This window comes from Dipodomys spectabilis, unplaced genomic scaffold (assembly GCF_019054845.1).
Source record: "Dipodomys spectabilis isolate Male_0828 unplaced genomic scaffold, ASM1905484v1 ptg000023l, whole genome shotgun sequence".
NCBI classification, from domain to species: domain Eukaryota; kingdom Metazoa; phylum Chordata; class Mammalia; order Rodentia; family Heteromyidae; genus Dipodomys; species Dipodomys spectabilis.
In genome coordinates, this window is record NW_024870700.1 from 1,385,782 (window position 1) to 1,523,542 (window position 137,761).

The 137,761-nt window shown below is 41.9% G+C and overlaps 1 protein-coding gene across 1 annotated transcript; it reads right to left on the reverse strand.

Moving 5' to 3' along the window:
• Nucleotides 1-32,310: 32,310 nt before the first annotated feature.
• On the reverse strand, nucleotides 32,311-108,895 carry Barx2 (BARX homeobox 2). Its single transcript, XM_042674958.1, has 4 exons — nucleotides 108,709-108,895; nucleotides 46,225-46,522; nucleotides 42,405-42,489; nucleotides 32,311-32,577 (listed from the first exon to the last, which is right to left on the reverse strand). Exons 1-4 carry the CDS (start codon nucleotides 108,893-108,895, stop codon nucleotides 32,311-32,313), a joined length of 837 nt encoding a protein of 278 aa, XP_042530892.1.
• Nucleotides 108,896-137,761: the final 28,866 nt, after the last annotated feature.

Here is a 137,761-nt window from a genome sequence, read left to right on the forward strand (position 1 = left end):
CTTTGCTTTCAGGATGAAAAAGGCATTGCATGTTTTTGGAAAAGTCTCTTATAAGACCTAGCTTCTAAAGGAATCCCTTCCGATTGGTCCCATTCCTGAGCTAGTGTGTCTTCCCTGGACATTCTCTCAGGTTGGCATCCATGAGACCAGAAGCTCTTCACAGACATTGAATGATCAGGCACAGGCTTGAGTCAGAGACTAACTCAAAGCCAGATTCTTAAAAAAAAAAAAAATCTGTGCTCTTTTACTATCCTAAGCTCTCGGGTTGACACAGTACTCTAGTTGCAGGGGCCCAGGGAAGAGATCATGTCTATTTGCAAGCCCGGTACTATTCCCTTACAATGCTCAGTACTCACTCATTGCCTGAGTGCCCAGGCTCAAACATGGCACACCCTGTCTTTTCAGGAGCCTGGGGTATTTTAGGGCCACCAAGAGGAGACCCCCACTTTGAGGTCACATACCGCACTTTTCCAAGCAGACCATCAAGGACCAACCTTCATGAGATGAGTAACATCTGTTGATATGTTGGTGATATCTTGCAATCATATGGAAGCACATCAACCCAGCCGGACTTTCATTCTGACTCTGTTATTACTTCTTCATTAATTACTCTCACAACTCTGTAAGGAAATTTTCCTCTATTGAGTCTTTAGGAATTTCAGACATAGATCTTGTAAGAAAGCAAGACGAGTGCTTTATCCTTTATTTTCCAGTTTTCCAAGTGCCGCTTTGGAAATGCACCATTAAAGTTGTTTCATTTCTTTTCATTAACTTGTAGATTTAGACATATGTAATGTCAAATTGCGCCATCTGTGATTTGTGGCACCTTCTTGGGGCTCCAATTTTTGAAGTATTCTGGATTTCTGGGTGATAGAGAGTACCCCAGGCTCATCTTGCACAATGTGCTACAGACTTGGATAAACCTTTTTTTTCAAGTGTCTCTGGCCCCTTTCATTTGAAAATAGTACTTAGAACTATTGACTGGGCACTGTGTGATATGAATAGAGGGCCCAGAAACAAGGGCCAACTCATATTAATGGCACCTTGTTATTCATATTGCATTAATAGTGAATTGGACATTGTTTCTGAGTCCTCTTAATTACTGTATGAGGAAATAACTTTCCAAGTACAATATATCACAATTTATATCCATATTTCCAATCCAAACTCAGACTATACTTCTTTATGCATCAGTGATGAAACACCTTATATTAGAGCAACTATTTCACTGAAAGTGACAATGAAGGTTGAATTTCAAAATGAAGAAAGTTTAATCCCAGTTACTTAAGAGCTGGAGATCAGGAGGAACAAAGTTTGAGGCCAACCCAAGTAAAAAGAAAGCAAAACCATATCATAGTTAATAAACCAGATGTGGTGAAACACGTATGTAAGCTAAACTCTGCAGTAAGCTGTGGGTAGAGGGATTGAGGTGATTTCTGGGGGGAAATAATCCCATGTTGCCCTACCTGAAAAGTAACTAAAGCATACAGAGCTCAGATGCAACTCAAGTGGTAGAGTGTCTGCCTAGCAAGAGCAAGGCCCTGAGTTCAAACTATAGTATTGAAAGAGACACAAAGAAAGGGGGAGGAGGGACAAAAGGAGGGAGGGAGGGGAGGAGGAAAAGAAGGAGCAAAAGGGAGGGGAGAGAGAAGAAAAGAAAGGAAGAAGGAAAGAGTAGGAAGGAAGGAGAAGGGAAGAAGGAAGGAAAGGAAACAAAAGAGTAATATTCTTCATGAACAGAGACCCAAAATCTTAAAAAAAAAATCTTAGCAAGTGGAGCTCAGCAATACATAAAAACAATTGTATACTATGACAATATGGAATTTAAAGCTGATTCAGTATTGGGAAATCAATATCATCCATCATATTAACAGACTAAAGAGAAAAAAACATGGTCTTGTGCCTTAAAGTATTTATAAAACGTCTTGGAAAACTACAAATAAGGATTTCCCAAGCCTGATAATGAGCATCTAACACAAATACTAGGACTAATATTTTACCTCATGGGAAAAGACTGAATGCTTTCCTGGAGTAGAACTAGGCTAGGGTATCTACTCTTATCACTGCTATGCAATATCATGTTGGATTAGGCATTAAAAGTATGCATAGCTAGGCATACATATACAGGAGAAAAGTTTTAGGGACCAAGAGCTAAATATAGAACTGGATTTGAAAATAAAAACATGATTCTTAAAAGGAAATATAGATCAGGCGTTATCAAATTGAGGGACTTTTGGGCCTACAAAGCATCATGTTTTTAAAAAATGGAAAAGCAAACTACACACTGTGGAATATATTTTCAAACCACATATTCAACAAAAGACTAGGATCTAAACACTTGCTAGTAAGCAAAAAAAAAAAGCAAACAGTACAATTAGACTCTAAATAACAGACAAACTCAAGAAGATATGCAGGTAGCAAATACACACATGAAAATATGTTCAACATAATTAGCCACAGGGGAAATGGAAACTAAAAATCACAATAAGATACTACTACATAACTATTGGAACAGTTACAAAAGAGGAATGGCAACATGAAATACTGGCTAGGATACAGATAAATTAAATCATTTACACATTGCTGGCAAGAATGAAAAATGGTAGTCACTGAAAATAATCTAACTAGTTTCTTAGAAAACTAACTGTCACTATCATTTAACCAGTAATTATACTACTGGATATTTACATCCTCCCCCACCCCATCCCAAAAAAGAATGAAGATTATGTTCACACAAAGACTGCAAATGAAGCTAGGTGTAGTGGCTAAAGCCTGTAATCCTTGCTACTTTGAAGGAAGAGATCTAAGGATTGAAGTTTGAGGCCAGTCCACGCAAAAAGAAGTTTGCAAGACTCCATCTCATCCAATGGCTAAGTGAGGTGGTATAGGTCTGTTATTCCAGCTATGAAGGAAGCACAAATGGCTGGGTATAGCAACACACACTTGCCATTTCCATAGACATGGGAAATACAGGCAAGAGAATTATAGCCTAGGCCAGTCCAGGCATAAAGTGAAATTCTACCTTGAAAATAATCAATGCGAGCCAGGCACTGATGGCTCATGCCTGGAATCCTAGCTACTCAGAAGGCTGAGATCTGAGAATTGCGGTTCAAAGCCAGCCCGGGCAGGAAAGTCTGAGAAACTCTTATCTCCAATAAACCACCAGAAAAACACAAGTGGCACTGTGGCTCAGGTGGTACAGCGCTCGCCTTGAGCTGAAGAGCTGAGGGACAGTGCTCAAGCCCAGAGTTCAAGCCCCATGACCAACAAAAAAAAGAAAGAAAGAAAGGAAGGAAGGAGAAGGAAGGAAAGAAAGAAAGAAAGAAAGAAAGAAAGAAAGAAAGAAAGAAAGAAAGAAAGAAAGAAAGAAAGAAAGAAAGAAAGAAAGAAAGAAAGAAAGAAAGAAAGAAAGAAAGAAAGAAAGAAAAAAAAATCAACGCAAAAAGGGGCTGGAGACATAGTTGGCTCAAACTCAAGAGGCTGACATATGAGGATCAAAGTTCAAACTAGCTTGGACAGAAAAGTCCATAAGATGCTTTTCTCTAATTACTACCTCAAAATCCAAAAGTAGAGCTCATCTTGTAGAGTGCTAGAGCACAAAAGTTCATAGACAAGACCCAGGCCCTGAGTTCAAGCTCCAGGACTGGCAAAAAATAAAAATAAATAAATAAAAGTGACAAGCCAACTATAAGGAATATTTACTACATTTATATTATATAACTCACATACTAAAAAAGAACAAATTGCTAATCCATGCAAGAGCCAGGATGAGTCCCCAAAGAAATATGTTCAATGAAAACATCTTTGCACTTTATACTCTGAATGATCTCATCTACGGAGCATCTCCGAGATGACAAATCCTGAAAATGTAGGAAAGAAGTGAATGATTGTGGGGACTGAACAGGGGGCCAGAAGGAGGTGAATGTGATCTGAAAGTGTGTTATGAAGGATCCTGGTGGGGACATAAATGTTCTGCATCTACACTGTAGCCGTGATAATATCCTGATTAGGATATTGCCTTTGCCCAAAATGTCACTATAAGGGGTAAAATGTACACAGGATTTGTGTTGCTGTTTACAACTGAATGTAAATGTGTAATTTTCTCAAGAATATGAAGATAATTAAAATATATTTTAGCCTAATCTTTGTATTGGTGTATATTAAGTTGTGCATTGTAAGCTGCTTCATCTTAACATTTCCAATAGTTTGTTTTTGGTTTTGTGCTTTTACTATGGCTTGCCCTCAGGGCTTCGCAGATCTTGCTTGGGATTTTTCTCTCAAGGATGGCGCTTTGCCATTTGAGCCCTACCTCCACTTCTAGCATGTTTTTGTTGTTGTTAGTTGGAAATAAAGGTTTCTAGGATTTCTCTTCCTAGGCTGGCTTTAAACTATGATTTTCCAATCTCAGCTTCCTAAGTAGCTAGAATTATAGATGTGAGCCACCAGCAACTTGACACTTGCAGTTTTTGGTTTTGTTTTGTTTTAATTTTGTCAGTCATGGGGCTTGAACTCTGGGCATGGGTGTTGTTCCTCAGCTCTTCAGCCCAAGGCTAGCATTCTAACACTTGAGCCATACATAGTGCCTTCTCTGGTTTTCTGGTAGTTAATTAGAGATAAGAGTCTCACGGATTTTCCTGCCCAGGCTGGCTTTGAACCACGATCCTCAGATCTCAGCCTCCGTACCTAGGATCACAGGTGTGAGTCACTGACACCTGGCTACTTTCAGTATTCTTAAAGATTTGAGTAGAGGAGCGCACATCTGTACTCTCAAGTACTCAGGGCTGAGACAGAAGGATAACCAGAACCTAGGAGTTTCTTGTCAACTTGGGCAATATAATGAGATCCTATTTTTTAAAAAAAATATGATTAAAAAAAAACAGGTGCATGACAAACATTTAGGGAGGGCAGAAGGATTTAACCTGTGCTTAGGCAAGAAGCACTTATAGAACAGCTCCTATAATAACTATGTCTCTTTACTGAACACTTACTCTGTGCCTGGCAAGTTCAAGTGCTTTTATGCATTCTGTAATTTAATCCCTTTAACAGCCCTGAGAGATTTAGAGAGCTTAAGGAATCTTGTGCAATTCCCTCAGTAAGTGGTAGAACCAGGAATTTTAATTTGGATGTGCTTGACATGAAAGTATGTATACTGCACCATAACTTCCCTATTGCCGAAGGAAGGGAACCCATAGAAAAGGTATAGGTTCAATAATGGAAACTTTTGAGATATATATATATATATATATATATATATATATATATATATATATATATAACTATATTTTTCCTCTGCATTTGACCTTTCAGGAATACACTTCCAAAACCAAATCACCATGTGTTCATTGTCTTCCATTTGGTGCCAGGTATTGAGTTGGGCATTGAACATCTCAAGGTGCAGAAAAGTGTACAACCTGCCCATGAGTTGTTCACACACCAGGGGAATGACAGCGATACCTATACAGCCATTCTTCAGTATCTTTGAGACATTTGTTTCAGGACCCCTTGTGCCCATGGCTAGGAGCTGTGGCTCATATCTATAATCCTAGCTACTCAAGAGGCTGACATCTCAGGATCACAGTTCAAAGCCAGCCTAGGCAGACAAGTCTGCAGGATTCCAACGAACCAGCAAAAAGTAAGAAGTAGAAATGTGACTCAAATGCTCAAGCAGCAATAGTTCATCTTTGATGCCATTTTTTCCTCTCAATTTCATTTAAATGATTTTTTGTTGTTGCTTCATTACAAGTCTCATTTTGCTGCTTCTTGGATATGTCTGATAAGTTCTGACAATGCCCTAGGTATTATATATTTTATTTTGATACTGAATATCTTTGTAACCCTATAAATATTCTGTAACTTTGTTCTGGAATTCAGTTAAATCACCAGTAAGTAGTCTGATGCTCTCAAGTCTTACCTCTCTATTCATTTGGTGGTATCAGAGCATCACTTCACCTAGGAATAAATTTTCCCCACTACTTAAGCAAAACCCTTCTGAATTCTCTATCTTATACGACATGAAGTACTAAGTTTTCCACCTTGGCTGAAAAGACAAAACTACTCTGCACCCTGTGCATGCTCCAAACATTATCCCCTCTTATCCTTCTGTGCAAAGTTCCCTCATTCTGGAGTTGTTTCCTTGCTGAGACATGGTCTTAGACAACTGAAAAGAACCCAGAATTACTCATTTCAGCTGGCACACAAAAATCCCAAATCTCCACCAAATCAACTTGCATTAATGAACTTGACGCAATCTAATTCTATTTCTACCCTTCTTTATCCACCACTATCATCTATTACCATTAATATCCCTTTTATGACCATGTAAATGAGAAAAATCTTACATTAGCTTGCTTCATCTCCTCAGATTGACTTTGCCTTAGCATATCCTGAGAGGAGACTTTCAGGTAAAGATCAGAGGCAGAGAAGTGGTTAGTCATATGCACGAGGACAAAATTGGCTTCCACCACTAAGCTAACGTCTCTTAACAAAGTGATTACAGATATTCATCCAGAAAGGAGTGGCTTTCATGAAGAAGGAAGGAAATGTTCCTCTTGCTGGCTCTTCAGCAATTAGATATACTCTCCATGTTCCCACACTCATTCTGCATGTCTCACGCTTCCCATTCAGTGTTACAACACCACACAAGAACCCTCTTAATCCAGCCTATTTATCTTTCTACATCCCGCTATGAGTTTGATTTTCAGATACTTCAGTTCTGTGGCTTCAAGAGGTTGTATAGAAACTACCTGGTTAACTTGTAACTTACCATTTTCTCTTTAAAACTACCAACAAAAAGGCGAGGTGTGATATTCAGTAGTAGAACATTTGTGTCCCATGTGTGGAGGCCCTGGTTTGATCAATCCCAAAACATAATTCACTAAAACCAAAACTCAAACAGGCCTTGAGCAGGTAGGTTAGGTGATAATTTAAGGTAATTATTTCATAATTGTCTGTCACAGGCTACCAGAACCACATTGCCTCTAATGTCCATTAAATAATCATTACCTTACCTTCAAATCAACCATTTTACACAACAAATCAGTAAGTCTCCCTTCCCTTGAAGATCTGTTGCTGGCAACCATCCCAAGTACCAATGATACTGGTCTGTCAGGGTCAGCAGAATCTATTCCAGTAATTTAAGCAAGAAGAAATAAGCTCAAGAATATTAGGTAAGTTCCCGATTCTCCCGGAGATCAAGTGAGCCAGAATCTATAAATATACAGACAGAATCAATGTCCAACAACTAGGTCTTCTACCAGTTTACCAGATGCCAGAAATTCAACCCCCAAAACTCCCAATGATCTGGGGACCTCTGTCACCACCCTAGCTTGAAGATTTTTGGTGCCTGTGTGGCTGCCTCCTCCAACTATTGACTTTTAAATCAAAGTCTTATTAGGATGTAAGTGATTGCTAGAATCTTACTGCGTAATTGTGCTCTGTGTACAATTGGCACTTGGTCAATTTTCTAGATTCTACCTTGGGAAGAGGGACTTCATAACCTGCCAAAGTATCAAATCAAATTTCAAGGAGCAGTTTAAAGCTATAAATTTATAGCCATTGTTACCCATCATATACCTGTATGTACACACACCACCATATGTCTTCATATGTATGTACACACAGCGTATGTCTTCATATGTATGCACACACATGCTCAAAGAATTCTGAATTTAGAGGTCCAGAAAAGGTTTGATTTGTATTTTCTACCCATCTACTACTTTTGTTCACCTAAAGTGCAGGTGATATGGAACTGAGCCAAATTAGCCCACAGTACAGTCTCATGTGAGATAGGATGCCACGTATACCCCTCCCCCTTGGAAATTTCCTGATTTGATCCCATGCCATATGCTTCAGGGACCATTGCTACGGACGTGCCTAGTGGTTCCTCTATTTATAAAGCAGAATTTCTTGGTAGGAGAGTCCTGGCAAATATCAGGCTGTCTCTGTGCCAAGATAGGATTAGCATTTTCTACATCTTGGTCACACCAATTGCTCTTAGAAGAGACCAAGGCAGGCTGTGACTAAAATTACAGTGTCCAGCCCCTTCCACTCCTCCTGCCTAGCAAGCAGCCCATCATACCCCTTTTGGAAGAGCTAATGCTCCCTGCTTCTTCTGGGGGTCAGGTGGCTGAGGACGGAAGCCAGGGCTGTTCTGATGGTAGTGTGGACTCCAGGGTTTGCAGCGGAAGCAGCATCACGTGGGATTAAAGGATTGCCGCCTCTTTAAAGCTGATCTCTCTCAGAGTTATTCGTAGGCTGTTCTTTGGCCTATTCTTCTACCATCATTCAGAACTATAATTTGATCAAGAGGAATAGATCTCTGGGTTCAGGAGTGTCTTTCTTAACCAGTAAGACTACATGGGACTATCATAATTAGCATAACACATGCATCAAATTACATATTGCTATCTGCTCCAACAGGATTCTATAAGAGAGAAGCAGAAGATGCAGCCGTAGCAGCAGCAGCAACACCCAACTCAGCACAGACATGGGGGCTGGACAAGTCTGCAAAGGACAGAAATGTGAAACAGAAAAGCATGAGGTAGCTGATACATAGCATGATGTATGACATCATTTCAGTTCAGGTCCTCACTTCCACATCCCGAAGTTCTGTGCACCATCTCCTTGCTGGGTTCCTGCCAATAGCCAACCTTTCCTGGGTCTACACAGCCCAGAATCCAGAGGGGCTGAAGCTGCTTCCCAGAGCCTTTCTTAGTTGAAAGGGTTTGGAGCCTCAGCTGGGTGCTGGTGGCTCACACCATAATCCTAGTTACCCAGTAGGCTGTGAAGAAAAATCCATGAGCCTCTTACAGCCAATTAACCAGCAAAAAAGCTGGAAGTGGAGCTGTAGCTCAAGGAGTAGAATGTCAGCCTTGAATGAAAAAGCAAAGGGAAAATGCAAGGCTCTGAATTCACACCCCAGGACCCAGAACCCAGTACCAGAACACACACACACACACACACACACACACACACACACACACACACACAGCCTCCTACCTAATAGAAATTGTACATCTTTGATTTGTTAAAAATAACCAAAAGCTAGCCACAATTCAGGCATTTTTCTATTATATTTTATTAATCCAAGTACTACTTTTATCCATCCAAAATGATAAATACATAGACCAAATCTTGTTCTTCCCAAATATAATGGTGGTTGCAAGGTAAAATTTCAGGAATTTAATATTCCTAGATTCTGCCTTTCTCAGTAGAAGGTTGGAATGTGTCATTACCTTTTTAATCAGCCCGCATGATTAGATTCCATATATCTACTCATGTGTAGACATGGTGTACCTGTACTGGGGCTTGAACTCAGGGCTTCATGCTCTCACTTAGCTTTTTAATTCAAGGCTAGCATTTTACCACTTGAGCCTAGCTCTGGTTCCAGCTTTTCCTGGTTAATTGGATGTGAGAGTCACATGGATTTTTCTTTCCCAGGCTTGCTTCAAACTACAATCCTCATATCTCAGCCTCTTGAGTAGCCAGGATTACAGGAATGAGGCATCTGGTTTACCAGTCCATTCTTTGAGTTTTTTACTCTATATCCACAACCTTGCTCATGCTGTCTGTGCTCTGAAAACCTCTCCTGGCCACTGTAACCCTTTTGCCATTATTTCCCCATGTCCTCTTAATAGTCTGGATAGTAACTTAATTGCTGCCAAGAGTATCCTGCTAAACAAGGCTTCCCTGGACTCTAGTCTTCCAGTTCCCTAATTCTGAGATTTAAAAACAAAAACAAAACCCTAGGAATTTGTATTTTTTTATTCATCTTAATAATGGTCCTTGTCTCCCTCCGACTTGGAAAATACCTTCTAGAGAGCTAGAGACCTTGGATTCTTGGATTTCATGACTCACAAGATATAAACATCCATGTGTATGTGCATGTGCACAATTGAGGGACTCAGAGCTACCAAGTTTATATTTCACTCAACAAGGATATTAGAAGATATCAGAAGGAAAGGAGGCAGCCCTTTATGTCTCCAGAATAAAACATCTTCCCATTAATGAAGTGGGAGACATTGCGCTGTTGTCCCTACCCAAGAGGCTTACAAACTAGGTGTGGAAGCACAAGTAAGATTCACTTGGAAAATGATTCAGGTCCACTTCCGGCAGTGCTAGTTCGTCCACGGCGAGAGTCAGCACTCAGAATCTGGATATAGGAGTAGGGGCCCTCAAGGAGAGGAAGGTAGAATTCCAACTGATTCCTTGAATGGGAATCTAGGAATGGAAGAGAAGAAGCCAAGGTGATGGGAAGGGAGCCACCTGGATTAGAATTATAAACCTGAAAAATCTGCCTCCTCACAAGGCAAATTTCTTAGCCTGTGAAGAGAAGGATCTTAAATAAAGCACTAAACAGAGACCTCGGGCAAGATATCAGCATTGTCAACAGAGCTCTAGGTTTGAAACACTGCTGGGTACCTTACCCACCTGTGCAGGTTCAGGTAAGAATGGCAGAACAGAAAGAGTAAAGTCCAGAGCCAGCCCTAACTCAACTGGTACCAAACATGTGGCTTTGCTTAGCCCCATTTTCCTAGTCTGAATGATGACAAGTAACATCTCCATGCAGGGATGTTGTCAGAATTAGGTAAGATGAGCAGCCATATACTCAGCCATGACCCTGTGCATGAACCTCATGTCCTGATCAGAAGCCACCACTTCACACTTTGTGCCCTGGAGTAATACGTAGCAGCTTCTATCATGATTTTATTTTTGGTCCCTACTGGAATGTGAACCCAGGGCCTCAGTCTTGTTAGGCAAGTACTCTACCTGCCCTTTGTGCTTTAGTTATTTTTGAGAGATAATGTCTCACTTTTTGTCTGGTTCTGTCTGAATTGAAATTTTCCTATTTTATGTTTCCTACAATAGCTAGGATGGTAGTAAGTCCCACCATGACCAACGTTTTTTGCCCACTGAGATAGAGGTCTTATCTCAGGGCTGGCCTGATACATGGACCATCTCTAGGCCACTGATACCTGCCCTTTTCCAATCCTCTTCACAAAAACCCTTCCATCTTCCCATGGCCCTCCTGCTGGCCTGGTATGTTGGTTTGAATCCATTATTTTAATATGGAGAGGTCCATTCCAGTTTGCTGTTCAACTTGATCTCCATTCCAAATCTGCCATCAGCCTGAAAGTTACACAGAAAAGAACTAAACTCTGTGTGTGTGTGTGTGTGTGTGTGTGTGTGTGTGTGTGTGTGTGTGTGCATGTGCGAGCTCCCTGAAAATTCATATGACATGTAGAATTTTGAATTCAAAATTCCTCCTCCTGTAATTCCCTTTGGTGACCATATTTTTGTTCTTTTTCAGTTCTGTATAAGCCAGGTGAAAAGTTAGACTCACCACATAGTTCTCTGAAGTGGCCTCTAAGTGGAATAAAGCAGTCTGCTTTCCAATTATTTGCTCACAAATTTCCAAACCTTCCATTCCATTCAATTTAATAAGGCCTAGTTCTCCAGAAACAAGCTTTGACAGTGACCAGCCACTACTCTAACATGTGTGTTAATCATAGTAACATAACAAATACAGATAGGTGGAAAGTAAGGCCAGAGGGAGTAAAAGGGACCTTACTCTGCTGGGCATATTTCCTGAAGAGCTGCATGCAAGGCAGCTTTTCCTCAGTAAAGTATTCTCTGTCCCTGGACTTTGGTGTACAGGGGTGATCTTAACCTTTTATCTCATAGAAACAACTCAATAGACCAACATGGGATCTAAGTCATTCTCTTTGTAATCTGACCTTTTATTCATTCATCCATAATGTTCTTCTGGCACTTAGTCAGAAAAGCCAGCCCTAAGGAAGGTAGACAATGACAAATGCCTGACTGTATTAGTTGCTTGTTACTGACATAAGATGCAGTAGGGTGTTTCGAAGTGTAAGGAAGAGTCTGCTTTTGGTTTCCCTCTAAGCTTTTATTCCCTTTTTTATTAGTGTATATTAATTATACAAAAGGACAACACTATGATATTTCCATATACACACATAATGTATTTTAACTACACTCACACCAATTTCATCTTCATCCCCCTTTTAAAACAATTTAAATGTTTTTCATTGTTCTATTGTCATATGTGTCCATGAAGTACTTCTATCACACTCATTTAAGCTTTATTGTTTTGATGTCTCTATTTTTTTTTTTGTATCAGCACCATGGCTTGAACTCAAGACTTTGACTTTAGTTTGCTTGCTCACTGCTAGCACTCTACCACTTGAGCTACACTTTCAGTCTGGCGTTTGTTGGTTGATTGGAGATAGAGTCCTGGACTTTTCTGTGTGCCTGGGCTTACTTTTGAACCTCTACCTTCAGGTCTCAGCCTCCTAAGTAACTGGGATGATAGGCATAATCCATCAGTGCTTGGCAAGCTTTGTTAATTCTACAGCAAACAGCACCAGAGCAAATGGAACCAATTTAAAAGCCAACATTGAGCATTCTATCAGTTGGTGATACTATTTCTTTCTTTTAATGTTTTTTATTGTGAAAATACTGTACAGAAGGGTTACAGTTCCATGAGCAAGATAATGAGTACATTTATTATCAAGCATTGTTACCTCCTCCTTTGTTTTTCCCCTACCATCCCTTCCCTCCCAGGTCTACAACTACACTCCCCCCCTCCCCCACCTAAATTGTAAAGTTTGTTGTTCAACAGCGTCTTGTAAATCTCATTGTTACAATGAGTCAAACTGTATCCCTATTTAAACATTTTGTTTTTTCTCTGTCCCTCCCCAAATTATACTGACTGGTGATAATATTTCTTGTTCTCTCTCACCAAGCAGATTTTTAAGAACTTCTAGTCTTCATTATTTAATCTCATTAGTTCTACAAAACCTCAACTTTCCAGCCCAAGGTATGGCTCAGTGGTACACTCCTTGGTTAGCCTGTGTGAGGGCCCAGATTCAGTCCTCAGAACTGAAAGAAAAAGCAATTAAATTCTTCTATTCTTAAGGTTATCTTTTCTCCATTCAAGCCACGCCTTCTCTTGCCTCAGCACTCTCTTGTCTTTACAGGGAAAGAGAAAAAGTAGACTATTATCAGGGCATGCACGCCTTACTCTCCTAATCTCCTCACCCTTCTAAATGCTTCACATCTGAGTTTTATTTATTTGGCCCATACTATTCTTTCCCTATTTATAGTTATATACGTCTATTAGAAAAGTAAATGTTAGAATCGGAATGGAACCAAAAGGTCACCTGATCCAGCTCCCTTAGTTTATAAATGTGAAAGCTAAGACCCCCAAACTATTCACAAAAGCACCTATTTCAGGCAGGTAATTGGTGGAAGCTGGCTCAAAATTCCCCTGACTATCCAGGTGCCCCAGGCCACTTTGTGTCCTATTAGTCACTGGCTTTAGAAGAGTAGTATATGCTGGGTATATGTGGGAGGCTCTTCCCACACCTCTGCCTCAAATAATTCACTATCTTCCGTCTTCCATCACCCCTGTGTCTTTTGTAAAGGGTGTCACTGTTACCTTCTCCCGTTCACTCACTTATTGTTCATTCAGCACACATTTCCATGCATCAGGATAAACACTAAGGCAAGCAAAGTGAACATGATATTCTTGCTCTTATAGAGTCTATATTCTTGGTGGGAACCAGGGGAGGACTTAGATAATGTCAAAAGTTTTTATGACACACTGGCGCCCAGTAGGCACTTGAAGTAAGCCAAGTATCTTAAGAAAAGCAAATTGAGAAACAACTTACTCCTTAAACTGACTGTATAGGGCATTCAGGTTCAACAGTTTGGCTGGAGCATATAGAGCAGCTTTATAGTAAAAAGGGTAGGAGATGTAGGAAGAGGAAAAATCATAAAGCCTTCGTGCACCATGTGTAGGAATGTGGACATTATCTTGTAGTGTACCAGGAGCCCTAAAAATGTTTAAGCTCTGGGAAGTGGCACTGTGGCTCAAATAGTAAAGCACTAGACTTGAGCACAAAGACCCAGGCCCTGAGTTCAAAGCCCTATAACCACCAAAAAACATGTTTAAGCTCTGAAGTGGGAACCAGTGGCTCATGCCTGTAATTCTAGCTGCTCACAAGACTGAGGATCATGGTTTGAAGTCGGCCTGGGCAGTAAAGTCTGGGAGACTTTAATCTCCAATTAACCAACACAAAGCCAGAACTGGAGGTGTGGCTCAAGTGGAAGAGTGCCAACTTTGAGCCAAAAAGCTAAGGGATAGAACCCAGACCCCAAGTTCAATCCCCAGTACTGGTGTATACACACACACACACACACACATACACACACACACACATACACACACTCAAGCTCTGCTGTTAGGTAGCTAGGTAAGTAGCTAAGACAGATTACTTTAGGGAATGAATGAGAAGTGTAAACAGAGACTAGGAAACAGATTGGCAGGAGTGAAGGGTTAGAAGGGCCTGGGTAGTTGTAGCAACCAGCAACTGAAAGCATATTTAAGAACAATTAGCATCACTCGGGAGTGACTTGGATAAGACAATATGATGGGGAGAGGTTTGAGGTTAGATCCAGGATTTTGATAACAGTGTGTTAGTGGACTGTGGTTTTATTCACTACAAAGCATAGAAAATAGAACAGGGTTGATAGAGATGGCATGTAGGGAAGTAAACATGACCTCAAGTGTGAGAGTCCTGTGGTATATCCAGGTAAAGATTTATCATCAGCAAATGGAGGGATAGTTGCTCAGAAGAATGATCCAGACTGAAGCTGCCAATTTGAGAATAACTCTAAGATAGTTCATAACAAAAGCCTTAAGGGCGAGTAACTTATCCAGTACACAGAGTACTGAGGATGGAGAATGCCAGTATTTTGGGTGCTAATAGGATTAAGGAACAAACTCAAACAGTATGGTAGTTTGTAACCGTAATCTCAGCAGGAAGACTAAAGCAGGAAGATCATGAGTTTGAGGCTAGCCTGAACTATGAGACCTTGTCTCAGAGAAAAGGAACAAAACACCAACAAACTCAAAAATTGTTGCCAAAAAGTAAAAAATAAAATAAAATAAAAAGGCAGAGAAAGAGAGTATGAATTTTATAGACCAGAAAGGAATCATTTTTAGGAAAGAATTTGTGTCCAATAATGTTCTATATTAAAAAGAAGCCAAGTAAGACTAATAGGCTTAAACATTAGAAACTCACTCATAACCTCAATAAAACTCTAACTCCCAAGGCACTGGGAACAGAAACAAAATATGGTGGATTTACTGTGGAAGAAATATGAAAAAGTTGAGATGGTGAGTCTAGACAACTCAGCCTTAAAGAGGAAATCAAAAGAGCAAAAGCTGCAGGAGCTTACAGACTGGGTCAACAAGTTTCTTGAAACAAGCCAGGCACACTTGGTATCCTGGAGCAATTGCCCTAAGGCTGACATTCCTCAAAATCACAGACACTTAACTAACTTGAAGGACAATGAGGGCCTCTTATGATGAAATTTAATGGACAAATCTCTAAAAGGTTACTTGTACACCTTAAAAATATCCCAACAGAACAATGCTTACAATTGTGTATATGTATGTGTATGTATATGTACTGTGTGTACTCAGGGCCTGAGGACTGTCTCTTAGCTTTTTCACACAAGGCTGGCACTCTATCACTTGAGCCACAACTTCAACTCCTGGATTTTTAGTGGTTAATTGGAAATGCGAGTCTCCAGGACTTTCCTACCCAGGCTAGTTTTGAACCACTATCCTCAAATCTCAGCCTCCTGAGTAGCTAGATTTACAAGTCACCAGTATATGGATATTATTATGCTTAATAAGTGATCTTTGTATTTTTCTTTTACATAAGAGATCAGGACAACTTTATCTATGGATTCAAATACAGCCTGACTGAAACTCACAATTAATTATTTTGTCGATATGGGCAAACTGATTCTTTAAAAAAAAAAAAGGATTAAAGACCTAGAATAGCTGACACAAATTGAAGAAAAACAAACATGGAGGGCTGTGCCACTTTTTAATTTCAGATCTTCGTATTGATTTCTACAGTAATTAGGAGAGTATGGTATTGGTGAAAGAAACAACAAATATATCAGTGGAATAAACAAAGAAACAACAAGTAGATCCGTACAAATATAACCAGCTAACTTTGGTCAAAGGAACAATGGAAATATAATGAACAGATACCCTTTGCATAAAATGGTGTTGACACTTGGACATCCAAATACAAAACAATAATAAAACAAAAAGGAGTCTAGACACAGATCTTACACCTTTCATGAATAGTAGCTCAGAATGTGTCAAAAACATGAATATAAAGTATAGAACATAACATTCATAGAAGATAACATTGGATTTGGTAATACCACAAGCATGATCCATAAAAGAAAGGACTGGTAGGTTGTGTTTTGTTAACAATAAAAACTGCTCTGTGAAAAATGCTCCTCAAAGAATGAGAAGTCAAGATAGTGGGAGTGGGGTGTCTGTGGCTCACACTTACAATCCTAGCAAGTCAGGAGGCTGAGATCTCAGGATCCTAGTTGAAACCCAGCTCAGACAGGGAAGTCCATGAAACCCTTAGCTCCAATTAATCACCAAAAAGTCAGAAATGGAGCTGTGGCTCAAGTGGTAGAGCTCTAGGGTTGAGCACAAAAGCTCAGAGACAGTGCCCAGACGCTGAGTTCAAGCTTCAGGAACACACACACACACGCACACACACACACACACACACACACACACACAGTATAAACTAGAAGAAGATAAAAAAAGATACAAACAGAAAACAATAGTTGCAAAAGATAAAATACTGATATCAAAAATATATAACTCTTAAAACTCAACAATAAGAAAGCAAATAACTAGCTTAAAAGTGAGCCAGAATGTCAAACAAACATCTTACCAAAGAAGTTGACAGAGTTAACAAATATGCATTTGAGAATTAAAACAATTAAGATTCTACTATGTGCCTATTAGAATAGCTAAAATCCAAAACACCGATAGCACCAAGTGCTGACAAGGATGTAGAGCAATGAGAACTCTCATTCATTACTTCTGGGAATGTAAAATGGTGTACAATCCCTTTAAAGACGGTGTAAAATCTCCTAAAACACTAAAAACAGTCTTACCATATACTCCAAGAGTCACACTCCTTAACATTTACCTAAGGAAGTTGAAAGTCTAGGTCCACACAATTATTCACACATAGATGTTTATGGTAGTTTTCTTTGCATCATGTATGATTCCAACTATATGACAATTTGGAAAATACAGATTAATTAAGATTGCCAGTTATCAAAGGCTGGGAGAAGGGAAGCACGAAATGCTGGTTGATGGAACTACTCTGTATAAGACTATGATGGACGATACATGGCCTTATAAATATTACAATACCGTAGAGTGTATATACATATATATGTGTGTGTGTATATATAGAGAGAATATATATATGTATATATAGTGTACTATATATATAGTATATACATATATATGTATATGTAGAGAGAGTATATGTATATATATATAGTGTACTGTATATATAGTGTACTATATATATATATATATATATATGTATGTATGTATGTATAGTGAACCCTAGTGTAAAATATGGGCTTCGGGAAATAATGATGTGTCAAAACATCAGTTGTAAGACATGGACTGCTCTATGAGATGTTCAAAGTTGCCAGAGCCATTTGGAAGGGGTAAAATATTGAATGAGAACTTATATTTAGCTATTTTTAAAATGTTAGCCAAGAAATTTAAAACAAATAAAGCAATTGCTAAGGAGACAAAATGGTAGTGGTATTTGTCCTAAGGAGCTAAGACAATACTGATTTTCTGATTTTCCTAAAAATTACAATATGTTTAAGCCGTACAAAAGCAAACATTCTCTGGAACAGAGGGCTAAATGGGCCTTCACATCTCTGACCTGATCACTCATGGGGATCAGAAGTCACTGAGGAGAAATCAGTAATAGAGTGTCCTGCCACAGATTAGATTCTCACTTCTTTCCCCTTCTTTGTCTAGAAAAATCTCACATAAACCACATGAAATTCACTGAATTGGCTTTCATTGGAAAGGGGTTGAGTACACTGAACGGACATTTACCACACATGGAACCCTGGATCCAGAATGAATTCCCTGTACCATTAAAAAGGTAACGCAATCACAGAATCTCACAAGGAGGATGGGTGGGTGAAAGAAGACTAATGTTATTAAGAAAAAGAGGAAACCTTTTTATTTCAAGGGGAAAAAAACCTATCTGTCCAAAGGGAAGTCTAAAGATGGGAAGAACAAAGGTTTGAGAATTGACATAAGTGAACTAAACTTGGCTGATGTTCAAGGTAACCAGTGGCCAGAAGCCCATGGTTCACAATTAGATATTTATGTATATTTGTTTAATCTCTGCCTCTCACCATGTTGTAAGTGCCAAGATGATAGAAATCCTGCCGGTTTTTGGCTTATCATTATAGCCTTAACACTGCAAACAGTTCCTGACAGAGTGTCGGAATATACAATGTTCTGTATAATAGGTGAGTGGATGAATGAATGAATGAATGAATGAATGAGTGAATGGGTAAATGAGAATTTAGAGCTCATCCTCTGGAGAGGTAGCTGATTGGAAGAGCCCTAATCGATAACGAGAAAAGAATCAAGTTCATGCCCTGATTCTGGAACTGACATTCACATGTCACGACTGGCCACCTGTGTATAACCCTCCAGGCTATCCAGCAGTACAACATCTTGTTACCTCTCTACCTCTCCTCTCTATGCAGACCTGATTCAGGACTCACCTTGGTGGAAGGAATCTGACAAGGAGATAGCCTGCTGTAAATTGTGAACACTGGTAAGCACTGATGCAGGGTCCTCACGGACGTACTTTCTAGAGAAACTGACCCTCTCATTTTATTTTTAAAACATTTTGATGATTGTGGGCTTAACTTGTAGATGGATAATGCTATGTGATCTCAACCATCATGCTTGCTTTGGGGTTTTCTTTTGAGAAGCCCCATGGTGCCTGATTATTTGTCTGATTACCCTACCAGTTATTACTTATTTTTCAAATTTAGCCACAAGGAGTTGACTGGCATTCAAAAATAGTATATGCATTAAACCGAAGAGGTAGAGATAGAGACAATGGATAGAGTCCCTACCCTGGGACTCATGGTGGGAAAGTGGTGGCTTTGTACTTCCTGGTATTAATGATACATAAGTGGGAGTCCTGAATACCCACACTCTAGGGACATTTGGTTCTACTCCAATATTTAGTTACATCTGGGGAGATTTCAATATCATTATAACTTGGGTATTTTGTACAATCCAGGTTGCATTGTGGTGATAATAAAATCAAGCTTAAAGTAGAATTATAATTTTAAAACTATAATTACTATTTGCCCCTAATTTTTAAAGATAGGCCTTAAAATGTAGCTAACAATTTTTTTTTCAGTGCTGGGAATCAAATCCAAGGCCTTGCACCTGGTAGGTTAACGCTCTACCATTAAGAAACATCCCAGATGATAGGCCCTACATTCTTATTCATTTAATTATTTATTCAATAGAACATTGTGTATTCTGACAATGTGTGTCAGGGACTGTTTGTAGTGTTAATGCTACAATGATAAGCCTAACCAAGCAGGATTTCTACCATCCGGATACTTGCAGTCTGGTTGGAGGTAGACATTAAGCAAGTACAGATAAATATCGAATTGCAAACCATGTTATTACTTCAAAAGCAAGCTAGGCAACAGATAAAAGGGAGAGCTAAGTTGGTTTGGGGGTCTGCACTGTTTCCCTGAATTAGCATAAAGTTTGAGTTGGGAAATAAATCACTAGTGGAGCTTAACATGGAAGGGAAAGGAGGGAAACATATTTTAAAAGGAAAGAAGGGCATGCATAAGAGCCCAATGAGAGGAGAGAGCATAATGTTCTCAAAGACCTAACAGATGACTTGTGTAGTATGATGACAGAAAAGAAATGGGAAGAGTAAGTAGGAGAACTAGATGTTGAAAAGGTAAGTCAAGTCAAGCAACATCAGACTTTGTAGGCCAAATTAAGGATTGGGGTATCCTAAGAACAACAGAAAGATGCTAACATGCTTGAAGAAGAGAGTAACATAATCACTCAACTATGATTGTGCAGACGGAGAGTAAATCACACATACAAACACACACACAGATACACACACAAGAAAAGAAAGATATCCATGTGGAAAGCTTGGTTATATAACACATAGAAATGTGGGTGAAGTGAAATGCTTGCTTAAAACCAAGTAGTAAGATAGATGCCAGTAATAAGATAGGTAGCTCACACCTGTAATTCTAGCTACTCAGGAGGCTGAGATCTGAGGATTTGTGTTTGGAGCCACCCTGAGAGGATAAACTCAAGAGACATTTGCTGGGCTGAGAAGGTGGCTCAGTGGTAGAGCACTTGCCTTGCATGCATGAGGCCCTGGGTTCCATTCCTCAGCACCACATAAGCAGAAAAAAAGCCGGAAGTGGCGCTGTAGCTCAAGTGGTGGAGTGCTAGCCTTGAGCTGAAGAGCTGAGGGAAAGCGCCCAGGCCCAGAGTTCAGGCCCCACGACCGGACCCGAAAAAAAAAAAAAAAGAGAGAGACATTTGCCCCCAGCTAACCAGTAAAAAGGCAGAACTGTAGCTATGGTTCAGGTGGTAGAGCACCAGATGTAAATGAAAAGGTTGAGTGAGAGCTGGAAGCCCTGAGTTCTAGCCTCAGTATCCCCCCAAAAATACTTGGTAGCTGAATTTAACAAATTACAAAAGATCCTGCACCATAATCAAGGAGATTTTATTCCAAGAATGCAAAGATGGTGCCACAAATGCAAATCAATACATGGAATACAGTACATGAAGAGAATAAATGACAAAGGTCACATGATCATCACAGTATAGGCAGAAATGCAGAAACATCCTTTGCTAAAATTCTACATCCTTTCATGATAAAAACTGAAGAAACTGGGAATGGAAAGAACATAGCATAATGAAAGCTATATACAACAAATCTATAGCCAATACATACCAAGTGGGGAAACACTGAGACATTTCCAGTTGTGATTTTTAAAAAAACAAGAGCACAAGGCCTGGAGGTAAGCCCAATACTGGCATGAAAGGAAGAAAGAAGGAAAGAAGGAAGAAAGGAAGAAGGAAGGAAGGAAGAAAGAAAGGAAGGAAGGAAGGAAGGAAGAGACAATATCTGGTCAGAAGGGCTGTTGCTAAATTTCAGCAGCGAGTGGAAGAGATGGAAAGGAATCCCATACATTGTTGTAAATTGGTTCAACTACTAGAGAAATCAGAATGGAAATTCCTCAAAACAAAAACAAAACAGATATAAAACTCTCATATGATCCAGCTATATCATTTCTGGGCATATATAGGAATAAGTCATCATACAACAAAGACATCTATGCATCCATATCTATTGTAGCACTATGCACAATAGTGCATAGAACAAGTTATGAAAATAAGCTGGGTACCTATCAATGGAGGAATAGATATAGAAAATATCACAGATATAAACAATGGAGTATTTTTCAACTGTATAGATGAATTAAATCATGTAACTTGCAGGAAAATAGATGGAACTGGAAATCATCATGTTAAGCAAAATAGGCCAGATTTAGGATGACAAAAAAAAAATTCTTTCATTTGCAGAATCTAGAGCTTTTTTCTTTTTTAAAGACTATGGAAATAGGAGGGAAACTATTTGGGAGGAAGAAAGGGACCAATGGGAGGTGAGAAGAGACAGCAATAGAGGAGTGACCATGACCAATGGGAATATGACACACATGCATCAAAATGTCATCATTGAAATGCAGCATTTCACACAATTCATATGCACTAATAATAAGAACAAAGTATTATTTTTAAATTGAACTCACAATTCTATTATGCTACTTTCATGACTCCTTCATACTCACCATCACAACTAACGCTAGCTGCCTTTGGAGTTGTCTGTATCAACTGACATATTAAATAGCTATTGCCTGACACTAAGCCTAAAAGTGGTCTGATTCTAGAAAGTGCATCTTCCACAGCTGCCTCAGTGTACAGAAGCCTTTCTGAGAAATATATACTCATGAAGTCTCTGATTTCTGTGACCACAAGCCAGTGTTCCAGGGTTTAGACAGCCACAGCAACCTTGATAACAAAAAACCAATGTTTGCCATCCTTAGAAAGCTGAACAGAACAACGAGCTACAACCTATCTCAAGCTTCTGTATGTCAGTGAGCAGCCCTGTCTCTTCCTGTTTGCACACAAACACTCGATTTGACTGGACAATGTGTGTATGTGTGTGACGTTGCTTTATTCATAGTAACCTTTTCACAGTATGGGCTTTATGAACACAAATAGAAAACAAGGTGAAAATTAAAAGAAAGACATGATTGGAAGAGGAACCACAAGGAAGGGAAAGAGGAAGAGAGGGTACAGAAAAGGGAGACTAGCTCTGGGGCTGATGAGGTACAGAAGCAAGGCAATACGAAGAGCCACCATGGGGCATGAAGACTTCTGAGACCTTAACTGTCACTCTGCAGAAGGGCCAAGGAACAGAAGGATTCTGCACAGGGGATTCTGCATCCCAGAAATCATTTATGAATTGGCTACCAAGGCCCCCCAGCTTCTACTCATGTCCCCTCACTCAGGAGAATACAATTCTGTCCCTGTGCTACAGACTTCACCTCTCTATCCAACTTCCTCCAAATGCTAGCATCCTCTTCCAAGTTCACTGCCAATGACAGTACACTCCAACACCCCTGTGCCTTTCGATCCACAGCAGATAGATGGGAGGGGTCCTGGCCTTATGTTTCTTGCACTCAATGATGCCCCTGTTTCAGCTTTGTGGGAGCACAGGCAAGGAGCATCTGCAGGGGAAGCTGAGGAGCCCAGGGCCTGTCTGCCTCAACACTTTGCTCTGGGGTCAGCCTCCACCAACTCAGCCTGCTTCTCAGCAACCCCAGGCCCAATTAAGAGAGCCTGCTAGTGTGGCACCGTTGGCTCTCATGTGTAATCTTTGCTACTCAGGAGGCTGAGATCTGAGGATCAAGGTTCAAAGACAGCCCAGAGACTCTTATCTCCAATTAATCATCATAAATAGCCAGAAGTGGAGGTGTGGCTCAAGTGGTAGAGCAGTGGCCTTCAGCAAAAAGCTAAAAAGACAGCACCCAGGTCCAGGTTCAAGTGCCAGTACTGGTGTGTGTGCGCGCACACGTACATGTGCACCTGCACATGTGCACATATGCACGTGCATACACATACACTAGATAGCTATGGAAATGGTCTAACCACATTAGCCCTCAGTTTTCCCATCTTTGAAAGGGAGGTGGTAATAATGCTTATTTTTTTTTTTGGGTCCAGTTGTGGGGCCTGAACTCTGGGCCTGGGCGCTGTCCCTCAGCTCTTCAGCTCAAGGCTAGCGCTCTACCGCTTGAGCCACAGCACCACTTCCGGCTTTTTTCTTTTTGTTTATATGGTGCTGAGGAATCGAACCCAGGGCCTCATGCATGCAAGGCAAATGCTCTACCACTGAGCCACCTTCCCAGCCCATAATGCTTATTTCTTTGGTCTGCTAAGTGAGTTAGTGTGATAAAGGAAAAAGAAGAGTCCCTAAGTTTCTGGCATAGAATCAGGGTGCATTAAAAAGACATTGAACCCAGAAATTGCTACTTTCAGCCAAGTAATTTGTTTGCCACAGGAGCCAGGTACTTCGAAAGAAAGGCCACCCAGAGGAGAGAAACCCTGGAAGAACTGGGGAGGGTTTGGATCAAGGAAGTTGACTTCAGATCCCAAAGGGGCAAGGACTCGGCTTGACTTGCCTTGAGGTTGTTGGCAACAGTTTTTGAGCAGGTGCACAGCCGCCACTCAGCCTGCCCCAAACTGTGTACTCTCCAGGAGCCCAGACAAAAGAATGAACTCTAGACCCCAGCATCCCGCAGGAGAGATGACACATGTCTTGACGAACAGGGCAAATTGGAGGCAACTGTGAGGGCCCTTGTTACATTCTTGAGCTGCAGGAGAGGCCACCGCTGAGGTTTCGGTTGGCTTCCTCACTGACCTGGGGCATTCTTTCCTCCTTCTTGCCTCTCGTCTCTCCTCTGCCTCCCCCTCCTTCTTTAAAAAAAATGTTTAAAGGGTTTTGTCCGTGAATGATCTTATTCATGAAGCAGGCATGATGACAGTTTGCAGAGCTAAATGGGCACTTAACTGTGTGTCTAATAAATCCACAACAAAAATAAACAGAAGGGAAGAGGGTTTGGGAAAGAAGAGGCAGGCTGGCAGGCACAAAAAGAGCCTGTCATGGTGATTTACACAGCCCCCCCCCCCCCAGAGGCAGAAGCACCTGGCCCCTCCTCCCGGCCACCACTGACCTGCAGATGCAAAAGAAAGCTGACAGAACAGGATAACACAGAGCAGTGAAGGTCAGGCCAGCTCCATAGCATATCTGCATGGGGCACGAATGATAGAAGGGAAAGGGAGTAGTTCGGCCACTCCATCCACTGCCCATCAAAGAGGCCCATGCTGAGTGCCAGGGGGATAAAACCAGACTGGTCCTGAGCTACCTTCCCTTCAGGATCCACACCCAGATTACAAAGGGCATTACCAGGATCTTGCTGCCGGCCCCAAACCACCCTCCACCCAGGATTTGGGAGACAATCTGGGATTAGAGGCATATTCAGGTGAATTCAACAAACACCTGTTGTTCCAGTGTTAATCACCCTTCCAGGTGCACAAGAGTCCTACCTAAGACATTAACCCTCTCCTAGCTGGCCCAGCCAGGTAAGGAGAGGCTTCGGGATGTATTTTCCATGAATCACCATCCTGGCCCAGAAAGAATGTCACCTCACCAGGTAAGGGAAGGTGGATATAGAACCCAACCTGGCTGGAATTCCTCACCCCATCCCCAGACTCATAGATCATAAATTTCCCCAAGATCTTAGCTCAGCAGAGGACAGAGATATGTTAGGTAGTCCCCACTCCACAATGTTAATGTAGGACTAGGACTAAGCACTAAGTAGATGCTGAGGAAATGCTTGGGGCTTTGAATTGTGGCTCAGGCTGCTCATGGCTACAGGAAGTCCTGAGCATTGTTTTCTAGAGACAGGGATGCCCTGGCTTCTGATCCCATCAGGCCTTGAGAACTTCTTTCAAGTCACTGTCATCTGTCCCAGTTTCCCCAGTGAAAAATGGGAAGGATGGCATTGACCCAAACACAGCTCAGACCTTCCAGCCCTCACTCTTTCAGCCACTTCACTCCATACCACTCCAGGATCTCTTCATCTTCCCTCCACTACCTGGAAAAATCACCGACCAGATCAGCCTCCTAACCAGTGTCCAATATAATTTTGGTCGAACAAGATTTTAATTTTTTTGTGCCATATTGGGGCTTAAACTCAAGACTTGGGTGCTGTCCACTTTTTTTGCCAGTCCTGGTGCTTGAACTCAGGGCCTGGGCACTGTCCCTGAGCTTCTTTTGCACAAGGCTAGCACTCTACCACTTGAGCCACAACACTCCATCCGGCTTTTTCTCTTTATGTGGTACTGAGGAATGGAACCCAGGGCTTCATGCATGCTTTCCAGACACTCTACCACTTGAGCCACAACTCCACTTCTGGCTTTTTGGTGGTTAATTAGAGATAACAGTCTTACAGACTTTCTTACCCAGGCTGGCTTTGAACTGCAATCCTTAGAGCTCAGCTTCCTGAGTAGCTTAGAATTACAAGCATGAGACATGGACACCCAGCTTAGATTTTAATTTTTATTCTAGACAAAGGCTTCAGTAGACATTGCTTTCTTCCCAGGATGCCAGATACAACTCTATCCAGGATCCCCATGAGGGAAAAAAAAGAACTGTGACGTTGTCATCTTCCTCAGAACTCTTTCCAAAAGGAATTTGTACTACAGGTAGCCTCTCATCCCATGGTGTGGCTTTCAGGAGTGGATTCCCATCAACCTTGGTTCTCTGCAGCTTCCCTAGGGAAAGTGGCCCAGTGTGTCATTTTCTTTGGGCTTTGTGGGAAGTTTTCAGCAGACAGTAAAGCGAAGTGCTCTTCCTTCCATCTTGTCTCTGCAATGTACAGGATGATAAACGCTGCTCTGATGATAACCAAGGAACAAAAGAGGCCGCACGCCAGTGACCTGTACCCAGAGTCCCGCTGAGGGCACAGAAGCTCCGAACCTCCAAGAAAGAAGTCAGCTGGAAGCTAGAAGAATTCAGACCTTTTGTTGCTGGCCTTTGGGGCTTGGAAGACCTCAGCAGAGAACTGGGAAGTACAAACACTTAAACTGGAAAATCAGTCTCCAGGAATTTATGCTATAAGAGGAATCTGAAAAATAGTGGGACTGCTATGTGGCAGAAAGTGCTTTAAGGAGGAGAAATGCACAAATTATACTGAAGAAGAGGTGGGGTTAATTAAGGAACAGTTACAGGAAAAGGAAAAGGTGACAGAAGCTGAGGTGTGAGGAAGAGAGGTGAGACAGGTAGGAGACAGGACACCATCTCCTGGGCACAGAGCATGATGGGCACAGCCCCTCAGAGCTGGATTGACAGGATCTGAAGAGGAGGAGAAATCCTGCTTGTCTTCAAAGGTGGTGAAGGCTACCAGGGAGAGAGGGGTGAGGAGCTTAGAAGGGGAATTTCACACCAAGAGCCCCAGACACTCAGGACTTCAAGCAAAGCAAATGGTTAAGTGTATAGCTATCCTGAGAAGGGAGTTTGGGTGCAAAAGCCCATTTCAGCTTTCTTATCCCAACACTTCCTGATTCTCTAGGGTTCCTTTCAAAGTGATTAATCACCTACAAAAAAATTGTCAGAGGATCAGGCGTTGACTAGTTACTGACTTAGGCAGGGAGGAAAGCAGAGAAAGATATTTCTAATGCAGAGCTGGGACCCTACTGCATTCTCTGCCCATTTCCTGTTGAATAGATAACTCTGGCAGAGCTGACTATGAATTGATCCTATCTATAGAAGAACTCCAAGCCCTCCAGGATGTTTTTGTTTGTTTGTTTGTTTTGTTAGTTGTGGGGCTCAAACTAAGGGTCTTGGCACTATCCTTAAGACAGCTCCCGCTTCTGATTTTTCTGATGGTTAATTGCACTTTCCTTCCTAGGCTGGCTTTGAACCATGATCTTCACATCTCAGCCTCCTAAGTGGCTAGGATTTCAGGCATGAGCCACCAGTGCCTGGCTTCCATAACAGTTCTAACCCAGGCCCAGCCAAAGGTCTCAGGGCAAGACCAGATAAGAGAGGCTGATTGGTTCTAAGAGGGACAGCTAACTCTTAGCACTCCGTGAAGGGGAAGAAAGGCTTACATCATCCTTAGATCTCCTCTTTAAGACAGTTGGAGAAAAGTTCAAAGATAGCTGTTTTCTGATTATCTCTCTCTTTAAACCAATTTGAGGGCTAGGGACTCATATCATGAGATCCATTTGACTACTATCTGAATGGAGCAAGGGCTGGGTATTGCGGCCTAGCAAACCTTTGTGACAATGTGTAAATAAATAGGGTTCGGCGAATCAGAACTAATTCATGAATTTGGATGCTTACTGACAGCTTGGCCCTATACCAGGAAGCCTTTTCCCTGTAACAGAAACAATGCACACAGTTGGAAATAGAGCCAAGAAGACCCCTCTAACCCGCTGCATGGGGACCAAACCCCACAAGCCATGTCCAGGAGGAAGGATGAAAACAAGGAGACAGCAGCAGGTTAAAGTGGGTACAAAAGCCCCACCTCCCTTCCAAGTCGTCCCAGAGCAGACATCCAGAGAGAGTAAAGACTGGGCAGCTTCTCCAAGTTGTTTCTGGGAGAAACCACCTCAGCTCTTCTTATTCTTCTGGAAAACTTCAAAAATCAGCCAGCGACAGATCCTCAATAAACCTCTGAATCCCTCCAGATGCCAAAAAAGGAAGAGAATGCCTTTATTTAGAAAGACTTGCAAATGTGGATGTGTATGGAAGAACAAAAGTCTAGGGCTCCCCAAGAGAGACTCTGCAGAGAGATGGAAGTGAGTGCCCTGGGTGCTGGGGTCATTGAAGACCTTGTGCCAGAGCCTGCAAGGAGCCACCCCTGCTCACAGCTCCTAGGAAGTGAGGAAGGTGGCTGCCGAATGCCCTTCAGCACAAGTCTTACCAGTCACCACTGAGAAAAGGGAAGGATAGAGTTGTAGGAGGAGCAGGACTTGGCTTGCAAGCCAGGCACAGGTTGACCTATGACCAAAAGGTATATTGCTTTCCTCAAAGAATTACAAATTGGTTTGCCATATGATCCTGCAATCCCACTACTGGGTATAACTCTGAAGGAAATAAAATCAATATGTTAAAGAGATATTCACACTTCTTTTGTTCATTGAGATTCTATTCACCACAGAACCAACTCTGTCTATCAGCTGGTGAATAGAAAAAGAAAAGATGGGTCATGCACATGATGGAATACTATTCTGCCATAAAGGAAAAGGAAATCCTAGCCAGGAAATTGTGGCTCCTGCCTGTAATCCTAGCTACTCAGGAGACTGAGATGTAAGATCTCAGACTGAAGCTAGCCCAGGTAGAAAAGGCTTATGTGACTTTTATCTCAAGCTAACCAGCAAAAAGCCAGAAGCAGAGGTGTGACTGAGTAGGAGAGTACCAGACTTGAGCAAAATGAGCCCCAGTATCATCTATCACATACATAAGAAAGAAACAAGCAAGGAAGGAAGGAAGGAAGAAAGGAAGGAAGGAAGGAAGGGAGGGAGGGAGGGAAGGAGGCAGGGAGGGAGGGAGGGAGGGAGGGAAGAAGGAAGGGAGGAAAGAAGGAAGGAAGGAAGGAAGGAAGAAAGGGAGGGAGAGAGGGAGGGAGGGAAGGAGGAAGAAGGAAGGAAGAAAAGAAGGAAGGAAGGAAGGAAGGAAGGAAGGAAGGAAGGAAGGAAGGAAGGAAGGAAGGATGGAAGGAAGGAAGGAAGGAAGGAAAGAAGGAAGGAAGGAATCCTGTCTTGGACCAAAATTCAAAATGGATAGGCCTAAAGAATATGATGTCAAGTAAAATAAACTAAATACATATCACACCTTTTTGCTGATATATAGAAGCTAAAATAGTTAATTTCACACAAGTATAAAGCATTGAGGTAATTACCAGAGTTTGGGGTAGCAACGGAGACTTGGAAGATGCTAGTTGAAGAATACAAAATTTCATTTAGACAGGAGATTTGAGTTCAAGAGTTCTATTGTACAACCTGTGAACTACAGATTATAATACCACATGAATGAAAATAGTTGAAAGTAAGCCAGTGGTTCGTGTCTGTAATCTTTGCTACTCAGAAGGCTGAGATCTGAGGATTCTGGTTCAAAGCCAGCCCCAATAGACAAATTCAAGAAGCTCTTAACTCCAATTAACCAGTAAAAAACAAGAATGGAGCTGTGGCCCAAGCAGAAGAGTGCCAGCCTTGAGATAAACAAAAAACAAAGCTAATCAAAAGCAAGCCCAGTACAAGAACATACACATACATCACACACACACACACACACACACACACACAAATAATTGTGGAGAGTAAATTTTACCTCTTCTGACTACAAATAAATTACATATGAGATAATGCACGTTCATTGGCAGAATGCAACCATTCCACAATGTAAACATACTTTAAAACATCATGTGTGCCACGCATACATGTAACTTTTTTCAATTAAAAAAAACTTAGAGGCTCTGACTACCCCCCCCCCCCCCCCCCCCCCCCCCCCCCCCCGCTTTGAGTCACCAGGCAAAGCCATATAGAACTGAGACAGAAGGATAAGCCAAGAGCTTATAAGTGGAGGTAACCTTGGGCTGGGCCTTACAAGACATAAGAAAAGATAATCCTAGGTCTTAAATTCACCATTGAAATGTCTTCAGCCCTAGGGGTAAGAAACAAAACAGGCCAAAGAGTCAGAATTGGAAGTCAAAAGCACCTGGAAGCTAAGGTGCAGAGAAAGCAGCATTGTGTATGCATACATAAGCTCAAGAGGTGAAAGTCACTATCAGACAACACAGAAAAGGTCATCCTAAGAGTTCATTAAAGAAAACCAGCTTCCAAAGGAAAGGCTTCTCTGGGGGTGAGAACAGGACAGAACAACCCCTTAGTAGACTTACCTGGCCCAGATCTACCTGTTTGCCTTAACCATTGTGTACATTCTTTGGCTGGTGATGACACCATCTGGTAGGCTGATCATAAAATTGTACCATAGGGTGGACTGAAGGTGAGGGAGACAGCTTTCTGCATGCTCAGTACAAGCAGCCTCGTACAGGCAGCTAGGTGTGGTCTGTGCAAACTGGTTCTCAGAGGCTGAGGCCTTACTTAACTCCTTTGTCTATTCACAGAGCTAACAGAACTGCTTTCTCCTAGCTGATTTCAGTAGCAAAGGGAATGAAGGTACTAACTCTGTGTTGTGAAAGCTTCAGTCATTTCCTGACTGTCTGTGCTGGTTGAGAGAAGCAGGCAGCCAGGTGACTAAAAACAGGCAGATCTTTTCCTGTCAGGCTCTGAAATGAATTCTATGATTGTTTAGGTCCCTATGACAGCTGCTAAGAACTCTCCAAACCTGCCACTTGAAAGAAGAACTGTGAAGGGAATGGCTGAAGGTGGGAAATCAGCATCAGAGCTGGAAGTCATGCAAGTCAATGTGTCCAGGCAGGAAATCCAGTCCTATGCCTTAGCTAGTCTTACTTGAAGTGAGACATTGCTTTTCCTTTGTTTTCCTTGTTTATTTTGGTGGGCTGGGAATGGAATCCAGGACCTTGTGCCTACTATGCATATGATCTACCAGTGGACTACGGGATGTCTCTTTTAAATCTAAAATCATTGAGCTCATCTAGCCAAGTTGTTCTCAAATCTTTTGTGAATAGTTGCAGATCCAATCATCCAAATGGGTATTTAAGAAAGAAAAATAGGAAGGGTAAGCAAGAAAACAATAAAACCCATTACCTAATAAGGGATGAAAGACTTCTTTTAACATACTTTTTACTTTGAAAGCACAAAATTTGAGAGGATGGGTGGGGCCGGGAGAGATAGGAGAGAATGGATCAAGATGCATTGTACTCAAAAGCCAAGATGTTGAATTGAAACCACTTGGTACAAATGCTTGCAGAAATAATAAAGCATAAAATTCAACCTTTAAAAAAAAAAAAAAATTTAACATTTAGAGTTGGAAGCCAAGAATATAGAGCAGCGGACAGTGGGTCTGCTGGGAGGGGAAAACCCAGGTCTCTTTCCTCAACTCGAGTTTCCACACAGCTTCCCTGGCTCCCTGCACTTAATACTGGTGGGCCTCGACCAAGCTTTTTGTTTGTCAGTTGTGGAGCTTGAACTCAGTGCCTGCGCACTGTCCCTGAGCTCTTCCGCTCAAGGCTAGTGCTCTTCCACTTTGAGCCACAGCTCCACTTCTGGTTTTTGCGTGGTTAACTGGAAATAAGAGTCTCACAGGGACTTTCTGCCCAGGCTGGCTTTGAATTTCCATCCTCAGATCTCAGCCTCCTGAGTAGCTAGGATTATAGGCATCAGCCATGAGCTCCTGTCCCTGTCCCAAACTTTTACGTTGTGGAAGGGAAAGCTGGTGAGCCTGGCTAGCTCTTTCTAGAGGACACCTTCAAGTAGGGTTAAGTATAGTCTCCCAAAGAAACAAACCACTCCATCTTTTTGTTTTGTTTTGTTGAAAGATTTATTTAATTAAAAAATAAAAGTTATCTTAACAACATCTGCATTTGCAGCTTCAGGGTTGGCAATTGAATGAAGCGAGAAGAACAAAGCTTATCAGTTCTTGGGTCACCTGACCACCTTATAATGGGTACAAAGGCACACGTCTCCAAACACATGAGATTCAGAAACATTCCTAATCACACACAACTCCCTTCTTCCAACTCCTTTTTTTTTTTTTTGCCCATCCTTACAATCCTTCCCCCCCACCCCCACCACAACAAAAACAACAACAAAAACCAAAACTATTAAATTCTCTTTTAAACACTACAGAAATAAGTGCTGAGTCAGCAAGGAGCCTGGGCAGGCTGCCCAAGCATCGCCACCTCTCTCTACCTTGGTGACCGGCTTGCCCAGAGGGTGGCAGGCAGGGAGGGAGGAGAGTGAACCTCCATTGCCGACCAGCACAACACTGGAAATATAGGCAGGCTGCTTGTATCCTACCCAACAGCTGTCTTCTGAACTGAGGCAGTTATCTCCAAGGTGCCATCTTCCTGAACCAAGGGCATCTGTGGCTAATACAGCCTTCCAGGAAGAGAAAGGCCCAAGGCAAGCAAGTGCTCATCTAACCTTTGGAGACTGGTAGATCTTCTCCCCGAGCTTGCCAGACTATTACAGGTTTCCTCCCTTGAGTCTCCCTACCTTCTTTCTTCTCCCTCTTTCCCAGTCTCCCCCTTCCCTCAGATAACTTTATTTTAGCTTAGAGGTGGGGGTTCAGAAGAGGGTACTGGTGACTCCTGGGGCTGGCCTGATGGCTCTGCAACCTCCAAGGGCAGGTCACATGCTTTAGATTCCTGGGCCTCACAGAGCCTCTCCTGTCCCTGCAAGGGCTCTAGGCATTCCTGGCCTTGGGCTTGGTTGTTCATCTTCTCCTCAGCTTCAATCTCTTCTGATGTGGGGATAGAGTTCTTCTTGGGGCGACCTTTAGGTTTTGTGGGTGCTTCCTGTCCACCTTTAAGAACCTATGTGAGAAAAAGACAAGTTGTTGAGTCTAAAAACAAACTCCTCCCTTTTACTTTCCCAGTCCTCAGGTTCAACTTCCCACAGCATTTAAATCTTCTGAGCAGTGAAGTTACAGGGTGTGGCCTAAAGTATTCTCAATCCTTCCTTTCCCTGTGGTGTGCAAAGACAGCTTCACCCATGCTCTGGATACTTTTAGTCAGTTTCATGGTTTGGTATTTAAAAATATAAGCATTCAAAGCTCAACTTCAGGAAGAAAAGAAGTGAAAATTAAGATGTTCGTGTGATAACTATGATGCTAACAAATGAAAGTAAAGTAATATTTATAGCAAGCAAGAGAACATTCAAACACCATAGTCTAAAAGTGTAATGGGTGCCACCTTTTTGAGACAATCTGAGAATTCAAATCAAAAGCTTTAAAATGTGCATACCACTTCCATAGACATAGAGATTCCCTAGGATAAATCCTCAAAACTGATCTAAGAATGAAACAAAGGTTAATCTGCAAGAAAGTATTCACCTCAATATTGTCCAATGTTCAAATCCCAGTACTGCCAAAAAATTCTCTGTATATGTTTTATAATAGCAAAAGTTTTTTGAGGGGTACCCAAAAGGTTTAGCCATGTAATTGGTCAGATAATTATAGTACATCCCAAAGACAAAATACTAGATAATCATTACAATCCTTAGAAAAGAATGTTTGCCAGGTGCCAGTGGCTCATGCCTGTAATCCTAGTTACTTAGGGGGCTGAGATCTGAGAATCACAGGTCAAAGCAAACCCTGGGCAGGAAAATCCATGAGATTCATTTTTTTTTTTTTTTGGTCATGAGGCTTGAACTCTGGGCCTGGGCACATTCCCTGTGCTCTTCAGCTCAAGGTGAGTGCTCTACCACTTGAGCCACAGCACCACTTCCAGTTTTCTAGTGGTTTCTTGGAAGTAAGAGTCTCACAGAGTTTCCTGCCTAGGCTGGCTCTGAACTGTGATCCACAGATCTCAGCCTCCTGAATAGCTAGGATTACAGGGGTGAGCCACCGGGCACCTGGCCGTGAGATTCTTATTTCCAATAAACCACTCAGAAAACCAGAAGTGGCACTGTGTTTCAAGTGATAGAACTCTAGCCTTAAGCTGAAGAGCTGAGGGACAGCGCCCAGGCCCAGAGTTCAAGCCCCGTGACCAACAACAAAAAGAAAAGAGAGTGTTCAATGACATGGGAAATATTATGATAAATATTTTTATAAAAAGAAGAATATTATACAACATAGTCCAACTCGGAAGCTAGATACCTATTAACCTAGTTTGCACTGTTAGGTTCATGGATTTTTTCTCTTTTTCTGTTTTATTTCTGTATTTTCTAAATTTTCCATAAGCATCATGGTTAAATATTTCTATTATCAGGTTAAAAAAGTCTCATAAAAATATATTGTCTTCAAAGCATTCTGGTTGTATAGGTAGGAAAACTAGGTTAAATTCCATGCCCTAGCACTTTTTCAGCTTGGTCTTTGAGAAAGCCTTTTATAGAGATTATTTTCCTAATCTGTAAAATGGGAAGAGAGTGAGGGAAAACCAGCACATATCAGACTGAGTAGGCCAAGAACTGGTCCTGAGTAGAGTGGCTTTCCTCTACTCAGAACATACTTCTGCCTGGTTGACTGCTTTTGAAAACCTTCCCCAAGTCAGTCAAATTCTTTCCTCCATGTACCTCAGGAGCGCTTTTCAAAATGTTGTCACTACATGTTTACTGGCCCTGCCCCTCCCACCAAGTCCCTGCACGTAGCAGGCGTTTGACAACTGTTATGGCATGAACTAACTTTTCTCAATAAACATTTCCAGAGAGCTGAAGAAAGATATAAAGCAGGCAAAAGAACTGCACCCCAAATGGCCTTTGCTGATGTCAATGGACTTAACACATTTATCGTCACAATTTGTGATCTACACAAGAATCCCATGAAGAGGCAGGGTTATTATTTGAGTATTTATATGTTATTTAGACTGTAACAGGGAGTTCTTTCTCCATTGGCTCCAAACCCTGGCTCAGTATAGATGGTTTTCCTGGACAACTAGGGCTTTGGGAGGACTTGCATTAAATGGAGAAGTAGGGGGTGGGAAATATCTTTGCTACTTACTTACTGTGCTAGTATGATTTTATATCTCTGTGGCAAAATATTTGTGATAATCCAATTGATATGAAGGAAAGGTTTATTTTGGCTCATGATCAGTTGGCCCATTGCTTTGGGCCATGGTGAGGCAGCACATCACATGGTAGGAGCTTGTGATGGAGGAAGCTGTTCACCTCATGGTGGCCAGGAAGCAAAGAGAAACAGGAAGAGGCACAATCCCCAATGGCCTAACTGCCTCCCCCTAGGTCCTACCTTTTAAAAGCCCCTTTGCCTCCCTAAAGTGCCAAGGATAGAGACAAATTTTTCAACACATGGGCCTTTAAGGAGCATTCCATATCCAAACTGTAGCATATACCTACACTTATCCTCTCTGTTTGCACAAGAGCTCCTTGCAGGAAAATTCTACACTGTTCCTATAAACATCTAATTGCTTGTAGCTTTCTCTATAGTCACTGCATATTCATTAGCATTTCCTCTAATAGCAGCAAAGGATCTCCAATGCTAAACTTTAAGAATGACTATATTTACTCATCAAATTATAGTTCTTTTTTATAAACAACGGAGACATAATTTACATATACATCTTCTATTGAAAGCACACAATTCAATGACTTTTCCAGTCACAGTGTTGGGTAACTTAACACTACAGAGAGGTTTCAGAACACTTCATCATGCTCAGTGGAAATTCTATAGTCATTACCAGCCCTTCATTGTTTCTCTCCAAATCCTTATTCTCCACCACCAGTGTGCTTTTATTCTTTATAGATATGCCTTTTCTGGACATTTCATGTAAATGGAATCATAATTATGTGGACTTTTATGACTGGTTTCTTTCATTTGGGATAGGGTTCTCCAGGCTTGTGTATGTTGTAGCATATACCAGAAAACAGCCTTCATCCGATGCATATACCACATTCTTATTGGGCATTCACTGGTTGTCGGGCTATCTTCCACCATTTAGCCATTATAAATAATGGTGTTATAAATAGTGATGTGTGAGTATCTCTTCACGTCCTTGCTTTTTACTTCTTTTGGACCCAGAAATGGAATTTCTGGACCAAATGACAATTCTATGATCAACATTTTTGAGGAGTGTTTTTTCCAAAGCATCTGCCCCATTTACATTCCAGTCAATAACATGGGAGGATTCCATGTCTCCACATAGTCACCAAACACTTGCAATTATCCCTTCCTGATTACAGCCATCATAGCAAGAACAAAGTGGTTTCTCACTGTGGTTATGATTGGCATTTTCCTGATGAGTAAGCAAGTTCAGCATCTTTTCAAGCACTTCTGGCCAGTTTATTGGAAGAAAGTCTTGTGCTGTAAGAGCTCTGTAGGTTTTCTGGATACATGTTCCTTATTATATAGAAGACTTGGCAAATATTTGCTCACATTTCGTGGGGTTGTCTTTTCACATTTTAAATGATATCCTTTACAGCACATAAGGTTTGAAATCTAACTTGATTTTTCTCTTCTTGCACATGCTTTTGGTGTCATTTCTAAGAAGGATTTTGTCTAATCCCAAGTCACAAATACTCAGATTTTCATCTATGAGTTGTTATAGTTTGGGTCTGTGATTCATTTTGAGTTTTGTGTGCAGATGTGCAGAAGACCATATATTCTTCATAAAACACTTCCTTTCAGCTAAGAATCTGCTCTGTCTGTTAGAATCCACGCTGAGAGCTAACACAGACATATAAAGAGACCTTTAACAAGGGCTAGACAATGACAGTAACCACCTGTGGGGGGGGGAGAGAGATGCCCTGTACTTTTCAGGTAAGTCAGTATCTGATTTTGATTCCAGTGTGAGCACAGGTTTTGAAAGCACATGAAGGTGCCAAGATGGAATTTCCATGTTGAAAGCCGCTCCACTGGGTATGAAAGAGGTTATACAAAAGTGTGTTGTCCCATGTAGTAATCAAGCTAGAAAAGGGCAGGTCTGAGGAAGCCACCTAATTGGCAAAAGAAAGTCCAGCCCAGCAATTAGAGAACACCACCCACACAGCTTGGATCAGCCCCACCTGGCTATTTTCCTACAGCATGAAAAAAAAATCAAAACAATCAGACCATTTTCTAAATGGAATAATACATTCCAATGCAAGCAATAATTAGGAGATAACTACTCTCTTGGCTGCTTTCCCCATCGACCTCTGGCCCCCTGCCTCCCAGCACACCTGAGACATGCAATTATCCCATAGCCTCTCTGCACCAGCAGCTACGGTCTCACATGCACTCTGTGGCCTTGCTCCTCTCAGGGGTTCTTCTCTCTATCATTCCTGCAGCCAATGTGTCCCCTTGGTCCAGAGAGGCCAGACAACCCATTGCAACAGAAGTCTATACTTCTCTTTGTCTCTTGGCACCTCACACGCTGTCTCCTGAAAAGCCCTCCTCTGAACTCTAAAACTAGATGTTCTCGTTGTTCTGTTGTTGAAAGTAACCAGATAGAGCCCTTTGCTTCCTTCTCAAGGTGCAGACTGTAGACAGGCATAGAGCGTGAATTATGGGGTATCAGGGCAGGGAGACCATCTCAAGTAGTGTCTGTGTCCCTCACTTTTCAGACCAGAAACAGCAGACAGAAAGAGTTGTCAAGATCCAAAACCAAGCCAAGTACAGCTGGGATTTAGACTCCAAACCTCTGGCCATTTGAATCCAGAATTATGTTCTGTATAAATTGTGAAGGACGTGGTTTTCTTTTTTATTGCTCTTACTTACCTGCAATAACTCAACCTTCCCACAGATTCAAAGCAGACTCAGAAACTGAGGTGATTTTGCCTCTCTCTTTCTTCCTGTGCCCCTATATTCCCTTCCCTTGTCCTTCTTCCCTCTCTCCCTCTCCCTCCCTTTTTCCCTCCCTCCCTCCCTCCTTTTCTCTCTCTCTAACAATGAAAGCCACCTAACTGAAGACAGTTTCTGCAAAGCTGATTCTCCAGCATGAATTTCCTCCCAGGACGTTAGACAATTATCCCAATTGGAAGACAGAATACACCCCAAACAGGGCCCAAATGCCAAAGCTCTGACCAGGATCAAACATCAGGTTAAGACAGTCTTAGCCAAAGAGATGCTCAGGGTCCCAGAAACCTATAGAACTCACTTTCAGCTTATCTATGTTGACCTTCAAAAGTTGGAATTCTCTGGAGACATAGATTTTGGTGAATAACAATAGCAGTAGTAATAATAATAATTACTATTATAAAAAGGTAACTAGCATTCCTCATTTGCATCCTGTGGCAAACACTATTCTCAATATTTCATAGATTATTTCAGTCAGCTGGGCACTGGCATCTAATGCCTATAATCCCAACTGCTCAGGAGATTGGCGTCCAGTGGATTGTGATTTTAAGCCAGACTAAGCAGAAAAGTCCAAGAAATTGCCTCTCTAATTAACTAGTAAAAATGCCAGGCTAGAAGCATGGTTCAAGTGGTAGAGTAGACAGCCAAACAAGGAGGCCCTGAGTTCAAAGCCCCAGTACCAGAAAAAAAGAGGAGGAGGAGAAGGAGGAAGAGGAGGAGGAGGAGGAGGAGGCGGTGGCGGCGGCGGCGGCAGCAACTCAGATAACAAATCTATAAAGTATACGCATAGCATTTTATTAATGAGGCACATAGAGGTTTAGTATAACCTGTCCAGAATTATACAGACAACAACTTGTAACTTGCTATCTGGAGACTTTTAAATCGAAAGCTAATGTTGCTTGGTGTGTGGCCCACCTAACTCCTGTGAGTGGGAGAGGAAGTTGGTATCCATTTGCATCCCCCCACGGAAGAGAGCTGTGTTTGAAAGCTGAAGACCACTAAACAGTAATAAGCGGTTTTCAGGCTATTTTTACAAAACACCGTGTTTCCTACTGGAATGGAAGGCAACAGAACTGGAATAAAGGGTGAGCATCCCATCTCCCCATGCAAGAAGAAATTTACTCAGCCCGCTATAAGTTATAAAGCTGACCAGTCAAAACTCGTCAGAGATGCTATCTGGGCTTTGGCAACATTGTCTTTTGCAGCCGTGTGAATCAGTCTGAGAATCAAGTGCTAATCTTTTTTCCAGTTCCAATTAGGTTACTAGCCCTGAGACATCCTTATGTTACCCAATTATCTTTTTCTTTTCCTCTAGTACCTGAAGAGATAACCTTGAAAGAGTTTTACCAGGAAAAAAAATCTATGAAGCAATAAGGCCCTCAACAATGCCTTGTTGTTCTGAGGGAATTAGAATTCAACAGTCCCTCACTCCATCTTGAAGTTCTCAAGTCCTCACCCCTACACACACGCTTGTGTTCCCCTCTTTCTACCTGCAGTTCCATTGCCACCCTCAGCTGCACACATCCACTAAGGGCAGGTTACATGGTTCTTCCTCTAGGAAGCTTTCCCTTCTCTGTTCTGATGTGGAACACTGTACATTCTCTACTCCTGTCCTGGCTCTTCCATCTAATTATATTTTAGGTCCATCTCCCCTACTTAACTTGAGTAGCTTTTTAATGATCTGTTGTTGTTTTGTTGGGGGTTTTTAGTTCCACTGGGGTTGGAACTCACAAACTCCTGTTGCCTGGGTCTATTTACTCAGCTGGTGCTCTATTACTTAAACCATGCCTCCAACTCAGCTTTTTGTTGGTTAACTGGAGATGGAATCTTAAGGATTTTTCTTCCTGGGATGGCCTCAAACTGATCTCCACACCTCAGTCTGGTAAGTAGCTAGGATTAGGCTTGAGACACACGCCAACAGCTAATTTTATTTTTTAATGGCCAGATTCCTACCTTTTCATTATAGCACTATTGCCTGATGAAACTAAGTTCTCCATAAATGCTTGCTGATGTGAATTACAAGTTTGGCCCTTATCTTTCCTGCATGGACCTGAATAATGATTGACCTAGAACATTCTCGGAGGTTAAATCTGCTGAGTTACTTCCATTTTGATTTATATGGCATTGATAACTATCAAGAGCCAGCCCACAACTGTGCCAGCAGCACCATGGCTGGGGGAAAAACAAGTGACATCAGAAACTAAGGCGCATGCGTTGTCCCACGGTCCTGGGCGGGGCAGGCCGAGAGGGTTGGCTGTCAGTTTGTGAATCATCTGACTCATGAAAAGATTGCTGATAACCAACTGAAACAATGCCTCTGCTGCTCTAGAGACATTGATTTCGAGGGCGATGATTGACGAGGAAGGAGGTGGGTGGTGGAACTTGCACAGAAAGCATTGAAGGGACTTGCCCAAAATCAACCAGGGAGGGGCAGGCATGGGAATGCAGCCCAGCATTTCTCACTCCCAAATCTGCTTCCTTCAGAGAACAGTTTCCCCCAAAGGTTTCCACCTGAAGCTTCATATATGCAGTACGGCAGATTTGAGATTATCTATCTGAATGGATCTCAGTCATCTTTCAGTTTTAACTTGCTGCTACCTTCCTCACTCATTGTCTTTTTTTTTTTTTTTTGAAGTGTTGAGGTTTGAACTCAGGACCTTGCCCTGGCTAGGCAGATGCTCTATCATTCGAGCCACACCACCTCTGAACTCTTACGGGATGGTCAGTCATAATAAATGAACAAGCTTTTAGTCAGAATGGGCTCCTCAGCTACCTCTTGGCCTTCTTTCTCTATCTGGATCCTAGATTCCATCCAATAGGCCATATTTTATTTCATTATTCATGGTTCATAGGAAACTCTAAGTAAAAATTTGTTGGTTCATGCAATATGTGATTGTCATACATATAACCTCATCTCTGCCTTACTTGGAGAGGTATTTGTGGGCCAGTCAACTCCCCAGGAAAACCCTTCCCTCAAGGGTCAGGGCCTCCCAGAAGGAATTCTAACTTCTGTTTAGGAACTCCTTTCTGAAAGCCAAATCACTGCTACTTCTTGACTTTTTCTATTTTTTTCCTACCAATATTCATTTATGATTTACTTATTTATCCTTTCTAGCATGTGATAACATAGAGCGTCCATGTTATGGTACAGATTTGAAAGGCATACAAATTGAAGGTCTGATCCCCAGTGCAGCAATCCTCAGGAGGGTGGGAGGAAATTTGGGGAAGTAATTGGATCATGAGGGCTCTAATCCAACCAAGCGATCCAGTCCATTGGTGGTCTTTGGGGAGATGATGAAAACTTAAGGGGTGTGGCCTAGCTCTTGATGCTGTTATCTGGTACCGATGCCTCTCTCTGTCACTCTTGGTGTCTCTCTCTCTCTTAACTCTCCATCTCTCTCCTTCTCTGTCTTCTCTGATATAAGCATCTTTGCTCCCCACATGATGCTTTGCCTCCCTGTAGGACCTACAGGCCCAGTAGCAAAAGAACCAAGTAATCCATGTCCAGAAGCTTCTGAAACTACAAGTCAAAATAACACTCCCCCCCCTTTAAGTTGATCTGTCTCGTATATTCCCCCCACCCCACTTAAGTTGATCTGTCTCATATATTTTACCACCATGGTAGAAATCTGGCCAATATAAGCAAGAGTTTAAGGTTTAAGAAAAAGAGCAATAGATAAAACCACAATCTGAGAAAAGTCTCTTTCCACTGACTTTTTTTCCTAAAAACTGAGGAAGACGAGCATCTCAGAAACTCAACTGAGGTAGTAAACATCCTATTCCAGCACTCAGCACTCAATAACCAGGAAATATGAGCCTGTGATAGGAAAGCTTAGCAAATCAGAATGTTGTTGTGAGGAAGGTATGGTATTCTTGGTCTATACAGAAGGAGAAAGAGCCAATAAGATCCAATGAAGTTGTGAGAGACTCATGTGGGATGATGTTGGGTACTACTTTCATCCTGGAAAGAGGAGGGGAGAGGAGGTAAAATGGTATAAAGTGGCCACAATATGGCCACTTGAGAAGCAGAGATTGGGAGGATTGTTGCACAAGGCCAGCCCAGGCAAAAAATCCCATCTCAGTAAGCAATCTGGGTGTGATGGTAACCCATATGTAATCCCAGCTACAAGGGGAAGGAGTAGGTAAGAGAATCACAGTTGGATTCTGACCCTGGGCAAAGTCAGTGGAGACCTTTTCTAAAAAATACCTGAAGAAAGAGCTGGAGTGTAGCTCCAATGGTTAAGCACTTGCCTAGCAAGTGGGATGCCCTGAGACAAATCCCAGCACTGCCCCCAAAAAGAAAAGAAAGGATAAATGATAATGACATTGAGACCCACAAAACAGGTGTTTTAGTCCCAGTATATTTAAGAAAGACAAGAATTCTCATTTGCTAGGAACTAGAGCCACAGTATGGAAATACTAGAGCCATTGTATGGAAATGAGGTCATAGACTATGTACTTTGGAGTACTTGCTAACATGCCAGTTCCCAGACCCATCACAGATTATAGAACATAAGTTTTGGGAAGGAGCTTAGATCCTGCATTTCCACCTGCTTTTCAAGTGGCTATAATGCCCTCTGAGTTTAAGGATGCTTGAATTACAAGAGTAACAGAACAGATGTGCCCTTACTGTCACCTTACCAGAGGGTTCTGCCCTCTATTCTTAGTTATTGGTGGGAGGCAAAGGAAATGATTTACAAAGGCTAGAAGGCAAAGATCAAACTAGCAGCTAAGAAGCCAGTGGGCTTTGTTCCTCTCTAATTTCTAAGGGAACCTTGTAAAAGAGTATCTCTTATTAAGAAGGCATTCCCATCCTACAACCCAAATGACTGAATGGTCCTTCCTATCTCCCAACAACCCTGTGGTAGGAATTCTCCACTGTAAGATGAATGAAGTTAAGACTCTCTCCTTTCTTACCATTTTCTTCCATTTCATCCTGCGGTTCTGATACCAAGTCTTCACCTGCAGCTGAGTGAGTCCCAGAGACTGGGCCAAGTCCAACCTAGAAGGCAGGAAATACAAAGGAATAGTGAGGAAGACAGGAGAGAATAAGAAAGATGGGTTCCTAGGGACCCACTCTGGGCACTTACAGGGCTTTTCTTTTAAGAATCTTATAAAGAAATGTGAGACTTAAAATTAAACAAGACAGCCACCCTGACGGTCATCTGGGATAGTCCTCAAGTCTTTAATTGACTTGGAAAGGATGACTGAGCCTTCCTCAAAAAGTCCTTTTGCTGATCTGATGGTCTTCACCCTGATCTTCCATGAAATGTGTCCTCTGACCCAAATCCCAAACCAGAAATGAAGTCTAAAGTAAAAGGTATGTCATCCCACTTTCAGGAGATCCCTTCCTCCACTGCTTCCCACAAACCAGCAGCCAGCACAGGGTCCCATGATCTCAAATGGCCTCTCATCTCTTCATATGTGTTAGTCCTACCTTCTAACCAAACAGCAAACCTACCAGGTCATTTTAGCCACAAAAAGTGGATGGTCCACCTATGTGCTGATTGGAAAAACTGTCTTCCTGAGCCAATGCTAGCTTCCACCCTACAGCCCCTGCATAGTGAAGCAGCGTACACTTGTAAAGCAGCAGCAGCAGCAGCAGCAGCAGTAGCAGCAGTGGCTACCACTGTGTAAAAGTCTCCAGGTTTCTGACCATTGCCATTTGTGCTATAAGGCCTACTCATTCACAGAGGCTTACACATTCACAAACCTGTGCCATCAGGAGTCCTGGGTTCATGTTCTCAGCTGCAACTTTCTCTACCCAAAGAGATGGATACATTGGTAAGATCAGTGAGCACCAGCCCCAAAGATTTTAGGTGCTAACTCTTGGTGGTCTCACGTATAGCTACCCAACTACTGCCATCTCACTCTGACCAGAGTGCACAGAGCAATCAGTTTCTGATAATCAAAGTAGAGTGTACCCTCAAGGATTTCTAAGCTAGTCTTAAATCTGCATTCACCTATAGCTGCTCATTCAGACCAAAGGACAGCTCAGAGTTTTACTGAAAATGATTCAGAGAACCAAGCCAATAAATGTCCAGTGCCAACAATAGCTAGCTCTTCCCATTATAAAAGCACCCATGTTCCAAGTAGTCTATACTGAGAACCAAGAACCCAGGGGTCTAATCTCACCGATTCTGGCTTCCCAGTGCTCCATGGGCTCTGGTGATTGGCCAAGTTCTCCTGTCTGGGCTGCTGCAGAGGCTTCCCCACCCCCACCTACCACGGACCTTGCGATCCTGGTTCACCTGAGGCCATCAGGTGCATTAGTCAATGGAAGGTTCACAGCTCTGCCAGTGCATTAGCAAATGGTGTTAGCTCACTTGGGAAAAATGCATCCTTGACTCACTCTGGCTACAGAAACCATTGACTGTCATCAGCTTTCTCTCATTACCTGCCACCGTTACAAATTCTCACTTCCCTGCATATTCACTTAGATGGGTCACCTAGGAAACCAGGGAAACAAACAAGGAGGAAGGGGGAGCAGGAGCTGCAGGAGGAGGGAGCACCCATGGCCTTGGTCACGTAGGGAGGTGAGGAACATGTGGAGGGCGGGTCTGGCGGCAGCTTCCATGCCAACCAGATGGTCCCTTCCTCTCCAGGCAAGTGAATCAGTCCTGTGTTGGTCACCTGAGAGACGCCTGGGCAAGTATCAAGAAGCCTCAGGAGATTTATAAGAGAACTAATATGTTTGTAAAAAAAAAAATAGCTAGAAGCTAGCTCAGAAGACCTTGAAGGCACTCTCTATTTTAATAATCAGAGACTGATTGATCTGTACATTCTGGTCAGAGTGAGAATGGCAGTAGTTGGGTAGCTATATGTGAGACCACCAAGAATTAGCACCTAAAATCTTTGGGGCTGGTGCCCATCAATCTTACTAATGTATCCATTTCTTTGGGTAGAGAAAGTTGCAGCTGAGAACTTGACCCTAGGACTTCTGATGGCACAGGCTGGTGATTGTGCAGGCTTCTATGAAAGAGTAGGCCTTATTGTGCAAATTTTCTGAAAAACCCCTGTATACTAAAACCCTTCAGGTATACCACCATGCATATCATATCACCATACCACCGTAAATAATGGTACCATAAGACTCTCAGTTACCTGCCGGGGACATCACCATACCATCGAACGTCTATCTATGAAATCCCTTTTCACAGATCTGTCTCCATTGTCTACCAAAAGCAACCCCACATGCACAGGTCCAACACAGAACTCACCTCTTTCCCCACCAGGGCCCCCTTGTCTGTCCCGCCCTTCTCACTGCAGTAAAAGGCCCCCACAAGAGGTTCAACTCTTCCTCTCTTCCTTCCCTAAGATTCCCTATCCATTCCATCTTCAAAATAGTTCTCCCATGTATTTTCTCGCCTCTCTCCCCATGGTCTAGAGCCTCTGTACCTCTGCAACCATCCTGGATTCTCTTCTAACTGGTTTCCCTGCTAATCAATCAGTTATGGAACCACCAAAGCCATGATTCTGCGATGTCTGTCAGGTCATGTCATTTCCGGTTCTGGCCTGCCTAAACAGCAAAGCCCACATTCCTCAGCCAAACATACCAGACCCTTCCTACCTATCCAGATTCATCTCCCATACTCACAACTGGAGCCAAGATGTCCCAACCACCTGTCATTCCCTCAACATATCTGAAAGATACATTACTGTATAAGCAATCACCCTTTGCTGGAACCAAATCCTTTAATTATCACCTCCTCTGAGAAGCCTTCCTGACCTGTACCTGCCACACACATAGCAACATCTTTGGGTTTCAAGGCCACTGGCACTATATGACATTGGTATTGGCTCTTTGAACTGCAGCTTCTTTAGCTATTCTTTCCCTATGGTCTCCTTCAAAGTAGAGCCCTGTATATTGTTTTCTGGCATCAGAAGCCCTGGTACCCATGAAACCCTCAGCAAACAGCCGATAAGGTCTGGCTATGACATCAGTCTTTTAGAGGGTAGTTACAGACTCCTGTTTTACTTCCATTTGTGGCACAGTTGCTAATAATAGCTTCAGAGAATTATTTGTGTTTCTTTCTCATTTGCTTTGACAGGACCGAAGCTAGGCCTCATGTGGATATGGTGGTGAGCAAGAAAAAAAAAAAGACCTAGAAAAATCCACTTAACTCATAGACTCGCACATTATCTCAGCATCTCAGACTTGAAGGAATGAGGCAAGATACACACTCTTGTATATTTTGCAATGAAGATGTAATTTTAAGAGATGGAAGGGGAGTATTGGGCACTGGTGGTTCACAAGAAAAGTAGCTAATCCAGATCTTAGTCGACATCTGTAATCCTGATCCCAGGAAGCTGAGATCTGAAGTATCACAGTTCAAAGCCAACCTGGGCAGAAAAGTCCTTGAGACTCTATCTCCAAAATAACCAGCAATGGGGAAGAATGATGGAAGGTGCGACATGGGTCAAGATGTATATGTACTCATAAATTCACATGTTGAATTAAGATTTCTTTGTACAACTACTGTACTTAAAGGTAACAGAACAAACAAATAGCCAGCAAAAACTTGGGCTAAAGGCATGTCTCAAGGGTAGAGTGCCAACTGAGTAAGCAGATTGAGCAAGTACAAGGCCTTGAGTCCAAGAATTACTGAGTCCAAGTCCTAGTATTACTCCTCCCAGCCCTCTCCCCCCCCCCAAAATGGGGAGGTATGAGGCTCTGCATTCCTCTCAGAGAGCAAAACTCCCCTTCACATTACCTGCAGAACACTCACCCACTCACCTGTCTGGGGTGGACAAGTACTTCTGCTTCTGGAATTTCTTCTCCAGGCCCATGAGCTGCAGCTCAGTGAAGATGGTACGACTCCGGCGAGGCTTCTTTTGCCGAGGTGTGGGCTGCTCTGCTTCTGACTCACTGCTGGCTAATGCCTCACCCGGGGCCTCCACAGAGGCAGCCTCAGTGGCTGGGTGGCGGGACAGCACAGGGGTAATTCCCGCAGTGGTGGGGACCAGGTGGGAGATGACCGTGGGCTGTCGGGTGATCACAGAAAGGAGAGGATAGGCCCGAAGAGAAGGGGCACCTGGAAAACACAGCAGAGAAACAGGTCATCATAAGGGGCAGTGGGTGGACAGAGGTTGGGGGCCCAAAGAGGACATTTGCTGTGACCTGTTCCCAATGGCAGAGCTTCCCCCTTGGGAGTGAGGGAGGAAGGGGGGGGGGGGATGAAGAAAAGGCATCTGGAGATGACAAGGGAAGAAAGGCTATATGAGCTTTGTTCAGTTTAGGGTATGAGACTATCCATGCACCCCCTCAGATACAAAAAAAAGTGCCCCACAAGTTCTCTAGTTTTAAGTAAATCTATTCCCAATCATCCAAGAAGGCCAAGCAAATGAAAAGAAGTCATCAGAAGATACTAGAAACACATATGTCTCAATTGCAAAGTCAATTTGTAATATTCAAACGTCCTGAGAACAACCTGTGGTCTTTGTATGTGTATATGCTAGTACTGGATGGAGCTTGAACTCAGGGCTTACTAGCTGTCTTTTTGTTCTTTCATTCAAGGACAGTGCTCTACCACTTGAGTCACACCTCTACTTCCAGCTTTTTGCTCAGTAATTGGAGATTTTAAAAAAGCCTCTCTATTTGCCTGCCTGGGCTGGCTTTGAACTGGGATCCTCAGATCTCAGCCTCCTGAGGATCGAGGATTACAGGCATGAGCCACTGGAACCCAGCTACAGCACTGGATTTAAGATGTCTTGATCATGACCTATAGACATCATTTTGTCTTTCTGGGCCTCCATTTGGGCATACTGATAGTAAAAGTAACTAATTTCAAAGAGCTCTTCGAAGTCTTTAATAAACTGATGCCACAAAAGTATCTCTCAGTCCACTATTTGGAAATAAAGAAGTCTCAGGGCTGCCTTGTGGGTCTAAGTGTAGTTCTAACAACAGACTATGGGGAGGAGATAAGGCAAGCAAGTGCCAACCAACATCCACTGTTCTATGCTAAACCTCATTTATGTCATAGGAGCCCCCCAGGAGCTACTTGTGAACCAGCTCTCCTCTCTGGTTTGGCATTATTCATCTTACTCATGTTTTAGATGCCAGGCCAAGTCATTAAAACAGCTACATTCTCTTGTTCTTTGAGTATACTCCTAGCAGGGCCGGGCAGAAACCACAGAGTTGTTAACTATCATTAATCACCAAGTGCTATATCTACCATGAACTCTCCAGCCAACTCTAATACCCAAGCTTTTATGTTATAGATTCAAGAAAATTTAAGAAAGAAAATCATCTGGGAACAGTGTTTTACAGCAACAAAATGAGGCTACTAGTTTCATACACATACTACAAGGTATGTGATAGAAAGAAACCCTCTGGAGGTTTTTGCCTTTTCTTTTAATAAGGACTACCTTTCTCTATCAGGTTACTTTTTGATCTAGAAATGTAGGAGCTAACCTAGGAAATGGATAATGCCTGCATGTAAGTCCAGCTTTTAATTACTTTGTGTGTGTGTTCCAATAAAGCTTTATTAACAAAAACAACTGGAGGGCCAGATTTGATTCATGTTATCACTTTAAAAAGTTACCTTTGTTTTGCCTACCATGGAATATTATCTAGAAAATATGTTACTATCTATAATGGCAAAAGCATGAGGCAATCACAATACTGTTGATATTAAAGTTTTACCAATAATTCATACCAAGAAGTATCTACCACCAAGTCCCCAGTTTGAGTTCTACTTGCCCATGTGTACAAAGATTTGTAGACAAGCAGATTTACTGTCATGAGGAGGGAAATAGCCATACAAAATAGAAGAGAGGACAGAGAAATAGCAAAAATACCCAAACAAACAAACAGGATCCCCAGGTGTCCCAATACCCAGTACTTCTGTATGATTTTGTCATACACATGAGTTATATGCATCATTTTAAAAAAGGAAGGCTAAGTTTGGGTGGAATTCAGGGCCCTTCACTTGCTTGGGATGCTCCACCACATGAGCCATGCCACCAGCTTTGTTTTTGCTGCCTTTCTTGTGTGTGTGTGTGTGTGTGTGTGTGTGTGTGTGTGTGTGTGTGTGTGTGTGTGTGCTGGCCCTGGGGCTTGGCCTTAGGGCCTGGGCACTGTCCTTGAGCTCTACCACAGCTCCACTTAAGGATTTGTGATGGCTAATTGGAGCTAAGAGTCTCATGGACTTTCATATCTGAGCTAGCCTTGAATCATAATCCTCCCACTCTCCACCTCCCAAATAGGATCACTGGCCCACCAGGAGCCAGTTTTGATAGGTTCTTTTAAAAAGCAAACTCCGCTAAAAACTTGGTAAAAATTACACTGACCTTATCAATTCATTTAGGGAAAGATAGCTCTTTTAATGGTTCTACCATTTGATAAATAGAAAACCCAATTGGGGATTATTTTTCTAAATGGCTTCTGATGATGTATGCAATTTGGGTCTATATGTACTAAACCTGGCCAGGCAGTGGTTTGTACATATAACACCAGATACTCAGGAGACAGAGATATGGAAGACAAGTTTGAGGCCAGCTTGGGAGGTGGGGGGCACGGAGGGAGTTAACAAGATGTCATCTAATAAAGCATGCTGGTCGTGTGGTGATGTGGATCTGTAATTTCAACTACACAAAAGGCATAGTTAGGATAATCTCTATCCCAGAGCAGCCCAGGCTAAAGGGCAAGACCCTATCTGAAAAAAAAACTAGAGTAAAAAAGGGCTAGAGGTATGGCTAAAAGTGGTAGAGCGCCTGCCTAGAAAGCACAGTACCCACAGTTCAAACTGCAATACAGGGAAGGAAGGAAAGGAGGGACAGAGGGGAGAAAAAAGGAAAAGAGAGAGAAAAGAAAGAAAGGGAGAAAGAAAGAGAGAGAGAGAGAGAGAGAGAGAGGGAGGGAGGGAGGGAGGGAGGGAGGGAGGGAGGGAGGAAGGAAGGAAGGAAGGAAGGAAGGAAGGAAGGAAGGAAGGAAGGAAGGAAGGAAGGAAGGAAGGAGAGAGAAAGAGAAAGAAAGAAAGGAAGGAAGGAAGGAAGGAAGGAAGGAAGGAAGGAAGGAAGGAAAGAGAGAGAGAAAGAAAGAAAAGAAAGAAAGAAAGTGGGAGGAAGGGAAGGAAGGAAGGAAGGAGAGAGAGAGAAAGAAAAGAAAGAAAGAAGAAAGAAAGAAAGTGAGGAAGGGAAGGAAGGAAGGAAGGAAAGAAGGGAGGAAGGAAGGAAGCAAGCAAGCAAGGAAGGAGGGAAAGAGGGGGAGAGGGAAAAAAGAGAGATTAAACCTTATGAAAACATCCTTTAAATGAAAAACATAACTTCTAATGAATGTTAGTGACAGAAGAAAACATCTGAATCACTAAGTCCATAGGTTCAAGAATTCCTTAATCCAATGTTCTCAAGCAAATTCCCTGACAAAAATCACACTCCCCCACCCCGGCTCCACCTCTTGCTCAGAACAACACCCTCTGAGATGCTGAGAAATGCTCCTCAGGATTAGTTTTAGGAGGAGAACTCCTGTAAATAAATCCAACTATACAGCAAGACACTGTTTTTGGCTCCTCTGCATTCAATTTGGCTCTAGGTTTGGAAGGAAGAGGCTGGCTGGGACAGCTCTGTGGCTGATGGGCAGGTGGCAGAGCACTGAATCTCCTGGAGGAGACAGAAACCCAGGAGACAGAAAAGTGAGATCACCAAGAGCTATATCTACCTTCAGCTAGCTGTTTGCTATCTTTCTGTGTTTTCATATATGTCCCGATTTTCCACCAAATAGCTTTGACCCAGAGCATGTAATTTCACAGAGCAGTTACCAGTCAAGAGGAGTTCTGAGATCCAGCCATATCTAGAGTTTTGCCTTACAATTCTGAAGATCAAGGCAAAATTCTGTGTTAATGTCTAATTTCTGGGAATCCTCACCATGTGCAAACATGGCATGCAGACAGCTGAGCTGCCCTGTTACTCTGGACCATTTACATATGCTTATGAAACTCAAACACGTTTTTTTGCTACTGAGAGAGAGTGATGACTGTCATAAGCCAGAGACACTGCTTAAACAAACACATTTCTAATTGACAAAAGGCATGTCAACATGACCACACTGAAGGCATTTTCTAAGAATTGTTTTTCTTCAACCTTACCCAATGTTTGGTTATAGGATGAATATCATAACTTCATGTATCACATACCTAGAAATAGTTCCTTGCCCAATGTTTATCCTTTAGAGAATTCTTTGAGATTTAAAACCCGAGTACGTTAGAGGTTGTCTGTGCTCACAAAGGGAATTTGAGAGATGTGTATCAATCAGTAAGCTGAACAGCTCCTAGGCTCTGCATCCAAGTGTGTGTGTGTGTGTGTGTGTGTGTGTGTGTGTGTGTGTGTGTATCCCAATACTGGGACCTGAACTTAGACCTCACACTCTGACTGGACTTTTTCACTCAAGGCCAGTGCTCTACCACTTGAGCCACAGCTCCACTTCCAGGTTTTTGTTGGTTAATTGCTGATAAGAGTCTCCAGGTTTGTTTTGAATCTCAGACTTCAACTTCTTAAGTAGTTAGGATTACAGGCATGAGATACTGACTCCCAGCTGCAGCCATGAATTTAAACCAACCTCTGATTGAAGTAAGATATTGGCAGTACTGAGGTTTTGAACTCAGAGCCTCACGCTTGCTAGGCAGGTGACCTCACTACTAAGCCATGCCTCCAGCCTTTCTTATGACTTTTTAAGTATGGTCTTGCTTTCTGCTGGGGTGTGCACCTGAGCTTCCATGCAAACACATTAGGTGTCTCGCGTAGCTAAGGTAACTGGTGTGCACCACCACATCCAGCTCTCCCTTAAAAAGAGGTCCCATGAGCTTCCCTACCAAGATTGGCCTCAAACCAAGATCCTTCCAGTCTCAGCCTCTCAAGCAACAAGGACGACAGGTGTGAACCACTGGCACTCAGCTTGAATTGAAAACTTTTATTTTTAATGTATGATGGGGGCTGGGAATGTGGCTCAGTGGTAGAGTGCTTGCCCAGCATGCACAAAGCCCTGGGTTTGAATCCTCAGCATCACATGCACAAATAAAGTCAGAAAAGGGTCAGGGACAGTGCTCAAGCCCTGAGTTCAAGCCCCAGGACTGGTAAAAAAAAATGATGGAGGGGGCGAATTTTTCCCAAATATGCTGTGTAGGAATGGCAATACCACAGCTCATATATAAGCTCATTCCAAATTAAATTTTAAAAATTAGGTTTTCCCTACCCATGTGTACTGTTTGCCATTGTTATCTAAATAGTGAAAGATAATAACTCTTTACATGGACTTTTCCTTGTACTTGGTATCGTAAGTAATCTAGAGGTGATTAAACGTATTTCGCCGGGTCTCTATGGGTTCTGGTAAATACTGAATCGCTTTATGTAAGCAACTTGAGCCTCCTTGCATATCAGTATGTACATGGACAGGGGATTCTGGAACTAATCCCTACGGATACTGAAGGTGACATATTTCCAAGTCCTGAATGTGTGGAAGCTGAAGCATGTGGCCGTGCGTGATCCAGGCACAGTCTCCCCCAGGCTGCGGGCCCCAGCACACCTCAAGCCTGGCTTCATGGCAGAAACCTGTCTTCCTCCAGCCCTGAGCAAAACAACATATCAACTGCCCACTTTCCCCGGGGCTTCTGTTCCACATCTCCCAACCCCAAACAGACTTTCCATTCTCACATTTCCAACTGACACAAACACAGGCCAAAGGTCTGAGTGGATAAGAATCTCTAAGCTGCCTGCCTGACAGATTTACGCTCCAGAAATGTGTGACCTATATGAAAGCTTCAGAGGGCCATGCCACACGCACACACTCCGATACAGGTGCATTCATGGAAGCCTGAAAGAGACTCAGGAGAAAGACTGCACAGCAATAGCTGAAATCCCTGGGGGGGGGGGGGGAAACCATTCATACCAAATAATTCATAAGACTCCCATTTCTACCAACTGCCTAGTAGATTTGGGTACTAGAGAGAAAAAGGCCTCTACCACTACCTCTATAGGTCAAATCGATACCAGCTAGGTTACTGTGCAGATTTAAGGCATTAAAGTATATGAAGTACCCAATGGGCTTTTAATTGCTTTCAGTTCTTTTCTTTTCCTCCTTTTACCGTAGTTGTTTGATGCTCTGATGGGACCACATGAATGAAGATTAGTTTTCTAATCAAGAAAGCAGAGCTGCTTGTAAATCCTCTGTGAGTTCAGACACAAGCAACAGCCCCATCAACCTCTTCCTTTCTGCCCAGTAGAGGTCTTTAGATGCCCTTGTAGCCTTGTGCAGAGATAGCCAGCAACCTGAGTGGCAAAGAGGAACCGAAGCAAAGGCCAAGCTATCCACACATCTTCCGAAGACTGCTGAGGCACCAGAATCAGTAGTTTTGGTTTGGCAGAACGAAAGCTAGAGATGTAGCTCAGTGGTACAGTGCCTACTTAGCATGCCCAGGACCTTTGATTGCATCCCTAGCACCAAATACAGAAGGTTCACCGAACAGCTTGCAAGTCCCAAGGCATAGCCCTTGTTAAAGTTAATAAAAGGCAAGGAAGGATAAACTTGGTGAGGAAGGCACCAGACAAAACCAAAATCAGCTTCTACAAAGTGCCAGGAAAACAGCTATGGGGTGGTTAAAATTACTTTGTCCTACTTTATGCTGAGAGTGAGCCGAGGGAAGGCTGGACCGAACCTATGCAGTGACTGACTGTAAGTATTGGGAAATAAGGGACAGGAGGGAGGGTAGGCATGGGACAATGGAAGGGAATAGGAAGGAAAAGGGGAAGGGAAAAGGAAAGGGGGAGGAGAAGGGAAAGGAGGGAGAATAAAGATAAAGAAGCTCTGAATGGCATTTAATTTTGTTATACATGAAAGTTTCTGGCCAGCAGTCTTGCTGAATGAAAAAGGCACACACTTATGGCTTTTTATGAATAAAAAAGTGGAGCATTTTGAGAAGCCATTGCAAAGATTAACTAAATGTGTTAGGCATGAACTGCCTCAGTAAGAGGGAGCATCAGCATTTGATGAATTACATGTAAGTGAATTTTTAAATGAAGAATAGAGCCAGGCACCTATGGCTCACACGAGTTATCCTAGCTACCAAGGAGGCTAAGATCTGAGGATCTAGGTTTGAAGCCAGCTTGAGTAGGACAGCCCATGAAACTCTTTACTCCAATTAACCACTAAAAAGCCAGAAGTGGAACTGTGGCTCAAGTGGCTTTAAGTGAAAAGCTGTAATGAATTTTATTCCAAAATCCATATGATAGCTCCAGGATGTAGGCTCTGAAATAGCTACCTACTTAGAGGAAACAAAAACCAAGTTAAGAAGACTCACAAAGGTTCGAAAACAAAGGACACAGAGATGGATCCAGGAGCGACCCCTGAGGAAGTGTAGAAAAATGAAGAAAGCTTGGGAAGCAAGCACAGGGTTTCCAGAATCTTGGCAGGCTGATTGCATCACCTTTTGGGGTTTGTTATTTTGTAGAGACAAGCTCAGTCTCATCACATTCGATCTGCCACGTCATCAGATTTGGAGATGCCCACAAAGACACAGAGTGACACTAGGAGCTGGGAATTATGAAACTGGCCAGGCAGATAGATTTCTAGGCCTTCCTTTGCTGACTGCTAGTCATCATCTTCTATGAGCTTCTGCCAGCCCTCAGCTCCTCAGCTGGCCAAGGACACACTAGAAGTGCTCTGGTCTTTTTTATCCCCTCCCTGCCCAGCCATTCTGCTGTCTATGCACACCTGTTTTCCCGCACACCTCCCAGGCCCTTGCTCATGGAAAGCTGCCCACAGCAGCTGTTGTTTATTACAAAGACAGAATTAATCACTCCTACCTTGATGTACCCACACTTTTTGTTTGTGTCCTTATTCACCCTTACTTAATGCAAACCTTGAATTGCCAGTTAATTTGTTTACCCATCTGCTTCTCATCAAATCACAAACTTCTTCAGCACAAGACACAAATCAAAGAAGACTCTAGTGTTTGGACCCATTCCCCCCGCCCCCAATGAATGTGTAAAATCTGGAATCCAGAGAGTGAGACTGGAGATGAATTTCTGACCCTGTTTGCTCTGTAGCCTGGATCAGATCATTTTAACACCTCTGTTTTCTCTTCTAAAGAGACCATAGCTGAGCACTGGTGCCTCATGCCTGTAATCCTAGCTACTTAAGAGGCTGAGATCTGAGAATCAAGGTTCAAAGCCAGCCCAGGTAGAGACTCTTATCTCCAATTTACCAGCACTCTTTTTTTATTCAGATGCTCATTTAGCAGAGCCAAGTAAAGGTCCCTATTTTACAGGTACCTCAATTTATCACCAAGTCTCAACCTAGCTCTCTCACACTAACCTAACTCCTCTCTCTGCCTCTAACAATGATTTCTGTTTAGGGTTCTGTGTTCAGGAGGACAGCATCTAACAAAATGATCCTTGGATCACTGTCACCACCATCAGAAAATTCAACAGCTACAAAGTTCTGTGCTAATGGCAAAGACATGAAGAGGCAAAAATTCTGATCTCTACCTTCAAAGGGTGAATTATTTAACCTGGGAACTAAGAGGTTAAACTAACAGGTAGATAGGAAATGCATGAGCATGTGGCAAATGCTGAGAGGCAGAAGAATCACATGAATTCAGGATAGGCAACTGTTTTCCAGAGAGTTAATGCCCAGCAGTGGGGTAGGAGGAACAGCTGGGTCATAAATGGAAAGGAAAGAATATTCTAGAGGCACTGTCAAGGAACCCACCTGACTGGTATAAGAACAGGGGCAAATATACAGGAGCTGGAAGGCTCAAAACCTTGTTATTGATCACTAGATTTCAAGAACTGACAAATCAGAAATCTGTCATGGTGGAATGTTTGGGAAGAAAGGATGAGGTTTAAAGTTGAGGTGATGATTGGATATCTAAATTTCAGGGACTGACACAAACTGGTGCTCCCGAAGGGTCTTAAGTTGGTTTTGTTATTCACCCACATTGAGGGACTGCAAATAGGAGGAGAGTCCTCAGAGGAAAGACTTAAGAACCTCAGGGTAGATGGCCTTCACCTTCACCAACATGGCTGGACAAGAAAATAAACCAATGGAAGAGACAGATGTTCTAGGCTAGTCCAAGCAGGATCACAAGGAAAGACTGCAGATTCAAAACGAACTTCAAGGATGGGAAACTTTCAAAAAGGTTAATTATCAAAGCAGTTTATGAAAACAGCATCTCTTGATCAATTTTGCCTCTTTCAACAATCTCACCCACCCCTTCCCACCTACCCCTTCCCTCACTTTTCTTGATTTTTAGGTTATATATTGGATTTTTTTTGCTGTTTAACAAAACTTTATGTATACCATACGTCTCAATCTGTGCCATCCCTTCAACATCTTCACCCTCTTTTACCCATCCCTTCTCTTATTTTTCTCAATTCTATAGTATATACAATGAATTCTTGCCTACATTCTTCCTCATTCTCCCCTTCATTTTTCTACTCCTCCCTTGGTCCTACCATCCCATCTTTTCTTTTCTCTTTCTTTCTTTCTTTCTTTCTTTCTTTCTTTCTTTCTTTCTTTCTTTCTTTCTTTCTTTCTTTCTTTCTTTCCTTCTTTCTTTCTTTCTTTCCTTCTTTCTTTCTTTCTTTCTCTTTCTTTTTTTTGTCAGTTGTGAGGCCTGAACTCTGGGCCTAGTCGCTGTTCCTGAGCTCTTCAGCTCAAGGCAAGCACTCTACCACTTGAGCCACAGCGCCACTTCTGGTTTTCTGGTGGTTAACTGCAGATGAGAGTCTCACGGACTTTCCTGCCCCAGCTGGCTTTGAACTGTGATCCTCAGATCTCAGCTTCCTGAGTAGCTAGGATGACAGGAGTGAGCCACTGGCACCTGGCTCCATCCCATCTTTTAAGTATTCATTTCCTGGTACTTATTTTGTTGGGCTTTGACTTAGTCTCTCCCCATAGAATCTATTAACTTCAGTTAATTCATTTGTAACCACACAAGCAATTTTTTTTGATATGTTTAATACTTTCCTTTGACATTTGCACACCTATATTCATGGTTTAGGAATCACCAACTGGGAGGAGGCACATGATAACTATTGGATCACAGAGCAAGGGTTCTAGACAACCATCCTTTCTGCAAACCAGCCCAGAGGTCCACAGGCAAATTCCTGTTTATCCAGGAAGAGACCACTTCAAAGTTAGACGATCCTATGCTAAAATGTGATTTTACAAACCCAAATGGAATCCATTCTATTACCTACACATCTTGATACTGGCTTAGATTTCTCAATGGCTTGCCCAGGCTGCCAATCATCAGAAATAAAGGAGAACAAAATTGAATTCAATGAATTGTGAGATCTCTAGATATTGGGCCAAGAACGGGTGAAAGCAAGGCAGAAGTTGGACCAAGTCCTTGCCTAGCTCATGAAAGACTTCCTTTCCCTTCTCTCTTCCTCAAGCCATTAAGATCAAGTGGCAGCTAGTGTATTTCCAGCCATGAAAAAACAAAATCTGATTGATATCAATATTTCCTCATTTCTAAATCACTCTTCAAAGTACTTACCATAGTAAAGAAACAGCTGTAAGATTTTAGAACATAGTGAACATCAATTGTGCAGAAGCTGGTACCCAGTAGACAACCTGGACCAAAGAAAGTTGGCTTCACATTTAGACTGCCCTGAACCAGATCCTGTCTATTAAAATCCAACTCTACCTGCAGCAACTCTACTAGGCTTGTTCAGCTTACAGTCCATAGTGAAGTCTTTCTCTCAATTTTCCTCATCTGTAAATGAGGGAAATAAGATGCTTATCTAGCTCCTTTTTGGTGCCCAAAGACAGCCATTTTGAATGCTATCACATTGAGATACTTGACTTATGAGTTCAATTTGAAGTGTTTGTCTACTTCCTTCTCCTCTTCCTCCTCTTCTTCCTCTTTCAGTACTGGCATTATACTCAGGACCTCACATTTGCTAGTCAAACAGTCGACTAGTTGAGCCATATCTCCAGGCTTTTTGTTTTTGTTTGTTGGTTAATAAGAATCTGTTGTTGACTGTCCAGGCTAGCCTCAAACTCAGATCCTCCTCTCTCCCAAATAGTTGTATAGGTGGTACCATGACACCTAACCCTTTGTCTTATACTTCTATCTCATCTGTTTACAGAATACATCAACTGAGCAAACAGTTGAATTAAACAGGGGTGCAAAGAAAACTAATACATACATAGAAACTTCTCCAGCTCTGCAAAATCTCCTTGGTTCATAGGAAGTGGGATGATAAACTATTTAGTAGTCTGATATCCCCACAGATAATCTAGATTAACTACTGCAAGCAAAGGATTATATTTGCATAATTCTCATCTTGCACAAGTAGGACTTGGAGGCTCTGTGATTTACACCTAATGACATATTGCAAACAAAACATAACCTGGCTTTTGAAGGCTGAGGCAGAGAGCAGTAAACAAAGTGATAAAGCAAGCCCAACTTTGAACTAGGTCCTCTGAATAAGGGGACAATGTATGTGTGCATTGCCAACTGAGGCCAAGGCCACTGCTTGCCAAGTACTGTTGGGCTATCGGCACTCATTGGTCTCTTTCATGTGACCTATTTGAGTATGTCAGAGATCTTCAGGTGATCATCAGATACACTGCCAGCCCATTCATAACCTTCTCCTTGCAAGTTTCTCTTAAATAGGGCCAATATATGTTTAGGGCAAGAGGAGGCAAGAAAAAGCAAACCTGTGATTGCATGACAATCCAATACCCACTGAAATAATAATAATAATGATAATAATCACAGCATACTTTATGGTAAGGGCCTCAGGAACGGACAGGCTTTCCAATAGCAGAGAAGCTCAACAAACCACTAAATAAATTTTCTATCTCTTCAGTAAATATAGCAAAGGAAGGAAAAAGGAGAGGAGAGGGGAGAGAAGGAGAAGGAAAACACCACAATATAACTCAGCTCCTCCTTACAAATCTGTTCAATGACTAGGGTGTATATCTGGAATCTGAATCTAAGCCTAGTTGGTTCATGGTCATCCTCTTTTAATTATATTATGCCACCTTACAAAATTCTGGAACACAATTTACCTTTCTGGTAAGTACGTTTTTGGTACTTTAGTGCACCAGGCTGTAGGTATATATTAAGACATTGTTTTAAAAAAAAACAACCAAGGGGCTGGGAAGATGGCTCAGTGGTAGAGTACTTGCCTTGCATGCCTAAGGCCCTGGGTTCGATTCCTCAGCACCACATAAGAAAAAAGAAAAAAGCCGGAACTGGCGCTGTGGCTCAAATGGTAGAGTGCTAGCCTTGAGCTGAAGAGCTGAGGGACAGCGCCCAGGCCCAGAGTTCTGGCCCTACGACTGGACCAAAAAAAAAAAAAAAAAACCAAACAAACAAATAAAAAAAAACCTCCTGCATCTTCTAGGCTGTGCTAATGAGCTAGTGCTAGCTTAGACTGCTTAAAAATAATTACAACTTATCTCAAGCCTCCATAGTTTATGTGACTTGGCACCAAATTCCCAAAAGAAAGACAGTCAAAGGATGCCCTTTTGTTCTTTCTTAGATCACAATTTCTTTCTCAATAGGAAGTAATATAATTCAGTGTTGAAAACTAAGAAAATACATAAAGAAAAAATAGCTAGATGTTACTATCTTGTGCCCGTAAATCCTAGCTACGCAGGAGGCTGAATCAAAGGATGGCAATTTAAAGCCATCTTAACCAGAAAAAAGTCTGAGACACTCCATCTCCCATTACCAAGCCAGAAGCCAGACTGGAGGTGTGGCTCAAATGGTAGAACAAGCAAGCCAAGTGAGCATCAAGTCCTGAATTTAAGTCCATCTACCAGAAAAAAAAATAGTTGTACATATTCTCACACAGAAAAATCAATGATGTTCACAAAGTTCTAAAAGACAAGGAACATACGAAAGAAACAAGAGAATCACATAACGCATTATAAGTACGTTCAAAATAATAGCAAGAAAGAAAAAACCACTTGTGTCCCTGTCTTGGGGTTCATTTCGCTTCACATCATCTTATATGGTCATATGTACATAGCTTTTACCCCTGTTTTCACAGTATCTGATTCCGGTGTCCTGCATCTTGTATATACATTTTATAATTTGGGGAGGGGAAAGGATATAACAAAATGCTTAAATGATACAGGTCAACACATTGTAACAATGAGTTGTACAAGACACTATGTTGAAACCAAACTTTACAATTTGTGGGGGAAGGGAGGAGGTGGAGAGGTGAGAAAGGAAGGGATGGTAGGGGAAAACAAAGGAGGTAACAATACTTGATAGGAAATGTACTCATTACCCTGCTCATGTAACTATAACCCCTCTGTACAGTATTTTTACAATAAAATATATATATATATATATATATATATATATATGGAAAGAAAAAAAGACAAGGGATGCCGTATTCAGGCAGGCTCTTCTCTATCTAGGAGAAAGATGACTCTTCAGTTTCCATCCAAGTAGGAAGAGGGCAACACATTCTGTTCCCTGGGGAATGGCTTGTGCTGAAATAATGTGACACTCTAAAATTCACTGACTCAAAAATAATGACCCCAGTACCAAGACAAGAACTGAACCAAGACATACATATGGGCAATGGACTCAGATTTGTAGCCAAATGCCCAGGCATTTTCTCATTTTTCCGTGAACTACTTTTCCATTGTAAAATGGGAATTATTCCTAGATGTCTATACTAATATTGCTTTGGGTTTCCCTTCATTAGACAAATTTGCCTCCCTACTTGGCAATAAGCTACATTTATACCAAATAATTTGAAAAGCCAGTGCAGAAAACAAATAGACAATTTCTCCTGAGTTCAGAATTATAGACTCAAAAAAAAAAAAAGAGATTCAGTAAATAAACACAGGGTAGAGTTTTACCAACATTATTTCAAAGCATGTATTTTCACTGTATGTAATGGCACACATCTGCAGTCTCAACATATAAGAGGCTGAGGTAGGAAGTTCTTGAGTTCAAGCTTGCCTAGACTACATCATGGGACCCTGTGAAATAAGGAAGAAGGAAGGAAAGATGGAGGGAATGGGGACTGGAGAAATGGAGTGAGTCAGGAGAGAGAGGTAAAGTTGTATGATATCTTGTCTGTAGTTAGTAAGATGACAAACTAGAACAAGATTGTGAGAGTCTATCAGAAAGGGAGAGATTATAAAAATATCAATATAATATTTGGCAGAGTTCATTTCACAGACACTGTGATAAACTAAATGTAGGCTATTGTTACCATCTGACAGGGATCCTGCAAATGAGCACAGTCCATCCCAGAATATCCCCCTTCATATGGTGGCAAACCCAATTCTCACCTAATTCTGTCATAACAGCACAGATAGTTTCCACCGCAGCATGCCCACATCATTCCCGCAATGCAGCTGTCATTTCTGCTGTCCATGATTGACACAGAAAAGAGGATTCTTTTGTGTGCTGGTCCTAGGGCTTGAACCCAGAGTCTGAGATCCAGGCCTAAGTTTCTTTTGCTCCAAGGTGACACTCTACCATTTGAGCCACAGCTGCACTCTGGCTTTTTTAAATTTTATTTTATTGTTAAGATGTTGTACAGAGGGGTTACAGTTACATGAGTAAGGCGATGAGTACATTACTTGTTGATCATTGTTACCCCTTCTTTCCCTTATTGTTATCCCACTATCCCTTCCCTCCCCCACTTCCCACACTCCTATCCCCCCTCCTCTTCTTGCCACCGGGAGTTGTAAAGTTCATTTCCAACATACTGTCCAGTAGGTATCTTCATTGCAATGGGTCATCCCGTGTCCTTATTTCAGCGTTTTGTTATTCCCCCTTCTCTCCCCAGATTAGACATATGTATATACAAGATGCAGGATATCAAAATCGAGTACAGTGACAACAAGGGATATTCTGGCTTTTTTTTTAGTAGTTTATTGGAGATAAAAGTCTTGCAGACTTTTATACCCAGGTTGGCTTCAAACCATGATCCTCAAGTTTCAGCCTCCTGGATAGTTAGGATTACAGGCAGGAGCCACCAGTGTCCAGCTAGAAAAGAGGATTTTTGCATGGTCAACTCACGGGTACCCAAAGAAAAGAGATTATACATGCAGTTGGTCCTGCAGGCAGTGACTGTTAAATTGAGCCATAGCTTTCTTCTAATGCATAGGCCTACAGGCTCCCCATCCAATGCTCATTGGGCCTTTCACAACAGACTCTCTTCTCCTCTCCCATCACACATCTGGGAGCAGGAAGAAAGTTGCTATCCTTCCTGTCCTAAGAACAAAGCTGAGTGGGAGGCAGGGGAAAGCTGTACCTCCATACCATTGGGCTGGCCACGAGGGGACCTCTTTGTCTGTATTTTTATCCCACAACTGGCAGAAGGCATAAGTGAGTGTTGTGATGTTCTTTGAAGTAAAAATAAAGACATTGGCTAGATATACCCCAAGAACATTCCAAAAACCTCCAAAAAATAGCCTCAAGTAGCAGTTGAATCTCCCTATGCCAACATCTCCATAGAAACCATGCATCCTAGAGGGGAGGAGGAACCAGTTGGTCTTGTACATTTTTAGGCTGTCATGAAGTTATTAGGGTCAGGTTCTAGTTGTCACTTTTCTAAGGTAGTAATGAAATAGAAACCAGTGTTGTCAACTTGTCACCCATCCACTTACTGGTTGGCACTTTGGCTGCTCGTTTCAGGGGGCTGGGGTGAGGGAATGAGCAGTCTCCACTATCAACTCCAAGTATTTTTGGTAGACTCTGTAATTTCCTACTCTTCTGAAGCTGTGAGGAGCTAGGTAGTCCATAATTTCAAAATTCCCTGGGTGTCCTAACCAAAGATAAGCAATCAGAAACACTGAGCCAGGAGAAATTTCTGAGAAAGTTTCTGTAGGAAGAGCTCATGTTGCCAAACTTCTCTATACCTAAGCCCTGCTCCTCCTACTTCTCCACACCTCAATATTAGCTAGTCTTTCTTAATCAACTCCACATACCTCCACCCCTAGCCACACCCTACTCTCTCCACAATAACCCCTGAGCACCCCCCATGGATAAAGGATCTAAGACCCATCTATGTGGGCATGACTGCCCAGATGAAACGGTAGATTTCAGCAGTCAAAAGCGAGAAGACTGGAAAGCACGTTCAGATTTAGCCTGTGTACCAGCCAGAGAAGGAACCCACCTGCAGACCCACCCACTAGATGAGAAGGCCTGGTATTTCCAGTGTCTATCCAACCCAATCCTTCTTATAAAGAGATAGCATGAGAAACAGATCACTAAGGAAATCTCATCTCACCTAGAACAAATCGTATTGAGGTAAGGCAAGCTCAGAGAGACAAATGCATATGTTTTCTCTCCTATGCAGAAGCTAGATGTAGACATGATAAACTCTATAGGACTCTGGGCCTTCACACACAGTGAGACCAAAGGTGGACACTCGTAGGAGAGGAACACAAAGGCTCAATATCTATGTGCACCTGGTCATACAAAATAAGGTTTATCAAAATGAACTCCAGGGGCCGGGCGCTGGTGGCTCACGCCTGTAATCCTAGCTACTCAGGAGGCTAAGATCTGAGGATCGCGGTTCAAAGCCAGCCCGGGCAGGAGAGACCGTGAGACTCCTATCTCCAATAAAACCACCAGAAAACCGGAAGTGGCGCTGTAGCTCAAGTGGTAGAGCGCTTGCCTTGAGCTGAAGAGCTGAGAGACAGTGCCCAGGCCCAGAGTTCAAGCCCCACGACCAACAAAAAAAAAAAAAAAATGAACTCCAGGAAATGAAAACAAGAAGTTTTTACTTTGTTGCTGTTTTTGTTTTCTTTTTGCCTTGTTTGTTCATTTATATGTCTTTGGGAGCATAAGAGGAGGCACAAAAAAGGAGGGACAAAGAGTAAACATATGCAGCAGTGGCACTCACTAAACACTATGTTGAAAGTGAACTATACAACTTGTGGGTAGAGACAGGAAGGAAAAACTGGGAGAGAGCCAGGGAAGGGGTGACATTGCCCAAAAAGAAATGTACTCTTTACCTGACTTATATAACTGTACCCCCTCTGTATATCACCTTCATACTAACAATAAGAAATACTTTAAAGAAACAAATCATTTCTCTAAACCTGGCTGGATCTGAGTACAGATTCTGAGGACCTTAAAAAAGGAAATAAAACCCCAAATGCATCAGACCCAGTAAGAAGAAGCCACAGGAAGTAGAATTATTTGCGGGACTAATTAAGACATTAATTTACTTCAAAAATATCTTGGGTTCTCTATGGATTCAGGTAAGACTTGACTTAGCATGTGGGCAAGTTTTCTTCAGAGGAAGGGGTACAAAGGAAAGGAAGGAGGAGAGATATGTTTATTAAACCAAGTCTTTTTCAAATTCAATTTATTTTTAACTAATACATAAAACACTTAAATTATATGTGACTATGGGGTATTGTTTTTGTTTTGATACTCAAAATCAAGGTAAACCCATTGCTTCAAATATTCACAATTTATTTATAGTGAAAATATTCCAAATCTTTTCTTCCAGGTGTTGGAAACATTTTGTACACTATGACTTAATTTGTTGTCATCATTTGGTGCACTAGCAAATCAATGTTCATGCATCACTACAACTAAGTACCTACTGGTCTAGCTCCTCCATCTTTACTTAGGCTTGGTTAGCAACATTCAATTCTCAATTTTGATCATACCAACTTTCAGTGTGTGTGTTTGTGTGTGTGTGTGTGTGTGTGTGCGCGCGCGCACGCGCGTGCATGTGTGTATGTGTGTGCGCCAGTCCTGAGGCTTCAACTCAGGGCCTGGGTACTATCCTTGAACTTTTTTGCTCAAAGCTGGCACTCTACCACTTGAGCCACAATGCCACTTACACTATTTGGTGGTTAATTGGAGATAAGAGTCTCATGGATTTTTCTACCCAGGCTAGTTTCAAACCTTGACCTTCAAATCTCCATCTCCTAAGTAGCTATGATTATTGGCATAAGCCGTCAATGCACAGCTCTGATCACATCAACTTTTATATTCCACATATTCAAAAGAAATCAAATGATCCTGCCAAAGAGATTTTTTTTTTTTGTCGGTCGTGGGGCTTGAACTCTGGGTCTGCGCCCTGTCCGTTAGTTCTTCAGCTCAAGGCAAGCACTCTTCCACTTGAGTCACAGTGCCAAATCCAGTTTTCTGGTGGTTAACTGGAGATAAGAGTCTCACAGACTTTCCTGCCCAAGCTGGCTTTGAACTGCAATCCTCAGATCTCAGCCTCTTTAGTAGCTAGGATTACAAGGTGTGAGCCACTAGTGCCTGGCTCAAAGAGACATTTATTACCACCATGTTTATTTCAGTTCTATTTACAATAACCAAGAAATGGATCCAACCTAAGTGTCTGTCAAGAGACAGACTAAAGAAAACTTTGTACATATAGACAATTAAAAACTATTTGTACACTAAAAAGAATGACAAGCTAAGATTGTATCTGAATGGTAGGATGCTTACCTAGCCTGCATGAGGTCCTAGGTTTGCTCTTCAGCTCCTTAAAAAGAAAAAATGAATAGAATCCTTCCATAAGAAAAAAATGGGAAAAAAAAGAAAAAATGGAAATAAATCAAGTCTTGATAAATTGTCTGTGTGTGTGTGTGTGTGTGTGTGTGTGTGAGAGAGAGAGAGAGAGAGAGTGCACATTCACACACATGCATATGCTGATACCAGGGCTTGAATTCAGAGCCTAGGCACTGTTCCTGAGCTTTTGTGCTCAAGGCTGCCACCCTACCACATGAGCTCCACTTCCAGCCTTTTAGTGGTTAATTCAATAAGAGTCTCATAGTCTCACCTGCCTGGGCTGGCTTTGAACCATGATCCTCATATCTCAGACTCCTGAGCAACTAGGATTACTAGTCACTGGTGCCTGGCTTACATCTTGACTACAGATATCATGCATGTTGAAATATATATACATATATATGTGTATATATATGTGTATATGTGTATATATATATATATATATATAGCTCTTTCAATAATCTAGGCCTAAGAAGGAATCCAAAGGTTCCAAGACTCAGACCTATATATCTGGTAAATGGTGCCAAGTACATTTTTCCTCCCCTTGGGGAAAAAGGAGAGATCTGAAGGTGCTGAAAAATACACTTAACAGATACACTTCAACCAATGGAATCTAGTAAAGTTGTCATTATCTTTTATGGCAAGTCCCTGGAGAGGTGTAAAAACGCAAGCTTGCCACCTGGGATGGTTCAGTAGGAATATGTCCCATCACATCCTACAGACTTTGATGAATAAATAAGAAAAAAGGGTTTTCCTGATGGCTTCTGAGCTAAAGGAGAGATGGATCACAGAGAGAACAATGGACCAAGCTGACCCCATGAAACCAAGTCAGAAAACATGAGTCTGTTTTATTAGGCAATCCAAGCCTACTGAAAACTCATCATTATCATCAATAACACCATCAAGCCAATTATGAAGAGCCCAATTATGGGACCTATCACAGGGAATGAATCCAGAAAACTTCAAAGTACTAACCCACAATTGTGAGGTTTATAATGGCAGAGGGGAAGGAATCAAGACCATCTGATGTTGAAATAAAAATGAAAGCTTTCAGATCAAGTTTTAAAATGGAAAGTTATATAAGACAAAATTAAGAATACTGTACTAACTAAAGGTACAAATAGGCAACATGAGACTACTTCTCATGAGATGCTTCATGCCTAGAGCCAAAAAGAACAATGAGCTCATTCATTCATTAATTGCTATCTCATTATTTAGGGGTGTTGTTGACAGCGCTATTGTGCACTTTAATTATTTTTGGCCTAAACTCTTTAGCCCTTGTGAAAATCATTAGTAAGAAGGTATTTGAATCTCTCACACCTTGTTCTGGGAGTATCTGCACATACCTTTGATACCAGTAATCAAGGCCAGGGTCTTTCTTAAGCTAACACAACAGAGCTATAAACAGACTCTGATTCACCCCTGGCCTCTCCCAACGGCTGTTATTTGCATGCTATGCTAGCTTGATTTAAAGACATAGATCAGGTATATACATACAACATTACAGAAGCCTGGGGAAGGACACATGGAGTTTTCCCAAGCAAGACTTAGGGACAATCTCCTTGGGCAGAAAAAGTCCTGAAGTTGTGTAAAAAAAAAAAAAATCAATCAGTGCTTGACCTAGCAGCCACAATTAACATGACAGGAAAGAGCACAGGGAAATAAGAAAACAAATTATTGGCATGCTGAGAATTATTACCAGGGTTCAGAATCAAACATTTGTCCCGAATCAATATAATTCCTCTATCTCAGAAGCTCTTAGATAGGTTACAGGAAATAGCCTAGGACCCAGGACTAAATTAAATTACATCCAGAATGGAGCTAAATCAAAGGCAATACCATCCTTTTAAGTCTTGTACCTGTCTAGACAGAATTGAAAATTTTCAGAAAAAAAAAAACCATCATTTGTGTTGTCCACAAAAGTCTCAATGTATACATATTCTCAAGTCTAAAAATCTCCCTTTAGTGCCATAAAATGAGGAAGTTCAAACAGACAGCAAACCCTGAGGATCTCCCCATTCCTATAGGCACAGCCCTGCAGAGTTGTAAAAGAGTTATTCTTTTCCAAAGTTCCTGATGCTCTCCCTCTCCTTTCCCTTCTGCCATGGCCTCCCCTACCCAGGCCCCTCGGTTTTCATTTCTTACACACTCTACCACTTTCTTTTAGGTAAGTCCTCATGCTTTTATCCAGTTTAGCCTCAATCACCAATCCTCCTATCTCTGCCTGCTAAGTATCTGGAATACAGGCATGTCTCTAGGACTCCAGACTTTTTTTTATGGCCTTGCTAAAAAGCACCTTCCATATCTGCCTCAAAAACATTCAAGATAAGACTCCCCAGTGTCAAGCAGATAATGTTAGTGTCTATGTGGTGTCAAAATCCCCCATTGAGACCAAGCCTCAGTGACATATGCCTTGTGAAAATCATTAATAATATGTATTTGAATCTCTCACTCCTTGTTCTGGGAGTATATGTGCATACTCAGAAGGCATGCACCTGCCATCCTAGCTACATGAGAAATGTCAATAGATGGCCCCCAGCCCTGACTGGCCTGGGTATATACATGAGACCTTATTTGAAAAATAATGAAGGTAAAAAGGGCTTCAGATATAGTTCAGGTGGTAGAATGCCTGCCTAGCAAGTGCAAGGTCTTGAGTTCAAACCAAACCTACCAAAATAAACAAACCACTCACAAACTGAACTGGGCGCCGACTTGCCTTTCCAGTCAGATATTTACTCAAGCTAATCCACTGCCTACTCCATGTGCAAGAACACATCCTGCCAACTCTGGTCTCTCTTCTCTACTCGGACTTGTTTCGCAGAGAGAGGATGAGAACAAGCCTCTCTCAAGAACTACACAACTCTCCATCACTTAGTAACTCATTTGACCTTTGTCAAATTTCTTTAACCTCAATAAGCCTTGGCGCTTCCACCTACAAGACATAGTTCATAGGGATACTAGGAATTAAGTGACACAATCCATGCAAATGTTTGGCAGGGTGCCTGGAAAGTAGTACATACTTATTGCTCAAATTTACTTATTTCTTAATTACAATTAAGTAATTAGTTTACTTATTTGCTTATTGTTTTAATACTGACAGGGAAACTCAAGATCTCACCCTTGCTAGGAAGGTTCCCTACCACTTGATCTATCTCCCCCTGACCCCTCAGCAGTCCATTTTTTTTTGCCAGTTCTAGGGCTTGAACTCAGGGTGTGGGCACTATCCCTGAGCTTCTTTTGCTCAAGGCTAGCATTCTACCACTTGAGCCACAGTGCCACATGCGACTTTTTCTGTTTATGTGGTACTGAGGAATGAACCTGGGGCTTCATGCATGCTAGGCAAACACTACCACTAAGCCACATTCCTAGCCCTGTTTTTAATTTATTTTTTAGATCAGGTCTATCAATTTTTTTATCAGAACTATCAATTCTCTTGTTTCTGCCTCCTGAGAAGCTAGGGTTACAGGCTTGTACTACCACACCTGGGTCATCGTTCACTTCTTAAATTAATTAATTCACTCTGGTTCTTTAAGGCCAAACTCAAATTATATCTGCAGCTAGAAACTTTTCTCAACTAAACCTAAGAATATCTCTTCAAACTCCTACTACAGTTAAATTTCCAAACATAACAGCAAACAGCGCTGTTTTTTCAAGCTTCTTATTCTTATTTTCCTCTACCTAAAATAGAAGTTTCTTGAGACACGAACTGTGTGCTGTTTGCCTTTGTGTCTCTTCAGAATGTATTTCAGGGCCAGGCACAAAATTGCTCTTGGTTAATAGTCTCAAACTATCCTCATTACAAAAATATCTCCCTATTCTGAGCCCATCTGCATTTTACTTTACAAACTACTTATTTGGCATTTTAAAACACCAATATTATTTAAATTTTGAGTGTTCAATAGTTAAGGGCCAACTCAGTACCTTAAAAGGATAGGAGTTCTATTTTCTTCTGATCCTCTTACAAAGAGATTACATCCCTACAAGTCTCAATCCTAGTTGCAAATCAAAAGGACCTGGGAAGTTTTTTAATAATAGTAATTCCCAGTTCCCACACCCAAGGGTTCTGGTTTAATTGGCCTGTGGTAAGGCCTGATGATTTTATTGTGCAGCCAGAGTTGAAATGTAACTTGTCAACAAGTACAAATCATAATTCAACATGTTATTTTCTTGTTTTTTTATTTTCTATTTTTCATTTATCGAGGGGGGAGGGCAATGTTAGGTTTGAACTCAGAGCCCTGAGCTTACTAGGTAAGTAAGTAACACTCCAGCCCTTTTTGTTGTTCTTACTTTAGTTCACTTTTCAAATAAGGTCTCCTGCTTTTTTTGTATGACCTGGTTTCAAATTGTGATCCTCTCATCTCTGCCTCCCATGAAGATAGGATTACAGAAACGAATTCTTGTCAGTTTTCAGACTGGATATCATGGCTCAAAGCCAGCCTGGACACGAAAAGTCCATGAGATTCTTGTCTACAATTAACCAGCAAAAAGCCAGAACTGGAGACATAGTTCAAATGAGTGAAAAAGCTAAAGGACAGTGCCCAGGCCCTGACTTTAAGCCCTAGTAACAGCACAAAAAAGGGGGGGTAGGGATAAGAGCATCAGGATATAAAATATAATATAAATATAAACAAATACATAGAAAATAACAGTAACACCAGTATCAGGTACTATGCTAAGCATTTTATATTGACTTGTATTTTGGATCTTAAATGGCCCTCTGAGGTCTGTGTGTTGAGGGTTTGGTGGTCAGCCTGATGCACTATTGGGAAGTAGTATAATCTTTAGGAGGTGGGGCCTAATGGAAGGAAATGAAGTCATCTGAGAGGAAGGGGGTCTAAGGTCCCTCCTCTTCCCTCCTAGCTGCCAAGAAGTGAGACTCTTCTGCCATGCATTCCACCATCCTGTACTGTGTTGTCACAGGCCCAAAACTAGCCCCAAACTGAAACCTCTGAAATAACCTTCCCTTCTTCTAAGTTATTCACCCCAGGTATTTTGTCAAAGTGATGGAAAGCTTACTAACACAGTATAGTTACATTTCTTTGATACCTACGTCAAGGGATCATCAACAACTCCATTTTACAGATGGGGCTGTGAAATAACAGGTATGTTATGTGACTCCCTGAGGTTCTGTGACAGTGCACAACAGGGTCAGGATATAAATAAAGTGAAAAGGAAGGTTAGAAAATTAGGAGTTCACCCAAGGAATTACAGTATCTAGTTAACGTAAGTTTCCAAAACAAGAAAAAAGTCAAGGAATGCAAAACATTATCAAAGGAAGAGTATAATAAAGTATTTCCAAACTGAAAATGAACTAGACAGATCTGTCTGCTACCCTTAAAAATATCTGCGAAAAAAACGTACAAAAGTTTCAGAAAACTGAGGATATAAATAAATCCTAGTGTTTCCAAGAGTAAAAGATGGGATAAATTAAGCCAAATGTATTTTTTGTTTGTGCTGGTCCTGGGTCTAGAACTCAGGGCCTGGGCACTATCCCTGAGCTTGTGTGCTCTACCACTTGACCACCACTCCACTACTGGCTTTTTTTGGTAATTAATTAAAGATAAAAATCTCATACGCTTTCCTGCCCAGGCTGGCTTCAAAGCCCAGTTCTCAGATCTCTCAGCCTCCTGAATATCTGGGATTACAGGAATAAGCCACTAGCACCTGGCTCTATATGCGTTTTTGATATCTTAATAAAAGCATCCTAAGAGAAAACAATTACTTGTAAATGTTCTCTAAGGCCAGACTTAACTTTGACAAGTCACCCAAAATTATCACTTCTGAATGGTGAACAGACCTCAATTTCTCTATCAAACAAAATCATCTGTAAACTGGAATGCTTCTTCGAGTTCCTTCCCATCCTCTTCCATCACTTCAGGAAGTACCTTCCTTCATGGTTTTACAACATCTTGCATGCATAAATATCCCACACAGTACATACCATGGTAATTTCTGTTTATGCATCCTTCCTACTGGACTCAGCTTGACACCTCAAACCATATCTTTTGTCCAAATTATCTTAAAAACAACATCTAGCAGGAAGCTAAATATTTTATAGATATTTAAGGATTGCTGAATAAGCAATCTATTAAGTAAATATAATGTAGGAAACATTTGACCTAACAGCTGTGTGTGGAGAAGGGATGGGTAAAAGGCAGGATTTGAGTCGACCATAGTTAAGGAAGAGCCAATCCAAGCTGAGGCTTTGTTAACAAAAGGACAAAACATAGACTACACAGAGTGGTGAGTCTATTGTTGAAGCCAAGCTTTAAGTGAGACTTGACTCTCAAGGGAAACATGGCAAAATACCATCCCATGCCTTGTTAACAGAACTAGAGTTTCAGTCCTTACAACAGAAAAGACTGTGGCTCATTTAGCAGGATATCCTTGTAAGCTGCATTATCCACAAAATAGATGCTTTGTTCTGTGAAGATGTATGGAGTTTGGTCCTCCGCGTACAAGGAGAGGCAACCAAGTCTCCTGGTACTCTTTGGACAAAGATACTACAGTATGGGGGAAGGTAGTCCGAATGGCTTTTCTGGTTCCATCTGGTGAGCTGTAAGACTGTGTTCAAACATGTGAGAGAGCAGAGGTGTTCCCTTGCATGGAACACTATCAGGGTTTCTCATGAGATGTCCACTCAGGGCCTCCACATTTTCCTCCACAGTCTGAATATTATTTCTTTAATATCTCTAATGGTTTCTCAGCCACTCCTCATCATCATCACCACACTATCACCCTCTTTATGTGAGTCAGTGTTACAGTAAACTATGTAAAGCAGGCTTCCCTGAACTAAGACCATAAGAAGACACCACGATAGTCCAATCAATGTTGAGGCTGGTTAGGAAATATGTATCCCCCTTCTTCACTGTCCCTTCAGATACAGATCACTGATTGTGTACGTGTGTGTGTGTGTGTGTGTGTGTGTGTGTGTGTGTGTCTGCTAGTCCTGGAGCTTGAACTCAGGGCCTAAGTGCTGTTCCTGAGCTTTCGTGCTCAAGGTTATCACTCTACCACATGAGTCACAGTTCTACTTTCAGTTTTTTAGTAGCTTATTGGGATGAAAGTCTCATGGACTTTCCTCCCAATACTGGTTTTGAACCACAATCCTCAGATCTCAGCCTCCTGAATAGCTAGTATTACAGGCATAAGCCACCTGCACCTGGCTTAAACCACTGATTCTTGAGAGATGTATCATAGAGCCTCTCTTCTCCTATTTCTGCAAGTCCTCTCCCAGCAGTCATGTCTCCAAAAGAAGTGACATCACTTGCCGGGCGCTGGTGGCTCATGCCTGTAATCCTAGCTACTCAGGAGGCTGAGATCTGAGGATCGCGGTTCAAAGCCAGCCCGGGCAGGAAAGACCGTGAGACTCCTATCTCCAATAAACCACCAGAAAACCGGAAGTGACGCTGTAGCTCAAGTGGTAGAGCGCTCGCCTTGAGCTGAAGAGCTTAGGGACAGCGCCCAGGCCCAGAGTTCAAGCCCCACGACCGACAAAAAAAAAAAAAAAAAAGAAGTGACATCACTGTAGTACACATGTAGCCCCCCCACACACACATACCCCAGCCCCACACAACACACCCCAGCTGCATTGCTTAGAAGTTCCAGCTATGATTTGACATGCATTTGCAGAGAGATTACCTATGAACAATACAATCCAAGGGGTATGAATGTGGTTTTGGAGTCAAACAGAACTGAATTTGAATTCAGACTCTATCACTAAAGAGTTAGATGGCATTCATCTTTTTGAGCCCTGTTTTTCTAAACTGAAGCAGAGCCAAAAGTAAAATCTATGCTATGGCATTATTATGAGAATTAAGTGAGATTTGTGCAATGTTTATTCATGAAGAGCTCTTTAAATGTTTGGTTAAAATAGTGGGCATAAGAGATATTATATGTGGGCATTATGTATTAGTACCATCCATTTATGTTTTGTTATTCTCTACAAATAACAAATATGCTTTTAAAAAAACAACTATTTGTCTATCAACTCATAACTTAATAAAAAAAAGAATAAAAGCAAAGCAGTTAGTTAAACAGAGAATATAGAATGTAAATGTCCTGGAAATCCAGTAGAGAGAGTAATCCAGTAAGAAGATGGCAATTAAGCTGGATTCTGAGTAACAGAGGATCTTGAACAGCAGAGAAGGTATGCAAGCATTCAGTCAAAGAGGACATCAAGATGGAGGCATAAATATAAAAGCATTGATAGGACAAGTCATCAAAGGTAAGTAGAGATTAGTAGTAGAATGAAAAACCTCATGTCTAAACTGTCAACTTAGGTAGCCTTTTGCAAGTCATCATTTCTTCTACATATTCTTGACAGCCTACACGATACGCCTGAGCTTCCCAGTCTATCTCTTGTATTCCCCCCAAAACAATTAGATATTAACATTACCATTCAGTATAAAGTTAAACTATCCATTAGCAAACTTTTGTGCTAGTCTTGGTAAAAATGGCATGAACTTATTATGTCAATGAAGACACACAGGCAAAAAAGAAAAAAGAAAAGACAAGCTAAACAGTTTATGGAGACGAATCAGAGGTGAGCAATAAAAGAGGCAAAGGGTTCTCCTGAGCTCACATCTAAGTGAGGAAGCAAATTCCATCACATTAAAAGAAGGATGGACACCAAATGAAAGAGCCCCTTGGAAGAGCTAGGAGGAAATATGAGTTTGGTTTCAGAGTGGTGAACTGTCTCATCCAGGCATAAATCTCCTCACCTCTACCAGAAAATCAATTCAAGCTATGTAGATCCAGAATGTGAGCCATCTACTCTTGGCATATCAAGTAAAAACGTATTATTTTATTATATTAAGTATAGTGTAAGTATATTCTATTAAGCCAAGGTGGTGTTTAGCTGATAACGGGGTTACATCCCAATAAAACCACTGTGAGTTGAAAGCACATGCCCAAAATGCATCTAATACACAACAGTCTTGCTTAGCCTAACCTGCTCTAAATGTGCTCAGAATAATTGTATTCATCTACAGCTTGGCAACATCATCTAACCCAAAGCTTATTGTTTTATTTTACTATTTAGTGTGTGTGTGTGTGTGTGTGTGTGTGTGTGTGTGTGTGTGTGTGTGGTGTGGTGTGTGTGTGTGTGTGTGTGTGTTGCTACTGGGGCTTAAACTCAGGACTTGGCCTCTGTCCTTAGCTTAAGGCTAGGTGCTCTACCACTTGAGTCACAGTTTCATTTCTGAATTTTTGCTAGTTAATTGAAGATAAGAATCTCCAGACTTTTCTGCCTGGGCTGGCTTTGAACCATGAACCTCAGATCTCAGCTTCTTTTTTTTTTTTTTTTGACCTCAGCTTCTTGACTAGCTAGGATTATGGCCATAGCTCATTTTATAGTCCAGTGTTGAATATCTCTTGTTACTTACTGACAAACATACTGCAAATGAAAACTGTTTTAAGGGTACACTTCTACCTCACAGTAAAATCAGGCAAGTCCTAATTCAAGCTACCAAAAAGTTGGGAACTCTCGGTAGCTATAACGCCTCAAAAATGACCCACATCTGGGGGGTAACGAAATGCATCTACCCAAATGTTCTGGCACTTTAAACCCCTCTGATTACTAACGGAGGCTGGATTTCACTGTGTTCGATTGAAATGTCTTGAGGATCAAGTGGTGGTCATAAGGACGCAGAAGACAGATCAAGAGGATTCCTGGATGAATGTATATATAACCCACAGATTCTTGCGTACATTCAAATTGCATTGTTTATGCAGCTGTTCACAAACTCGGCTTCCCTGTTTATTTTCGTCCTTAGAGGAAACAGAAGAGAGTTCTGCCTATTAGGCACAGAGAGATCAAAGAGTCCCCTAACCAGCCTGAGAGACCACTCCACTCTAGCCTTCCATCTGAGCAAAGATCAAAACAGGCCTAATGCCTTCGGAATGGCTTCCCTACCAGGCTCCTGATGGCACCTGTTGGGACCCTCCTTTCACTGGTCAGACCAAATGGCCAAGCTTTGGGTTCCCCTGGGAATGAAGCATGAAATAACATGGAAAGTTTCCAAGACAGAAAAACAAGTATTTTCCACCAGGTTTATGAAGACGTAACTTATCCCCGAGCGATAGCATCATGTTGTTTAAAAAAACAAAAAGGTCAATGTCAAACTAAAGGTTACCCAGCAACTTGTAAGTGGACCTGGGAAGATGGCAAGCACACTTGCTTTCTCTCTTGGGCCAAGAGGAAAAGTTGACACCCCACTGTGATTTCTTTTCACACTCTACTATGTCACCTTCCTTAATTGGCTCTAATCACCTGAAGCAAGAGCGTAGCGCGCCATTTATTCCCCAGCATCATTTTGGTTGGCACAAGAGACAGGCGTGCCCTTGTGGGCTGTGAATGGAGCTTTGTTCATCACAACGGCTTGTGGCTTCCCCTTCTCTGCCCCCACCAGGCTGCCTGGCATTTTCATCAGGATGTGGCAATATTAACAGCAACCAGAACTGACACAAGAACGGCCATGTGGCCGCCTCGGTGGCTCTAGGTTTCAATAGTTCTTCTCCCTTTGGGAAGTTTCAAGGTGAAAATGGACAGTGTCTGTATTATCTCTCTTGGATTCACTGAATCGTTACATGGAGCAGGGTTCAAGTCCAAGACCCTGAGCCTCATACCTGCTGGCTTTTCTATGTCTGTGGGGAAAAAAAAAAGTAAGGACCATTTGGCCCAAACTCGAATGCAGTAGAAGCCACCAAGGACTCTTTCATCAAAAACAGGTGTGAGCCAGGCACTGGTGGCTCACACCTGTAATCCTAGCTACTCAGGAGGCTGAGATCTGAGAATCGTGGTCCAAAGCCAGCTTGGGCAGGAAAGTCAGTGAGACTCTTATCTCCAGTTAACCACCAGGAAGCCAGAAGTGGCACTGTGGCTCAAAGTGATAGAGAGCTAGCCTTGAGCAAAAAAAGTGTAGGGACAGTGCCCAGTCCCCAACAAAAAAACAAATAAACAAACACAGGCAGTGGCTGAGTCACTGCTTTCCCATCCAGGCCTCAGCAATTCAACACACTGGACAGAGGGAAATGCCAGTTGGTCATAAGGTAAACATGAATGGGGAGTTAGACTAGAAAGTAGGGTACCCATCAGCACTGGAGCCCAGGGGAGGGGGCCCAAAGCAATGGGAACTGTTAGGAATTCGTGGCCCAAGAAAAAGAGTTGAGGACTCAGAAGCAGCCTTATAGGTGAGCTAGAAACAAGACAGACCTCTATTTCAAACAGGGAAGGGAGAGGCACGTCACCCAATTTCCAAGATAGAATCTGAGCTTGCCATTCTGCCCTCCTGTATCCCCTTCTCCTTCATCTACCACCTATCCTGTGGGCAAGGTAGTATATGGAAAGCCAGTATTTCAAAGTAATTGATTGCCTATGGCACCTATTCCCACCAACCAGCTGCTGCTAAGCAACCTAGAGGCTCAGGAAACCGTGCAAGCCAAGAGCCTTGCACAGCAGAAGAGCTGCAGGGGAGGTGGATTCAACTCATGGAGGACTTCAGTGCCTTCTTCCCAGGACACCATTAGCATTTACCCTTTATCACATGCTGATTAGCAAGTGCCACCCCCTCTGAATAATTCATCTACTGCTATTGTTTGGCTACTCACTTGGCCTACTCATTACCACCTTGCTGGAATGGCGTGTGTGTGTGTGTGTGTGTGTGTGTGTGTGTGTGTGTGTGTGTGTGTGTGTGTGTGTATGGTGTGTGTGTGTGTTACTGGGCTTGTAAATTCAGGGCCTTGCACTTGCTGGGCAGGTACTCTTAACACTTGTGCCATGCCTCCCCTTTTTCTGGCTTGGGTTATTAGTAAGGCCTAGACCCTGAACCTCCCTCTTACACCTTCTTCATAGTTGGGACCAGAAGCCAGAAGCATGCACCAATACACCCACCTTGTTTGATGAGACAGGTTCCCACTAACTTCCCCTCCCACCTTGCCTATGGTTGGCCTTAAACCTTGAGCCTCTGAATCTCCACCTCCCAATTAGATGGAATTACAAGCCTGAGCCACCATGCCCAGTTGAGAATGTCTTCACTTTTGATAGACATTAACCTCCTTGAGGGCAAAGACGTGACTCGTGGGGTTCTTGTGGTTGTTGTTTGTTTTGAACTCCCTGAGTGGGTACAATGGTATCTTACATACTTCAGGCATTTAATTAGCAGTTGTTGACTGACTTGATTCATTTCTTCTATGGAGGGCCTACAAGGAACTTGAGAATAAAAAGCAGTTAACCAGCCAATTAACCCTCTGACCACCAAAGCCTCCTTAGTCTCACAAAGTGAAATGATTCCTTTAACATCTGAACATTTAATTTCATGAAAGTGCTTTTCATGAATGGCTCATATTTCTCCTAATAAAATCCAATATATGAAAGAAGAGCACTTTCAGAGCTTTTTCAGACCTGAAAACATTTCAATCTTCCAGTATTAAATGGCCTGCCGAGGGCTGGAGGCATCGTTCAAGCGGTGGACCATCTGCCTAGCAAGTGCAAGGCCCTGAGCCCTAAACCCTGGTACCACTAAAGAAAATAAATGGCATGTCTAGTCATGCACTGATTTATACATTCCCACAGTCACTCAAAAACCTGTCAGGCTCTCATCATCTCTATGTACTAGTGTATATACCTGACAGTTTATGCGCAGCTAGTCATTCTACTGTGTTATGTAGTGGGTATCACTGTGCCTTTCTTTAGAGATGAAAAACACTCCAAATATCAAAGTAACTTGTCCAAGTTAACAAGCTAAGACACTGAGACTTCAAACTGTTATCAGTGCATAATTTTTCACTTAAAGTAGCCCTCCAACATTTTAGTCCCATCTTCACCCATCTGGGTGCTTAATTGGAGCTAAGAGTCTCATGGAATTTTCTGCTCAAGTTGGCTTCAAATTGAGATGCTCAGATCTCAGCCTCCTGAGTAGCTAGGATCCTTTGTTTGTTTGTTGACTTATTCATTTCATACCCATCCTACTCATCACAAGTCTTTAGATAACTCTGGTCAAATGGATGACAGGCTAGAGTTATCATCTCTCTATCATACGTCAATCCATTGCCGATGCAATTTCTTTCTGACTACAAAACTTTATCATCAAATTACTGAAGCCGGAAATAATTTGCTCTATTTTGAAATAAAGCCACTTTTAATGTAACCTTGATTTCAACCCCTGTTCTGCTCCAAGACCACCATCACCTACTGTCTCAGTCCATAAACCTCAAGTTCTCTGCTTATCTTGAAACCACAAGACAGGTGCTCAACTCTCTACTATTCAAAAAAGACAAAAACGTCTTCCTTATATCCATCTCTAGAAATTTCTCTTTTCCTCTCTTAGCCATGTTTCTTGTAGGATGATGCTACAAATGAAATCTTACTGACATTATCAACTATGAGATGGAGGGGATGTCTTTAAGTGTGGAGCATGTGTTTGTGCCCTTCACAGTCTCCCAGAAGCTGCTGCTGGTGCTGCTGGCCCATGGACCAGAGTTTAACTGGTGCTGCTCAGGGTCTTCATTCAGTGGACTCCCTTATTTGCATCTCATCCTTCATTCCTTTTGAAATTCTCTTATTGACACTCTTCTGATTTTCCTTGCATGTCTCTGGCTCGGGTTTTCTTCAGGCTCTGAATTCTCTCCACCTCTGAAATGATAAGACTGGCTAGGGCTCTGTCCCTGGCTCACCCTGACCACTGTCCTAGCTTATCACCTCTTGCCCAGATGACAAGACTATTCTAACTTGTTCTTGTCAAAGTCATCCTCCACAATGATTCTCCCCAAACCCAAATCCAATTATGTTCTTCCCTTGCTTAACACCTATTTGTATTCTCCGGAGCCTACAGAGGAAAATGTCCAGGCCATCAGCCCTTTCTGTCCAAACTCACCTCTTAATGATTTTTTAAAATTACATTCTGATAACATTCACTTCCCCAAAGTTCCCAAATGCAATGAGTTGTTTCAAGTCATTTTTACTTTAGTCGCATGTTTTTTTTCCTCTCTCCACAATGTCCCTACCACACACATAAACCTCTGCCCTTAGGAGTCTTATTTCCCTAACTAATTCTTATTCATCCTTCAGAATTCCTTTCAGGTTTTCTCCTCCAGAAAACACTTCCCAGCCTCTTCCTGTTCCCTCCAGTCTTGCACAAGCTGGGTTAAATCCAATCGTTTGCACTATGAGTGTGCACCATGGAGACTCACCTCCATGTTTTGGCCTCTTTGACAGCACTCTCCGGAGCCTAAATTGACAAAGTAAGGGCTCACTGAGTGATTTCAGAACTGACTTAAGCCACCGTTTCTCCACTAGTAAAGGAAATACATTTCTCCTCTCCCAAAGTGCTTCTAAAGTGAGTCTTAAGTACTTTGAGCTTTCACGGTCTGCATTTCTAACCAAAAACCAACTCTATATATTCAGGAGGAAGAGCTGGTTTAGTCCAAACTTGTCCTGTTGGCTGTCCAAGCCAATTGCAAGCCCACTTTGCCCTCTGATTACCCTAAAAGTCCTCCCATGAGGGCAGTACTACAAATAACAAGCTCTCTAATTAATTAGACTCCTGTGGAGCCTACAGAGGTGAGACATTATTCATTAGGTTGCAATACTGAGGTGCTAATCTGGGCAGACAGGAGCTAATTCATGACACCATCATGTAGCCAGTCTGTCATGAAGTTTCTTGAAGTTATTAAGAATGGTTTTTCATCTCCTCTTTCTAAAAACTTCACTAGAGTTGAACTGTGGGGCTATAATGGTGGCTTAAGAAGGTAAAAGGAGTCCAGCATGGTTTTCCCTGAGCCACTGTGCTACAAAGAAACAACTATTAGCCTTTCAAGGACAAACAAATTAAAAGTTATACTGCTCTCACTACTTCATCAGCCAGGTCAGTTCCTTGTTGTGCAATCAGAGTTGTATTCAAGCCAACACTGCTATGATGTCATTAGGAAATCTATGGGCTTGACTCTGTGTGTGTGTGAGAGAGAGAGAGAGAGAGAGACAGACAGAGACAGAGAAAGACAGAAAGAGACAGAGACAGAGAGACAGAAACAGAGACAGAGAGATACAGAGAGAGACAGAGAGACAGAGACAGATAGACAGATGGACAGACAGAGACTGATTACATGGGAAGTCAACCTCATTTTACAAATGCTGCTGAACTGTGTATGTGCAAGGTTGTTTGGGGGGTTTTGTTTTTATTTTTGCAATATTGAGGATGAGACCTAGGGCCTTGCTGATGCTGGACAAGCACTGAACCACTTAAGCTACACACACACACACACACACACACACACACATACACACACACACACACACACACACACACACACACACTTTTGTTGCTAGTTTATTTTTGAAAGAGGGTCTCTATGTTTGTCCCATCTGGTCTGGAACTTGTGATCCTCATACGTCAGCCTCCCAAGTAGCTAGAATTACTAGCATGTTCTACCACACCCTGCTTGAATTGGGGACAGTACAAAATGAGCTAACACAGTTCCTGATCACCTGTGGAGAAATTTGATGAGATTTAGTTAATTAACTGATAGATGAACCACAATAAAAAATTATCAGACATGAAACTCTAAATTTACACTGGAAAAAGCATTGTCATCCTGCTGCAAACTGGGATTCTAATGCTTTGCTAGGAATGGTGGATGCTCACTCTTAAACACGTATCAAGCCGGCGCTGGTGGCTCACGCCTGTAATCCTAGCTACTCAGGAGGCTGAGATCTGAGGATCGCGGTTCAAAGCCAGCCCGGGCAGGAGAGACTGTGAGACTCCTATCTCCAATAAACCACCAGAAAACCGGAAGTGGCGCTGTAGCTCAAGTGGTAGAGTGCTTGCCTTGAGCTGAAGAGCTGAGGGACAGTGCCCAGGCCCAGAGTTCAAGCCCTACGACCGACAAAAAAAAAAAAAAAAAAACACGTATCAAGTATCTGCTTGGAAATATGTGTACAAAATCATATCTGATGTTTAGAAATGTCAAGTACTGCATTATCAGTTTGATATATTGATTCAAAAACGAGAAAAAAAAAACAAGTTAAAGAGTAAAACAGCCTATCCATGCCACTGCAGGGCCTTGTGACAAACTTAAAATTAAATTCAGTTATACTACATGAGCCTCTAATCCTGGTAAAACACAAAGTCCTAATTTCATCAAGAGATATGGAGAATCCCCTGACACTCAACGTATCTATGACAAAAAAGAAAAATATGAATGTATGATGTAGCAATGAGAAATAATTCAAACACTTTAAAACTATATAATCTACCTTAACAGCCTACATTGTACCCCGACTTATACACATACTTGGTTGTCAGTTTAGGTTCAAGGTCTTGGTTTAAAACACAGATTAGAAGGTTTCAAGTTCCCAAATTTTTCATATTTCAGAGTTTCCCATACTTTAGAATATTTTCAGAGACATTACTAATTAAGCATTCCTAACCCCCTATATCCAAAATTCCAAAATCTGAACCATTTCATAATATTAATCTTCTTGAGTGTCTTATAGGCACTCAAAACTTATAGATTTCATATTTTAGTGCAGTTTGGATTACCACTGTTCTGAATAAAGATGTTGAACTTGTCCTGAAGTTTTGATATACTTGTTTAAAGCGTATTGTGGCAGGGCACCGTTGGCTCATGCCTGTAATCCTAGCTATTCAGGAGGCTGAGATATAAGGATCACAGTTCCCAGTCAGTCCAAGTAGGAAAGTCCATGAGACTCTTATCTCCGATTTATCACAGAAAAAGCCCAAATGGCACTGTGGCTCAAGGGGAAGAATGCTAGCCTTGAGTAAAAGAAGCCCAGGGTCCAGCCCAGAGTTCCAGCCCCAGGCCCAGCAAAAAAATTAAAACTCTGATATTATATAAAATCACACACACACACACACACACACCACACACACACACACAAACCCGCCACCTATACAACTTCCTTTACATTAAAAGAAACAAGTAAACTTACTAATATTTTTATTCCTAAGTGCTCTCAAATTATGCTCAAAACATTTTGAAGGCACCTTCCAGAATGCTAAACCAGGTCTGAGTCTCTTACAAAAACATTGTCAATGTTTGCTAGCTAAAGATGTTGGATAGCCAATCTTTCCCCTTTCTTTACATTTTCATCTCAGAAAGTTTTTTTTAAGGTTTTGCAGTTCTTTTTGTTGTTGTTGTTAGTCGTGGGGCTTGAACTCTGGACCTGGGTGCTAGCACTCTACCACTTGAGCCACAGCACTACTTCCATTTCCTTTTTCTGATGATTTATTGGAGATAAGAGTCTCATCGACTTTCCTGTCTGGGCTGGCTTTGAACCATGATCCTCAGATCTCAGTCTCTTGAGTAGCTAGAATTACAAGGGTGAGCCACCATACCCAGCTTTACAGTTCTTTGTCAGTAACATTAAGGGACACTACATTGGTAAGAACGATTCTGTCTCTACTTTATGGAAATGTAACATAAGATGTCAGGAGAAGAGGAAGCACAGGATCAGATGGGAAGTTGCACAAACTAGATGACCCTTCTAGTAATTCTACCAGTTTTTATTATGCAGCACCGTAGGATAAAAGCTCAAAAGAGTTTCGTTCTTAAGGGACAGTTATTATCTGCAACTGCAAGTTCAAATCCCATGTCCCAGGAGCTCTCATCAAATTCCAGCATATTCTATTACTCCAATTCCTTTTTCATGTTTAAGCTGTTGTGCTGAGTTGCTATGCACTGTAACAGCTGTCATCCAGCCCCTGTCCCCCACCCCAAGAGCTTATACTTTAGTCTTGAGATTAACTTGAAATGAACCCTTATCCCTCCCAATGAATCAAAATGAACTTACAAGAATTTAACACACACACACACACACACACACACACACACACACACACACACACACAAAGGAGACACTTTACTATCTATAAATAAAGTCTGGAGCATGTCTGCTCCAGATAGCATGTAATCTGTTAGCTAAATGCAACGGAATCTGTATTATAAATACAACAACAACAAAAAGTAGGCTCAAGTCCAGCCACATTGGAAAACTGCAGGTACATTGTGGTTAGGGAATCTCTCAGCAGGAAAAAAACTCATGTGTACAGAGAAAGCAGGCAGAGGTTGATCATGAGCAAAATTGCCTACAGTAAGAAATGTATTGCAAGTAAGGTACTGGTGACTCACACCTGTAATCCTAGCTGCTCAGTAGGCTGAGATCTGAAGATCACAGTTCAAAGCCAACCCTGGAAAGAAAATCTGTGAGACTCTGATCTCCAATTAACTGCCCAAAAAGTGGGAAGTAGAACTGTAGCTGTAGTGGTAGACTGTAGTGTTTGAGCACAAAAGCTCAGTGATAGCTCCCAGGCCCTGAGTTCAAGCCCTAGGAGGGGCTGGGGGATAAGGGAACAAGAAATGTAAATGGGGGGAGGGAAAGTGGGAGAAAACGAGGGCAGGGGTAACAATGTTCAACAAAAATTGTCCTCACTTCCTTATTTATGTGACTGTAACCCCTCTGTACATCACCTTTACAAGAAAATAAAAATAAATAAATAAGAGAAATGTAAAGGGCCATCAGGCAGAGACAATTCTCAAGTTTGGTAAGTTTCAAAGCACACTGTGAGGACTTGGAATGAAGCTCAGTGGTGATAAGTTTCATGACCTGTATGCCATGAAGACTTCCATTTGATCCCCAGCACTGTAAAAACAAAACAAAACAAAACAAAAAAGTCCTTTGCACTTATGTGCCAAAACAAACACTAGGTGCTAGAGACACAGAGACAAAGAAGGTACAATCCTTGCTTGAAGGGAGTTCAGAGTCCCACCCAGAGAAAACACAATCAAATAAAAACCATCAATACAGCTGGTGCCCTGGACACTGGGGTCAGGGCAGCTGGTGTATGGATCCAGCGCTCACTGCTGACTCTAGCTTTCTGCATATTGTGTTCACTGGGTTTTCCCTATAGAGAAACACGGATCTCAGGAGGCTGAGATCTGAGGGTCAAGGTTCAAAGATATTCTTATCTACAAATATCAAGGAAAAGCCCAAAGTGGAGCTGTATGTGGCTCCAGTGGTAAAGCACCAGCCTTGGAACAAAAAGCTAAGGTACAGCCCTGAATTGTGCCCACTGCAGGCACAAAAAGAAAAGAAAAGAAAGAAAAAGAAATGCATTGAGTTTGCATGTATTACTTTCTTTCAGAAGTGCAACGTTTTATCCATGACAGATTCATCCATGTTTACAGAAGTCCAGGAACCTAGCTGACTCACACCTAGGTCACAGTTAAAGGTACAGCAACTTCTCAGAGACTTGGAGCTGTCTGCCCTGAGTCTCCATGTGAACCGCAGAACTGGAAAACAAACCACCAGGCAACTCTAACTTCTGCGTTCCTCTCCCACCCATTATTAAAACAGATCTGCATGTGCAGAGATTTCACCTGAAAGAGAAACCCACCCCCTTGGTAAAGGCAAAGCTCACCAGCTCCTGAGAGATTATAATAGCGTATTTCTTCTAGGTAGACAGAACTATGGCTATTTCAGGATGGAGGCAGAGGGTGAGGGATGTGATGGGGAGGACTGGCAAGGTGGGGGGGATTTCAAGCACATGAAAAGCCTCAAATCCAGTCCTAAATGCACCAGCCCCATTGTCCACTGCCCACTGCCTAATCCAGATGACCTCATTAAGATCTCTTGCAAAGCTGCTGTTTGCTTAAGAGAGAAAGTCCCAGGACAGTGTGGAAAAGCTATCTAGACATGTCTGAGCCATTATTTGTTGACACAACATCAGGATCCTTCAAGCCTAGAACACCATTGGCAGCTGGTGAGTTGTAAGACCATGGAAATATTGTCTTCACCAGAAACCACCCTATGTGAACTGAAGAAGATCTCACAAGGCTCAGCACAGTCAACAACATGAAGAAAAACCATTATTAAAAATGAGACCCCTGTGGTACCTACCCACAATGGAATTTGACACCGCCATTAGAAAGAATACTACAATGTCATTTTCAGGGAGGTGGACAGACCTAGAACAAGTCATGTTATGTGAGGTAAGCCGAGCTCAGAGAGACAATGGAGCATGTTTTCTCTCATATGCAGAAACTAGATCTAAAAATACACCAGGATATGATAAGTTATACAAGACTCTAGGTGTTCACACACAGTGGGACCAAAGGAAAATATTCAGTGAAGAAGTACAAGGGCACAAGGCCTATGTGCCTCTGATCATATAAAATAATGTTTTTTCAAAATGAACTCCAGGAAATGGGAACAAGAGGTTTTATTCTTTATTGTATTGTTTTCATTTTTTATTTGTTTTTATATCTTTGGGAGGGTTCAGGGGGGCACAGAAATGGAGGGACAATGGGAGAACAAATGCAGCAGTCTTATGTTGAAAATGAGTTATAGTTTGTGGGTGAGGACTGGAGGAAAAAATGGGAGAGAGCGAGGAAAGGGGTGACATTGTCCAAAAAGAAATGTACTCATTACTTGACTTATATAACTATAACTCCTCTGCCCATTAGCTTTATTCCAACAATAAAAATTAAAATAAAAATCAGACTCCTGAAACACACTTTTCACAAGGAGTAAGTCTCAAGGGGAGGGGTATGGATGAATAGAGAGAGAACGAGTGGGGAGATTGAAGTACTAGTATTCAATGAAACCAGTTAACTTGGAAGAAAGGTAGAGTTTGGACAGATGGGAAGGAGAACGATGCAAAGAAAGACATTAACAGAATGTGTTGAACTTGTACAGTGACATGTTAAACTGAAACCCCTTTATACAACTACTTAAAGATAATTTTAAATTTGATTAAAATTTGAAAGGAAAGCAGGGAACGAAACAGATCTCACTGTCATTGATTACAGTGATTTGGTTTTTTAAATGATATTAAATCACTTGAAATCAGAGGCATTGAAGCAAAAAATATTATAATGAAAAGAGGCGTGTGACTTTCTAATTTAGAAATAGCATGACAGATTCACATCACTATTTTAGAGAAGTTAAATTTAAAGGGACTCTATGTGATCCTAAGTAACTGATTTCAGTACTCTAGGCTTTGGTTTTCTTTTCCGTCACAAAATGGTAGAATAGATTATAACTCTTTGCCCGCCATAAATTTTGGTGGTTTTGCAGAATTCTACAGATTATTCCAAAGATGTCTTTACGGTGTATCTTTTCAAGCTGAGAAAGGTACAAATTCAAATTTCTTCTTCAGTCTACAAGTACACATGACTAGGGGTCAGAGACCATCTATCTATAGAATGCAGGCAGTTATTTTGTTGTTGTTGCTGCTCTGCATGAAAAAGCTTGCATAGTGTAAAAGAGGAAAACACATTTTAAGCAAATTATTTATTTTAAAATGTATAGTGATACTCTTATAATTATATTTGAGAGCAGCATGAAGAAACAAAACAAAAGCTGAAGATGAACAGGAGAATGGGGGAACAAAGGGAGACTCTGGGTGGGTGGGGACTAGAGGGAGGGAACAGGAAGGATAAGGATGGTTGAATATTGTCAAAATAGATTATTTGCAACTATGAAAATAGAACAGGAAAATATTTTGAGGATGCTATTTTTTAGGCATGGAGTGCAATACAGTGGGTAAGACTTATTAGAATACAGTGTAAACACGTGTAAAGATGTAGCATTGAAATTCTTCCCCTATAGAATTCACATGAGCCAATAAAAATAAACCACACTTAAAAAATTAGTGTGACAATATTTGTAAAACCTTTCACTATTAAATCAGGAGGACTTATTTTCCAACGATGTTCAGTATAAATGCTTCAATTCAACCTTCAAAAATAAAATGAGATTGCTGTTCAGTTGTGGAAAAAAGTAGCCAATGAGGAACTATTGAAATAAATCGATACAATTTGTAATCTGTGACCCAAAATTAAAGCTACATGTATTTATACAAAAAAAATAGATATAATTTTCATTAAACTGTAAGGGGGCAAAGCCTCATTTAAATGAGTCTTCTAGATTGCTGGTGAGAAAAAGAAATTAACAAGAATGCTCAATACCTATAATAATAATAACTGGAAACAACCCAAAAATCCACCAACAGAGTGTAGTATAATTACACAATGTACACCAATGAAAATAAATGAATGAATAAATAACCGCACACGAGCAGGAACAGGAATTTTGGAACTGCAAGACTCTGTGATAAAGAGTATCATATAAAATATTCACAATGTGATTATATTGACATAAAGTGCAAAAACAAGCTAAGCTAAGTAATACACGCTTCAAGGATACAAACATATAGCCAGACTCTGAGAAGAACCATCTGAACAGAGAACTGAGACGCTGGTGACCTCTAATGGGGACAAGTGCAGACAGACACTCAGAATCAATGCTCTTTTTCTCCAAACGGGATGGTGGGCATGTAAGTGATCATTGCACTGTTATTCTTTATATCCTACCTGTATTTTTAATCAACACTTTTACCCATTCAATATTTGTTGTTTCTTTTTGGTTGGGGTCGGGTTCGGGGGTTGGAGTGCTGATTATTGAACCCAGGGCCAGACTAAGTACAGCCTTCACCACTGAGGCACATGCCAGCTACAGTCTTTAATTTGAAGTCACATTAGCAATGAGATAAAATATATTCAATCCTATCCACCCCAAAACAGTACCTAAAGCACTGAAGAGTGAAAGGTGTATCCTTGTTACGGACTCACTTTGTAAATGTGGATCCCAAAATATGCCCCAGGACATTAGCTACATGATAATGTGATAGCTATATATATATATATATATATATATATATAGAGGGAGAGAGAGAGAGAGAGAGAGAGAGAGAACATCCTAATAATTCTACAGTTGGTTTTATATGCCCAAGAATTTTTTTAAACCCTGGATAATAAAAATCAATCTGTAACAACTAAATAAAATCAGAAATTAAAAACATATAAGGCCGGGTACCAATGGCTCAGGCCTATAATTCTAACTACTCAGGAAGCTAAGATCTGAGGATCATGGATTGAAGCCACCCAGCAAGAAAGTCTGTGAGACTCTTAGCTCCAATTAAGTAACAAAAATCCAGAAGTGGAGCTATGTCTCAAGTGGTAGAGTACTATTTTTGAGCCAAAATAACATGATTTGTTCTAGATCTATCCATTTCCCTGCTTAAGGACAATGTCCAGGCCCCTAGTTCAAGCTTCAGGAATGGCGCACGTACACACATATATTGCTGAGGATACTAAGCACTCTGTGTTTTTGTTTTACATAAACTCTTCAGGTAGCCAACAACTGAATTAGACTATGAAGCTCCTTAAGTACGACAAGGTTTGGATTTGTCTTCAGCTCTGTGTGTGTGTGTGTGTGTGTGTGTGTGTACATGTGTGTACTGGGACTGGAGTCTCAGTCAAGGCCTGAAGCTGTCCTTTAGCATTTTTGCTCAAGGTTGGCACTCTATGACTTGGCTGCAAACTCACTTCTTGCTTTTTTGATGGTTCATTGGAAATAAGAGTCCCATGGGCTTTCTTGCCTGGGCTGGAACTTTGATCTTCAGATCTCAGCTTCCTGAGTAGCTACAATTATAGGTGTGAGCCAGGGCACCCTAGTGTTTTCAACTCTTTCACCTACCGTTTTAGAGTACTGTTTCTGGACTTTTTTTCTTGAATTAACATCAGATACCAGAGATTAACCCTCAATGTAGTTAGCTCTCTTAACACCGCAGAAACCTATTCCCACACTCCCCTGCCCATGAGCAGTCTCTCTCTGTGTTCAGAGGTTATCTGTTTCTTTCTCTGTCAAATGAGAAAGTTTATTCTTTGTCCTCCATGACTGTGATCGGAATTCAATAATTGAATTCATGTCAGGCATTCAGGACAGTGCTAGGTACAGAAAAGGCACTACACAAGTAGCTGCCATGGTATGTGTTCATTAATTGTAATCATTGGATTTTTTTTGAATTTCATCTTCAACCTGAAGTAAGATCATCTAGGGTGCCACGCACCTCCCACACTTTTCCTTGAAATGGAATTTTACCCACCACCATCCACACTTTCTGCCTCTGAAATTAACCAGCTCTCAATTTGTATCTACTAACCCACTGAGTGATAAGGACTCAATCTATAGCATTCTTAGCCTGACAACAACGCAGAAGTTGTAGCAAGGGATATTAATTTCACATTCCCCCAGCTCCCCATAGGGCTTCCCTGATTGAAAGCCTGCCTCACCCTGAGCTGAGGTCTGGTGAAAGAGAAGGCACTTAGAAAACAAACTTAGTCCTTCCAGAAAGGCCTGAGAGCCCCTGACTCTGGACACAAGAGTCCAACAACAGGCACAGGAGATGTGTTGCCATGATCACGATTAGGTGCTTTACCTGGCTGGCACACTCTTTCTGGGTAGGGCTGTGTTAACAAGATTACATAACTCTTCTTCGTATCACTATTATTTCTAGGGATAGGCCATGAGTCAAAGTCGATTAAGAAGCAGGACAAATTGGAACCCTCAATGACGCAGCTACTCCCAGGCTCTCCTGAGCCCTCAACCTCAGCTTCTCTCTGGGAGAAAGAAAAGCAGCATAGGCTAGAATAGCAAAGAGAAGGTCTCCAAATCACTGTGTCACCTCACTGTGATTCCATCCCAATGACATTGTTTTACATAGTTTGCCTCTCTCTGTGCAGGAAACCTTTAAGTTATTTCTAGAGAGGTTTAGAAATGGATCTCTATTTATTAAGGAACATTTCAAAATTTCCCACTAGCGTGCCACAGGCAGGCGTATCACACGCCACAGGACGGCAGCATCATGGAGGGCTGGGATGCGTCAAAGGAGGTATTTTTGTAGCCTAGGATCACGTCATAGCTCATGCATCAGTAACATTATTTCACAAGTGAACAGTGCTGCTTCCAATAGTCTAGTTCAAGGGAGCAAATGTTTCCTGGAAAGGACCTGGGAGTGAATCCTTCAGGCCGTGTGGTTGTTCTCTCTGGCACATTTCCTTGGCTCTGCTGTAGTGACACAAAAGTCTCCATTGACAATCCATAAAGCAGTGCACATGTCTATGTTCCAATAAAATCTATATATATTTTGCATACCGTATAACCTTTGCACATCACTAAAATATTGTTCTTTGGATCTGTGTGCAACTATTTACAAATATAAACATTATTCTTACTTCACAGTAGCAGAAAAATAGATGGTGAAGCCACCCCATCCACCTGTCTACCAAATACAGTAATGTGCAGAATTCCAACAGACTACTCTGCTTCCCTCCTACTAAGGCTCTGCATGCTCCTTCTGGGTTTTCTTTTATGTTCTTTCCAAACAGTAAATTTATACTTTTTTTTGAGGGGGGGGGGCGGTCGTGGGGCCTGAACTCTGGGCCTGGGTGCTGTCCCTCAGCTCTTCAGCTCAATGCTAGCGCTCTACCACTTGAGCCACAGCTCCACTTCCGGCTTTTTCCTTTTTGCTTATGTGGTGCTGAGGAATCGAACCCAGGGCCTCATGCATGCAAGGCAAGCGCTCTACCACTGAGCCACCTCCCCGGCTCTGAACAGTAAATTAATACTTTTAATCGGTCACTTTTCCCCAACGCATTAGGAAAGGGGAAGGTCTTGTCTTGTTAAAAGCAGATATAGAGACATTGAGACAAGAAAGGGTCCCAGAAGAGGTGTCTTTCTGGCTTTGTTCTGTGTGTGGTGCTGGGGATCACACACAGGGCCATGGGCTAGGTGAAAGGGTTGTTCTTGCTTTTTGCTGGGGGGGAGGGAGGTGTGTTTGTTTGTTTGTTTTTACAGGATTTCAGCTCTGACCTCTGCACACGGCTTCTTTACACTCAAGTCCACACAATTTCCTGTGTGGCACTCCATAATTATCATGACTGCATCATAATATAATCAGAATGATCTTCTATGACCCAGGATGATGACACTTTTCAAAGGGTCATTAATATTCATGGTAATTAAGTGACATTTGTGGCTGAGCAAGCCATTGCCCAATCAGAAGTCACTGACTGCTATCAGGAGCAACACCTCTGAAAGAAGCATGCACTTACAAGGCCATTTCCAAATGCAGTACTCAACTCTCATTTTTATATCTGTGTTCCCCAACCTCCAGCAAATACTGAGAACGTATCTAAGGACGCAAGCTTCAAGAGGTGAGCTGATGTCCTTCTTACTGACTCTTTAGTCCCAATTTGTCAGTACCCCTTGTCCACTCACTATCTCCCACTCTTGCCAATTCTCCCATAAGAACACTAACACTAACACTTTGTTTTCCCAAACCTACAATCTTAACTGAATATTTGCAATGAGCTGCCAAAGATCTATATCTTCAACTGAGTTTTACTTTAGCAAGAAAGAAAATTCAGACTATACATCTAAGGACCTTAGGACACTATGCCCTTCTTCCATGGTGACACTCTTAAGTGTCTCATCCCCCCTGCCATCTGCCTGGCCCCATCTGTCACTCAACCAGAATAAGGTCACTGAGATGGGTTGCAGGAGTCACCCTTCCAAATGGTTGGACAGAGGTGTGACCTGCTCCCTGAGCCTCCATTATACCACAGAAGGTAAGAACTGTTCAACCGCAGAATTTTTCTCACACCATGGAGGGCGTTCACCAATGAAGGCATTTCCTTAGCATAGATGACATTTCATGAATTACTACAGATGGGCTGAGAAACGCAGTTCCAGAAAGATCCATGCAGAATCTGCACCATCAACCATCATTACCACGTAATATCAACATGAGCTGGGCCCAACAACAATGAAAACTGTAGAATAGAGTCTTCACATGGAACATTCTGAATCAGAGATCTAATAACATACCAGGAAAGTGATTAGCTCTCAAATTGCTACTTTCTTCTCTACCACCTAATTAAAACACAATACTACTACATCTCCATGGCTTATTCTCTCTCCTCCCTCTCTCCCTCTCCCCCCTCTCTCCCTCCCTCTCTCTCTCTTCTCTCTCTCTCCCCTCTTTCTCCTCTCTCTCTCTCTCTCTAAAAACAAGAGTACCACTACTCTGAGCACTCTTATTCTACTTTAAAAGCAAACATTATCCTTAACTCTACTCTTTAAAGAAGAAAAGAAATCAAACTTCTCCTTGGGAAATGTTACCACTTTTCTAAGACTGTTCTTGATTTAAATCCTTACAGCTGTAGTGATGAAAGATTTCCTGAGGAAAATGAATCCAGAGCATCTCTTATTTAAAAAACGAAGAAGAAGAAGAAGAAGAAGAGGAGGAGGAGGAGGAGGAGGAGGAGGAGGAGGAGGAGGAGGAGGAGGAGGAAGAGGAAGAAGAAGAGGAAGAAGAACAAGAACAAGAAGAAGAAGAAGAAGGAGGAGGAGGAGGAGGAGGAGGAGGAGGAGGAGGAGGAGGAAGAGGACGACGACGGAGGAGGAGGAGGACGACGACGGAGGAGGAGGAGGACGACGACGGAGGAGGAGGAGGAGGAGGAGAGGAGGAAGGAGAGGAAGGAGGAGGAGAGGAAGAGAGGAGGAAGGAGAAAAAGAAGGAGGAGGAGGAGAGGAGGAGAGGAGGAGAGGAGGAGGAGGAGGAGGAGGAAAAGGAAGCAACAAAGCACAGTCTGTGATGCAAGTAATGCTGACTGTTTATGCCACTCATTTAGGAATTTGCAACCTCAAACTCACATTATAAAGTAGAAAGTCAGGAGTAACACAGGAAGACTTGAGCTCCAACAGCTCACGGGCCACCCAGGTTCCCTTACAAGACAGCTAGCCCCATGACCTAACCAGAAGGATGCCCTAGAGTAAGGTGTTTGGATTTTTTGAAGATAAGCTTAATTTTGCTTGTTTAAAGCTCCAATTGTAGTAATCTTTCCCTGCAGGGCTGTGCACCAGTCAACTAAGATGTGTTATTATAAGATAATTATTTTTAATAGAAGCTATCAATTACGGAGTACTTTGTTGTCAGGAACTATGCTAATAGCTTTGTATACAGTATCTTATTTAACCCATACCACTAAGCCTATTACGTAGTTATTACTCATTTTACATATGAGGAAATTGGGTGTCAGAGAGGTTAAGTAACTTGCCTAAGTCACACTGATAATAAAATACAGACAAACCTAGGACTGTCTAACTCAAAACCCATACACAAGGATCCCTCCACTAAATGTTTTGGTGCACCTGAGTCATGGGGTGCAAATTACATCAATCTTATCTGCACAATAGTGGTTCTCCAACTTGAATTTTCATGGTAATCATGGAGACAGATTTTTACAAATTCAGAGGAGGAGGACAAGGAGGACCAAGAAGAGGAGAAGGAGGACAAGGAGGCTTAGAGTGAGAAAATCACACTGTTTGAGGCCAGCCTGAGTAGAAAAGCTCAAGCAACTCCTTCCCAACTCATATGCACATGTCTCATAGCTATACGGGAAGCTGAGATTGGAGGATCAAAGTTCCAGGACAGCCCAGGCAGAAAAGTATGCAAGACTTCTTCTCAATGGAAGAAACTTGACCACACTCCTGTCATCTCAGCTGTGATGGGAAACCTAATGGTCCAAGCACACACTTGGATACAAAGCAAGACCATTTCTCAAAAATAACTAGTGCAAAAGTAAGGTTGGAGGTGTGGCTCAAGGGTAGAGCACTTGCCTAGCAAGCATGAGACCCCAAGTTCAAACCCCAGTACCACAATTAAAAAAGAAAAAAATCCTGTCATTTGCAGTAGAATGGATAGATCTAGAAGATACAAGATGAAATGAAATAAGCCAGGTAAGAGGAAAAATTACTGAGTGGTCTCATTCATAGGTAGAAGCTAAAAAGGTCAATTTGGAAGAAGCTATGAAAGCAAGGAGAATAATTGCAGAAGGGATAATGAATTCAAAGCACAGTTAGATAGAAGTCCTTTGTTCTGCAGCACAGTGCAGGTACTACAGTTTACAACACCTATTGTATATCTTTTTTTATTTATTTATTTATTTATTTATTTATTTATTTTATTGTGAAAATACCGTACAGAGGTGTTACAATCACATGGGCAAGGTTATGAGTACATTTCTTTTCTTTTCTTTCTTTTTTTTTTTTTTTTTTGTTCCGGTCGTGGGGTCTGAACTCTGGGCCTAGGCACTGTCCCTCAGGTCTTCAGCTCAAAGCTAGCGCTCTACCACTTTAGCCACAGTGACACTTCCGGCTTTTTTCTGCTTATGTGGTGCTGAGGAATCGAACCCAGGGACTGATGCATGCGAGGCAAGCATTCTACCACTGAGCCACTTTCCCAGCCCCATGGGTACATTTCTTATCAAGCATTGTTGCCTCCTCCTTTGTTTCCCCTTCCCATCCCTTCCCATCTCCCACTCCCCCCTACCCCTACGGCCAAAGTTGTAAAGTTCGTTTTAGCATGCAATGTATTATGTATTTATGGAGAAACTAGATGAGAAGAGCTCAGAAACTCAAAAAGGAGTATTGGGAAATGTATAAGGAGATGGAATCATCACATATAAGATTTGATTATTACATATTGTGTAATGCAGTGAATTACTACACTGGGCCCACATAATTGATTATGTGGCAATCAAAGGTAAAAAAAAGAGGTGATTGGCTTTTTGTTGCTAAATGTGTTCATTGCAGTTTATAATAATGTACAAAACAAAGGGAATTCCACCCTTGCTTCTCCTTTTAAAAGCTTCCTTTGCTAGTACATGTAGAACAAGCAGAGAAGGTCAAAGGCTGTGTACATATGACCACATGAGATAATGTTAAGCAAAATGTACCCCAAGACAGGGACACAAGTGGTTTTTTCTTGCTTGCTATTGTTTTCAATGTACTTATAATGCACTATGTGATTCTTTTGTTTCTTTTGTATGTTCTTCCCTCATCCCCATGGTATAACCCCTGTTTTCACTGGATTTGATGCCAGTGTTCTGAATCTTGTATATACGTTTTTGTAATTTGGGGAGGGGAAGGGATATAGCGGAATGCTTACATGGGGATGCAGATTAACCCATTGTGACAACGAGATATACAGGATACTATGTTAAACGAACCTTACAATGTCGAGGGGGGGAGGGAAGTGATGGTAGGGGGAAAACAAAGGAAGAGATAACAATGCTTGCTATAAAATATACTCATTACCCTACTCATGTAACTGTAACCCCTGTATACAGTATTTTTACAATTATATATATATATATATATATATATATATATATCTTCCTTTGAGGAATCACAGCTCCCAGAAGTACAATAGCCAAAAGACTCAGCGAATGTGACACCAACTGGGACATTCAAAGAGATGAGACTCATAACAAAACAGCCACACCCACCCGCTGCTTCATTTTTTTTTTAAAAAGTCTACTGTAAAAAAAAAAAAACATAAAATCTTGTGGTTTATTGAGATTCATTAAGAAACTTAAATCATCCCAGGAAATATAGCCCTGGCACACTGATTAGACTGACTGTGTGTATATAAACACACATAATATAATGGGGCTTACACATAAAGGTACATATTTGAAGCCTAACTAACATGCATAATCCTATACAGTATGTAACTTTTTACTAAATGAGACCCAAGTCCCAGCCTCAACTCTATCACTTACTCGTGTGACCTTATTGCCATTTTTTGACGTCCCTGGGTTTCATTTTTCTCATCTGGAAAGCAATGTTGATTATACTTTTTTCTTGTGTGTGTGTGTGTGTGTGTGTGTGTGCATGGCTCAACACAGAGGCTCACTCTTGCTCAACATGCTTGCCCCACTGGCCTTCTACCACTTAGCCACACCCCCATTATGTTGGAGATAGAGTCTCACAGACTTGTCTGCCCGGGATGGATTCCAACCATGGTCCTCTGGATCTCAGACTTTTGAGTAACTAAGATTATAAGCATGAGCCACCAGCACCTGATTTATTTCATATAATTTAAACACCTTTATGTATCCAATACCTAGTACAGTGCCTGGCATATAGCTCTCTATTTTAATTATTTTTGTGATTAATATCATCATCATCATCATCATCATCATCATCATCATCATCATCATCATCATCATCATCATTCTAGTTTGCATTGTCCTAAATAGTAAAACACATTCTATTGAGGAAGCTAATTGTTAACAACCATCAGGGGGTGTTGAATCTCCCAATAGAAAAACTGAAAAGTAGCAAGCACTCCAACAAGATTGCCCATTATCTTGTGCTCAAAACAGAGTATTGAAAGCACACTCTTCTACTAACATACTAAGCATTAATGAATTACCATGGTAGCTAGGGTAAGAAAATTAACAACAACCCCCCCGACCCTCCCCCCCCAAAAAAAAACTTCTCTAGGAGGACTTACCAATTAATTCCATAAAAACACTTTTAGACATGTAACTGAAGGGACTCACATCCTTACATCCTTCAGTGAAACTTGCTGAAAATTTACCCTTGGTATCTTAACTCTTCACTTACCTTTCCCTCAAGAACGTCCAAAGTACTACGACCTGGATTCCTGCCCTTCCCCCAGTCTCTATATTTCTAAATTTTACCCACATTAACACGTATTTGATTCATTTATTTTCATCCTTGAATAAAAATTTACTGTATGAATATAGAATGTTATTTTATCCCCTGGAAAAATAGTTAGATTGGTTTCAATTTTTCCCTAAATACTCATAAGTGAAGCTATTATATGTGTTACAAGAGAGCAGAGTCCCACACTGCCAGAGTTTGCAGGAGGAAGTTCTTCTATGTTTTCCTTACACACACATACAACCACACACATAACACACATACATGTGTGTATGCACATAAATACATCAAAGCACTGCATCCCATTGGAATACATTTACTCCCTTTATCCAAAGGAGACTAGCTATGTTCCAAGACCGTCGGTGGGTATCTGTGATCGTATTGAATCTTAGGTAGTACTCCTTTTTTCATATATATGTATATATATATATATATATATATATATATAAATATAGCCTATCATAAAATTCAATTTATAAATAAGGCAAGTAAATGATTAATAACAGTCATTAATTGTAAAATAGAGTATTTGTAACATCATACTAATATAAAACTTATGTGACTGATCTCACACCTTCCTCTGTCTGCCTGTTGTCTGTCTCTCTAACATTTTACTGAAGCATATTCATCTTTCTCCTTGTGTCCTTGTGAGATGATACAATGCTTCCTTTTGTATGCATTTATTTGGGCTTACAGGGAAATGCTTTGGCATTTAGTCTAGGGAGGGGGAAAAATTTGTACAAACTCAACTATACCAACTGGTTCTCACTAAGAAGGACTTTTCCCGAAGGGCCACTGTCTTGCCAAAATGTCTAAAAGCAACATTGCTAAATTGGAACTATTTTGCAAAGAAAATAAAAATGTCTGGACTGAATAAGGCATCTGCCACTCCAGTTGTCATTACGGAATAATGTGGTCTAGATTAGCTCCTCTAAACAGCAAGATGACCATTTATTACTGGTGACAGACAGGGCTCTGTGGGATCACCATGGTAACATTCATGCCTTCCAACAATCTCTGACACCACATACTGAACAAAGTTTTCAAATTGAGTCATGGAGATGGAATATAAAGAGATTTCGAACAGATAATATGTTTATTAACATGATTACTCTCCCTTGCAATGAAGCTACGTGTGTGTGTGCGCGCGCGCGCGCCCGTGCGCGCGCACATACACATACCGGTCCTGGGGCTGAACTTTGGGCCTGGGCACTGTCCCTGATCTTTTATGCTCAAGGCTAGTGCTCCATTACTTGTGCCACAGCTCCACTTTCAGCTTTTCTGGGGTGCTTAATAGGAGATAAGAGTATCCCAGACTTTCCTCTCCTGGCTGGGTTTGAACCACAATCCTCAAATCTTAACCTTCTGAACAGCAAGGATTATAGCCATGACCCACTGACGCTTGACTTGAAACTGCATTTTAACATTAGACTCTTTGGTATTTAATCACTGTTAAATTGTCCCTAGACAATTTTTGTAAATTAAATTGTCAATACTAGCCCAGCGCCAGTGGCACATGCCTGTAATCCTAGCTACTCAGGAGGCTGTGGATCTGTGGATCGCAGTTCAAAGCCAGCCCAAACAAGAAAGTCCATGAGACTCTTATCTCCAATAAACCACTAGAAAACCAGAAGTGGTGCTGTGGCTCAAGTGGTAGAGCACTCGCCTTGAGCTGAAGAGTACAGGGACAGCTCCCAAGCCCAGAGTCCAAGCCCCACGACTGACAAAAATAAAAGAAAGAAAAGAAATGTACTCATTACCTTGCTCATGAATTGTAACCCCTCTGTACGGTATTTTCACAAAAAAAAAAAAACTTATTAATAATAAAAAAAATTGTCAATACTAGCTGGGTGCCAGTAACTCACCCCTGGCTAGCTACTCAGGAGGCTGAGATCTGAGGATCACAGCTCACAGCCAGCCTGGGCAGGAAAGTCCATGAGACTCTTACCTCCAATTAGCCACCAAAAAGCCAATGAGGAGATGTAACTCAAGTGGTAGAATGTTAGCCTGAGAGGAACAAAACAAAGCTTAAGGATGGAGAACTTCAAGATCCAGGACAAGCACAAAGAAAATAAAAAGAATTCTTTCAAGAGCAAGTACCCATCTCAGAATCTGGTTAGTTAGTTATGTTAAAACATTTGTAAGGGAGCATCACCTCCATCAATCAGGATGGGAAGGTAAGTTCCAAAACCAACCTCAGAAGCCACAGCAGCTGTTTTATAGTGTGAGCTGAACATACATTTAATTCTATAAAACATTCTCATATACCCCAATGAGACTGTGTACAACACATTTCAAAGCTTCTGTTTGGACACAGAAAACTTATTAAGAAAGCCATCCAAAGCTAGGTGCCAGTGGTTCATGCCTGTAATCCTAGCTACTTGGGAGGCTGAGATCTGACAATCACAGTTCAAAGCTAGCCTGTGCAGGGAAGTCCATGAGACTTTTATCTACAAGTAACCACTAGAAAATCAGAAGTGGCGCTGTGGCTTAAAGTGGTAGCATTCTAGCCTTGAGTGAAAAAGCTCAGAGACAGTGCTCCGGCCCTGAGTTTAAGCACTGTAATCAACAAAAAAGAAAAAAGGAAAGTTATCCAAGTTGCACAAGATTATGAGTTTCATGATACATGTGTTCTCTTCTGCTATCATTTTCAATATTTATGCCCTTATATATGACCAATATATTAGGACTTTATATTATGACCAATATATATGAAAAGTTTCAAATACAAAGACTAGTATCATCACCATCTGCATGCCATGGTCAAGTTTTGTCCCATCCTATTGCTCAGTCATATCTTTTTTTGTTTTTGTTTTTTGGTCAGTCGTGGGGCTTGAACTCTGGGCCTGTGTGCTGTCCCTCAGCTGTTCAGCTCAAGGCGAGTGCTCTACAGCTTGAGCCACAGTGCCACTTCTGGTTGTCTGGTGGTTTACTGGAGATAAGAGTCGCACAAACTTTCCTGCCTGCGATGGCTTTGAATTGTGATCCAGATCTCAGCCTCCTGAGTAGCTAGGATTACAAGCATGAGCTACCGGCTCCCGGCTACTCAGTCGTATTTACATTAGGCTTGTTTTTTGCTTATGAAATAATTACATAGGAAAGTAAAAACCTGTGGGTAGCATTCTCCAATCCCATGGTCCCTACCTCCTTTGCCCACATGAAGTATTAGTTGACATATTCTCAATCATTATAGAGACAGTATCAGACAATATGCATGGATCTATAACTTGGGGGTATTTTTAACCCCAGTATCTGCATTTCTAAAATTTGCCCATACTAACACAACTAGATTTGGCTCATTTATTTTAATCCCTACATAAAAACTTATTGTATGATATAACATGTTATTTTATTCCCTGAAAGGGCAGTTCAACTTTTTTTCTCTCACCTAAGCATCATAGAAATGAACATTCTTACAGAGCATCCTTTCACACATACCTACAGACACAAAATTGGAACGACTCAGTTGAAGAGTAGGTGCCATCTGCAGCTTTATTGACAATTACCAACTGCTCTCCAAAATAACCATAGTGGGGAAGAGGAATGTTATCACTCAGTTTCCACTCAGCATATACAAGGTCCTGAGTTGATCCCCAGAAAACACACACACACACACACACACACACACACACACACACACACACACACACACACTAGGATTCCAGAAGTAATCAAACTAAATAACATTTCCTTCATCAATATTTGTAAGGAAAAAATGTTGTTCCACATCTTTGTCCTCAACTGAGTTTGCCAGATAGGCAAAGGCCTACCTGATGTGAATGAAAACAGTTTCCCATTTTACTTTAGTATTCTTGTACACACTGAATCTGAGCATCTATCTACTCTATTCACCATTTTGACCTTCATATTTATGGATTGTAGACTTTGCCCACTTCACCACTTGCCTTTCACCTCCCTGCTTCTTAAGGAATCTCTCTATATTCTATGCCTTTGGTAAAATTACTCAACTTCACAGGTTCTCATGAGCAAAGTGGAAATAAAATAATAGCTATGTCTTAGAGATGTTGTAAAACCAATCAAAAAGCACTTAACTAAAAGTGGTGTGACATGTGAAGCAACCAAAAAAATAGTATTACTCTGGTTGTTATACATATGCATAAGATGAGTAAAGTATGAAGTGTTTCTGGCATTTCTCCCAAGTTTGGAGTCCCTTTTGGATAAACTCTGTGAGAGGAATATGAGCAACTCTCCTTGCTCAAGATATTTCCCCAAGATAAAAAGGTATACTATCAGTGTCCTGCTATTTATAAGGTTCCATTAGGGAAATGTACAAAGTCGACAACCTAAGCGAGGTATTGTGTGAACTAAACACAATCCACGTATGCCTGTGATCTTGTTTGTTAATGGACCATTATCCTCTATCTAAGCAGTGGTTAAGTCACATAGTAAAGGGGACTCTGGGAAAGAGGAAGGTGGGAGGGCCTCCCACCTCTCTTCCCCACTCTCTCCCTCCCAGGATCTTCTGTGCCCAAATATTTCCTGGGATGAGAATACAACCAGGCTTCCATGAAATTTCACCAGGCCCCAAAACACTCTATTTCCCCGCATCTCCCCAGTGATCCTCAAATACAAAAACTGAAAGGGCAGTCTATTGCTTATCAAGTCTATTGCTTATTGTTTGCTCGAGGCTTTGTTTTAATTGGGCTTGCGGGGAGAATGGTTGTTGGAGTTTTTTGTTTGCTTGCTTTGTTTGGTTTTTGTATGTCCATACTGGAGCTCAAAGTCAAAGCATCACACTCTCCTTTAACTTTTTCAACTTAAGGCTGATGCTCCACCACTTGAGCCACATCTCCATTTCCAGCTTTTGTGTTTTTGTGATGTAGTTGTTGTTTGCTGGTTAATTGGAGATAAGATTTTGGAGGATTTGTCTGTCTGTGCTGGCTTTAAACCTTGATCCTCAGATACCAGTCTCTTGAATAACTAGGATTACAGGCATGAGCCACCAGTGCCCAGCTTCCTAAGTTGAGTGCTGATGAATCAGTGGTCAATAATACCCTGATATCACTAAGGCAGCAGCCACCCAAACAATGAATATTTACCTGTTGAAAACCTTTCTCTCTCCTGTTAAGCAGAACACATACCTAAGAAGAGACATATCATTAAGCTACAGAGAACAACAACAACATTAAAAAAAATGTTCTAAACCATCTGCTTGGATTCATGACACATTTAGTTTAAGAACCTTCCAAACTGGCCTTTCTCCACTCACATCCTGACCTCTTCCTGGAGGAAGGCCATTTTCAACTTTGTGACCTCAGCCAGTGGAGTCAGAAAGCATATCTAGCTACTCTGCAGGCCTATCAAGTAATCCTGACATCAGCTCCCACTAGGGACTGGCAGGGGGCCCTCTCCGATGTACTTGCACATCATCTGAAGCTCAGATTTATCTCCTCCGTGTTTGATTTCAACTGGCACTACAGACACAAGAGACTTCCCTTAGAACAGAGGCGTGCTCTCCAACCCTGCTGAGCAATCATAGGCCAGACTCAGCTCCAGCTCCAACAGAATTGAGTCCGTCGTCTTTAGTATCTATCTAGGTGTAAGGCTTTCTTCCATACACGCGTGCCAAGTCTCCACTTTCAAGAACTTAAATTGCCATATAAAAACGCTCTAGCGCGGATGAGTAATTAGACGCTGTAATGGAAAATTAACTGTGTTTTTATTTAGAGCATTTATTTTAACAAGACTTTTTTTCTGGTATTAAACTGCAATAAAAATAAGTTAAATCCTGAGGGTTTACAAAGGTTTTCTGTTAAAGAAAAAAAAAAAGTGGAGAGGAGGTGGCAACAAACAAAAACAACTACCTATCTTCCTGGAGAGTATTTATTTTGCTAATGTCACTAAGTTTGTACAAGGTCTTTTCTGAGCCTTGGAATTAATAAATCCTAATTCTGCCACCCAGGTTACAGAAAGGAAACACCTTTCCCAATTCTCAGGCAGCCATATCCGAGGCAAGCACTATCAAAGCAGGTGGATGGGCTTTTCTGTGAATAGTCCATGCAAATCCCTTCCATCCTTTTCTTTTCTTCCAGGGAAAATGATGCCCCCTTAACCCTCTCTCCTGCTGCACAGTGGCTGGTGACCATTCTAGGAGCACCTGAGAGCTTTAGCAAGTTCATTAGCAGCTACCAGATACATCTGTGAATCTATCTCCAAGCCAGACTAGCAATACTAACTCCACAAGAACAGGAGGGTCAAAGCAGCAGTCACAAGTAAGGATGGAAACAAAGCTGACATATCTATATCCCCCTCAAGTTTTTGCAGCCCTCCAGACACAGCCGGTGAAGAAGTGGTCAACAGGATTAGCCATGGGACCCCACTACTCTCTGAAAGTATTCAGGGGTTGTTCCATGACTCCCATAAAAAGCCACTCGCCTAATAATACACATGAGGGAACCTAAGACTGTGGCTACCACTTTCCATCTGTGTTCCTCCCGCTGCCTGGATTCCAAACAACGGGCACAGAGTCCCTCCAAATGCTATTACTTTAACATTTAGGCAGTCCTCCCCAGTGAACTAAACACCACCCTCCAGGTATGTCCCTTCAAGGGTCCCAGCATGCATCCAAGCAGACCCAGTGTTGCTATTTCCTATCTGTGAGTAGGAATTGCACGGTCAACCTCGGTTTAGCCTATATAGCCACTCGGAAGAATACCTTAGACAAAGGCTGGACTTGCTGGCCTCAAGAATTTCAAAGAAACCCATTTTCCCTCCCCCCTCCCCAGTTTCTCTTTTTTTCCTTCTGATCTTTCTTTACAATTTACACATTTTCAGACCTTAATTGCTTCTCATATAGAAGGCTGAGATATGTTTCATTTAATGGTCTCTGTACTTTAACTCCAGTACTTTACTAAACCAAATCATTTTAATACTGCCCATGCCTGCAGGACCTATTTGCCCTTCCATCCAGGAAAAAAAAAGTAAAGAAAAGAAATACGATTTCTTACAGAAATTGGCCTCGTAAAGAGGTTTACAAATACACAGTTTCACTTGACTTGTGCTTACTGAGGCTAATTTAACAAGGCTCATGTTGAGAACACCCTATAGGTAAAGGTCCGAACAAAATTCCACTTCAAACACAAAACTATAAGACTGTCACCGTGTCCCCTTTCCCAGTCCAGATCATCCATTATGTTCTCTAGTAAACTATAAAGGGAAGTTTAGGGGTGGTTCATCGGTCAGTAAAGAGATTTTTAATACACCTCAACTGCTAGTCAAGATTTACAGTAAGTTTAAAAAAATAAAGGACTCAAGGACAATAGCATCACATAATAAATATAAATATTTGGTGAGTCTAATGGCTGAAATAAATGATGCTAAAGGTATCATTTCAGCTTGTGACTAGCATCCAATCATTTTCCCATTTGTTATTAGAAAAAACAAGAACTAATGGAGACACTGCTCAGTTAAAAACACTTGCTAAGAAACCCCTCAAAGGGTTAACAAAGGGATGGCAAATTTTAAGAAGTAGTGAACTAACTGCTCATTCTGACCTGGGATAAGTCCTGGATCCCTGGTGTCACTCAATTTATTTACCCTTAGAATGGGAACAAGAGAAGCAGTTATAAGTAATTGCTAATAAAAGCTTGTTTGCCTCTGGCAGAAATACAAATGTGTGCTGATAATGATCATTTTCCCAGACCTTAGTTTATGTTTCTACATTAACATTCCAAGGCCCATCTCTCTGGTTCCCAAGATCCTATAGGTTGTCGTCTCCGACTAGAAGACGAAGCTGAGATTTAGACACTCAGTGGACCTTATTTCATGTTTCAGTGGCCGGCTCTGCTCTCTCTCTCCCCAAGAAGCCATCACACATTGTCTCCATCTCATTTAATGGCTCAACAAAATGACATACAATTCTTTGTGATGAATGCACTCAAGGACACCACCCCAGAGAACTTGTTTCTCTAAGACCCACCAAAGGATAAAATGTTCTCAATGCCTCCTCCTAAGATAATCGCCCTTTCTCAAATTCCCCCTTTAATTGGCTGGTTGAGCGTCCCTTGGGTGTGACAGCACAAGTTTATCCCAGGTGTGTAACCAAGATAGAAAACCCTTCCTGGTTTTCAAGCACCCTGACCTGGACCATGGCATAAACGCTGGACTGTAACTCTTGAAAATGGCTGCAACCACAGGACTTTGAAGAAAAGGATCATCTACTTGAGGAGATTGACCTTTATGACCTCCTTCTGTAAATGGGAGCCAGACCTGTGGGACCCACTGCTGCAGACCCAAAACAGATTCAACAGAACCATTTTGCTAGAGAAAGGACAGAGTTAAATGGCAAAGTTTAAGCGGAATAACAAAAGGTCACATGGCTGCAGACTGTCAAAATATCAATACTCCCTTCTTCCAAATGTGCACCCACAAAAGTAGCATCATTCTAGCAAGTATAAATGGCTACAATAAATTCTAAGTAATTACTATTGCACTGTTTGTCTGTCTATCAGCATCCCATATGAAAACTCTTAAGGTAAATTGTTACATTCTTGTTCTGGGAAAACAAATTACTCTTTTTTTGCCAACTACTTCTCAAATTTATTACCCCCCCCCCCAATTCCTAAAGATTGTATTTAAAGGTATCACCTTTGAAAGTGACGAAGCCAATGTCCCCCCTGCCATCCCCATCCTAAGGAACCAGCTTTGTCCAAGTGACTTTTTTTAACCACTAAACATTGATCAGAACTAGAAAAGGACAGCAATACACCCTACCGTCAAATAGCATCCATAAAAGACCCATCAAGGGTCCTTTCAATCACTGTCACCATGCTAATGTTTATACATAATGATCCTCAATAACTGCCCATATATTTCTATGCTAAATAGGGATTAATGCTATCAGGTTTTAAGATAAAACCACATTATCATATACTAAACTATTCTAAATATAGTCTAAACCTCACCATTGACCTAAATAACAATAGTTAAAAATCATTTTTATCACCTTTAGTTGTACAGAGGGTTTCGGTTTCATGTGTCAGTTTATGTGGATAATGCATCCTGACCAGTGCCACCCTTTTCTTCATTCTTCCCCATCACTCTCAATGCCACCCATCCCCGCAATTTTCCTAGTTCCATTTTCACTTCCATTGCTTGAATATTATGACTGCATTCTCCCTCGCTTCCTCTCTTCATAAATCTACCTCTCTCCCCTTGACCCCCCACTCCCATCCCAATGCCTCAAGTTCCATTTTTCCGGTATTCATTTTGTTAAGACTGCAAGATAACTGTAAATACTATATTTTAAAAGAAAGCTTTCTTCAGCATTAATTTTAGCTTAATGATAAACTTGCCTTTAGTTTGGCCTGGAAGGAAAGGATTCCCTTTCTAAATGTCTATGTTAAATGATCTACAAAGAAACAGGAAAATGTAAGACCTCTTTCTGGAACTAAAATGATTGAGGTTAGAAGAAATGCCTGTTAAAAGAAATAAATTTTGAAGGTGCATATTCCGTCAAGGGTGAAGTGTTTAGTAATAAATTACTATCGAACGATTATCTGCCTAATTAAAAATATTTCCATTCCTCTGTTTACTTGACTACACACTCTTCTGCCTGAGGAGATTCAATATCGTAAATTGACATTGGGATTGCTAAATCCAAACAGCATGGACTGCTTCATATGTACATATTTTCTGCATGCTGAAATATTCTTTCCATCTCAACTATATGTACTTATATTATATGTGCTGTTAACTCAATTTTGAGGAAATGTCAAATCTTAGTTTTCATTATTTTCCTGATAGAGTTCACTTCTGTTGCCGTTATTTAAACCCCAGGTGAACAAATAAAAGGACGAGAAAAGTTCAGTAATTCTATTTCCAACATATGACTTGCACTTGGTTTGAACTTTGTCTAGATTACTTCTACCAAAAGGGCTAACCATTTCTATCCAGCTCCTCTCCCCACCACTCACAAAAGAAAAAAGAAAGAAATTACAGTTTCACTATGGATGTCAGCAACTTATTGTCACTATTTTCAGTTAATTTTTAAAAGATTATATTCTTTCCATCTAAAATAATTTTTGACCCTGAATTCAACTGCTAGAAACAACAAAACTGCTTTAAAGTATCAAATTTGCAACCAAAAAAAAAAAATCTCAAGAAGTCACTAATGGGATTCCCATGACCTAATACACATAAGGCTTTAGCTGTAACCATAAACTCACAGGAAGCTTATGATCTGAAAGTTGGGAGTATTGTAGCCAGTTTTTATGAGTTTAATTCCTCTGGCAAATCCAAGATTCTACATTTTAAGTCTCTTCAACTAGAGAAAAATCACAGCACATGTAGACCAGAATACTAAAGAAAGTACAAAAAAAGAGGGAGGGGACAAAGAAAATCGGTGCTAACAACCACCGTCTACCCCAAACCATCAATGAACTTCTAGAAACACAAGACTGAACAAACTTTAAGCCTGAGATACATGTCACCTCAGTTGTAACACCCATAAATCTACCTGTGAATCACTGTGTTTTCTCCTATTTTATTTCCACACTGAGAAATCAATAAATCACAGAACTTACTCAGCCTACTCTGATAGAACAACAATTTTCTGAGCCTATTTATTGCTCCTTTCCTTGCATATTTTATTCTATGTTCTATGATCCAATTCTGTGACTCTTCTAAGCCAAGAAAAGCTGCCTTCAAGTTAAAGCAAAAGGACTGAAATTCAGCCTCCTGAGGTACTTAGAAGTTGTGTTTTGTCCTGGGAACCCCCCTCCTCTTCACAAAGGCAGTGATTGAGCAGGGTGCCTTAAGAGTTGTGATTTGAATAAACTCTCTTTTTTCTTCAAAGGATTTTGAGTTATTATAGCAAATGGTTGTTCTCAAAAGAAGATTTAGCCTACTTCTCCTTGCAAACAGTCAGACAAGGCATCACACATAGCAGATACACTCATGTAAAAACCTCAACATCAACTCTACCTCTCTTGTTCCTAAAATTTCTCATTTCTTATTTCATATATATATAAAACATATACTTATATGTTATATGGAGTAGAACATATTATAAACTATAATATATTTATAAAAATATTCAATATTGCAATGTTTGTTATAGGTCGACAGGCTCCACTATCCTATCCTGGAGACAAACTGTTAACAAAAAAAGTATTAGCAAGTAGTTGTCATTTGGTATTTCATTTCCAAATGCACAGATTTTAAAACAATTCCATGGTGTGCATTTATTATATACATTTACCAGTTAACCTATAGGAACCATCAATAGATTCAAGATGAAAAACCTAGGAGTACAAACACTATGTATACTAGTGAATGTTTCACAAAGTCTTTCAAAACCACTGCTGGCAAGATTCTTCACCTTTTCAATGCAAGTATAGCTTAATTAAAATTTCATGCCAGCTATACAACAAACATAACCTCAAAGGTGCTTTTGGTTTGGAATGCACTAAATGTTTACCTTTAATGAAAAGCAGGTCAACTTCTTTGATAAAAATTGCTTCAACTTTTTTTTTTTTTTTTTTGCTACACCCACATTTTCATAGCCTAAATACTGACAATGCCAAGGCATTCTGTAACTTGGAACTTTTCTTGTGGCACTTTTTCAAATGCCCTTGGCTTTATATTCTTCACAGATTTATTTTTTCCAAATTTGTTTTTTCTGTTTCTCTTTCCTACTCATCTTAGCTTCTTTGAGGAGAGGGAAACAGATTTGAGGGATATTTTTATTGTCCGTATTATAGGTTTTATTTACTAAAGACAAATGGGGGAGATTAGTTTCTCCCTCAGACTGGGCCACAAATTCAATGTACTCTTGACCAAAGGGAGACCATTTTAAGAACTCAACCTAAACAAATTTGTCGTGAATTCCTGGGCACCAATTAAACTTGTAAAAATTATCAGTGGAGACACCCGAAGTTGGACAAGCTAACTCCAGGCGAGAAGAAAGACCCTCCATGCTCAAGTGGAAAAGAAAGACCATCCATGCTCAAGTGGAAACTCACAACCCCACTTCCCGAAACAAGACTTGGGTGCTGAGTTAGGTCGAGTTTGAATTTTCTAACTGGAAACCACAGCGGTGCGGGGAAAGAAGGAAGTAAATGTTGTCCTCTGAGCCCAAGGAAGAAAAGCACTGTCTTTGCTTGATTTCCAGTCCTGGGACAGGCAGACATCTTTCTGGCCCTTCCAGGCCTTGAAGCAGATGCCCACCGCTAGTGTCCAGGTTAAGTTTCCTTACAAGGGCACAAGAAAAGAATCCCTTGACTCTTTTCTTTTTGCCCTCTGGTCGGAAAACAGAGGAGACCGACCGACCCACCAGGGCGCTAAAGCCACCGCACCCTACTCATCTCCCGGCGGGGCGTCTTACCCGTACAGGAATGCAGGGGCTTGGGTCGGACGACCAGCGACGGGCACACGGAGTAGAGGGAAAGTTTCTCAAAGTAGTCGCAGGTCTCCTTGGAGAGGATCTCGTCGATCATGAAAGTCTTGTAGCGCCGCCTGGCTGCTTTGAGCTGGCCCGGCGAACTCAGTCTCAGTTCGGCGTGGCAGTGCATGGTGAGCCGCGACGAGCGCCCGCAGACCCGAACGCGGCTGGGAGTGCGGGGTCGGCGGGGCGCGGGGGTGACCCCAGAGGCTGGCGCGCGGCCGGGGGCCTGAGCCCCGCTCCTCTGCGGCGGGACGGGCGGCGGGGCGCGCCAGGCGCGCGGAGGGGAGCAGGCACGGGCGCGCCCGACTGCGCGTCTACACCCACCCGCAGATCAGCAGCATCTTTGGCTAGCCTTTTTGGGACACCGCAGCTGTCAATCAGCGAGAATTTCCTGCAGGGCCAGGTGCTGAGTGCAAGCCGAGGGGCGTCGGCACCCACTCCTACCCGGGCGATCAAGCGATGGGGCCCGACCGGCGCGCTTAAGCCACTCTCCCTCGCCTCCTCTCGGTTGTCAGCGTCTAGCGCTTTCGCTGAGAGCGCTAGACACTGCCCGGCTCTCTATTTTAAGACATTCGTTTTGGCTCTCCTCCTCCTCGCCACCCCCTCCCCCACGAACTCCAGGTGTGTGCTCAGCTGTGCGCGCGCGCGTGTGCGCGCAGTGCTGGCCGCGCGCGCCGCCCCCTCGAGCAGCCCAGGCCTCAGCAGGCTGCGTTTCCCAAGCGGGTCCCCAAGCGCGCGCGCCCCGCTGCCAGTCACCTGCGGGCCCCGCTTGACCTGGAATCCGGCAGATTCAAAGGTCAAGAGGTCTTTCTAGAAAGAACCCTAGTCCTCCTCTGGACTGCGGGCCACATTTCCAGGTACCTCCCGAGGACCCCAGTGGTTTTTCTTCTCCACCCCCTTTGGCCATTTCTTCACCACGGATTTCTTTTCTCCGCTTGCAGCCTCGTCGCTGCCCGCGCCAACTCGTGCGCTCCACGCAGGAGGCGTTTGCGCCGTTTGTGAACCTGACCGCTCCACCAAGATCCCAAACGATCAGTGACCATTGACAGTGACCAGGGACAATCCGTTACCCCAATAATAAGCTGCAAAATAAAGTAATTAAAGGATGCGGGTGTTTTGTTTTGTTTTGTTAACTTTTAAACTATCAATACGTTTCCTTACCAGAAGGGGCCAGACATCGCCATTTCGGGGCGCTGGCAGCCTTTCAGCCCCAATTCTTGCTTCCAAGCGCCCAACTCCCCCGCCCAGCTACCTGAATTTCATCCCCAGGACGTTTGCCATGGGGTAGAACTCGGGTAACCGCGTAGATGATATTTATTTGGGGGGTTGCCGTCTTCTTTCTGTGACCCCCAACCTCTGAGTGTATCCCCGGTGTTTATTTGCGCTAACTTGTTTTCGATCGTAATCACTGAGTTGAGGATACCTTCGCGCAGCTTCCGCGCCCCGGACGGCTGCCGCGATCCCCGGCAAACGCAGCAGTAGGCGGGAAATAGAGGAAGCACACTCGTTTCCACGATTTTTGTCTCGAAATCGATAGGCAGCGGGGCTGGAAAGCAAAGTCACTCTACAGACCCAGTATGGTGGACTGGGACGGTTGAGATTTCCTCACCTGGAAGTGGCCACGAGTTTCCCGCAGCTCCTCGGAGCTGCTTGCCCTGAGGGGATTGGAAGCCGGGGGAGGGGGGGAGCGAGTGGGCGCACGCCTGGGCAGATGATTAAACCCAGAGGAACGATCGGACTTGGAGAAGTAATAATTAGGCACTTAGGGAAAGTTGCTATTAACAGAGAGGGTCAGGCCCCCCAGCTTTTAGCCCGCAGCATCTATTGAAGACTTCCATTTCCCAGTGTTTCGTGTGTCCTGATTCTCCATTTAGAATTGTTTTTAGTTATTTTCCTCCGTGCCGAGGCGGCTCGAGGGCCCGTGAGAATTGTCTCCAGATGTCTCAGCGGCGGCGCACGTTCAGCCGCACAGCCCTGGGGTCCACCTCACCCCCTCACCCCCACCCCACCCCGCCCTGGCCTGTGCGCGTTCCCCAGCTTTTGCGGTTGACCCTGTGACCTGAGGATTGTCAGGGTTGTTGACCCAGAACTCTTTTCGCTCAACCTCGGCGCCGCCAACACCCCGCTCCAGCACCAAGGGTAGGACAGGAAGCCACTGCTCCGGGAACCCCGGCTGGATCCCCGAAGGCGCAGCGATAATCGCTCTATTTGCCTCCTCCCGCCTCGCCCCCCAGAAAAGTGTGGAGCTGTAGGCAGCCACCAAGAAAGGAGAATTTGAAAAGGATCTGAGTGTAGAAGGGCTGACTGCGGGGCGGACGTGGAGCGCTCCGAGGCCCGCGCGCGCGTGCGGGATCGCACCGATACTGAGCAGCACCAGGGCTGCGCGTTACGCGTTTAGGCAATGACAGACCCCACTCTGTGCGTACCGAAGACCCACACTCCGGCCTCCTCTTCCCCGACCCTGGGGCTTTCTCGGTCCCCCTTTTCCTCAACTGTTTTTCCCTCGCCAGTCCTTCCCATTCCTCCTGCCCCTCGCGGAATTTTGTGGGTGTGTTGGTTTTTATTTTCCTTCCCGTTTCTCCCTTTCCCCATTGCGACCCCCCCACCCCGCCGCCCCTTTTGGCCTCCACTCCTGTCGAACTTTCTACTTGTCTTTTCTCCCTTCTCTCAGTCGATCTATCCTCCCTCTCTCTCTCCCTGTAGCGCATCTTTTGCTCCTTTTTCTTTCTTTTCTTCTAACTCTTCTCCCTTTTCTCCAAATGGAGGTCGAAGGTGGGGGTGCCTGGTGACAACGCCACGCGGAAAATCTTCAGCGTGGATAGTGTGGAAGACTACTCGCCCCAGGAGGTCAGGAATTACCCTCCCACCAGCTTTGTCCTTCTGCGCCCCCCTTCCCCCCTCAACTTCCGACTTGGACAGAATGAGCCACGGGCACACAATTCTCCCAGACACTCCCTAGGATTTGACTTTTTTGAAGTCTGCGGAGTTTTAATAGCTAAAGAAGTAAAACTCTGGGAAGAGGAGATTTGAAATAAACGAATGGGGAGCGCGATGGGTGAAGGCAGTCATATTGTTCGGTGGACATCTGTAGAAATGAGACCGGATAAATTGAGGGGATGGATGGGGCTGAGATCTGGGAGAATTATGGAAGGGGTGACACTGATCCAGATGCATTGTCCTCATGAACTGACACGTCTAATTGAAACCCCTGTGTGCCCCAACTTAAAGATAAGTTTAAAAAAATTAAAGGGAAATAGCGCATCCCAACCAGCCATTTGAGTTTTCGAGTTTTTTTTCTTTCTTTCTATATTCTACTGCAGAGGAAAGAAATGTCAAAGGGTGGACCTGTGAGCACAAATCTCCAAAAGCAGAAGTGGGAGATTTCGGATCTTGGAGTCCAGCCTTCACTCAGCTGCTCATAACCTAAATGGAGCCTCTATTTTTTTTTCCATTTGTTAATGGTAATCATAATACCTACTTTGCAAGGTTGGACTTTCATAATACGTATCTTTATATAAGCTTGCTCCCTCTAATGAGAATGCCCTAAGCACTCCATCTCCTCCTCCAGAAAAACGAGTTCTAGACACTTCTCAAATGTCACCTCCTCCCTGAAGCAGTTTTCCCACTCCCTAAGGCTGCCCATTGCCATTCCTCCCATATACGCCCAGCTCTTCGTTTACTTAAAGTGTCTCTTTACATGTGACTGGCACACTGGACAATGATCTTCTGGTGATCCAATGGTCTTCGCCATATTATCTACACCGATCACCAATACCCACATGGCACCTGGCACATGGTGGCCCGCAGTAAATGTGTCATGCATACATGAATTTGTGAAAGCTGGGAAAACTAAATTATATAATGTGTTTGATGGGACATCAAATCTTAATTAGTTGTACTAAATTTGTCTTTCTCTTTAAATGAGTCTCTCCTCTTGCCTTGATAATTTGGGCTTTTAGCTGTGGCATCTAGCCCAATTCTCTTTCTGCTCCATGCCCCTCTTTCACTCCCTGCCTGTGGCTTTCAGACCATAAAGCACTTCTGTGGGAGGGAGGAAGCACAGCCTAGCTGTCAATCACAAAGTGGAACTCTGGTCAGAATAGCCAGGGGTTTTGTTTTCAACCATAATGAAGTGACTGGAACAGCAAACCTCTGCCAAGGATTCAAGCCTTTTCCAGCTGCTGGAGACCCACAGACACTACTCAATCTCCAGGGAAGGACCCCAAGCAGTGTCTGCCCCTGCACCCACAGAGGAACACCAATGGAAGGCCAGACTGATGAAAGAAGTGGGGACATTCACAGCCTCCTGGGGTTGAGGGCTGTAGCAAACCACTCCTTCCCAGTCTATCTTAGGGACTGAGCCCAATCAAAAAGGGTTAAGGACACCTTTGTAAAGTTAGAGCTAGGAGCTCTGACAACTAAAACCCAAAGACTGCCTCTTTCCCTTTCTATCTCACATCCAGTAACGCCACTCACCAAGAACTCTTGAAGTTTAGCTTTTTAAAAAAACAAACATTGATTTTTTTATCTTAAGTTGTATGTACATATATACACACATGTTTATAACACTTAAGTTATATGTAGCCCTCGACAGTCTGTTAGTTACCTATCCTTGGCTAATCTTGAGCTATGTGTTATAAATATTCAAAAGTACCCAGGGCATCCTAAGGCTAAACACACTCATTTCTTCGCCATCTTTACTCCAAAGGGTGAGGGAGGGGCCAGAAGCTCTTACCTTCTATTTAAGTGTATTTAGTAACTTGTATTTCAGCCGCTACATTTTGAAATCATTTCAGACATGTAAAAGCAAAATAGGGAAAGCCTTGTAAGTTAATATTCCCCTGAGCCCCAGGGCCCATGCCAAGACTGCTGGCTGTCTGAGCTGCCCACACAGCAGCCTCGAATAACAAGTCAAAGGGTGTGGATAAGAGAGGGCAGCTTATTTTTAATGATGATATTAATTTACAAAGCTGCTCTCCTACATTGGAAGGTATCTTTTGAAGAGAGAGGAAAAATGCAATCCACCTGACAAATGAGCTAACTAGAGCCTTCTCTCCTGCCTCAAAAACCTATTTTAAATTGCAAAAAAAAAAAAAAAAAAAAAACCTAGACAGTACACTATATCATCTACAAAGCACTGGACATGTATAGGAAGATGTATAGGTATTTCCAATTTTTGAGAAGCTTTGTGTACAGATTAAGATTTGAGGATTCTTTCTCTTTGTAAAGTCATTTCTGCAAATACCCTTATGTCTCAATTACCCGAAATGATATAGCCAGGAAAATAAAATTTAATACCCTGAACTTTATCATAATATTGTGAAAATAGATAGGGAAGTTTGGAACAACACTGATTTTGACTCCTCCACCACTACCACATGCCATTTCTTCACTTTAGAAATGATGTAACAAGAGAGACATGGCCTTTGAAGTTCATGATGGAATCGTGCCCTGGCCGTGTGGAGTAAGGGAAGTGAATGGAGTCAGGTAGACCTGGGTTCCATCCCCAGACCAGTCACTGAGAAATTTCCCTGACCTCTACTCCTCAGCCCCAGGATGGGTAAGGAGAGCCAATTCAGGTTTGCCAGAGAGTCCTTTAGAGATACTGACCCAAACACTAGTTCTAGTCACCTCTGCCACCTTTATGGATTTAATCAAATAATCAATTTTCTATCAAAACCCATCACATGGAAGTGTTGTGACTCAAATTATAAAGCACTGGCCTTGAGCCGAAACGAACAAACAAACAAGAGTGCAAGGACCTGCATTCAAATCCCAATGTTGGCACACACACACACACACACACACACACACACACACACACAATCACAAAGCTAGATACAACTGTCTCATGCCTATAGTCCTAGCTACACAAGAAACAGATCTGAAGATCTTGGTTCAAAGCCAGCCTTGGCAGGAAAGCTTGTGAGACTCTTACCTCCAATTAACCACCAAAAAGCTGGAAATGGAGCTGTGGCTCAAGTGGGAGAATGCCAGCCTTGAGTGGACAAAGCTAAGGGTCAGAGAGTGCAGACCCTGAGTTTAAACCCCAGTGTTTACACACACACACACACACACACACACACACACACACACACACACACACACACATCACATCACATCACATCACAAAACTGTCAAAGAGCATCAGATCAAAGTGAAAAGTGTGGGGTATGGGAAAGAGGAAGTACACCTGCCTTCTGAGATGCCTTCCTGGGCACTGCCACCTCCCCAGCTCTTACCTTGACTTGTCCAAGTTCAAAAACAGGTATGGATAGAGCCAGACATCAGTGGTTCACACTTGGAATCCTAGCTATTCAGGAGGTGGAGACCTGAGGCTTGATACAAAGCCATCCCAGGCAGGAAAGTCCGTGAGACTCTTATCTCCAATAAACTACTCAGAAAAAGCTGGAAGTGGCTCTGTGGCTCAAGTGGTAGAGAACTGGCCTTGAGCAGTAGCTGCTAAGGGACAGTGCCTAAGCCCTGAGTTCAAGCCCTAGGAACAGCTAAAAATAAAAAATAAAAATAAAACCCCACAAAAACAAAAACAAACAAAAAATAGCTATAGAAGCATGTAGAATTCAGGGCTGGGAAATTGGCTCGGTGGTAGAGCGCTTGCCTTGCATGCCTGAGGCCCTGGGTTTGATTCCTCAGTACCACACAAACAGAAAAAGCTGCAAGTGGTGCTGTGGCTCAAGTGGTAGAGCGCTAGCCTTGAGCTGAAGAGCTGAGGGACAGCACTCAGGCCCAGAGTTCAGGCACCACGACAGGACCCAAAAAAAATAAAAGCATGTAGAATTCAGTTTTCATAAAAGCAAATGAGATCAAATATAAAATTCCTCATAAGGTATATTTAACATTGCCTTATTTGAGAATACAGGGAAAAAAATCTTCTCTTAGAGGTATTACTTATTTATGACAAAAATTTAAATATATTATGCCAAAAAATTTTAAAAGCACCAGAGACTGCCTCTGCATTTCACATTTGCAGTTGAATTTTGTCTGTATTCCAAATGCAAAACAACCAAGAAATTCTGACCTAGAGGGCTTTACTGTTGTTAATTAAAAAAAATACTTCTAGCCACCTGGAGTCCCCAACTTCTACTAACCTGGCCCTACAGCCTGAATCAACCCAACTTTGGGTGTCAGTCAAACTAGTCCATTACAAGAAAGTGGGTCATTTATAGATCTTACAGGTTTAGTCCACCATCCCAATATCATGTACCCATTACAAGGCATCTCATCCAAATCATCTCAGCTTTTGATTTTTGCCTGGCCTCAAGAATCCATAGTCTTCCCCAACCCAAGACAAGTCACCCAGCGAGGAAGGATTTCAAAGAGAACAAGCTATCATGGGTTGTTAGCATCTGCTGTTCAATGGGGACAAGAAGATTGCTTTGTCAACCAGCACCGGGAAAGACCTGTAGAGCCAGTCTGCCTTTGAGCACAAGAGGAAAACAATACTGGCAGAGAACTTGAGACCATTAAAGAAATCTGCTGGCAGGATTACTACTATGCTAATACAGAACATTTACCAAGAACACTGGCTGTAATTTGACAGAATGTAGTGATTTCTGGTCTCCAAGTCCTTAAGAAAGAGAAGATTGTACAAATTCCAGGTGTTAAGCACCTATTTCTTCGAAGAGCAGAGGTGTGTGTGTGTGTGTGTGTGTGTGTGTGTGTGTGTGTGTGTGTGTAAGTATATTTTACTCTGTGTACTGACACATACATTTGATGACCACACCCTACCAACTTCTGCAATTTTTTTCTTTTCCCTTTTATTTGAATGGAGAAAAAGAAATTAACCAAAAGGGGAAGAAAAGACAATTGAAAAAAATCTTCGTTATATAAATACAAGAGAATAAAAAGCCAAGAAAGCTGAGCAGGTTTCCAGCTCAAAAATGTCACACTTGTAATACAGTCTTTTATGCATGCAGAGAAACATAGACTGCTTCATTTCCTAAAAAAAAAAAAAAAAAAAAAAAAAAAAAAAGTCTACAATTTGAAATATTTCTTACAGTTATGGGGTTTTAAGTGGAAGACAACCTGCATATATTATATGTAAGGAATTTTTTAACCATCAATGGAGATTATAACACAGCAGCTGTGAGCAAAGCAAAACATAGAAACCCCAAAATGTGAGACATTTCGTATAAAACACACTTTCATAGGAAATACAACAAAACAAGAAAACGGATCATCTCATTCCTATGAAATTTTGCCTGAAGTTTTTCCCTAATCTGAGGATTTTGATTTCACTTCAGTCTGTGCAGACAGAACTCCCGGACAATTTTTAGAGATCTCTTTTGCTGTGGTTTTTGTTTTCCCCCTTCATTACTTTCGGGCATGATGAAAGTAATGAAGTTACAAGGATGCTCAGTTCTAAATAGGCTGTAAATTACCAAAGTAAATGAGTGAGATGGTGCGAATCTTTATGCATTTCAATTACACAAGCAGCCTGCCTTTTCATAAATGAAATCTGAAGTCATCATAGAACTGAGAATTCCCCAGTCCTCCTGCCAGTCTAAACCCTGATACGTTTACTTAAATCAATTATTGAGTCGCTTAGATTAGGTCTACAGAAGCTGCCGAAACATCTGGTCATTTCAATCAGTTCAACAAAAGATTCTGCCAAGTGACGGGGAGGAAAAAATTAGTCAAATTACTCATTTATATAGGCAGAACAATGATTTGTTTTCTTTGGGTAGACAGTAAGTGGATATAGCTCAAAAGGTTTTGGTTTTCTCTTCCGACACCAGACTACAGTCGGTAATTCCTGAAGGAGGTTGTGATTTTTATAATCAGTGCATGCTTAGGAGAGAATGTGATAGATCTCTAGCCCAAAATGTAATGAGTATTAAGATGACTTAGCCATGTCTCAGTGACAATTCTGTGCTCATTTGAATTTTATGTTCCAAAGGTTGGGTCCAAGCCAGAAGTAAGCCACATCAGTGATTGCAAAATGTTGAAAAAAAAAAGGAAAGGAGTGTTACTAGAAATCACAGCTCAGTGCTCCTTCCCCGGAAAGCCCCCGGCGTTCCTGTGTATGTGTGCCTCACATTAACAAAATTCCATACACGATTAGGAATACACCAAAACTGTTTTGTACCACAGGCTTTTCCATGCCCCAAATGCTGCTCTGTAAATTCAAGCACAAACACAAGCTGTCCTTTGGTTTCCTTAGTCTCTTATGCTGTATCTTCATTGAATAGTTGGAAATTCAAACTCTTATCTTTATGAATCACATGATCATATCTCCAAAGAGAAGCAAATACTTGGAGAAATGGAGAGAGAGAGAGAGAGAGAGAGAGAGAGAGAGAGAGAGAGAGAGAGAGAGCTCTAAAAGCCCAATATGCTGGTATATTATCTTGTTTTTCCTTTCTCCTTAAAAAGTAGACTAAAAATCCTGTGATCTGAAATATTCTATAAAATGGTTTAGTTCAGAAGTCTGTATTATAATACGCGTTTTCTCCTTTGAATAAACAAAGTAGAAGAAAATATTTTCATATTCTTTTGGGGCAGTATTCAGTACAGGTAGCCTAGCCATGTCTAAGTTTTTGTGACTTTGTTCTCAGCATATACATTGTAAGAGGTCAGTCCTGGAGCTTGAACTCAGAGCCTGGCCACTGTCCTTGAGCTTTTGTGCTCATAGGTAATTCTCTACCAACTTGAGTTACAACTCCACTTCTGGCTTTTTTTTTTTATTGTTTTGCTTTTGGTGCTTAATTGAAGATAAGAGTCTCACAGATTTTCCTACCGGAGTTGACTTCCTGAGTAGTAGAATTAAAGGCAGGAGCTACTGGTGTTGGTGTCTGCACGTACTTTTTTTTAAGTTTAGAAAAAAAAACTGAGACAATTACCAACTGTTGTTTTCATAAATGCATAATAGAAACTTTATGAGGTCTGAAGTCACACCTACTGAATATTACAGAGTACATGATCTCTCAGGCTGCTATCTGTGTATAACTTAAGTGTCTCTAGCTTAATTGTCAAAGGGTTAAATTGTAACTGAACTAGATTTTAAAAAAAGAAAGTCTGTCTCCTTCAGGAGAAAAAGTAGTTCTTTGTTTCAAGGACAAACAAACTGAAAGGAATTTATTCCTCTTGGTAGAAGGAAGACAATTTTTAAAAACAGTAGAAATCATATTTAGAGCCGCTGTATGAATAGAATCTTGCTTTATTTTAAAATGAAACAACAGGAATGTTAGCAGGCTAAATCTGAGGCCTGGCAAAGGGATTGTGTTCATGCGGACAAAGAGGAAGATTTCCATTTTGACCAAGGCACGCAGGAAGTTGGTAAAATCAAGGCTTTTCAGAGAACAAGGCAGAAGAATAGGATTAACAGGAGTAATCACACTGCACAGGCGAAGGTAGATCATAGTTCACTTCTTGTGAACAGAACTAGAAATTGCAGAGTAGGATTTTTTAATTTTTCATTTATTTCGCTGGTTAGTTTTGTTTTTGTTGGTACCACTAAGGGTTGAATTCAGAAGCCTCCCACTCATACGAAGCATGCACAGGACCACCGAATTATACCCAGTCCCCATGCCAAGCTCAGATCATTTATTTAGTAGCATTTTAGAAAAGCAGGGGTTCCTGCCCCTGAAGGCATAGCCCGGGAGAAAGAGAAAAGGACCCAAACCTGAACTGAGTGTTCAAGAAATGAGAGTATGTCGCTGAACAGGGATTCCCTAAAAGTTCCTGATTTCCAGTTCAGACTCTAGAACACATCCCTCCACACACAAGCTAAAAAGCCTAGGAGTGTATCACTGTCCTGATGACAAACCCAGACACCTTTTACAAGGTAATGCTCTGGAGCACTGAGAGCCACATAAAAGAACCTAAATGAATCACTGTCTGTTTGTGGGAATGTAACCTGGCATGACACTTCTGGAGGGCAGCTTGGCAATGCATCAAACCAACATCGTCCCAGCAAGCCCAGTGTAGGAGTTGAATCCAAAACCAGGGTTTTTCAAACCTGATAACACATATTACATGAAAGGAGGACACTACCAACTCCTCACTTTCTTCCTCCAGAAATGTGTGGATGTGAGAACTGACATTTTTTGTTGTTTGTTTTTGTTGTAGCACTACTTGGGGCTTGAACTCAGGGAGTGGGCACTGTCCTTTAACTTTTTCACCCAAGGTTAATATTCTCTTACTTGAGCCACAGCTCTACTTTCAGTTTTTTTGGTGGTAAATTGAAGGTAAGAGTCTCACAGACTTACTTGTTCATGATGACTTTGAAATGTGATCCTCAAATCTCTGCCTCCTGAGTAGCTAGGATTACAGGCGTGAGCCACTGGTGTCCAGCAGAGAGCTGACATTTTTTTTTTGTTGTTTTGTTTTTTGGTCGGTCGTGGGGCTTGAACTCTGGGCCTGGGCGCTGTCCCTCAGCTCTTCAGCTCAAGGCGAGCGCTCTACCACTTGAGCTACAGCGCCACTTCCGAGAGCTGACATTTTTAAACAAGCAGTGCTCTTGATTTTGCTACTGATTAGCAAACAGATCACTAAAAAGATAATTAAAATGGGAAAAGTTTTAAGCAGAAAGAAATATTAGTTGTAAGATTGTTTAAAAATCACAAGAAGTTGAGAACTCTTACACCACATCTCGGTACCTCAGTTCCTTGCCCCAGTTGGAGTTTTGTGGAATTAAATGAAATATACAGCTTTAGGCAATACCTGACAGCAATCAATATGTGATAACTATTGTTACTGAATTATTTAAACAGCAAATAGTAGTTACATTGCAAATACAATTAAAGTTTTGGCGTATTATTTACATGTACATACTAAACATGTAGAGATATCCTAAAGTATATTCAAGTATGAATAGAGATATCTTTTTTATAGTAGTATTTTAAGGAATTTTTTCTCTTTTCTGAAGTTTTTGTTTGTTTGTTTTGTGCCAGTACTAGGGCTTGAACTCAGTGCCTTGCTCTCTTGCTTAGCATTTTTGTTCAAGGACGGAGCTCAACCATTTGAGTCATAGCTCCACTTCTGATGTTTTGATGGTTAATTGGAGATAAGAGTCTCATAGACTTTCCTACCTAGGATTACAGGCATTAGACACCAGTTTTGAATGCTGTTTTAATTATTTTAAAATAGTATTTGTCACTTTCCAAAACAGTACTATACTATTTAAGTTCAACAAATATATTTAAGTCCAAAAATGTAAAGCATTCCTCAATAATACCTGCATTATGCATTTACAGAAGTTTACATCTATTATATCATACGGGCCTCAAAGCAACTCTAGGCATGAAAATGAGCATGTCTCGTGGGGCCTGAACTCTGGGCCTGGATGCTGTTCCTCAGCTCTTCAGCTGAAGACTAGTTCTCTACCACTTGAGCCTCAGCGCCACTTCCAGCTTTTTCTGCTTATGTGGTACTGAGGAACTGAACCCAGGGCCTCATGCATGCAAGGCAAGCGCTTTACCACTGAGCCACCTTCCCAGCCCGCTAAATATCCCCACTTTTACAATCCACTTTCAACATGTTTCCTTAGTCATCTCAGTTATTTTTCAAAATAAATAAATTCTAGCTTTGTGAGTTTTTATTTTCCTCTTTCCACCCCTATTTATATTTTTAAAATGCTAAACCCTTGAAAACACCGAGACAGATTAATCATTAAGAAAACTGAGATTAAACTGGTAGCCAGTACTCAGGCCTATAATCCTAGCTACTCAGAAGGCTGAGATCTGAGGATAACAGTTCAAGCCAGTCCAGGAAAAAAAGTCCCTGAGACTCTTATCTCCAATTAATCCCAGAAAACTGGATGTAGTTCTGTGACTCAAAGCAGTAGAATGCTAGCCTTGAACAAAAAAGCTCAGGGACAGCACCCAGGCCTTGAGTTCAAGTCCCACAACCAACAGCAACAATAAAAAAAGAAGACTAATATAAAAAGATACTACAGGGTGACATTACTCAAGATGCATTATACTATAAACTGAAATGTTGACTTAAAACCCCTTTGTACAACTACTAAAAATAAATAAAACGTACTACACATGAAAGTTAGGCTTTTGACAGAAACCTGAGCCATATCATGAGTCATAAAGCTTTAGCTACTATGTAATCTAAACATAGCTCCCAATCACGTGTTAAAATTAAGAGAAATTTCATGAGCTTGAAAAATGAGTTGAGAAGTATGTAGAAATTCGGCCGCCAACTGGGATAGCACTGAGTTCTCTTGTAAACTTCTCATCTGCCAGAAATCAAGCCCGTGATTCTGAGCTTTGTCGCCAAGCAGATCTTGCTGATGGACTTGCTTGGAAAAGCAGGCAGGATCCAAGGCAGCTGGACTATCTCAGGGTTGCTGTGAGGCTGTTACCACCCTCTACCAGAGGAAATGGTAGTGCAACATCTACGTGGTGGAACCATGGCTCCCTCTATTGGTAAGAAAGGGTTACATCCCTGAGTAGTGTTAGGTGCCGAGCTAACACTAAATCACTGGTCCAAAATATCTCTGTGAAAATCCAGAGCCTTCTGGACCTCTGCATATGTTAGAGATATAGCAAGTTTCTATTCTTTCCTAAAAGAACGAAGTACATCAGGGGACATTATTTAGATGTAACAAAAAGCTCTTTGCTAGTCCTGAACTCTAATTTTAGTCTTGATAATTCCCACCATCAAGAACCTGAATTCACCAACATAGAACTTAACTCAACATCCGTTTAATAAGGGGACTGTGTATGAGCAGTACAGAATGCAAGGAAAGGGTCTGCAGCCCACACCTCCAAGATCGATGCTGCTGCCCTGGAAACTGGGTTTACAGATCTCAACTGTTGCTACAAGGCCTGCTTCCCTTAGCTCTGGCTGCCTCAAAGATCTCATTACTGCCTGGTGTTTAATTTCTAATGTGATCTGCAACATGTCTATCCTTTACATGTTCGTATATGTTTGCCTACTCTAGGCCATATTTTATCATATCTTGCTTGTGTGCATTGGATGTACTTGAACTTAGAGATGCTATCTGGTTGCCTTTAACTTGGGTTTTGGAGAAGCTGGGTACCAGTGGCTCATACCTATAATCCTAATTACTCAGGAGAATGAGATCTGAGGATTGTGGTTCAAAGCCAGCCCAGGTGGGAAAGTCCATGAGATTTTTATCAATTAACTACCAAAAAGCCAGAAATAGAGCTGTGGCTCAAGTGGTGGAACACCAGCCTTGAGCAAAAAAGCTAAGAGAAAGTGCTGAGCTCCAGAAGTTCAGGCTCCAGTACTAACACATACACACACACACACACACACACACACACACACACACACACACAATGCAAATTTCAAATTTTCCAAGACTGTAGATTTTAAATGCTTGTACCACACACATAAAAGAAGTATGTGATAAAATGACTCTGTTCATTAGCCTGACTCAGTCATTTCTTCACAGTGAAACATCACAGTGAAAGGCTGGGAATGTAACTCTATGGTAGAATGCTTATTTAGCATGCACAAGATCTTGGGCTCAATCCCTCCACACTGAAAAAATAAAAGTGCATTTCCTCCAGACGTGGTGGACATGCCTGTAATCCCAGTAATCAGAAGGCTGAGGTAGGAAGAACATCTGAGCAACATAGATCCTATCGCAAAAGAGAACAGTGAATATATTTTATTCCTCCTATAAATCTGTGTTGGTATTTTTTGGCTTTCTTTGATGAGTAGAATATGGCAGAAGTACCAGTGTGACATAGCAATTAAGAGAACTAGCAGGTCCACATTTTCTCTCTTAGAAGCCAACCTCCTAAGAGGAATGAGACAATACCATTTAGACTCTCTAACCAAGCTAGTGATCTCACAGCATGAAGACATAACAAGATATGTATGACCATCCAGTCATGCTCTTCCCAAAAGCTGAACCCACAGCAGCATGAGGAATAATAGGTCATTGTCTTAAACCACTAAATTCTAGGATGATTTTTTGCAACAAACAATGGAAGCATTGAGCTTTCTGAGCCAGTTCAGATCTGGCCTCATGACTGCCATTTGCATCTTACAATGACGTTACTTTTATAGGTATAATGCTAAACTTAGTCAAGCAGTTAAAATTATCTTAAGGTGGGTAGTTTAGGTTACCTAATCACTTAGTGTCTTATGGCCAGACATTCAGTCTCTGTCAGGACCCAGAAGCAAGTCTGGAGGAAAATAGAGTTGGGCATGGTGTCTGTGATCTCAGCTACACAGGAAGCATATAAGTAGGAAGAAAACCATAAGACTATCAGAAAAATAGCTACTATTTTGATGCTAGTGGCTCATGCTTATAATCCTCAGAAGGTGAGATCTTAGGATCATGGTTCAAAGCCAGTCTTGGCAGGAAAGTTTATGAAACTAGTATCTCCAGTTAACCACCAGAAAGTCAGAATTGGAACTGGATCTCAAGCGATAGAATGCTAACCTTGAGTGAAAAAAACTAAGGGACAGCACCCAGGAGGCCCTGAGTTCAAGCTCTAGTACAAATACAAAGAGGAGAGGTGGGGGGAGAGGAGAAGGAGAAGGAAGAGGAGAGAGGAAGAAGGAAAGAAGGAAGGAAGACTGGTTGGGATATATGACTCTAGTGGTAGGACACCTGCGTTGCAAGAGCAAGGACCTGAGTTCAGATTTCAGTGGCACCAAAACAAGAACAAGGAAAACAGCTTTGTACAGGAGCTGGCCTGATTTTGCCATGTCCTGTTAAGGCTGAGCGAAGTTTACACACAGCATGTCTACTTGCCAGAAACACAGTCATTTTAAGTGTAAAATTATTTAGGTTAGATTTTATGGTGCAATTGATGAGACAGTGGGAATTGAAGCCTGGGCCTCTATCAAACTATTTCTTCTATTGGACCCCATTAAATCATGCAGAGTTCTGGAGTACACTGTGCAGCACACCCAAATGTCACACAAGATACTCCAGCGAGCATTCCAGTAATTACCTAGAAAGGAAATTGTAAATGATTAAGGATCATGAACGTGAAAAGTCAGTGATGCATGTTGCTTACCAATCAGGAATGTGCCTTTCCTTCTGTGTGTGTGTGTGTGTGTGTGTGTGTGTGTGTGTGTGTGTGTAGAGGTTTGCTTTTTGGCTTTCCTTTGTTTATCTTTAAGTAGTTGTATAGAGGGGGTCCAATTCAACATGTCAGTTTATGAGCACAATGCATCTTGATCAATGTCATCTTTTTCATCATCCTCCCCCACTTTCTCCAACCTAGTCCCTTTCCCTCAGTTGTCCTAGTTCCATTTGCACATGTATACATTGAATCGTATGGCTGCATTCACCAACTCTTCCTCTCTTCTTCATCTGTCCACACCCCTCCCCCCCTTAACCTCACTCCCTGCCAACATCTCGAGTTGCAGCTCCCTGGAATTCATTGTGTTAGATGGTAAGTTGTTTGAGGAGTTATGCCATTGGACTCTTCCCCTGCAGGTACCACACTTAAGTTCAGCTGTTTGTATATGTATGCATATGAACTTATATAAGTTTACATATGTATTTATAAATTGGATCTAACTAACATGCAGGGCGCCAGTGGCTCACACCTGTAATCCTAGTTACTCAGGAGGCTGAGATCTGAGGATCGTGGTTCAAAGCCAGCCCAGGCAGGAGACTCCGTGAAACTCTTATCTCCAATAAACCACCAGAAAACAGGAAGTGGCGCTGTAGCTCAAGTGGTAGAGCACTAACCTTGAGCTGAGGGACAGTGCTCAGGCCCAGAGTTCAAGGCCCACAACCAAAAAAAAAAGAGAGAGAGAGAGAAAACATGTATCATTTGTCTCTCTAAACCTAAATTATTTCACTTGATAATTTTTTTCAGGTCCATCCATTTCTCTGCAAATGACATAATGTCAATTTTCCTGTATATATGTATGTATAGATAGATATGTAGATATATAGATATACACACACATATATATATATACACACATACACACAGTAGAATTATTTTTTTTATCATTTTTCCATATATCACATTTCCTTGATCCATTCGTTCATTGAAAGGCATCTGAGCAGTTTTCATACTTGGCTATAGTGAAGAGTACAATATTGAACGTGGTGGCTCAGCAAATCAGAGAGAGAACTAACAAATGGGATTTCATAAAGGTAAAAAGTTTCTGCACAGCAAAACACATAGTTAATAAGCTAAAAAGACAGCCTACAGAATGGAAGAAGATCTTTGCCAGCAGTACATCTAAGAATAGCCAAATTAAACCTTCATAATTACAACCTTGAAGAACAAGAATAGAGTGATTTAAAAAAAAAGATCTGGGATGGGAAGGGGAAACAAAGGAGGAGGCTACAATGCTTGATAAGAAATGTACTCATTATCTTGCCCATGTAATTGTAACCCCTCTGTACAGTATTTTCACAATAAAAAAATTAAAAATAAAAAGATCTGGAGAGCCAGGTGCTGGTGGCTCACATATGTAATCCTAGCAACTCAGGAGGCTGAGATCTGAGGACCATGGCTCAAAACCAACCCTGGGCAGGAAATTCCATGAGATTATTTCCAATTAACCACCAGAAAACCAGAAGTGGCACTGTGGTTCAAGGTGGTAGAGTGCTAATCTTGAGCAAAAAGAGCTGAAGGGCACCAAGGCCCCCAGTTCAAGCCCCATGACTGACAAAAAAAAAATCTGTTCATTGAAGACCAAGAGTCTAACAAAAATCTTGAAAAGGTTTTATCTCAAAAGTACAAAATGTACAGCTAATGACCTAAATTCCAGACCAAACACAGAAATACATCCCTTAGCACTTCTCAGGTCATGGCCAAAACCATTTGTTTGCAGTGCTGACATCAAAGGCTGGACTCCATTACAATATTGGCTTGATGGAGCTTTGGGGGATTTAAGTGATTCAGAAATCATTACCTATTAGATTACAGGAAAGCAAGTGGGGCTTCTGTGAGTACTGGTGTTAAGATAGCTGGAGGGTTTTTGGAAGCTCTATATAAGCTAATTGTTGGGGAGAGTGTTGGTGGGAGAAGATCTCCAATATGGAAGAAACCTCCTTGTTCTGAAAAGAGAGATCTGAAGGGACTTTCATTTGCAAGGAGGCTAACGGCCTTCAAGCCTCTAACAGCAGCTGATAGTCAAGGTCAGGCTCCAAGAGGAAATGCCTTGTGACCTGGTGCCATGAGAACCCAAGGCCTTGAAATCCATGAGCAAGCACACACTGCAGTGCCCAGCAGGGCAGGGATAGCCCCATCCCTTACCTCAGGTGCCCTGTCAAATCACCATGCCAGCAACACAGCAAGTCCTATTTGGAGAGTAGATCACCACTTGGGATCTTGCTTCTTGTTGATGTTGGTGCATCTTGTATGCAGTGCATACCCTTCTCTTGTAGGCGATCTTCATCCTGAGAATAAAGTGGCATTTCTCCCTGCAAACCCCATCCCATGACTCAGGGAACTAAGGACTTTGAATAGCTCAGGAAAGCAGCTCATTTACTATTATTCACTTAAAGGACAGTTGAGGACACAAAAGATCAGCCAGAGCCATTTTCTTAAGTTCTATGAGCCATTCCAGAACAGTATTGGACTCCTACATAATTGGGTTGGTCAGAAACACAAAAGGTCCAGATTTCCATCAGTATCTGAAATGGGACAGGCAGTGTGATGGGCCTATAACCCGTGCTAACTCCAGGTGGTTACGTTCAAGACTGAATTGTAAGACATCTAGTTGGCGTCTGAAGAGACTTGGAAAATCCTTAGTGTGGAAAATCCACACATTTAGTGTCAGAAGTATTCATGTGACTATCATGTGAGGCAATATACATCCCAGCACTCAGGAGGCTGAGGCAGAAGGATAGGGAGTTCAAAGACAGCCTTGGCTACATAAAAAGGATTGTCTCAAAAAAAGGCAACCCCCCCCCCACAAATATATATATAATACAACACAAGACCCACAGCATCAGCTTTGTGACAAATACAACATTTGAAAAATGCTGCACAAGCCGGGCGCTGGTGGCTCACGCCTGTAATCCTAGCTACTCAGGAGGCTGAAATCTGAGGATCGCGGTTCAAAGCCAGCCCGGGCAGGAGAGACCATGAGACTCCTATCTCCAATAAACCACCAGAAAACCGGAAATGGCACTGTAGCTCAAGTGGTAGAGCGCTCGCCTTGAGCTGAAGAGCTGAGGGACAGCGCCCAGGCCCAGAGTTCGAGCCCTACGACCGACAAAAAAAAAAAAAAAGAAAACTGCTGCACAAAGACAATGGAGAAAACAAAACTGTATTGCCTAAGGAAATAAGTATAGATGGTAAAATAATAATTATAAAACTGCATTGTTACAGCAACAACATTCATAGGTATAATAAATATAATAATACCACAAAAGAGAAAGGAAAGGAACGCGAGCGAGATAGTAGTCACATTTGTATATATCACTGGAGTAAAGGTGGTGAAGATTTGAAGCTGATTCTGCTAAGGTAAAATGCATATACTAAACTCTGAGTAGCATTAACAAAATACCCCTAAAATATAGTAACACGACCATTAAGTAAACTTAAATGCTACAGAAAACATTCACTTAATGTGGAAAGGAAAAAACAGTGACGTAGGGATAAAGAAGAAAAGAGATATGAGTCATAAAGAAAAGGCAAAAGGGCAGATGTATGTTTAATTATTTCAGTAATAACATTAGGTGCTGGAAGAATGGCTCAAGTGATAGAGTGTCCATCCAGCAAACAGGATACCCTAACTTTAAACCCCAGTATAGACAAAAAACAAAATTAAGAAATTAAATGTGAATGGGTTAAGTAATCCAATCCCAAAATAAGAATTTTCAGACTGAATATATAAGCAGTTTACAGGCTCTATAGAAGGTACACCTTTGTTCTAAAGATACATTGCAATAAATTAAGTAAAAGGGAGGTGAGGAAGGTGGGCACTGGTGGCTCACACCTGTAATCTTCACTCCTCAGAAGGCTGAGATCTTAATATCCCGGTTCAAAGCCAACCCCAGCAGGAAAGTCTGTAAGATTTTTATTTCCAATTAAGCACCAAAAAGCCAAAGATGGAGCTGTGGCTCAAGTAGTAGAGCATTAGCCTTGAGCAAAAGAGCTCAGAAGCAGTGCCCAGGACCTGAGTTCAAGCCCCAGAACCAACACAAAAAAGGAGGAGGCAAGGGGAAAAAACATATCAACCAACAAGAGTTAACAAAAGGGGGAAAACAATTTATCTGAAAAATTATTTTTTTAATTTAAAGGATTTATCATACAAAAACACCAGAATATTGAAGTAACTATACTAATAGTAAACAATAAGCTTTAAAACCATAAAAACATACAGGTGCCTGTGGCTGACACTTGTCATCATAGCTGCTGAGGAGTCTGAGATCCAAAGAATCATGTTTCCAGGCATGCTTGAGCAGAAAAGTTGCAATGACAAAATAAGCCTGGAGGTGTGGCTCAAGTAGTAGAATGCTAGTCAGGCAAGTGCAAGGCCCTGAGTTCAAACCCCAGTTACTTAAAAAAAAAAAATACTACTATACATATAGATAACAATGAATTCTTTTTCTGAAAACCCAGTTCATCAAGAAGCTATAACAATCATAAAGAAACATGAAATACACACTAACAAAATGCAAACATAAAACAGCTATTAACAAAAATACTGAACCCGTAACGCAAAATCTGACCCAAAGAATGAAATAAATAGATAATCCAAGAGTAATATTTGGAAATTTGAGCAACACTGAAAGACATCAATAGTTACTATATCCCATCAGCAGCACAGAGTCCTCTCAAAATCACATCCACATTATCCAGATTCTAAACCAACAGTCAATACATTTAAAATTGATACAATGCATGTTCTCTGACTACAATATAAAGAAATTAAATAGCAGTAAGGAGGAAATCTTGACAAGCTCACAAGAAGTCCTTTTTCTCATCAAGGGGGTAAGTGAGGCTTTCTTCCAGGCTCAAGTACATTTTGGCTGTTTTCTTCTTTCCTCTGATAATTCCTCTTCCAGGAAGCTCCTTGTAATTCCTGTATGCTGTCTTTGGAGGAATGGCTCTCTGTGACTGGGTATTATACCCAGTTCACCAGGCACTCTTCTTCCCTCTGAACCCCAGGACTGGCCACAGCTCCCATTCCCTCCCAGGAATTTTTTAAGCCCTCACACAATTACATTCTGGCTTCATGATATATGCAAACAAGATGTTTCAATCCTATCTAGAGACCTCTCACTTCATGGCTCTATATTACATTTATATGCCTGAAAAATTGCATTCCTGTCTATCCAGGGTTGAATTATAAATTCTGTGGCTCCTACTCTATTTAGCCTTTGTGAACTTCCCCTTCCATAAAAATACTAAAAGTTAACTTTTTAATATTAAAATTCTAGTAAAATTTTGTCTTGATAGAGCTGAGACTATGGTCAGTGGTAAAGCACTTACCTAGCATACAAAAGACCTAGGGGTTCATTCCCCAGTCCCTTTCTCCTGATATGTTCCCAGTTGCCTTGGCCTAAAACCTTTCTTTTCTTCTAACTAGAAGTTCATTTTAAAAATTCTGATTTCTGATTTCTGATTTGTGTGTGTGTATGTGTGTGTGTGTGTGTGTGTGTGTGTGTATGTGTTGGTACTAGAGTTTGAACTCAAAGTGAGAGTACGGTCCCTTAGCTTTTTCACTCAAGGCTGGCTCTCTACCATTTGAGCCACAGCCCCACTTTCAGCATTTTGGTGGTTAATTGGAGATAAAAAGTCTCATGGACTTTCCTGCTCCAGCTAGCTTTGAACCATGCTCTTCAGATCTCAGTCTCCTGAGTAGCTAGGATTACAGGTGTGAGGCACCAGCACCCAACTTCTAAATGAACAATTTTTTCATGGATCCTTAAAAACAACATGAAAAACATTTCAGGCACAAGGCTTTTAAATTCAATTGAGCCTTGTCTTTCCATTTTCTTATCTACAGTTTCCAGCTTAAGCACATATGATTATCAACGTATTTGTGAATGAGATTAATATTCTAGACCAGCCAACTCCAAAATGTTCGAAAGTCAAATGTAAAAAGTATTTCAGAAGTGATTTATAAACTGTGAGGTCTATATGAAGAAAAGGAATCTGGGGGCTGGGAAGGTGGTTCAGTGGTAGAGTGCTTTCCTTGAATACATGAAGTCCTGGGTTTGATTCCTGAGTACCACATAAACAGCAAAAGCTGGAAGTGGCTCTGTGGCTCTAGTGGTAGAGTGCTAGCCTTGAGCTGAAGAGCTCAGGGACAGCACCAAGGCCCAGAGTTCAAAATCCACAACCAACAACAACAAAAAAAGGAATCTGGAGGAGGGGAGGAGATGTGAATTTGGGGTATAGAATTCAAGATTTTGCCCAAAGGGGGAAGGAGTAACAGGCTGAAAATATCATTGATATGGCAAGCAGCAGAAAACCCAAAGAACATTTTTTTCTCTTTCACTATCAAGCGTGTTTGATGCTCTTGGATTTGGATAGCTGTCAGGAAACCCAGCAGGGAATGGGGGTAAACATATGTTAAGACACAGGCAACAGCAGCCTGTGAAAGCTGTGACACAGGCTCCGTTCCACCAGATGGCACTGTGTTCACAGGAAGCCTGATGAGTAGCTCTAGGAGCCCCATTAAATGACCTTGCACTCATGCCAAAGCAGGAGAACTGTTTGCTTGGATTAATGCTGATAATGTTTCTTCTCATTATCTAATGAGTGTTTTATTTTTTTAAACAGAAAACACCAGTATCAGTATAGTACAATAGTCCTTGCACGTAGTGAAACTGTAATCTGGATAGGGAGTTAAGTCATACAAACAAACCAGTGATATGTATTGATAGGCACTGGCTTCTGATTTCAATCATCATCACTTCCAGGCACTGATGGCTCACACCAGTAATCCTAGTTCAGTCTAATCTCAGTCTCTCAGGAGACTGAGATCTTCTGGTTCAAAGCTAGCCTGGGCAGGAATGTCTATGACATTCTGATCTCCAATTACAACCAAAAAGCTGGAAATGGATTTGTAGCTCAAGTGATAGAGTACCAGCCTTGCAAGAAAGCTAATGAATAGCACCCAGGTGCTCATTTCAAGCCCCAGTATGGCCACAAAAATAGATAGATGATAGACAGACAGACAGACAGATAGATACATAGATTCATGGATAGAATTGTTATAATGATTTACAAAATGGCCTTGATACTGAGTTTACCATGATAAGACTCGACTTCCTGCCTGAATCTTACAGATGTTGTAAATGATATGGACAGGATAGAATCATATTCATTCCAAAAACATTTTCCAAGAGAGTCAGAGGCTGTGTGTATCAGAGGCCTCATCCAGTGGCCAATCATAGGCCTCACCCTCTCCTCTGCATCCAGGCACATGCACAGAACTGCCACCCAGCCTCCTAGCCCCATCCTGCTCACCTGTGGTGTAAGTGGTCTCAGTCCATCAGGCAGAAAAGGCTCAGTGCCTAAAGCAAGCCCAAGTGCCTGCAAAAAGATCATGGAGAAAATGTTCTCATTTATTCTGAAATCAGAAGAAACAAATGACCTTCTATAGGAAAGAAATAGTAGTTTTTGTGCCAGGGCATTCTGGGTTATTTGGGAGGGAACAGAACTAGGGATTGAACCCAGGGTCCTCTCCATGCTGGGTAAATGCTCTTCTACCATGCCATATGCCCAGTCCCATCAACACATTTTTTTAATAGTTTAAAAACAGAACATATAGTACTTTTTTATGGTCAGTCATGGGCTTGAACTCAGGGTCTGGGCACTGTCCCTGAGCTTTTGCACTAAAGACTAGCACTCTACCACTTTGAGCCACAGTGCCACTTCTGTTTTTCTGATAATAAATTGGATATAAGAGTCTCATAGACTTTTCTGTCCAAACTGGCTTTGACCCACAATCAGCTCTCAGCCTCCTGAGTAGCTAGGATTACAGACATGAGCCACTGGCACCTGACACTTTTAGTACTTTTATGCAACAACAGGGGTATGGACTTTGCTATTAAGACAAAACCTGCTACTAAGATCTTGCTATTAAGATTTACTCTCTAGGGCTGCCATATCAACCTGCCACAGGCTGAACAGTTTAAACAACATAGATTTGCCAGTAGTTCACATCTATAATCCTAGCTACTCAGCAGGCTGAGATCTGAGGATCAAAGCTTGAAACAAGACTGGCTAGAAAAGTCCATGAGATTTTGATCTCCAATTAACTACCAAAAACCAGGAAGTGGAGCAGTGGCTCAAATAACAGAGCTCCAACCTTGAGTGAAAAAGCTTAAGGACAGCACTCAGGCCCTTAGTTCCAGCCCAGTATCAGCATAAAAAAATTAAACATATATATATATATATATATATATATATATATCAATTTATTCCTCACAGTTCTGGAGGCTAGAAGTCCAAGATCAAGGTGTTGATGGGATTGGCATCTTCTTAGACCTGTCTCCATCTTACTGGTACTTCATGTTGTCTTATTCCTGTTTAATTTAATTATTCTTAGAACACCTTATCTCCAAATAGGGTCCGGTTCTGAGGTGCTGGGGCTTACAACTCAGGAAACGAATCTAGGAGGGAAGCAACCTCAATAGTCACAACACCCAAACACTTGTCCTGTCTCCCACTGCCTAAGTGGGCTTTGTCCTGACCCTAAGAAAGTCGCTCTCCAGCCTCAAGCCCTGTGGTCTAAAAAGCTAAGATCATCAATTTAGTCAGTATGACTGATTTTGTTTTTTCAAGAACCAGAGCAAGATTTCCAAATCAGCTACAAAGAACAATCATCTCTGTGAATGGAAATCAGTGTGTGTGTGTGTGTGTGTGTGTGTGTGTGTGTGTGTGTATTACACTCACGTCTAGCAAAACAGCTTCCACCAAATTTGAGGCCATAGTCCCCATATATACAAGAACTCAGGACTCTTCTAGGTTTGAATCAGAACAAAACCCAATATAGAAATGTGTTTTTCAGGGGCTGGTGCCTGTAATCCCAGCTAGTTAGGATGCTTAGCTGGGGAGGATCATGGGAAGAAAGCCAGCCTAGGCAGAAAAGTAAGAGAGATTGTGTCTCTAATTAATTAAGAAAATTCTAGAACTGGAGGCACCACTCAAGTGGTGTAAAAAAAAAAAAAGCCAACTAAGAGTGTAAGGCCCTGAGTTCAAGTCTCAGTAACAGCACACGCATGCACAGATACACACATACACACACACCAACCTGTCTAAATTCCAAAAAAGTAGACATCTGTCTCAGATTCTTAGGGGAAAGTCTATTTAGCTAACTTAGGAAAGAAGGATTTTAGTTTCGTTTTATTTATTTTTGTTGTTTGAGATAGGATTTTGCCTGTAATCCAGACTGGCCTCCAAGTCCTGATAACCCTGCTTCAGATTCCTGAGTGCTGGGATTCAAGATGGTACCACTGAGGTTAGCAGTTAGCATAGGGTCCCTGGTTGCCAGGGCAACAGGATCAGAGCCACTAAAGAGCCACTCACAAGACCCACTCCCATGTAGGAAATGCCCCTAGACCTCAAAATAATCTTCCCTAGGGTGCCATAAACATACTGATAAAATTCCTTGGCCCAGACAGCTGGCGCCAGGTCCTGATAGTCAGGGGGTTTATCAGCAGGCAGAGCCCCCTCCTCAGTGCACAAGCTCAGACAGTCAAGTCCTAACCCTACCACGAGCTCCTGGCCTTACAGTGCCCTGGGATCTCAGTTCCAGACCATTAAATCTCTGTAGGGAGTCAGCACACGGAGTCTCAACAGATCAGAGCATGCACACATACAGGTGTGAGACATTGCCACATTTGTCAATCAATTTATCTGAATTCCTTCCAAATGAAGGACTGTCCACAGTGGAATTGTTTAAAATCTCAGTTGGGCAAAATTCAAGGCTTTGGAGCCTTGTTTGATCCTTGTTGCCCTCTTACTGTGTACCTCACTTTCTCTTTAATAAATTTTTCTCTCATTTTCATGATGCTTCCACCTTACCTGAATTCGTCTCTAGCAAGGCAAAAGAATTGAGTTTAAATGTAGTGAATTTTCTAAAACATAGTATACAGTTTAGCTCCATGCCTGTCTGGTTAACACCATCATGCCCAGCTTGAAAGGAAGAGCCTAGAAGGCAGGAAACTATAATACACCTACAGAACTTGGTGCATAGCTGGAGGTAACTTACCAGGTAAAGCCAATCAGATTTTGAGAGTAGAATGCAGGGTCAGAGCCCAGTGGCTAAATAGACATCTTGACCAGATCTGGACATGGATTCTAAATCCCAACCAACAGAGCTAAGCTGCAAGCGTTAGCATTGCTGGGGAGAAGTATAGAAGTGAGAAAGACATCTGTCTGTGCTATCCTATGTATTTGACTGTTTCAAAGCCATGGACAGTCTAGCCTCCAGATTCCTTTCCTTTGCGTACACGTGTTAGCCAGCTGAGCAAAGAGGTACTGATAGAGAAGAGAACAGGCAATGTTTGAAAGTCTAAAACTAAAGAGGATCCAGCTCTGTTGATAGCAAAACTGAACAGACCCCACTTTGGGGTTGGGTGCTGTGTGTGAAGCTGCTCTGGGCTGGTGAATCACACTACAGAGAGAGAGAGAATTGTCTCTCTCTGAAGACCTTTCTTTCTGCAGGAAAGTGACTTAGTCAGAGTCTGAGAACTGGGGCCAGTCTGTGTGACTAACTATAGGCCCAAGCTACTCAGTGGTTAATGTTTTATTCTTTCTCGCTCTGTCTGCTTTGCCCTTACTGGCATTTCCTCACAGTGACAATTCACATGAGTCTGGAAGGTCACCATTGCCTCTGCAAGTCCATTTCCCTTCCAATCCAGCCTTGTCTCCCAGAACCAGGATGCTGATCCAAGACAGATGGGATTCCTTCAGCTCAAGTGACCCTGAGGCTCCTGGAGCAGTCCTGAGGGGGAATTGCATTTTACTGACTGCAGCGCAAACAGGATGCCACCTCCTTCAAGCACTGCAGAATAATAAACCTCACGGAAATACCAAAAAGTCCTTCAGGGGAAAACACAGCCTTGACTCTGGAGTAAAAGGAAAAATTGTAATAATATGACCCTCAAAGAGAGAGGAAGGAGTCAGCTGATTTTCTAACACAGAGATGAAAGGAAAACACCATGAAGAAAACTGAACAGCCAAAGGAGGTCCCTTGAAAGAGTTGCTATTGCCTTGGCCTTGGTATATCCAGATGGTTCCCAATAGAACAGACAAACTCTCTTGGAGAAGGAAATGGGGGACAGACAGACAGACAAAGAGAGACAGAGAGAGAAACATTCTATTCATGCCAGGCCTGGAAAGAGAAATGTGCATTTAATTTTAAACTATCTTCTTGGGCTAGACACTGCTGGAGTCCACCAGAGAAGAGAAGGAAGGAAAAGAGCAATACTGTGTGTGTGTGTGTGTGTGTGTGTGTGTGTGTGTGTGTGTGTGTGTGTGTGTGTTCTCACTCAGCATTGTGTGTACAATTTGCCTATGGTCCTTCAGAACAGCAACTGCCAGCAGAGGTCCTTCCTAGCACTAATTCTTACAGCTGTGAATCTGTATTATAGTTGGGGGAGACAGGCAAACACATCTATCATCAAACGAGTTCAGAAATACTGGATTTACCGAAAAGTTGTTGTTGTTGCTGCTGCTAGGTGTTAAACTCAAAGCCTGGGCACAGTTCTTTAGCTTTCTTGCTCAAGCCTAGCACTCTACTACTTGAGGCATAGCTCCACTTCCAGATTCTTTGAAGATCCAAGTCTCACAGAGTTTGAGGCCTGGACTGGCTTTGAGCTGAGATCTGAAGATCTCAGCCTCCCAAACTAGCTAGGATTACAGTGGTGAGCCACTGACACCTGGTTCTAGGTTCCTTTTTGCCTTCCAGTACACATTGCAACTTTCTAAAAAAAAAAAAAAAGGAGGAAAATAATTTCCCAGATTTAGATGTAAAATAACATCTCAGTCTTTTCTGGAAGTTGAATTGGATTCTTTTTTAGAGTTTTGTTTTTTTTTTAACAAAATCCTAACTAATCTGTCATGCAATCCTGTAATGTTTTCTCCAATTTGACTTTTCTTTCCACTACTGATTTCCCACCCTAGTCTCAGCAACAGTAGCAACTGAGTGGGCTGCTTAGCTGAGGGGCTTTCTTTGGATCTTCTTCAACCCAAACAATAGCCCTTCTCCCTTTGAGGTACCCAAATTCTGGATCAATACCTTAAAGTAATGAGCAGATCTTGAGTATCAGCTGAAGGCATTGAACTGTCCTGAGCTCTTTCCTTACACAGCATCTTCCCCCTAGCATTGATACTAAAATACTGCAACATCTAGGTCAGAGCCTTCAATCAGGTCTATGATCTCAAAGAATGAGTCTGAGGACCCAAAGGGGGAAATCTAGTGGCAAAGATCTATTGAAGTAAAATATAAGCAGAGCTCCTGCAAGACAGGAAGGAGAGTAGGGGGTGGGGGGAGGGCGGGGAGCACACCAGGAGGGTTGTGCAGAAGTTAATACGGTGTTTTTCAAGGGAGGGCTACATGACTCTCAAAATCATTGGACAGCCTGCAGTCCATATCAGCTCCCAGACCCAATCAGAGGCCCCATAATAGCCTGCACAAGCTCTCCATACATCATTTAGCCCCTGTGATTGAACGCTCATTCCAGGTGACACTTGGAGGTCCAATCACCTTGCTCGTTCACATGCAAGGCTTCCAGGGGTAACGGGCCACAAAAATGATGCCCAGTGGCTCACACGCATGACTGCTCAAGGCCATGGTGATATGAAATGTCTAGGGGCCTGCATTCAGAACAGCTCAAGGCCGTGTAAGGGAGGCAGACTTTGATAGGACAGCGCCTTGGCCCTGATTGCTCAGCCAGGCTTTTTTTTCCCCTACTCTCAGCATCACACAGCTTATTAGACACAGATCTAGAGTCCCTGAATTTGTGACGTTTCTTTTCTAGAATCAGCCTTAATAATGGGACTACTGGGATTTGACATTCTCAGGACTCTGGAATGAATCACTGAAAAGCTTTTCTCTGTTCCCAAAAGGACTACACAGGAAGTCAGGC

Coding starts and splice junctions, on each gene's coding strand:
- Barx2 (XM_042674958.1), bottom strand. CDS start 108,895: ATGCACTGCCACGCCGAACTGAGACTGAGTTCGCCGGGCCAGCTCAAA. Junction 46,523..108,708: donor GCCCCTGCATTCCTGTACGG/GTAAGACGCCCC, acceptor TGTGTTTTCCAG/GTGCCCCTTCTCTTCGGGCC. Junction 42,490..46,224: donor TACTTGTCCACCCCAGACAG/GTGAGTGGGTGA, acceptor CCTGCCTTCTAG/GTTGGACTTGGCCCAGTCTC.